This window comes from Cnephaeus nilssonii (genome assembly GCF_951640355.1).
Source record: "Cnephaeus nilssonii genome assembly, chromosome: 2".
In the NCBI taxonomy this organism is placed as follows: domain Eukaryota; kingdom Metazoa; phylum Chordata; class Mammalia; order Chiroptera; family Vespertilionidae; genus Cnephaeus; species Cnephaeus nilssonii.
Window position 1 is genome coordinate 5,252,511 of NC_137073.1, and position 114,160 is coordinate 5,366,670.

Here is a 114,160-nt window from a genome sequence, read left to right on the forward strand (position 1 = left end):
GGGCTTGGGGTCAGACCGTGAACAAGCAGACATGCCTGCCCTGTGGGCTTACGTCCTCATACAAGGCGGTGGATGAGCAGATACTGGCCGGCACTGTGCAGAAACAGGAAGGTGTTCAAGGCTGCAGGAAGCAGGAGGGCTGGCAGTCGGAGCGTCATGGAGCAGGGACCTCTGAGCGTCAGTTTAAGGGGGTGGGAGATGCATCGCACAGGGACCTGGAGGAAGAGCCCTCCAGGCAGAGGGAGCAGCAGTGTGAGCCCTGAGGTGGGGCCCGCCAGCACGTTCCCGGGAGGAGGCCGGGGCCTGGAGACGGGCCAGCGGGGGCTTGTCGTCAGGAGACGCTGGAGCCAGGTCAGAAGGGCCGTTGTCAGGCCTGAGGCTTTCAGCCTACAAGACGGGCACCCAGGAGGTTCTGAGAGGGAGACACACCCTCGCCCTCCGCCCGGGTGGGAACGGCTCCCCTGGCCCATGGGGAACCAGCGGGGGCCTGGAGGGGGCTACTTGGGGATCCAGGTGTGAGATGAGGGCAGGCAGGGCGGTGGGAAGCGGTGGGTTCTGGGCAGATTCTAACAGTGTAGGCCACTGGACTTGCAGGCGAGCTGGATGTGGGGTATGAGAGGCGGGAGAGCAAGGCCCCCCTCCCTCCCAGCGGGGCTGAGAGAGAGCAAAGAGCAGGCATCAGCTCCAGGACAGTTCGCCGGGACTACTGGTGGAACCTGGGGGTGGGCAGAGGGCTCCCGCCTGGAGCTGGGAATGTGGGCCCATCAGCAGTGATGAGAGGTCCGGGCCCAGGCTGGCCTGTTTACTGCCCCTCTCCACCCCCAGAGCCACATCAAGAAGAGGCTGTTCATGTTCCGCTTCGGGGACCGCGGGGCGAGGATGAACTGGGTCCACGTGCGCAACCTGGTGCAGGCGCACGTGCTGGCGGCCGAGGCCCTCACCGCGGCCAAGGGCTACGTGGCCGTGAGTCCCCTGTGGTGCTCCCACCTCCCCGGGGGCAGCCAGGCCCCGTCCCCAGGGGACTCCCGGCTCACATACAGCATTCCTCCCCCATCCAACAGGGCCGTGGGCAGGACTGGCAGCCCGAGAAGCTGGGCGGCCCGGAGGGGCTTCACAGAGCAGGGTTAGCTCCTAGCGGTGACCCTGTGAGGCAGCTGGTGCTGATGCCAGAACGGTCACCAAATGCTAGGCATTTGACACACACTTTTCATCTTTATAGCAAGTTCCCATTCCTATCCTTCCATTTCTCAGATGAAGAAACTGAGGAAAAACAAAGACATTGAGGTTAAGTGGTCCACTGGGTCACACAGCTGGTCAGTCCGGACCTGAAAGGGAACTGCCCGGGTCTGGCCCCGGGTGGCTGCGGGGCCGTCTGCAGGCGGAGTCCGGGAGGCAGGCGCCTGACTGTCCCCCCTCCGTGTCCCTGGCAGAGCGGGCAGGCCTACTATATCAATGACGGGGAGAGCGTCAACCTCTTCGAGTGGATGGCTCCGCTGGTAGGTGCCCAGATGCCCACCCCCACCTGCTCGCCCTGCCATCCTTCCCTCCTTCCAAAACATCAGATTCCATTTTCAAAGCCAGTTCTGGAAACAGTGTCCATTGGGTAACACTGGCACTGCCTGGAGCTGGGTTGTAGCTGTCCTTTGGGGGGGCTGTGTTCCCCAGTTGGCCATAGTCCCTCCCAGTCTGCTTCCTCTTCTACACCCCTCCACACATCTGGGTGCCCCCCCCACCCCCCCCGCAGTAGCTACTTTAGAAAAATCAGATTCTGCACAAGTGCCTTTGGTGTCGGCAGATGTGCATAAAAACAAAGCGGTGTGAATGATCCCAAGTGAGCCTCCACCCCATGCATTCCATCCCTGCTTGCGTTTTCCAGGTCAAGGTGTGGATTTCCTTTCGAGGCTGGCTCAGGCTTGGGGCTGGCGGTGGGCGGGCGGGCCGGGGGCCAGGGGGGCCCTCTGTTGGCGCAGGGTGAAGGAAACGGTGGTGGCTGTTCCGCACGAGCCCTGGAGGACTGTTTTCATCTCAGGCCATGTTTCCTTGCAGTTTGAGAAGCTGGGGTACAGCCAGCCCTGGATCCAGGTACCCACTTCCTGCGTTTACCTGGCAGGTAAGCAAAAGAACGTGTGTATCAGAAGCCCTCCATGTCCGGGTGGACATGCATTCCCAGGGCCAGGCGGAGGCGAGGGAGTCACCGAGGGCACAGAATTTAAGGCGACCCTCACTCAGGGCTGGTGCTCCAAGCCTGATCTGCACTGGCCCAGCCCCGCACATCCCTCCCCTCACCCTCGTCCTGCCATGTTTAAACCTTGTGCCACTTGCAAGGTGAGTAGCGGGGGGCCCATTGTAGAGGTGAGGCAACTGAGGCTCTGATAGGCTGGTGACCTGCCCACGGTGCCACAGTGAGAAGAGGGCATTCACACCTGGGCCTGCGCTAGAAGGCATGGCACTCGGGGAGAGGGCCCTGGCTCTCGGCCCCCAAGGTCATCCTGAGTCAGGGTGCTTTGGGACCTGTGAGGCTCCACTTTGACCCTGGACTCTCCTCCTCACCCTGAAGGCCAGTCTCTCCTCACATCCCAGCCCCTGCCTGCCGGCCGCCTCCAGTGCATGCGGAGCAGGTGTTAGCCGTGCAGTGCTCAGCCCCGGGGACGGGGCCCCACGTCACAGAGGGCTGTGCTCCTGGGAACCTCCACGGGACTTGTATTTTAAATGCACTGGGCTGCTGCCTTTTAAAAATGTATTTTTTTTTTTATTGATTTCAGAGAGGAAAGGAGAAGGAGAGAGAGAGAGAAACATCAATGATGAGAGAGAACCATTGACTGGCTTCCTCCTACAAGCCCCACACTGGGGACTGAGCCTGGGATGCTTGCCTTTTAAGCAGGTGTTTGTACAATATTATCCACCAGGGCACACGGACAGGATGGCTGCTCAAGCAGGCATCACACGGTGATTGACACTCCTTAGGGTTCCGGCAGCTTTACAGGGCTACGGGGGAGCGAACTGTAACCTAAAGGTTCTTAGCCCTGGCTGCACATTGGAGTCCACTGGGAGCTTTTAAAATATAAAAACGCCTCAGCCGCACCCAGAACATCAGCATCAGTGGGAACCAAGGGGCAGAGAAGCATCAGCTTTTTTGGAAGTGGTCCAGAGTGCAACCCAGGAAGAGCCACTACCCCAGCTTCTTCCTCTCCTACTCAAGAGAGCCTCCTATATAATAAAAGCCTGATATGCAAATTGTCCCCTCGACCAGGAGTTCAACCAGGGGCAGGGCCGGCCAGCTGCGTGAAGGGAGGCCCCAGCCGGCAGCTGGCAGCCTCTAGGGACCCGACCGGTGCACACATTTCATGCACAGGGTCTCTGGTATTGGAATAGACGTGATGAGGCAGACATTACTAGGAGGTAACTTGGAATCTGCTCGGTCTGTCCTTAAAATGTGATAACAACTTAATTGTGACATTTCTCAGCCAAACAAGGCACCCCAGCATGTGCTGTGAACTGCTGATTTAAAGGAACCCACAGACAGAACAGTTTTACAAAGTGAAGACTCCCCCTAGCAAAGCAAATGACTGACATGTCCCCAAGGGCCCCTGGGGCTAGCATAGAGCTAGGCCTCCTGGGCAGTGCCGCTCTCCCCACACAGCCACAGTGATGGAGTACCTGCACCTGGCCCTGAGGCCCATCTGCAGCATCCCGCCCCTGCTCACCCGGAGTGAGGTAAGTGGGCTGCTGCTGGGGGAGCCCCTGTGCCCCGTGCACCCTCCCTTGCCTTCCCGCCCTTTTCCCACACCCACTGCCACTACCCCTCACCCCTTTGGCGCCATAACTGGAAGCTTATCTGAGGTCTCAGAACTCCCGCGTGGGCCCAAATCCAGGGCTAGGTCCTCCATAATCATGGGCCCCTGGGTTTTGCTTAGGCTGTGTGTACTCTCGTGATCTGAAAGGTGTCCGCTCCAAGCCCATCCCTCCTCATTGTTATCTTATCCAGCTTATCCTCCCAGCCAAACTGGAGGCTCCAAAAAGCGGCTTCCATGACATTTACTGTTTATTGTTATTTATTTATTTATTTCTAATATATTTTTATCGATTTCAGAGAGGAAGGGAGAGGGAGAGAGAGATAGAAACATCAATGATGAGAGAGAATCATGGATCGGCTGCCTCCTGCACGCCCCACACTGGGGATCAAGTCCACAACCTGGGCATGTGCCCTGACCAGGAATCAAACCATGACCTCTTGGTTCATAGGTTGAGGATCAACCACTGAGCCATGCTGGCCGGGCATGACATTTACTTTTTAGAATGCCACCACTCCCCACCAACTCTGCCAACTCGCAACACATTCATGCACAGAGCCTTTAGCTCTAGGTTCACTGTCCACAATTACTGAATAATAAGTATACACTAAGAACCTACTCTGTGCAGAATATTGCTTTCAAATAATGGTGATGTTTCTATTTGCATATACAGTTTAAAAGAGAGGGCGTTTTCTTGCAGAAAACTTTATGGGTGTTTGGTGTTATTTGCAAAATCCTTCCGGTCCACTCTCTCATTTGACTTTCTCTGATAGCCTGGAAGGCATTGCCCTCAGGCATTCCTGGTAAGTTAGGAAGGGCAAAAGAATTATGATTGTGATCTCATTTTCTGGTGGGAAACAGGACTAGAAAAATTAGTGATTTGTCCAAGGTCACACCGTTCTGGAACTGGCTTGACACTCCAAGCTTCGTGCTCTCTGCCTTGGCAGTGGAGGCTGGGCCGCAGAAATAGGCAGGTCCCCACTGCTTCTCCTTTGAACCACCCAAGGAGCAGAGGAATGAGAATGATGACAACAGCGGCCACCTTGTGAGGGGCAGCGACATGTCAGGCTGTGTTTTCTGTGTCTCTGATCATCACCTCTACTCTGGATGTCTACAGTACATTACCATCGCCACTTACAGGGGAGGGAATGAGACGCTGGGTGCAATAGCCTGCTTGTGCTCACTCACTTCAGTAGCAGAGCTGAAAGCTGAACTGCAACCAGACCTAAATGGTTTTAAACGTAACTATCAGCTTGTGAAGTGAGTCAGGAATCACGTCCATGTAAAATCGCTGCCAAGATGCTGCTGAACTGTGACAGGGCAGGGACCTGGCTCCCCTCCTGCTCCTTGCCTTGTGGGCAGTTCTGGGGCAAAGGATCCCTCCTTCCTGGGGAATGTGGCTCTGGCGCCCTCTGCCCCTCAGTCTATGCACACAACCAGCCCTCCAGTTTGAATTGGTAGCGTTGCCGTCATTGCACTTGTACTTGGTGCAGGCCCTGTGCTGAGCAATGGAGGCAAGACTTGGTCCTTACCCGAAGGAGCTCACAGTGCAAAGGGGAGGAGAGCCCAGGAACCAGGCAACTCAACGCTGTGAATAAAGACCACGAGGCACAGCTGGGGAGACCTCAGGGCACACAGCGGGGGCACCGCAGCCAGTTCTGAGGAGGAGAGGGAGGACAGGAGCGAAGCCTCCGCTCTGAGGGCAGTCTTCCAGAACCCTGCTCAGTGGCTGCCCCGCCCCAGCGCCCTGAGCTTCCTAGCCTGGGCCAAAGGGTCCAGCTGACTTCTCGCCCTGTCTTCTCCCACAGCATCTAAGACCCGGGGCTTGACCCAGAGGCTGTTTCAGTTCCCGGGAGAATCAGCAGTTCATGGGCCCCTCCCAGTGGGTCCACATGGGTGGGCACCCTCCCAAGTGGCAGGAGAAGGATTCTGGCTCCCCGTGTGACCCTGGGCAAGCCATTCTCTCTCTCTCCAATGTTCAAATATGTTCAGAGGAGGTGGGGATAGTACCACAGAGGATTAGAGACCGAGCCCAGGTCGGTACAGAGAGTGATCCTGCACCTGGTAGCTGCATTATCGCCCTGAAGCCTTGGGCTCCAGGCCATCTAGCGCATCCTCGCCTGTGCGTGACGGCGTTCCTCGGGGGAGGCCCCGGGACTCAGGGAGGGCTAACATCTGGTGGAGCGGAGGCCGAGGGGCCAAGGTCAAGGGCCTTCGGCTCACAGCACCTTGCGAGGCGGGCAGAGGCGTGCTTTGGGGGGACTGAGTTCAGTACTGGGGGGGGGGGGGCGGGGGAGGGATGCAGAGAAGGCACCTCCTGGCGGCGCCTCGAGGAAAGTGGAAATGGGGGGACGCAGGTTCTCCCTGAGGAGGCTGCGCAGGAGCCAGACCCAGCACTCGGGTCCTTTCACAATTGCCCTGAGGGAGCTTCCCACCCCCGCCCGCCTCTCGCCGCAGGTGCACAGCGTGGCCGTGACGCACACCTTCCAGATCCGCAAGGCCCGCGCCCAGCTGGGCTACGCGCCGGACAAGTTCGACTTCGCGGACGCCGTGGAGCGATACGTGCAGTCCACGGGCCGGCGGCCCCGCGGGCCCACGGCGCGGGCGCTCCTGCGGCTGCTGCTCGGGCTGCTGCTGCTCCTGGGCCTGCTGGCCGCGGCCCTGCGCCTCCTGGGCCCGCAGCCGCCCGTCGTCTGACCGCGGCCCCCGCGTGTCCCGTCCCCGCCGCTGCTCCCCCTCCGGCCTCGGACCCGCCCCGCCCCGCCCCGCCCTCTGGGTTTGGGGACGCCCTGCCCACGCCCCTGCCCGTCCTCTGGGTCTTGGTCCTGCTTCTCGCTCGGGCCTGGCCCGGTACCAGGAGGTCCTAGCCTCAGGCCTGCTCCGTCTAACGGGACTTCTCCCCACCCCCGTCCAGGCCTGGGTCGCCTCGGGTCTCTGCTGCTTTGGTTCCTCCTTTTCCGGGACCGAGGGGTGCGGCGGAGCCCAGCCTTGGTGGCTCCGCCCTCTGGACCCGGCCCCGCCCCTCCCGCTCTGGCCCCGCCCTCATCACGTGTTCGGTCCCGGCCCCGCCCCTCCCGCCCTGGCCCCGCCCCTCAGCCCCGCCGCCTCGGTGGGTTCCCGGGGCCGGGCCTCCGCGGGCTGAGCGGCCGGTGCCGGCTGGGTGTTGGCAGTTTCCGTGTCCGCTGCCGCCTCTGCAGGGGCCGCACCCTCCTCGCTCCCCGAGCTCCTCGGGGCTGGTCCCGAGATCCGCTTGGCATCCTGGTTGGGCCCATTCCAGAAGCGTTGCGCTTGATGGCTCCAGCCTGGGCTCGCTCCTCCCGCAGGTCCCGCCCTGTGTGGACAGCCAGGGTTGGAGGGACACCCCAGCCCCACGCTCCTGCCCGCCCAACCTGGCCGTTTGGGTTTCGGTTTGCGAGTCTGGGGGTGACTCAGCATCGTCAACACAGCACTAGCAGCGACATTCAAAACAAAACAAGACCTTTTTAAATGAAGGTCTGGAAAAAGTACCAGTATGGTTATAATAGAAAGAATTGGAACTTGGCCATATTTTATAATTTAGTATTGCTTCTATTTGTTAAGGCGAGGGCAGTGGTGGTCACCATAATCTTTGATATTTGAACCCACAAAATGTCTTCATCCAGCCTTGCTTTCCGCAGAAGCAGCGCCTCATCATTTGCTGGTTATGGACACCAGGAGCAGTGTGTAAACACTCCCATGAATATCACAAAATGCACATGTGAAACTGGCCGATCAAACTATGGATCCTGGCAAAGATGAAAACCAGCACAAACCTATAAAAACTGTGGAGGAGGGGAGGGAAAGTGTTAGCTAATCAGAGTGAACGGGCCATCGTCAGCTGTGGGCATCCATGGTTGTGTGTCCCTCTCTGCTGAACAATGAAGGTTTGTGAAGCAGCTAAGAAGTGTACGCTCCTCTTTGCTAGGCTGAACTGTGTGTGTGTATATAATTTAAAAAGCTCAATAATAATCCTTTATGTCTGTTAAACGCTTGACAGTTTGAAAGGGCTTCCATCTATGTGCTTTTCTTTATTCCATAGGCCACCCTTACAGTAGGGTCTATTCTCCTTTTCCAGGTGAGGAAACTGGGGTGTGACTAACTTCAAGGAGGGAGTGGGGATTACTGCTGTGCAGCAGGGTAATTTGGAGGCGCTGCCCCAGCCCACGGGCCTAAACATGACACACGGTTATTTCCGCTCGTCTGCACCTCAGCCAAGCCAAGGCCTGGGTGGAGCTCTGGGATCCACTCATTTTCAGCTCCAGTTGGGGCTGAAAGCCCATGGGCTCCCTTCCCAGCAACACGCTTGCATCTCAACTCACCTGCTCTGGCCTTCCTCTCTCCACCAGTCCTGAGAAAGCTGTGCTTCAGGCAGGGGAAAATACTTCCTGCTCACATAACCTTCTAGATCTTTTGTCTACTAGCAAACATCAGCTCTTGAGGCCCACAAGCAAGGTCCGTTTCTCTGTGTGTTTTGGATTTCTTTGAGTCACCTTTCCCTGATGCTGGGAAAGTAGAATGTCTAACCTAGTCAGGGAGCAGCTTGGTCACTCTGCCAAGAAAGCTTCCTTCCTCTCAGGTGTCTTTTCCCGGGAGGGAAGGAGGTGATGCCTCTACCCAACAAACTGAGTTCCCAGGAGCATTTTATTTTAATATGTTTTTATTGACTTCAGAGGGGAAGAGAGAGAAAGAAACATCAACCATGAGAGAGAATCATTGATCAGCTACCACTGGGGATCAAGCCCACAACCTGGGCATGTGCCCTTGACTGGAATTGAAACCAGGACCCTTCAGTCCACAGGCTGACCCTGTATCCACTGAGCCAAACCGGCCTGGGCCCCATGAGCATTTTAGAGGCGGCCTAGATCACTAGCCTTCCACAAGGCTCTAAGTGGGCAAGTAGGAGGTCCAAGCTTAATTGTAGACACTGAGCAGAAGCGTCATGAATACAGAAAACAGAGTTGTCACCATGGACAGCCCAAGGTGACATAGCCAGTCATTGCGTGTACTGAAGCTCTTCCCTCTTGTAGACCAATGTCAGGAATCTAGAACATTTTCCAGTCTCCCCTCCCACTACTCCATCACTCTTCCCTCCTCAGAATCAAATCTTGTGATCAATTGTCTACACTTAATGTTTTCATTTCTTCTCTTAAATCCATTCCAAAATAGTTTTTAGCCCAGCTGGCATGACTCAGTGGTTGAGCCTCTACCTATGAACCAGGAGGTCATAGTTTGATTCCCTGTCAGGCACATGCCCGGATTTTGGGCTCAATCCCCAGTGTGGGGTGTGCAGGAGGCAGCCGATCAATTATAATCTCTCATCATTGATTTTTCTATCTCTCTCTCCCTTCCTCTCTGAAATCAATAAAAATATATTTTAAAACTATGGTTTTAATCAAGGTCATCAATGACCTTGTCCATAAATCATAAATCCAATGGATATTCTTCAGTCTATATTTTGCCAAGCCTCTTAGCAGAATTCAACACAGTGGGCTACTCCCTCCTCCTTGTCTATATGACATGACACATGTTCCCCACCTATGTCTCTAGCCAGTCCTCGTCTCCTTCACTGGCTTCCCATCCATTGTCCTCCCTTTAAGATGTTCCTCAGGACTCTGCTCCCTGCATGCACTCTTCCTGGGTAGTTCATCCATTCCCATGGCCTCTGTCCCCACTGTCTTCTCAATCTGCATGTTTTGCATGGAATGTTCTCTAGACCTCCAGACTTCTATGTCCAACTCCATGTCCCACAGGAGATTGATTCAAGTCCAGTATGAATCAAACTGAAATAGTCTGTCTTGCAAACCTCCTCTTCATCCTGTGATTCCTCCTGCAGAGAGAATAGACACCGCCAGCCAGCCAGCCAGTGTCCCGCCCCCAAAACCTGGTGTCACTTTTTGGGGTAGGGGATGACGCTCCAACCAACTGGACCACCTGGCCAGGGCGGGAAGCTTGGTATTACTTTTAACACATTCCCCCTCCTCTTGTTTCATCAGCGATTCTGTCAGATCCACAAACAAAATGTCTGTCTGCCCCACCCCTCTGGCCACCACCCCGCCACATCCCAGTACGCTGCCTCCGTTCTCGACAGCTGCTGTAGGCTCCGAAGGCTGCCTCCTGTTCTTGCTGCCAGAGGGAATTTTTTGAATCCAAATTTGGAACGTGCCACCCTCAGGCTTACAACCTTTCGATGAGTGCAGGATCAAGTTGATGGCCCTCCTTGCCTAACACTTCAGCCTCATCTTTTGCTATTGCTCCACTGCTTGCTCTCAGTCCAGCGCCCTGAATTGCCTTCACAGAATTTCATTCCAAGTCCCAACTAAGTGTTACTCTGTTGGCCCTGGGCCAGGTTAGCATGCTGCACTGCTTACCACTCACTCCTCAGAGGTGTAACTAATGAAACTGCAATGTCTGTACTCTATGGGTGCAAACACAGGCCTGCCTTGTTTGTTCTGCAGCCTCATGAGGAGCTTGGTTTCTGGCCCACAGAAGGTCCTGCATAAGTAGTTGAATGAATGAATAACCCTCGTGCCCCTAAACCAAGACTGAAGACCAAGTAGGAGGTAGACCTATGAAGCTGGGACCTCAAGGTTGATAATCCCGGAGTGGGGCAGTCCCCCTGATCCCAGAGCCCCTCCCCAGGGACCCCGGACACATTTCTGCCAGCAGAGGTTTCTGGAGTCAGTGGGCGCTCTCCCAAGTGCACAGAGCCAGCCAGAAGGAACCTTTCGAGCTCAGGTCATGATCAAATCACCCCCACACAACCTTTGTACTTGTTGGGCTAAGAGGCCCACTCCCCGTGGCCTCAGACATCGAAGCATTAAATGACTGTTGGGAACTTTTCAAAGTATCTCAGATGGTTTATCCTTGAAATACAGAAAGGCTTTTCTTTTTGTTTCTTAGGTAGCAGGATTGGTGGGTTTGTGTGCTAGGCTAGGGTGTGAGAGCGCCTGTGCTGTAGTTTCTTAGTTCTCCCCTCCCCGCCACCAATTCCATTTTTTAAAAGATCGAGCGTCAGAAAATAGAAAAGGAAGAAAGAGGAATTGTGAGAATGACACCAAAAGATTGTAGCTTTAAGGTGGAAAAAGCGGAACCAGCAACGGTATGGCAGCGGTGGGATTCGAACCCACGCCATCGAAATGACTGGAGCCTAAATCCAGCGCCTTAGACCACTCGGCCACGCTACCTCCCGCTCGCTGCGCGTTCCACTGGAACTATATCAGTCTAATGACGTGGCTCCCAGCTACAAGCCCCGCCCTCATGGACATGCGCATGCCCAATATCAGTCTAGCCTCTGGGGTTCCCGCCAAGCCCCAGCCTCTCTCTGCCTCTGGGAGTCACAGTGCCCGTGTGACTCGCAGCAGTCGCTGCGTCGGAACACAGCATTAGGAAGGAAAGGAGAGTTTCCCGACGTTAAACGTTCATGTCCAGTCCTCTGATGTGCGTGCATTTGATCCTCCATGAACGTGATCTACCGCCCACGGCCAGCTGGGGGCGCGGCGGCAGCGCGGCTCGTGCCCGCCGACCTGGGGTCTCCGGGGAATGGCCTGGGTCCCACCCTGCGAGCTCTCTCCCCTCCCTCCGGGCACCTCTGCGGGCCTGGGTGGCCCCAGGGGCTGGTCCCTGCGCGGGTCCCGGGTGGGAAATCACCGCAGATTGTTCCAGATCGTTGGCACGCGTGGGCGCCCTCATCACAGCCGCCCGCGCAGAGCCAGCTCCCCTCTGGGTTTCAGTGTGGTTTCTTCGTGCAGTCAGTACAGAGCAAATGCATCACACAGTAAGTACCCAGCACACCTCCATTTCCCGCCACCCACAAGCGTTACCGTTTTGCATATTTGCTTCAAATACTTTCTAATAACAAAGTAAATGAACCCTGTAGATAAGAGTCAAGTCTCCTTTGACATTCTCAAGTTCTGCTTCACTTCCTCCTGCCTCCATGCCTTTTAGTCCACTTGTTTTCTAATGATACACACACACACATAGGCTTATCCATTCGCATGCATAGCTAAGGAAAGTAAACAGAAATGCAGCATAGTAAAGACAGTTACGTGTGTATAGTCGGCTGAGTAATACCCACACCCAGGGGTCCTCCTCCAAATCCCCAGAACCTGGGAACACGTTACTCTATGTGACAAAAGGGACTTTGCAGATGTGACTCACGTCAGGATCTTGAGATGGGGAGAGTACCTCGGTGGGCCCACTGTAATCACAGGGTCCTTGTAAGAGAGAGGCAGGGATTGGAGAAGGCATGAAGACAGAAACAGAGGTTGGAGTGGTGCACCCACAAGCCAAGACATGTAGGCGGCCTCTGGCAGCTGGAAAAGGTAAAGTATACGATTCCTCCCTAGAGGCCCTGAAAGGAGGAACAGGAGGTGACTGACAGCTTGATTTCGGGGCTGCTGACCTCCAGAACTGTAAGACAGCTATGTTGTTTTAAGCCACTGGATTTGTGGTGATTTGTTATAGCAGCAATAGGAAACCCATACAGTGGGCAGACCCACTGCTCTGGATCGCACAGCCTGAGCCTTAACCCGCTGTGTGACTTCAGGAAAGCGGCTTCTCTCTGGATCTGTCACTCATCCCTATTAATGGGCTGACAGTAATAGATAGAACTTGCTGTGGGAACTAAATTCATTCATTGTGCAAATATTTCTTGAATGCCTGCAATGTGCCAGGCACAGTTCTGGGCACGAGGCCACATCCAAGTGGGTCAAATGTGGTCATGTGTTTCAGGCACTTAAACAGACCCCTGGCACCGGGACCTAAGCTCTCCATGCCCTCCCAGTACCTCCTGTGCTCACCATGAGAGTTCTTACGGGGCACTGCTCCCTGGGTGGCTTTCCACAAAATCTCCCCCACTCCCTGCCCACAAGCATGTGTGCGTCTCTTCCAGTTGATAACTTGTCCCTGCTGGAATGTCAACTCCAGGAGAGCAGGTGATGGTGTCTTGTTAACCCAGTGCTATGTCCTCAGGACCCAGGATGGTGTCGGCAACAAGACTATTCCTTTTTTTTTTTTAAATTTCTTTATTGATTAAGGTGTCACATATTTGTCCTCATCCCCCCATTCCCATCCCACACCCCTCCCCACGGATGCCCCAACCCCCTGTTGAACTTAACCATTGGTTAGGCTCATATGCATGCACACAAGTCCTTTGGTTGATCTCTCCCCCCTCCCCCCACCCTCCCACAAGACTATTCCTTGAACCAATGGTTTTCATATCCTTGGTTGAGGTCACTCCCTCTTGCTATGTGGACTTAGACAAAACCAGAGGCAAATGTTTCTGTGGAGCTGCCCAGCAGAGGTGGCCAGGCTGTAGTCCAATCTTCAGGACGACCACCCACTTCGGCCACAAGAAGGAAGCAGAGCCCTCTGCAGGTAATCCCGGGCAGCGACGCACAGCACGCTCCAGTAGTCAGACCATTTGCTAACAGTCACCCTGCTCCTCCCACCTCTCTCTCTCTCTCTCTCTCTCTCTCTCTCTCTCTCTCTCTGATAACGAACTCAAGTGAACATTGATTTGCCATGACTAGGGCTGAGCTTAAAATATGTTTTTATTGATTTTTTCAGAGGGAGAGAGAAACATCTATGTGAGAGTGTAACATCAATTGGCTGCCTCCTGCAGGATCCGGCCCACAACCCAGGCCTGAGTCCTGACTGGGAGTTGGACCAGTCCCTCTTGGTGCGTGGGCCCAATGCCACCAGCTTCGCGCAGCGCCAGGGCTGGCCATGCCTCAGTGTAACCATCCAGGTGGCAGCTGGTGCACATTGGAGTTGGGCTGTCATAAATAATGCTGCTGTGAACATGCGTATGTAAGATTCTGTGTGGACATATGTTTTCATTTCTCTTGGCTATGTACCTGAGAGTGGACTTGCTGGGGCATATGTAGACCCATGTTCAATATTTTGAGGAATTGCCGAACTGTTGTCCATTTTCCATTCCTCAGATCCTTGTCAACACTTGTTATTATCTGACTTTTTATTATAGCCATCGTTAGTGTGTATGGTTTTGAGTTGCGTTTTCTAATGGCTAATGATGTTGAATATCTTTTCCTGTGTTTATTGGTCATTTGTATATCTTCTTTAGATAAATGTCCAAATCTTTTGTCCATTTTTAAATTGGGTTACTTATTATTATTGAGTTGCAAGAGTTCTCTATCTAACCTAGTTACACATCCCTTATCAGGTAAGATTTTTTTGAGTGTTTTCTCCCACTCTGAGTTGTCTTTTCACTTTCTTGACGACATATTTTGCCTCCTGAGGATTGAGTCCTGTGGATTACTCTGGGGAAGGGAAAGGGGGGAAACGCGAACCCCTGGGGGCAGGGAGAGGGGTTTTCCCAGTGGAGGTGGGGATGTCTCTCGGAGCGTGAAGAGGTGATGTCTGTCCACGTGCGAGCAGGAAGGGCAGGCTGGAAACTGGAGTGAGCCAACACAGCGTCCCTTGTAAAGGGTTTTTTTTCCTCTTGGAGACTGACAGTGAGGAGACAGTTGGTTTTTCTCCTGTACTTGATCCTGTGTTGTTACCCCAAAACTCCTCAGTGAAGACTGAACAGCCTTGTGTGATGGTTAAAGGAGGTCATTAGGGAAGGGCCACGCCTAACCCCGGCGATCTGACCCTCAGCTCCGTGCTGAGGCACCAGGCACCTGGTTCCCAAAGCTCCTGGAAGTGATGCGTTCCTCCTGAGCGCAGCTCCAGGCCACTTCTTCAGAGACACCTTCACTCTCTCCTTGTCCCATGTGCTCTCCACTCCCAACACACCTCGCAGTTTATAAGCCTGTGAAGTTTTCCGTTTCCCTTTTCCTACCCCATTAGACAGCTGGCCTTTCCCCAACTCTTAGCACAATACTTGGCACACAGTAGGAGCTTAATAAATATGTGGTTGAGCATCGACCTATTAACCAGGAGGTCATGGTTGGATTCCCGGTGGTCAGGGCACATGCCCGGGTAGCAGGCTCGATCCCCAGTGGGGGGCGTGCAGGAGGCAGCCGATCTATGGTTTTCTCTCATCATTGATGTTTCTGTCTCTGTCTCCCTCTCCTTTCCTCTCTGAAATCAATAAAAGTATATATTCTTTAAAATAAATAAATAAAATTGTGCCATAAGAATGAATGCCCAGAAACCCTAGGCTTACATCCTACCAGCCAACTCTCTGGAAAAGAGATCCCCTTTTTTGTGACTGCTATGAAAGACCCAGGTAAGTGTCTCATTGGGTCACATGCTCATCCCAGAACAATCCACGGGGGAAAGGGGTAGATATACTGATTGGCAGGTCTGGTCATGTGTCCTCTCTTGAAGCCAGGGGTGTGGGGAGGGCTGTTCTCATGAACAGAGAATGGGAGTGGGGGCCGGTTCCCTGAAGACAAAGGAAGATGTTTGTGCAAAGAAGGGGACCCTTGCTGAGCAGACAGATTTACAGAGGCTCAGCCCTATCCCATTTACTTCAGGGGACAGAACGTCGAGGGCACCTGCCCAGGTTGTGGGCGTGGTCCCCAGTGGGGAGCATGCAGGAAGCGGCCGGTCAGTGATTCTCTCTCATCATCAATGTTTCTATCTCCCTCTCCCTCTCCCTTCCTCTCTGAAATATATATATAAATTACAGAGGCTCAGGGAAGTTAATAACTTGCCCATGGCCATAGAACTATAACTTATGCTGTCTGTTTACTTTTGGGGAGCGGGGGGCAGCATTGGTCTAGCTTTGGGCTCGGAGAGATTAGTTCAGACTCTTTGTTTCTGCCTGACTTTCCCTTAGTCAGAATTTCAGGTGCAATTCTGTCTTTTGCCAAAAGCCAGAGGAGTTTTCTTGAGGTGACCAAAGGAGCCAAAACCAAAATAATATCTTCTGGATCTTGTATGCTCCAAAACTTGCAGCACAGAGGCCAAGGGTAAACACTCGATTCGGAACATTTCTTTTTTTTCCGTTTCTCCCACCACACCTTATAAGATGATGCCCTCCGCCCCACACCTCCCTGCAGAGGCACCGCAGCTGGTGGACTGAAGGACTTTGCTCTCCCGCGGGAATCTGAAGTTTCAGGGCTTCCCAGGCTTAGGGACAGGACACTGGAGAGGCCAGTGTATCCCCAGACCTGGGTCGAATTCTGGTCCTGCCATTACTGTGTATCATTGGGAAAGTCGCCTAACCTGCCTCAGTTTCCCTGTGTATGCTGTGGGAACAAGATGGTTGTGATGAGAATTACAAGAGATAATGCCTGGGGAGCAGTTACCATGGCGTCTGCACAGAGTGAGCACCCTGTGAACACCAGCTTCGACTGCACCCCAAAAAGGCACATCAGGGCGGGCTTTGCAAATGACAGGTGCCTTGACCGCAGAAACATGTTCACAGCCTACTGCTGGAAGGGGATGAGCGATAGACAGGGGGACACTCCAGTAAGAAAAATGTAAATACAGTTGACCCTTGAACAATGTGGAGGTTGGAATGCTGACCCCAAAGTGGTTAAAATCTGTTAGGTTTCATCAAGCAATTGAATTGATACCCCTGATCGGGAATCGAATCAAACGTGACCTCTAGTTCATAGGTCGATGCTCAACCACTGAGCCAGCCGGGCCCACATACAGTTCTTGACTTCTCCAAAACTTAAGTTGTTCCTCGGTATCTGCGGTTACAAAATCCACAGATGCTCGTGTCCCCTGTACAAAATGGTGTGGCTCTGTGCATGCAGTGGGCTCTCCACATCCACGGATTCCCAGCCACGGATCAAAACCAACACAGGTTCCAACCCGCGTTGTTCAAGGGCCAACAGTATGTCCTACGCATCCCCAGACGTCGGTGTCCCTCTGTCTCTGGTCTGGGAGCACCTGTGGTCTCTGTTTGCCTAGGGCTCACCTCACACAGCCTTAGTACTGTCTCTCGTTCCCTGGGAGAATGTGGCCACACACCACTCCAGACCAAGGAGACTTCCACTAAGAACCCTTTGGGGCATATGGAGTGGGGTTAGCAAAGTATTTAAACATTGCCCACTAGACATTGCTCTGCTACAGTGATTTTCAACCTTTTTAATTAGGATTTTTAAAAGGCCTCCCCCCACCAGCACACCCCCCGTCCTGTGGCCTTCCACAATTTATGAGAAGCACCTGGTAATTAAATCCCAAGATTGTTAGCTTCTCTGATTCAAACAGCCCCTCTGTTCAAATTACAAGATAAGATAAGCTACTCTCAAGGCTACATTCTTGCATAGCCCTCCTCTCTGCTGTTTTTACAACTCAGGGATTATTAGTAGAAAGTTACCTTCTCCCCCTTGAAAGAAGCCTCTTTTGAACTCTTCATAACTTTTGCTCTAGGATGTTTTACAGGCTTGGGAAAAATACTGACAAGACATCTGCCCAGATTATCTCCTGAGAAACTAACAAGACAACCCCTCTGATGTCTGCTCAATTTCAGCCCCCAAATCCCCTTCCCTTCCTTGTCACCTAGCAACAGCACCCCAGGCTTTAATGGGGGAGCCGCTTTTGTTCTTCGCCCTTGTATTGATTAGCAGTACACCAGCTCTTTCCCTTCCAGGAAAGTAAATTAAACTTCCTTTCTGCATCCTTAGGTTAGGAATTCTTTCACAGCCCATGTCACCGCCCCCCCCCCCTCCAAAAAAAAATCCTAACATTTTTCATCTCATGGCACACATAAACTAATTACTAAAATTTTGCAGCACACCTAAAATATATATTTTTTTGCCAATCTGACAAAAACAATAGGCATAATTTTTATTGATTTACAAAAAATAAAAATAGTAATTACCTAACCTTTTTGCTCCAAAATGACTTTTCAAAATATCAGGTGCCTATCCTACCTAATAAAAGAGTAATATGCAAATTAACCATCACTCTGCTACACCCACAAGCCATGCCCACCAGCCACACCCACCAGCCAATCAGAGCAAGTATGCAAATAAACCCAACCAAGATGGCTACAGCCACAGAGAGCTTGGGAGGCTTGCATTTCCCAGGCAACGGAGGAAGCCAAGCTTTCCGCCTGCCCTTGCTGGCCTAGGCCTCCACTCAAGGCTACAAAGTTTCAATTATAGAAGGTAAACAAATCCAAACAGAAATGGCGGCAGCCACGGAGCTGGAAAGACCGGGAGGCTAGGGTTGCCCCCGGAAATGGAGGAAGCAAAGCTTTCTGCACACTCTGGCTGGCCCAGGCTTCCACTTAAGGCTACAAAGTTTCAATTATAGAAGATACATAAACCCCAACAGAAATGGCTGCCGGCCACGGAGTGAGCAGGAGGCTTGGCTCCGCTCCAGGCTACAAAGTTTCAATTGTAGAAGGTAAATAAATTTCAGATACCAGGGCCTCCACTTGGGTCGCCAGGGGGCGTGACTGGCCTGCAAACCACCACAGGCCCCTCGCTCAGGCCACCCCATGCCCTAAGGGAACCCCCACCCAGATCCGGGACACCCTTCAGGGCAAACCAGCTGGCCCCCACCCATGCACCAGGCCTCTATCCTATCTAATAAAAGAGTAATATGCAGATTGACCATCACTCCAACACACAATATGGCTGCCCCCATGTGGTCAAAGATCCTGCCCCTATGTGGACACAAGATGGCCACCACAAGATGGCCAGCAGGGGAGGGCAGTTGGGAGGGACCAGGCCTGCAAGGGAGGACAGTTGTGGGCGATCAGGCAAGCAGGAGAGGGCAGCTGGGAGGCACCAGGCCTGCAAGGGAGGGCAGTTTGAGGTGATCAACCCTGCAGGGGAGGGCAGTTAGGGGTGACCAGGCCAGCAGAGGAGGGAAGTTGGGGGCAAACAGGCTGGCAGGGGAGCAGTTAGACATCAATCAGGCTGGCATGGGAGTGGTTAGGGGGTGATCAGGCTGGCAGGCAGAAGCAGTTAGGGGCAATCAGGAAGGCAGGCAGGCGAGCAGTTGGGAGCCAGCAGTCCTGGATTGTGAGAGGGATGTCCGACTGCCCGTTTAGGTGGGATTGGACCTAAACGGGCAGTCGGACACCCCTCAAGGGGTCCCAGATTGGAGAGGGTGCAGGCTGGGCTGAGGGACACCTCCCCGCCCCCGTGCACAAATTTTGTGCACTGGGCCTCTAGTCTATAATAATACAAGCATAATATGCAAATCGACGGAATGGCTGAACAGTGGATCGTCTGGACAACCATGCTATGACACACCCACTGGTGCCAGGCCAGCCAAGGCGGGTGCAATGTGATTGGTCAGGGGCCCAGCCATCGCCCCATAATTGCCCTGCAGAGGGAGGCCCAGGCCACCGACCAGCGGACTGTGGCAGGTGGGTGGGGCCTCCCGCTGCGGGGGCAAATCCATCGTGGAGCCCCAACCAGGTGGGCAGGGCCTATCTCTTTGGGGTGATTGATCACTGAGCCCCGAAATTGATTGCCCTGCAGAGGGAGGCCCAGGCTACCTGGCTGGCAGTCCTGCAGCAGGTGGGCAGGGCCTCCCTCTGCAGGGCGATCAATCTCGGGGCTCCCAGACTGTGAGAGCACACAGGCCAGGCTGAGGGACCCTTCCCCTGCACTAATTTCATGCATTGGGCCTCTAGTACTTGTATATAAGGATTTCTGGTGCCAAGAATTAACCAATCAATCACAATCTTATTATGCAACATGACAAATAAGACACAACTCTCTTATATACGAAATTTGTGCACGGGTAGGGTCCCTAGGCCTGGCCGATGATCAGGGCTGATCAGGGCCTTCTGGCTGCCAGCCGGGGCCTTCCTTCCCCAGCTGCTGGCTGCTGGCCCCGGCCTTCCTCCGTTCCGCACCAACCCCTGGTGGTCAGCGCACTACATAGCGAGTGATCGAATTCCCAGTCTCCTGGTCAAACTCCTGAGGGGACACTTTGCATATTAGCCTTTTATATATAGAGACTAGAGGCCCAATGCATGAAATTCATGCAGGAGGATGGGGGTGGGGGGTGTCCCTCAGCCCAGCCTGCACCCTCTCCAATCTGGGACCCCTTGAGGGGTGTCCAACTGCCCGTTTAGGTCCAATCCCACCTAAATGGGCAGTCGGACATCCCTCTCACAATCCAGGACTGCTCGCCTGCCTGCCTTCCTGATTGCCCCTAACTGCTTCTGCCTGCCAGCCTGATCACCCCCTAACCACTGCCCTGCCAGCCTGCTCTACGCCTAACTGTTCCCCTGCTGGCTCGATTGCCCCTAACTGTCCTCCCCTGCAGGCCTGGTCACCAACAACTGCCTTCCCCTGCTGGCCTGGTCACCCCCAACTGCCCTCCCCTGCAGGCCCGATTGCCCCCAACTGCCCTCCCTTGCAGGCCTGTTCCCTCACAACTGCCCTCCCCTGCAGGCCTGGTTGCCCCCAACTGCTTTCCCCTGCAAGCCTGGTCATCCCCAACTGCCCTCCCCTGCAGGCCTGGTTGCCCCCAACTGCTCTCTCCTGCCAGCCATCTTGTGGCAGCCATCTTTGACCACATGGGGGAAGCCATCTTGTGCGAGGGTGTGAGGGTCAATTTGCATATTACCTCTTTATTATATAGGACTAGAGGCCCGGTGCACGAAATTCGTGCACTGGGGGAGGGGGTGTCCTTCAGCCCAACCTGCACCCTCTCCAATCTGGGATCCCTCGGGGAATGTCTGACAGCCTGTTTAGGCCCGATCCTACAGGGATCGGGCCTAAACAGGCAGTCAGACATCCCTTTCACAATCTGGAAGTGCTGGCTCCCAACTGCTTGCCTGCCTGCCTAATTGCCTCTAACCGCTTCTGCCTGCAAACCTGATCACCCCCTAACCACTCCCCTGCAAGCCTGATCGATGCCTAACTGTTCCCCTGCCAACCCAATCATCCCCAACTGCCCTCCCCTGACAACCCGGTCACCCCCAAATGCCCTCCCTTGCATATTCCCTCTTTATTAGATAGGGTTTTTTCTTTAACATATTGGACAGCCCTACCTAATTGGTTTGGCTCAGTGGATGGAGCATCGGCCTGCAGACTCAAGGGTCCCAGGTTCGATTCTGGTCAAGGACATGTACCTTGGTTAGGGGCACATACCCAGTGGGGAGTGTGCAGGAGGCAGCTGATCAATGTCTCTCTCTCATATATGTTTCTAGCTCTCTAGCCCTTTCCCTTCCTCTCTGTAAAAAATCAACAAAATATATGTAACAAAAAAAGTAACATTTAAGACTTCTCCATATCTGCCTGGCTGGTGTGACTCAGTGGTTGAGACCACAGGCTGCCGCCACTGGGAGGGGGATCGTGCCATGGGGGTGTGTGCCCCTCGCAGGTTTAGACTCAGCCCAGGCTATGGCTGCTAGGAGGGGGATCAGCGGTGGGGTGCACGCCCCTCACATGCTGAGACTCCAGCCCATGCTAAGGCTGTTGGGGTGAACGCCCATCACAGGCTTAGGCTTAGGCTCAGCCCAGGCTACGGCCGCTGAAAGGGGGATCGCGCCTTGGGGGTGCACGTCCCTCAAACTCTGAGACCCCAGATAAGTCTATGGCTGCTGGGAGGGGGATTGTGCTGTGGGGGTGTACGCCCCTCGCACTGAGACCCCAGCCCTGGCTATGGCTGCAGGGAGGGAGATCGCGCTGTGGGGGTGCGCGCCCCTCGCACTGAGACCCCAGCCCAGGCTATGGCTGCTGGGAGGGGGATCGCGTTGTGGGGGTGTACGCCCCTCGCAGGCTTAGACTCATCCCAGGCTATGGCTGCTGGGAGGGGGATCGGGCTGTGGGGGTGCGCGGCCCTCGCACGCTGAGACCCCAGGCTTTGGCTGCTGGGAGGGGGATCGGGCTGTGGGGGTGCGCGCCCCTCGCACGCTGAGACCCCAGCCCAGGCTATGGCTGCTGGGAGGGGGATCGGGCTGTGGGGGTGCGCGCCCCTCGCACGCTGAGACCCCAGCCCAGGCTATGGCTGCTGGGAGGGGCATCGCGCTGTGAGGGTGCGCGCCCCTCCCACTGAGACCCCAGCCCAGGCTATGGCTGCTGGGAGGGGGATTGCACCCTTCACAGGCTGAGACCCCAGCCCAGGCTATGGCTGCGGGGAGGGGAATCGCGCTGTGGGGGTGCGCGCCCCTCCCACGCTGAGACCCCAGGCTTTGGCTGCTGGGAGGGGGATCGGTCTGTGGGGGTGCGCGCCCCTCGCACGCTGAGACCCCAGCCCAGGCTTTGGCTGCGGGGAGGGGAATCGCGCTGTGGGGGTGCGCGCCCCTCCCACGCTGAGACCCCAGGCTTTGGCTGCTGGGAGGGGGATCGGTCTGTGGGGGTGCGCGCCCCTTGCACGCTGAGACCCCAGCCCAGGCTATGGCTGCTGGGAGGGGCATCGCGCTGTGAGGGTGCGCGCCCCTCCCACTGAGACCCCAGCCCAGGCTATGGCTGCTGGGAGGGGGATCGCGCTGTGAGGGTGCGCGCCCCTCCCACTGAGACCCCAGCCCAGGCTATGGCTGCTGGGAGGGGGATCGGGTTGTGGGGGTGCGCGCCCCTCACACGCTGAGACCCCAGCCCAGGCTATGGCTGCGGGGAGGAGGATCGCGCTGTGGGGGTGCGCGCCCCTCGCACTGAGACCCCAGCCCAGGCTATGGCTGCTGGGAGGGGGATTGCACCCTTCACAGGCTTAGACTCATCCCAGGCTATGGCTGCTGGGAGGGGGATCGGGCTGTGGGGGTGCGCGCCCCTCGCACGCTGAGACCCCAGCCCAGGCTATGGCTGCTGGGAGGGGGATTGCACCCTTCACAGGCTGAGACCCCAGCCCAGGCTATGGCTGTGGGGAGGGCGATCGTGCTGTGGGGGTGTACGCCCCTCCCACGCTGAGACCCCAGCCCAGGCTATGGCTGCTGGGAGGGGATCGCGCTGTGGGGGTGCGCGGCCCTCGCAGGCTGAGACCCCAGCCCAGGCTATGGCTGCTGGGAGGGGGGTCGGGCTGTGGGGGTGCGCGCCCCTCGCACGCTGAGACCCCAGCCCAGGCTATGGCTGCTGGGAGGGGGATCGCGTTGTGGGGGTGCGCGCCCCTAGCACGCTGAGACCCCAGCCCAGGCTATGGCTGCGGGGAGGGGGATCGTGCTGTGGGGGTGTACGCCCCTCGCAGGCTTAGACTCAGCCCAGGCTATGGCTGCTGGGAGGGGATCGCGCTGTGGGGGTGCGCGCCCCTCGCACGCTGAGACCCCAGCCCAGGCTATGGCTGCTGGGAGGGGGATTGCACCCTTCACAGGCTGAGACCCCATCCCAGGCTATGGCCGCTGGGAGGGGGATCGTGCAATTGGGATTTAAGCCCTTTCAGGCTTAGACTCAGCCCAGGCTAAGGCCGCTGGGAGGGGTTCGCGCCATGGGGGTGCGCGCCTCTCTCGCAGGCTTAGGCTCAGCCTAGGCTATGGCCGCTGGGAGGGGGATCGTGCTGTTGGGGTGCGTGCCCTCGCAGGCTGAGACCCCAGCCCAGGCTGACACCGCTGGGCATAATCGTGGTGTGGGGGCACAGGCGCCTCCGAGCTGGACAACCTGCATTGCGAAGGCTGGGCGGACTGGGGGACTCCGGCAGGGATGAGAGGACTGGGCGCCGCCATCTTGTGGCCATGGGCGCCGCCATTTTTGTCGCGGAGTGATGGTTAATTTGCATATTACTGTTTTATAAGATATGACTAGTGGCCCACTGCATGAAATTCGTGCATGGCGGGGGGTGTTCCTCAGCCTGGCCTGCACCTTCTCTAATCTGGGACCCCTTGAAGGATGTCCTACTGCCGGTTTATAGGGATCGGGCCTAAACCAGTAGTCAGATATCCCTCTCACAATCCGGGACTGCTGGCTCCTAACCGTTCACCTGCCTGCCTGCCTGCCTGATTGCCCCTAACCACTCTGCCTGCCGGCCTGCTCACCTCCAACTGCCCCCCACCGCCGGCCTGCTTGCCCCCAAATACCCCCCCTGACAGCCCGATCATCCCTAACTGCACCCCTTGCCAGTGTGCTTGCACCCAACTGCCTCCCCTGCCAGCCTGTTCACCCCCAACTGCCCCCCTGCTGGCCTGCTTGCCCCCACCTCCCCTCCCCACTGGCCTGCTCGCCCCTAATTACCCCCCTGCTGGCCTACTCACTCCAAACTGCCCCCCCCCGCTGTCCTGATCACCTCCAACTGACCCCCACTGGTGGCCTGCTCGCCCCCAACTGGCCCCCCTGCTGCTCTGCTTACCCCCAATGGCCCCACCCACAACTGCCATCCCATCCTGGCCTGATCACCCATAACTGCCCTCCCCTCTTGGCCTCTAACTGCCTCTACCAAGGCCCCACCACCATGGCTTTGTCCAGAAGAATGTCCGGAAGGTCTCCTGGAAGGTCTCCCAGTCTAATTAGCATATTACCCTTTTATTAGTATAGATAGAAGCCTGGTGCACGGGTGAGGGGCAGCTGGTTTGCCCTGAAGGGTGTCCCAGATCAGGGTGGGGGTTCCCTAGGGGTGTGGGGCGGCCTGGGCAAGGGGCCTGTGGTGGTTTGCAGGCCAGCCACACCCCCATGGGGTGAGGGTCCCCGCTAGGGGGGCGTGGCCAGCCTGGGTGAGGAGCTGAGGTCTGTTTTCAAGCTGGCCTTACCCCCTTCAGGGTGGGGGTTCCCACTGGGGTGCCTGGCCAGCCTGGGTGAGGGGCTGAGGGCTGTTTGCAGGCTGACCACGCTCCCCAGTGGGAACTCTTACTCCATGGGGGAGTGGCCAGCCTGGGTGAGGGGCTGAGGGCTGTTTGCAGGCTGGTCATGCCCCCTGGCGACCAAGCTCCCAGCTCCTTCTTTTTTTCTTTTTTTTTTTTTCAGCACCTCCTTGAGCTGAGGCCAGGGCCAGCCGGAAGCAAGTATCTGGGATTTATTTATCTTCTATAATTGAAACTTTGTAGCCTTGAGTGGAGGCCAGGGCCGGCCAGGGCGGGCGGGAAGCTTGGCTTCCTCCATCGCCGGGGGCAACCCAAGCTTCCTGCTTGCTCCAGCTCCATGGCCACTACCATCTTAGTTAGGTTAATTTGCATACTCACTCTGATTGGCTGGTGGGTGTAGTGGAGGTATGGTCAATTTGCATGTTTCTCTTTTATTAGATAGGATAGTTCAAGATAGGGCATTCACACCCCATGTCTATTGTTTTGTTGGCTGTTGCCATTTTCTTATTTAATAACTTAAGGAAAAAGAGGCCAGTGCTCCTGACTAAATAATTAGGTACTGCATGTTTTAAAAGTCCCTGTGGTACACAGGTTGAAAATCACAGCTCTACTGGAAGCTTTTCCTTTCCTCCTCCCTCCTTCTCACCTATAGGATCCTTCAAAGTCCCCTCCCCTTTTACTACACAGAGTAACTCAGCCCTGAAGTATACATGCCCTTTGCCAAGAAGAGCCACCTTAGCAATCTTTTGGGCAAATCTCTCTCTACAAGCCTCAGTTTTATGATCTGTAAAAACAGTGCTAATAAAACCTACCTCATAGGGCTGGTGTGAAGATGAAATGAGATAAATAGCTCAATAAATATCCCTATTATTATTTATAACATTTGTGAAATTTCTAAAATTTCACTAGAAAAAAATAAAATAAAAAAAGAAGAAGAACGATAAAAGAAACAAAATTTCACTAGAAAACTATCTGGAAGGATATAATACCAATTATCATTAGTGGTATTTCCTTTTCTTTATACCTTTGCACATTTCTCCAATTGTTTCACAGGTATTTATTATGCCAGGACTGTGATAAGAGGTGGGAACACAGCAATGTCCTAGACAGGTAAGGAATGTCTTGAGGGGATATCTATAATAATTAAAGCGTAATATGCAAATAGACAGAACGACCAAACAGCAGAACGACCATCCGGACGACCTTCTGGTAGACCACGCTATGACACACGCTGGCGCCAGGCCAGCAAAGGCGGGTGCGATGCGATTGGTCGGGGGGGGGGGGGGGGCTGCCATTGCCCCACGATTGCCCCAAAGAGGGAGGCCTAGGCCACTCTGCGTGGCGATCAATTGCGGAGCCCCAGCTGGGTGCAAGGCGATTGATCTGGGGGCCCTGCAATCAATTGCCCCACAGAGGGAGGCCCAGGCCACTGGCCAGCGACCCTGTGGCGGGTGTGCGGGCCTGGCCAGCGATCACCCTGCAGAGGAAAGCCCAGGCCAGCCAAGCGATCACACCCCACCCCTGTCGCCCGCAGAGGGAGGTGTCCAGTGGCAGGGGAGGGGGGAAGCACTGCACAGATGGCAAGCAGTGACATCGGCGGGGGTGGGGCCAGCTGCTGGCACCTGGGGGAAGGAAAGCCCCGATAGGCCCTGATTGCCGGCCAGGCCTAGGGACCCTACCCAAGGGGTCCTGGATTGTGAGAGGGCACAGGCCGGGCTGAGGGACACCCCCCGTGCACGTGGGCCTCTAGTATATATATATATATATATATATATATATATATATATATATATATATATATATATGCCTAATGTGCAAATTGTCCCTTCAGGAGTTTGATTTCTTGCTCACTATGATGTGCGCTGATCACCAGCCAGACCTAGGACCCCAACCCGTGCATGAATTTCGTGCACAGGGCTTCTAGTTAATTAAATAATGACACAAATAACTGCAATGGTCATAAGTGCCTAAATTTAACGATGCAGAAATCAGGGGAACAAAAGCAATTTCTTATCATAAAAATATTCCAAGATTATGTATAGAAATTTATACAATGAGATGGGATTACTAGTGATTTTGGAAAGGACTCAAATGCAGGAACTAGGCAGGCAGAGAAGAAAATGGGAAGGGGAGGCGGTGGCTGCCTTTTCTGGAGTTACGGGGAGGGAGTCCTCCCCTTCCCCCACCCGTGGGTGCTAGGCCCACCCCCTAGGTTAGGTACCAACGGGGCGCTGGAGCCGGAAGACTTGCGCGGCTGCGGAGACCGCCACTCGGGCGGGGCCGGAGGCAGGCGGAGTTGGGGGGGGGGGGGAGATCACGTGACAGCCACGCGGTGCGCCAGCTGGAGCACAGCCCCGCCCCAGCCCCAGCCCGGCGGTTCGCAGACCAACGCCCGCACACCGGCCCCTGGCTGCCGCGGCTCTGCAGACGGCCACCCGCGCTCGCGCCCCTGCACGCGTCCAGTGCCTCGGACCTTCCAGCCGCCCGTGCGCTCCCCGCGCCCCAGGATCGTCCCGGCGGTCCCCGCGCCCCGCGATCGTTCCAGCGGCCCTCGCGGCCCTCGCTGCCTCCCCGGCCCGCCGGCCCCCGCGCCCGGCTCGCCGCTCCCCGGCACTCTCGGGGGGCCCGCCCGCCCTGCACCCTGGAGCACCGGGCTACAAGCCTCTACCACCTCCTCTGGATCCTCGCGGCCGTGAGCATCGGCCGCCGCTCCTGTCCGCCCGAAGGAGGTAGGTGCGGCCGCAGTTGGTCGGGCTTACGGGCGCGGGCGGGCGGGCGCGGGCGCTGCAGGACCAGCTCCCCTCCTCCCCACCCCGGTGCGGCCCGCACCCCGTGCACGCTGGGCCTGGAGCTTGGACGTGGGACCCGAGGCCGCGCGGAAGGCAGGTGTTGGGAGCGCGTCCCCTCTGGTTGAACTCCGTAAAACTGGGGGAGTCGCGCAGGTTAACGGCGGCGCCCTTTAGGAATACCCTTGGCGCGCGAAGGGCTGGGAGGGGCGGCTTGGGACCCCCGCCCAGGCCCGCAGAGGATGGGGACGGCGCCGCCGTCCTGCCGCCTGCAGGGCCCGGAGCCCCACCCCCGCTCGGTCGGCGGGACTCCCGGAACCTCGAGGACCGTGTAGACGCGCCTTTGCAGCGTCGCTGGCTGTGGGATCGGTTGTGAGCTCGGCTGAGACGTGCGCCAAGGGCGGGGCGTGGGTGAGAGTGGCGGGCGGGCGGGGCCTCGGGTAAGTCCTGGCCTAGTTCTGTCCGCCCCCAGGGTGACACATGGGCGTGCACGGAGGGGCTCGGCCTCGGCGCTGCTGCCTTGGGGCCACTCAGCCGGGAAATCGAGTCACGTCGTGCCCTCTGATATCGAGGAGGAGGAAGCCGAGGCCCAGGTCCAACCGCAGACTCCTTAGCGAGATGGACCAAGTAAAAGCGGGGGCACAGCCCGCAGGTGGAAGCTGGTGGTGCCTGCTGCGTGGGGCGGGGCGGTTAGGGGAGGCTTCCTGGAACCGGAGATGCGGCTGAGCGGGGAAGGGTGGCCGAGGGGAAGCGGCGGGGCTCAGATGGAGCGGGCTGCGGCGTCCTCGGCGGCAGCTGACCTGCATTCCCCTGTTCCTGTACGAACTCAACCAACACAGTAGCACTTGATGGCGTGACTTCAGGTGTAACACGGTTGGGATTGCCACCCCCATTCCTCCCAGCCCCCTTCTCAAAGGCTGGGTCCTCTGGGGTCCCCAGTTCTTATCCTCCGCAGGTGGTGGGGCAGGAAGTCAGGGCCTGCTGATCAGGTGAGATGTTCTCAATGTATGTGTAATTGTTGGGGAAAAGCCCCAAAGTCTAATTCAGGATCAATTCCTAAGAACTGACAGGAAGCCTTATTCAAAGTCATAAGAGCTTTTTAAAAAAATTTTTTTAAATTGATTTTAGAGAGGGAAGAAGGGAGAGAGAGAAAGAGAGAGGAACAAGGATGTGAGAGAGAAACATCCATCAGCTTCTGCTGCTGGCCCCGGACCGTGATTTTAGGGCTGAGGGAAAGCCGCGGTTCGGTCTGCACTGGCTTCAAACCCAACTCCTCCACTTGCTAGCTGTGTCATTTGGGGCCCCTGAGTGACTGTGGACAGAGCCCTGCTTCCCGCCGCCCCTGGCGGTTTGTGGCTGTCTGCTGAGAGGACGGGGTCCGTGACCTTTCTGTTCCCGCATGCCCTCCTCTGGAGGATGAAGCTCATAGTGCTGTCACCTAGGGACCCGGGAGGTTTCCTGGAGGAGGTGACTCTCAGCTGCAGCTGAAGGATAACAGAGGAGTTGGCCAGGGATGGGCGGGGAGGCCAGGGGTGTGTGTCAAACAGGGCCCGCTGTGAGAGAAGCCCAGGGACGGGCCTGCCCTCCAGGCAGCGGGGAGCAGTGACGAGCAGGCGCTGTGTAAGTGAGACTGAAACGCTGCGGACCCTACCGGCTGTCTCTGGGCAGGATCCAGTGGAGGGGACATGGCCCAGGGGGAATGGGCTGTTGGTGTGGGCTCAGAAGCAGCCCGTATCCCATTGGCCCCCATGCAGTCACATGGTCCCACCTAGATGCAAAAGGTGCTGGGAAGTGTAGTCCCTGGCCGGGCAGGGGAAGCGCAGCTTGGTGGTGGGGAGCGGCCTGCCAAGTGCCTTTTCTGCCCCCTGGCCCCTCTTCCAGTTCTTCACCCTGCGCACTCCGCCCCGCTGTTTTCACTGAGGGGATTTGACAGAGGAGGAAGCTGATGTTCAGTGAGGTTAAGTCATTTGCCCAGTGCCACTCACTGGTAGGAGCAGAGTCAGGACCGGAACCCAGACCGGTTTGCCCCAAAAGCCTTGTCAGGACAGACCCTAGTCTTGGGCGCTTTTTGAGGGCCTCCACAGGGTGCAGGCTTTCCACTCAGGACCGGCCACAACAATAGGTCCGGGCTGCCTGTCACTACTTGAGCCAATTAAGCAGAGACAGGGTTGGATCATGTAGGAGCATTTATTCCAACCATGCCGGCAGCGTGGGAGGGCAGCAGGTCAGCCCCGAAAGTCTGTTCTGCGCGCCCCCCTTCCTCTCCCCCCCATAAGCCAGCAGCTTACATTGGGTTGAAGGACAAAGATGACATGTCCTTACATGGGGACGTGGGCGAAAGGAATGAAAGTGGGTAAAATTGTTACAGATTACAGCAATGTGGACTGGGTGTTGCAAAGGGCCAGTGCCTCTGGACTCCGTTGTTTCAGCAACAAGGTTGTTAATCTTCCTGGGATGATAGGCGGTTCTTGATGAGCATGGACCGCGTTCCAGGTTAACTCCCAGGTCCTGGGGTACAACTCCCGTCCGGATCAGAATGTGCTTTCTTTACTCAGAACAAAGCAATCACAGTTAACAGAGCACGATTAATATTTCTTGTAACTACAGCTCGTCCCCATTGTTCTGTTTCTGCCCCTAGCACTGTCAGGCTAACTAACCCCCAGACACCTGGTAGTGTAGCCCCATAGTCCCTCCACCAGCCTGCAGTGCCCATTAGATCAGCAGAAGTTGCCCGATTTCTCCAGTCACTTGTTAGTTCGTGCAGCATGCATTTACGCGGGACCTAGTGTGTGCCGTGCCTGGCCCTCTGCACTGGGAGAAAGAGAAGAATGAGACATGGCCCCTTTGCCCAGGGGCTCACGTGGCTGGCCACTGAGAGGCCGTGTAAACAGTTCCCCTGAGAAGTGAGACCAGTTGTATCCGTATCCCTGGCTTCCTGGCGTACACAGTGTCCTGAGCACATGAGCAGGGCGCCCAGCGAGTCATTAAAAATTAATCTTCAAACTCGCATGTGCATTTTGTTAATCAAAGCTATCATGAGGATAGTTTGTGCTTGGTATTCTAAAATGTGCTTTTCTGATTTTAAAACCACGGGATAGCCTTGCGCTGGAACAGTTTTGTGTGAAGGAAGCCCTGGGTCTGGCCGGTGTGTATGAGCTTCAGCAGTGCCAGTGTTCACTGGGCTCCTGGCTTCATCCGTGAGTGAGCTCATGTCTCCTCTTTCTGGTGTGTGTGCAGGTTTGTTTTTAGGAGAGGAAGCGGGGGGGCTTCTTGGAATTCCACCGGAATCATCTGGAGCAGGTCTCTGCCCGGCTGTTGACAGCTGGCTGGATAGCCGTGAGCTGTGGGCTGCCCTGTGCCGGGCGGGGTCTTCAGCAGCATCCCCCCGCTCCACCTGTTAGGAGTCAGTTCCAGTCCCAGAGTTGTGACAACCAAAGCTGTCTCCAGCCATGGCCACGTGTCCCCTTGTTGACGGAATTGCCCAGGACGAGGACGACTGTTCTGGACCAGACTTGTTTCCTGTCACGACTGCAGCAAATCACAAACGTGGTGCTTAAACAACACAGATTTCTTCTTTTAATCGTTCAGGTCAGAAGTTCGAGAGGCAGGGTGTCGGAGGGCTGTGCTCCTGGAGGCTCTGAGGAAATGTGTTTCCTCGCCGGTTCCCGTCTCTAGAGCCCTGCATTCCTGTGCTGTGGCTCTTCCTTCAGCTTCTAAACCAGCCCCGTAGCATCCCCTCCTCGCACCGCTTCCATCGTCACTTCTCTCTCTAGCTCAGCCCCTCCTGCCGCCTTCTGTGAGGACCCTGTGGCCACACTGGGCTGACCCAGGATCATCTTCCTATCGCGAGACCTTGAATTTGGTCACATCTGCAAGTTGCCTTTGCCATATAAGGGCCGATATTCACAGAGTCCAAAGATTAGGACATGGATGGGGCCGTGGCTCTGTCTGCCACATAGACTGCTGTTTCTGGGGAAAACGGATTTACTTACGGAGGGCCAGGGAGGAGGGAAGTGACTTGGGGAGCAGGGGGTGGGGCTGGCAGGGCACAGCAGCAGCTGGTACTCCTCTGGTGGCGCCATGTGCTTGATCTCATGGGTTTCTCAGAACCACTCCGGGTTGGTTGTGCCCCGTTGTACAGACAAGGGAACCTCCCGGGAGGCTTTCTGGAGGAGGTAAAGTTTGAGTTGGATCTGGGAGGGAAAAAGGGGTTTGGCAGCGAGTGAGACAGGCATTCTAGGAAGAGAGTCCTTGCGGGGTGCAAGGGCAGGGGGGTGTGCGTGGCTATTGGTTCTTGGTCGGGGCGACTGGGGGAGGTGATGTGCAGGGAGGGGGCAGGTGGGTGTGGACATCTGTAAATCAATTCTTTTAATCTGACATAAACTGTATTATTTCTCACAGTAGTTTAATTTTTTTTTTTTAAAAATCTGATTTTTAGAGAGAGAGGAAGGGAGAGGGATAGAGAGATAGAAACATCAATGAGAAACTTCATCAATAGGCTGCCTCCTGCACATCCCCTAGTGGGATTGAGCCCAAAACCCAGGCATGTGCCCTGACCGGGAATCAAACGGGTGACCTCTTGGTTCCTGGGTGAGGCTCAACCAGGGAGCCACACTGGCTGGGCTCTCACAGTAGTTGAAATAAACGTTTGCGTGTGGGCACCCACACATGCTAGGGCACAGGTCTCAATAAGACACCAGCCTGAAGCCCGGCGTGGGCTTGGGAGGGGATCCCAGTGCTGCCTAGCTGTTACCACCTCCACTCCCCGCCTCCAGGAAGGCAGAAAACGCCAGCAGGAGATGCATTTGATTGGCCCCTGCAGGTGCCTGCTCAGTGCCAGTGGCTGGCGAGCCACGGTGTAGGACAGGCCACCGTCTAACCGGGGTTAGGAGTTCAGACCCGGCCCTGTGGTGACAGCACAGGGTCTCTTCACTGTCCGGGGCTTTGTTTTTTTGTTGGTTTTTCGGCGGCTTCATTGACGTTTAAGTGACAAATTGGAATCACGTGTAGTTAAGGTGTAAGTGTGATGGTTTGGCATGTGTCTACATGGTGAAATGGTTACCACAATCAGCTAACGGCCACCCCACCGCCTCCCGGCGTCCCCTGTGTGGTGGGAGCACCAGGCCCTCCCTAGCAGGTCTCATGCCCACTGTGCGGCACTGCCAGCATCCGCCACCCGCTGTGCCAGCTCTCCGGGCCTTGCCTACTCCTCTCGTGTCCCGGAAACTCTTACGTTTGGCCACCTTCTCCGGGCCCCACGCCGAGCCCCTGGCACCACAGGGCTGTCTGCTTCTGTGAGTTTGGCTTTTTAGCTTCTGCCTGTGGGTGTGATCGTGCAGGGCTTGTCTTTTTGTGCCTGGCTCGGTTCATTTAGTAATGCCCTCCAGGCAGGTCCATGTTGTTTCGAATGCAAGGATTTCCTTTTATTTTTAGACCCAATACTATTCCATCGTGTATGCACCACAGTTTCTGCGCCCATCACCCCTCAACGGACCGGTGACAGCATTCCCACGTCTTGGCGCGGTTTTTCTAGTTCGGAGGAAACTGAGGACTCAGCCTGGAGCTCGAGCCGCAGCCAGGGCAGCCAGCTCTGCGGGGTTCCCGCCCGTGCCCCCTCGGAGGGCAGCCCCTTCTCTGCGTGCAGCTCCGTCATTGGCAGATGAGAAAGTCTGCCGAGTGCTTAGTGGTTGCAGTCAGCTGTTCACATGCCTATTTTAGGAAAAATATGCATTTTTGAAGTGGGTAGGAGCAAAGGTCTCTTCGGCATTCTTGTCCCTCATTTGCAGCACAAAACCGCATCCTTCCTTCCTTCCCGCGGAGAGAGGAACTCACTAAGCCAGTGGTGGGCAAACAGCGGCTCACGGGCCACATGCGGCTCTTTGGCCCCTTGAGTGTGGCTCTTCCACAAAACACCACGGCCTGGGCGAGTCTGTTTTGAAGAAGTGGCGTTAGAAGAAGTTTAAGTTTAAAAAATTTGGCTCTCCAAAGAAATTTCAATCGTTGTACAGTTGATATTTGGCTCTGTGGACTAATGAGTTTGCCGACCACTGGCCTAGTAGGACAGGAGTGCTATTTTTAACCATGTGCTTTAATAAATGTTACTTTTTAAGTATGTAGAAATAATATACAGGGCCCTGCGTCCTGGCCGGCTTTGGGGCTTGCAGATTGCAGGTGACAAAAGCCTCCGTGTGGCCAGCCACGTTGTGCGCCCGCCACAGGCAGGGGCTCCCGTGCTGTGCGCAGAGGTCCGGGGAGGGGGGGTGGTTTGGCCTCAGGCACCTTTGGGTTTAGGGTCTCGGTGATGTCATCGCTATTCATTTTACTCTGTCTCTCCTGTTCTTTTTCCCTTTTCATTGAATTCTTTGGGGTGAGCCTGGTTACAAAATGACACGGGTTTCCCTGCCCGGTCCTGCACCATCTGTGCACGGCACTGTGTTCGCTCTTGTTCTGCTCTCCACCAGGGTCAGCTTTGTCCTCTGGTGGCCTCAGTCCCTGTCCCAGATTCGTGTCCTGTCGTTCAGCCTCTCAAGCCAAAGCTCCGGGCTTAGCTGTGACTGGGTCGCATTGCTTTGGCTTGAGTCACAGGCCCACCTCGGGGCCAGTCGCCGCGGCTAGGTGCCAAGCTCTGTATACCGCTTCGACCTGGCCACGTGACCCCGGGGACGAGGCGGTGCGTCCCCAACCCCAGGTACATGGCCTGAGGGCAGAGGAGAGGCCAATCCCCAAACAGAAGCAGGTGCAGGACACCAGGTGGCCCTCGGCACCTGTCCTCTGTGGCTGCGGCAAGGACCAGTGTGTGTGCGGCTGGCTCAGTGCAGGCCGTGTTGGCTCAGGCGCTGGCTCCCGCGTGGGGGCGGGCGAGTTCAGCTCCTGTCTACAGGGGAAGGCAGTTCCTGGGGGGGAGGAGCCCCGAGGGGGACCAGCAGCCTTGACCGGGGCATTGCAAGCACGGGTCCTGCCCCAGCGGCTGTGCGGGGAGCCCTGCGTAGCGAGACCCAGTGAGCACGGCGATTCCGTGGCCAGAGCCTAAAACGGCCTGTGCCCTGGGGATCCCTCAAGAAGCTGGGTTGGCTGCTAACCAGACATCCAACCAGACCTGGTGGCAGAGCCAGGGCGTGGGCTCAGGGCTGCCTAACGCAGAACCCAGCTCCGCTGCAGCGCCATAGAAATGTCTTCCCGGCTGTGCTGGGGGCGGGGAGGGGACTTGTGGGTGCCTGAGTGAGGGCAGAGGGAACCTTCCAGAGAGTCCTGCTGTCTTGAGAGCTGGGTTCTGCTCCTGGTCTCAGTCTCTTACCCGCAGGAACAGGGAAGCCCGAGTTAGATGGAGGTTCCTAGGAAGCTGGATGCCCTGGGTAGTGTTGGGACAGGCATTGTGCGGCTGAGCTGTGGGCCACTGGGGGCTCCCTGCCTGTCTGGGAGAAGCCAGCACCCTCCGGTGCCCAGGCAGCTGTCATGGGCAGATGTGGGAGCAGCTGTCACATCAGGACTCTGGGTTGAGGCCTCAGTTTTCCCAGGCCGACCTACCCAGGCATCAGCTTGTCATAGAGATGTGAGGTGACTTTTATAATGTGGGAGAGCGGGGCTACGGGACCATACAGAATTAGCAAGTAGTAAGGAAAAAAATTGTAGTCGATTATATAAAGTTAGATAGCCAAGTCTGAAGATTGTCAGTCCAGGGCTACTATGCTGCCTCAAGATAGAAGATGAAGCCCGGCCGCCGTGGCTCAGTGGTTGAGCATCGACCTAGCAACCAGAAGGCACAGGCCCGGGTTGCGGGCTCGATCCCCAGTGTGGGGCGTGCAGGACGCAGTCAATCGATGATTCTCTCTCATCAGTGATGTTTCTCTCTCTCCCTCTCCCTTCCTCTCGGAAATCAATAATATATTTTTAAAAAGATGTAAGATTATGCTGCCTAGACCCCCTCTTGCTCATGGCTCTGTTAGCCTCAGCACATGGCTTCCTCATGGTTAAACACAGCTGCTTGAGCTCCAGCCGCCACACTTCCAGTCCAGCTAGAGGAAGGAGGGAGGACAGAAGGGCGCTCCTCTCTTTAAAGCCCTTCCCTGTAGCCCGGCTGGCGTGGCTCAGGGGTTGAGCGTTGACCTATGAACTGAGGTCATGATTCAGTTCCCTCTTAGGGCACATGCCCAGGTTGCAGGCTCGGTCCCCAGTGTGGGGCGTGCAGGAGGCAGCCGGTCAGTGATTCTCTCTCATCGATGATGTTTCTATCTCTCTTTCCCTCTCCCTTCCTCTCTGAAAGCAATAAAAATATGTATTTTTTTTAAATGCTCAAGCCTCTCTAATTTAAAAAACCAACAAACAAGACATAATAAACAAATAAATAAAAACCCTTCCTTCTAGCTGAAAACAGTCCTACTTATATCCTCTTGGCCAGAACTTGGTCACATGGTCACACTTAACTACAAAGGAATCTGGGAAATGTAGAACTTAGTCTGCGTGGCCATGTGCTTAGCCAAAAACCAATGATTCTGTTACTAAGAGAGAGAGCACAGTTGCTGGGGGCCGTTAGCAGGCGGCCGCCACAGCTGCATCAAGAGCAAATTTATGACAACGGAAAGCCACACACAGATCTGCTCACTCGGTTCTGGAATGCACACCAGTGCCTGCGAGCGCACAGCCCCGGGCCCGCCAACAGCTGCTTGTCCGCAGCCGCTGCTGTTTCCCAGGCCGAGGAGAACGGCAGGTCTGGTGGACACGGCCACGGACTGGGGTTCTGGGATATTCCCCTGTGAACGGACAGCCGTGGAACCTCCCTCAGGACACTGACCTGCGCAGCCCCCTTCACAATGGGGCCCCCTTCACAATGGGGCGTCGGTGAGATGAATTAATCTGGTCAAGGTCACCAGCCGTCCAGGCACTTACCCACTGCTCCGAGCACTTGTAGCACTGCCTGGAGGGCTGCAGGCTGAAGCCGAGGCTCCTCCCTGGCATCATCCCTGCCCCAGACGCCGTGGCCTGGCTGGACCTACTCCCAGCTCCAGGCTCCCCGCCGTTTGGTCAGCAGGGATCCTGGCCGTGGGCTGACCAGGGCAGAGTAGGCACTGGGGCTGGGAGACAGCGGGGCACCAGGGAGGGTTTGGTGACAGGATCAGTGCCTCAGGCATTGGATCCAAGCAGTGACCTTACCTTGCCCTGCGGGTGAGAAACAAAGTGAACACCCAGAGCAGCGATTGTCGAGCTGAGTCAGAAGTCAGTAGGGTGATGCATTGAGGAACAGGAAAGAACAGCAACAAAACGAGCACACTAGACAGGCGGAGTGCGTTACACAGAGGAAAGCTGAGCAGTGTCCTGGGATTTCAGTTTAGGCTTGGTGGGTGTGCGCTGGCTTAGGGTGTAAGCCATTTCTGCTGGGGTAGCCTCAAGCAAGTCCCCCCCCCCCCCCTTGGATCTGGAAGCCTGCTGTCCACAGAGAGAGCTGTTAGGAATAATTGCTTTGATCTAACATTTAAAAAAACATTTCACCTATTTATTATTTTATATTGAAGGCAATCAGTTTTGTAAAAAAGTTAAAACAGTATAGAAATGTGCTGTTTTACCCGAACCCTAACAAGTTCCCGCCAGCCCCACAGTCCATCACAGGCTGGCGAGTTTTCGTGGGGCCTTGTGGAAAGTTTTGCTGCATCTACAAACATCCTTTTCCTTTTTTATTTTTATTATTTTTTAAAATATAGTTTTATTGATTTTTAGAGATAGAAACATCAATGAGAGAGAAACATCATCCATTGGCTGCTTCCTGCATGCACCCTGACTGGGGATCGAGCCCACAAACTGGGCATGTGCCCTGACTGGGAATAGAACTATGACCTCTTGGTTCATAGGTTGATGCCTAACCATTGAGCCACGCCAGCTGGGCTCATCTAGTCTTTTGTAACTTGTATTTTTGGTGTTATTTCTAAGAAGTCTTTGCCTAACCCAAGGTTACAAAGATTTTCTCCTGATAAGGTTTTAGATCTTATATTAAGGTCCTTGATCCATTTGAGTTAATTTTTGTCTATACTGTAAGGAAGGAGTTCACTTCCTTCTTTTTCAGTGTGGATCCATTCGTCCCAGCTCCAGCTGTTGAAATGATTATTCTTTCCCTACTGAATAGTCTTGGTAACCTTGTCAAAAGTCAGTTGGCCATAAATGTGAAGTTTCATTTCTGGAGTCTCAGTTTCATTCCATTGATCTGCATCTCTGTCCTTACACCAGTCCCAATGTCTTAATTACTGTAGCTTGGTTTTGAATTCAGGAAGTATGACTCCTCCAACTTAGTTTTGCTTTTTCACAATTGTATTGGCTATCCTGAGTCCCTTGAATTTCCATGTGAACTTTAGGACTTGTTTCTCAGTTTCTTCAAAGCAGCCAGCTGGGATTTTGATAGTGATTGGGTTGAACCTATAGATCAATTTGGGGAGTACTGTCCTCTTAACAATATTAAATCTTCTGTACACAGATGTCTTTCCATTTATTTAGATCTTTAATTTCTTTGGACATGTTTTGTTTTCGTTGTACAAGTCATGCACTTGTTTTGGTAAGTGCAATTGTTTTCTTAATTTCATTTTTTAATATATTTTTATTGATTTCAGAGAGCAAGGGAGAGGGAGAGAGAGATAGAAACATCAATGATGAGAGAGAATCATTGATTGGCTGCCTGCTGCATGCCCCCCACTGGGGATCGATCCCGCAACCCGGGCATATGCCCTGACCGGGAATCGAACCAGTGACCTCTTGGTTCCTGGGTCGATGCTCAACCGCTGAGCTACACCCGGCTGGATTCATTTCATTTTTGATTGTTCATTGCTAGTACATAGAAATAATTCTGATTTTTGTTCATCAGCCTTGGTGAACTCTTTCTTGACTATCTTTGCATGTCTGTGTGTCTCCAGAGCTCCCACTCTGACAGTCCCAAAGCCTTTCCTGGTGTGGGCAGGCCTCTGTGGATGAGCCCTGGACTGTTACTAAGAACCTCTGCGGGTCTCTCACTCATTCCGGGACATGAATTGAGTGCCCACTCTGCCAGGCACTCTTTGAAGCACTGGGACATCCTATCCTCCTATATAATAAAGAGGTAATATGCAAATTAACCCTCACACCATCACAAGATGGCTGCGCCCACAGCGGAGGCAGGGTTCCCCTGACAAGCAATCAGCAGGAACCTGAGGCTGCGTGGCACCTGGCTGGAGTGGGGGACCTGAGGCCGCACCCCCCTGGTGGTCAGTACGCTCCCACAGGGCTCACCGTGGGAGCTCTGGGTACACACAGACACACACGCAGCCAGAAGCCGGGCTCACGGACTGCGAGAGAGCACAGGCCGGGCTGAGGGACCCCCCGAGCGCATGAATTTTGCGCACCAGGCCTCTAGTAGACAGTAAATGAGTGAATGAGATGATTTCAGCCTGGGAAAATCTATGAAGAAAGTAAAACAGACTATGTGCCAGGGGAGTGACTAGTTATGCCTTTGAGAGGGGTTTTTTGTTTTTAATAATTTTTTTATTTTTCAAATACAGTGGATGTTCAAGGTTATATTAGTTTCAGGAGTATGCATAGTGGTTAGACCTTTATATAACTTACAAAGTGATCGCCTGGGACCATACACAGTTATTACAATATGATTGACTATATTCCCTATCCCTGTGACTGTTCTGTAGCTACCAATGATGTACTTCTTAATCCCTTCACCTCTTTCACCCATCCCCATAACAGCCCTTCCCTCCGGCACTCCTCAGATATTCTCTGTATCCGTGAGTCTGTTTCTATTTTATTTTGTTCTTTAGATTCCACATGTAAGTGAGATCATGTGGTATTAGTCTTTCTTTGTCTGACTTACTTCCCTTAGCATAATGCCCTCTACATCCATCCATGTTGTCACCAGTGGTGATATTTCATTCTTTTCATTCTTTCTTTATGGCTGAGCAGGATTCCATTGTAGACATGTAGCACCGCTTTTTCATTCAGTTGTCGACTGATGAGCATGGGTTGCTTCCATATCTTGGCTATTGTACATAACGCTGCAGCGGACATAAACATGCAGAGACCTTTACAAATTATTGTTTTGGGTTTCTTCAGATAAATACCTAAAGTGGGATTGCTGTTCTGTTTTTAATTTTCTGAGGAATTCGAGGGGTTCTTTGAATTGAGTCAGAGAGAATATTCCTGAAATGTGACATTTGAGCTGGGATCCAGATGATGAGGAAGAACTCAGTGCTGGAAGATGGGGAAGGTTGTTCCTGGCATAAGGAACAGCCAGTACAACAGCCCTGAGGTGGGAATAGGTTCCCCGTGTTCAGGGGATGGGAGAGAGCAGTGTGCGTGGGGAGCCGTGTTCAGGGGATGGGAGAGAGCAGTGTGCGTGGGGAGCCGTGTTCAGGGGGTGGGGGAGAGTAGTGTGCGTGGGGAGCCGTGTTCAGGGGGTGGGGGAGAGCAGTGTGCATGGGGAGCCGTGTTCAGGGGATGGAGAGAGCAGTGTGCGTGGGGAGCCGTGTTCAGGGGATGGGAGAGAGCAGTGTGCGTGGGGAGCCGTGTTCAGGGGGTGGGGGAGAGCAGTGTGCGTGGGGAGCCGTGTTCAGGGGGTGGGGGAGAGCAGTGTGCGTGGGGAGCCGTGTTCAGGGGATGGAGAGAGCAGTGTGCGTGGGGAGCCGTGTTCAGGGGATGGGGGAGAGCAGTGTGCGTGGGGAGCCGTGTTCAGGGGGTGGGGGAGAGCAGTGTGCGTGGGGAGCCGTGTTCAGGGGATGGGGGAGAGCAGTGTGCGTGGGGAGCCGTGTTCAGGGGGTGGGGGAGAGCAGTGTGCGTGGGGAGCCGTGTTCAGGGGATGGAGAGAGCAGTGTGCGTGGGGAGCCGTGTTCAGGGGATGGGAGAGAGCAGTGTGCGTGGGGAGCCGTGTTCAGGGGATGGGGGAGAGCAGTGTGCGTGGGGAGCCGTGTTCAGGGGGTGGGGGAGAGCAGTGTGCGTGGGGAGCCGTGTTCAGGGGGTGGGGGAGAGCAGTGTGCGTGGGGAGCCGTGTTCAGGGGGTGGGGAGAGCAGTGTGCGTGGGGAGCCGTGTTCAGGGGGTGGGGGAGAGCAGTGTGCGTGGGGAGCCGTGTTCAGGGGGTGGGGGAGAGCAGTGTGCGTGGGGAGCCGTGTTCAGGGGGTGGGGGAGAGCAGTGTGCGTGGGGAGCCGTGTTCAGGGGGTGGGGAGAGCAGTGTGCGTGGGGAGCCGTGTTCAGGGGGTGGGGGAGAGCAGTGTGCGTGGGGAGCCGTGTTCAGGGGGTGGGGGAGAGCAGTGTGCGTGGGGAGCCGTGTTCAGGGGGTGGGGGAGAGCAGTGTGCGTGGGGAGCCGTGTTCAGGGGGTGGGGAGAGCAGTGTGCGTGGGGAGCCGTGTTCAGGGGGTGGGGGAGAGCAGTGTGCGTGGGGAGCCGTGTTCAGGGGGTGGGGGAGAGCAGTGTGCGTGGGGAGCCGTGTTCAGGGGGTGGGGGAGAGCAGTGTGCGTGGGGAGCCGTGTTCAGGGGGTGGGGGAGAGCAGTGTGCGTGGGGAGCCGTGTTCAGGGGGTGGGGGAGAGCAGTGTGCGTGGGGAGCCGTGTTCAGGGGATGGGGGGGAGCAGTGTGCGTGGGGAGCCGTGTTCAGGGATGGGGGAGAGCAGTGTGCGTGGGGAGCCGTGTTCAGGGGATGGGGGAGAGCAGTGTGCGTGGGGAGCCGTGTTCAGGGGATGGGGGAGAGCAGTGTGCGTGGGGAGCCGTGTTCAGGGGATGGGGGAGAGCAGTGTGCGTGGGGAGCCGTGTTCAGGGGGTGGGAGAGAGCAGTGTGCGTGGGGAGCCGTGTTCAGGGGGTGGGAGAGAGCAGTGTGTGTGGGGAGCCGTGTTCAGGGATGGGGGAGAGCAGTGTGCGTGGGGAGCCGTGTTCAGGGGATGGGAGAGAGCAGTGTGCGTGGGGAGCCGTGTTCAGGGATGGGGGAGAGCAGTGTGCGTGGGGAGCCGCCCGGCGGGAGGAGACCAGCAGAGGCCAGGTCCTGGGCCTGGAACCTTCGAAGGCAGAGATTGTTCCAGAATGTGGAGAGGAGCTGGGGGGAGCTGAGCGGCCCCGCTTGGTCTGAATGTCCTGAGAAGATCGCTCCGGTTGCCCCTGCCTTGTTCTAGCGCTGGGTTCTTGGAAGCAGAATTCTGGGCGCCCAGCCTGTCCATTTAGTGCTGCTGCCGGCCGCCGCCAGGCGCCTCCCCAGGCCCGCGGCCGCTCTGCCCGAGGTCGCAGCTCTGTCACCCGGAGATGCGGGGCCAGGAGCCCCTCCCCCGGCCCGGCACCCACCGTCCTGCTCCCCCTTTGCAGGGCCTTCCCCGCAGCTGCTGCCCAGGAACTCTGGCGGTGCCACCCCCCCCTTGGCTACCACGGGCACCCCGGGAGCATGGCCGACGAGGACCTCATCTTCCGCCTGGAAGGCCTTGGCGGCAGCCAGACCTCCGGGGCTGGCCGTGACGGGGACTCTGACCCAGACAGCGACGACGAGGAAGGCTACTTCATCTGCCCCCTCACCGACGACCCCGGGGCGCACCAGCGCGGCAGCGGCAAGGGCGGCGACCACGGCAGCGACCTAAGGAGGAGCGAGCAGCTCGGCCTCGGCGCCTCCCCGGGGAGCTCCTTCCACGTCAGGGTGAGTGACCGCCGCCGTCTGCCCCGGGCCCGGCACCTCCTGTCTACCCGGCCCCTTGTCACCTCCCGTCTACCCGGCCCCTTGTCACCTCCCATCTACCCAGCCCCTTGTCACCTCCCGTCTACCCGGCCCCTTGGCACCTCCCGTCTACCGGCCCCTCGTCACCTCCCATCTACCCGGCCCCTCGTCACCTCCCATCTACCGGCCCCTCGTCACCTCCCGTCTACCCGGCCCCTTGTCACCTCCCATCTACCCGGCCCCTCGTCACCTCCCATCTACCCGGCCCCTCGTCACCTCCCGTCTACCGGCCCCTCGTCACCTCCCGTCTACCCGGCCCCTTGGCACCTCCCGTCTACCGGCCCCTTGTCACCTCCGTCTACCCGGCCCCTTGTCACCTCCCGTCTACCCGGCCCCTCGTCACCTCCCGTCTACCCGGCCCCTTGGCACCTCCCGTCTACCCGGCCCCTTGTCACCTCCCGTCTACCCGGCCCCTTGTCACCTCCCGTCTACCGGCCCCTTGTCACCTCCCGTCTACCCGGCCCCGGCACCTCCCGACGGACCATTGTCAGCTCTCGCCTCTGTCCGACGGGCAGCACTGCCGGTGCCTCCTGGGTGTGAGTTTGTGCCCGTTAAGCGGATTGTCAGCTTAGAGGAGTGTTTCTCAGAGCTGCTCAGGACCCACTCCTGGTTGTGAAAACCTTGATCAACTTTTTTAAGAAATGGAAGAGAACAGAAGACTAGGAAATATTGGGAGGCATTACAAATTGTAAAGGTATTGTTTTTCGGAACATGTGTATGCACACGTTCACACACGTAAATGTGGTGATCAGCTTCTCACGGCGGACCAGTTAAATATTTTTATTCCACCCCTGTGTGCATGTGGTCCAGGGACGTGATGTGAAATGTAGTCCTTGGCGTTGGTTGCAGTAATAAAATCCTGTGCTTGGTGGGCCCGTGTAGCTTAGCGGTTGAGCATCGACCCAGGAACCACGGCCACCGGTTCGATTCCTGGTCAGGGCACATGCCCGGGTTGCAGGCTCCATTCCCTGTGCAGGAGGCAGCTGATGGATGATGTTTCTCATTGATGTTTCTATCTCTCTACCCTCCTCCCTTCCTCTCTCTAAAAATCAATAAAAACATTTTTTTAAAGAAAGCCCATGCTTGGGTTGGGCATCCTCCTCCTGGCTTGAGGAAAAGGGCACTTGTTTTGTTAGGGATTTGTGTTCATATCATGGCAAAGCTCGTGTAAAGGAGAGGAAGAAGAGAAACATTACTGGACTTTTGTATAACTGGTGGTGAGAAAAAAAGTAATGCAGTACTGTTGTCCTTATTTAATTTAATCCTCACAAACAGGTCTAGTAGGCAAAATGCTTACTACCATTAGGGATTTGAAATTAAAATCATGTTTGTAAACTCAGAATCCATCTGTTCTTAGAAAATTAATAATTCAAGTTCTTGGACAGTTGAATATTTTTCCTTTCAGGGCCAGAAGTCTAGTTGGAGTTCCTCTGGGGCAGGCAGCTCCAGAAATAGCCCTGGGGGTCCCCCTGAGGTTGGGGCCACTGAAGGGTGAGGTTGTGGCTTGCCCCCCTGCCTGTTTATGGAGGCCCCGAGGGGAGGGCGGGAGACTGTCCAGCCTCCTTCTGTCCATGTAGGTCAGGAAGGCTCCAGGCCAGATCCCTGTGTGTGGCGTCCTGCCCCAGAGGGGTGGGCGGAGGGACTCCTGAAACAGAATCCGGCTCCACAGGCTGAAGGCGAAAGGGGAATTGATTGTGACAGTTGAGGCGTTTCTTGGGACCCAGGGGTGAAAGTGACCAGATCCAGGAGCCAGAAGGCAGTAGGACCGACTGTCTCTATCTCGTCTCTCAATCTCTGCCTATTCTGTTTGTGTTTTGTTTTTTAATTGATATTTTGAGAGAGAGGGAGAGAGAAGAGAAGAGAGGAGAAGGGAAAGGAGAGGAGGGGAGGGGAGGGGAGGATGTCATTTTGTTTTTCCTCTTATTGTATTCATTGGTTGATTTTTATATGTGCCCTGACCAGGGATCGAATCTACAACCTTGGTGTATCAGGTTGATGCTCTAACTAACTGAGCTACCCAGCCAGGCCCTCTCTGCCTATTCTTTACTAGAGGCCCAGTGCATGAAATTCGTGCACCAGGTGGAGCGGGGGTCCCTTCAGCCCAGCCTGGACCCTCTCCAATCTGGACCCTCAGAGGATGTCCGATTGCCAGTTTTGGCCCAATCCCAGGAATTGGGCCGAAACCGGCAGTTGAACATGCCTGTCACAATCCAAGACCACTGGCTCCTAACTGCTCACCTGCCTGCCTGCCTGATTGCCCCTAAATGCCCCCCCCACCAGCCTGATCACCCCTAACCGCCTCTGCCTGCCAGCCTCATTGCCCCTAACTGCCCCCCTGCCAGCCTGGTCACCCCCAACTGCCCCCCTCTTCCATCCTGGTCTCCCCTAACTGCCCCCACCCACCAGCCTGGTCGCCCCATGCAGCCTGCTGGTCAGTCGTTTGGTCATTCCTCGCTAACCCCCCTGCTGGCCTGGTTGCCCCATGCAGCCTGCTGTTCGGTTGTTGTTGTGACCAATTTGCATATTACCCTTTGATTAGTATAGATTCTTCTCTGCCCCTCAGTCTACACTGTGAGAAAATGGACCTCCCAGCCATGGTCCCCTCCTTACAGATGGAGCCACATGCAAAGGCAGATTTGACCCTCTGCACCCCAATTCCGGGGGTGGGAGGAGGGGAATCTGGTTGGCCTAGCTTGGGTCAGGCATCCTCCATCTCTGATGTGGTCAGTGCTGGCCAGGGCATGGGGTGGGACTGGGGGGTCACAGAAGAGGGGCTGTTTCCAGGGCAGGAGGATCCTGCTGGTCTCCGGGAGCGGAGGGGAGGGGTGGGAGCAGGGGAGGACTCAGAGGGGCTCCATCCAGCCGCCTGTTCTCAGGAAACGGGTCTGGGGGATCTTCTAGCACACACTGAGTGGGTCCCCAAGGTGAAGGGTCTCAGACACGGATGGGCACCGTCTCTGACCACAACAGCTCAGTATGGTGAGGCTTTTAAAGGGAACGCAGGCCGAGTGACCCAGGAAGGGTTTTTTCTGTAGGTGTGGCTTTAGAGCGTGAGCTTCGTGAGGGCAGGGCCCTGTGTGACCTTTCGCCACTCACCCCAGTGCCTAGAACCATGCTGTGCACACAGTAGGTGCTTCATTTGGGATCAGTGAGGCGATGGTTGAGTGCTGAGCTCACTTCCCTGTGGGAGCTGTCTCCAAAGAGCACATGGAAGATAGTATTTACATAAAACCCCTGTGGGCCATCTGACTGACAGTAGTTATTAAAATAAAATACTTATAGCTCAGACAGCAATCCCATCTCCAAGATTCATCCTCAGCCACAGTGTCTCGTCCAGGGTGCTGTTGACATTTGGGAGGGACAGTTCTTAGTGGGTAGGACTGTCCCTTGTACTGCAGGAGAGTCAGCATGCCTGGCCCTCCCACAAGGGCCACATACCCCCACTCATTATGACAACCCCAAGTATTCTCCGTCGTATGTTTGCGAATCCCGCATGGGGTCCCGCCTCCACCAAGAACCAGGACAGAAATGTGAGCACCAGTGTCACATTTACACATTCAGAGTGTGCTTTGCGCTGCCGGAGACGAAGGAAAACATGGAAACCGCTCAGGCGTCCATCCAGAGGACCTGTTACAGCCGGTCCCACCGATGCTGCACTTACCTGAGAGCGCAGGCGGTCCGTGTGGCTGGGCCTGGAGCCAGGCACAGATATGTCAATCTGGGGCGGATCTGTGGAAAGCCTGGCGCAGTGCTGGTCCTCACGTACCATCTGTTTTGATTTCATAAGCTGTTTTGTTTTCGTTTTGTTTTTTTAAAATATATCTTTATTGATTTCAGAGAGAAAGGGAGAGGGAGATTAAAACATCAATAGTGAGAGAATCATTGATCAGCTGCCTCCTGCACGCCCTCTACTGGGGACTGAGCCCACAACCCAGGCATGTGCCCTTGATAGGAATCGAACCCAGGACCCTTTAGTCCACAGGCCGATGCTCTATCCACTGAGCCAAACCGGCTAGGGCTGCTGTTTGTTTTTATATGCTGATATATAAAAAAGCAAGTTGAAATATAATACAATCCCACTTTTATGTAAGCATATATATATACACATATATTTGTATTTGCATGACAAAAACTGAGAATTTTGCATGCAACAATAAACAGTAATTCTCTCTGAGGGGGAGGTTGCAGTTAAGGGGGACTTTGATGACCTATTTTATTATATATCATGTATTATATATCATACATTACATATTATTATAAACATTTGGCGCTTTTAAAACTACATGTATGTTACTTACATGCAGAAAAAGTGTTTTTAGAAGGAAAATAAAGCAAAAATCAAATCAAGAAGGCAAAGTTCCCAGTCCTCCCCCAGCCTGGGAGCCCGAGGCCCAGGGCCTTCGGGCTTTGCTTTGAGTCTCTGCCTGAGCCTCTTTCCCCGCCGCCTCTGTGCCCGTTAGGATGGGTAGGTGGCTCCCTGGGGACCCGAGTTGAAGACAGAGGCCCTAGCCATCTCCTGTGCTCCTGGGGCGGGGCACCCGCTGCGCCTGCTGTGAGCCTGTCCCCCTCTGTTGTTCTCTGACTGCAAGGTGGAGCTCTGGGTGCCCGACCGAGGCCCTGTCGTCTGAAGTGGGCTCAGGGGCGTTCCTTGGCCCGTGGCGACTTTGGAGGGAGACAGCAGCTCAGTTTTCCCAGCCTCACTCTCCCTGGCACTCGACAAACCTAATTATTTACTGTCGGCATGGCAACCTGGCTGGTTTAAGCAAAATGGCCACCTGGCATTGCTCCAACGCGCTCCGCCAGGCAGGTGCTGGGCGTGTATTGGATGGCGGGTTCCGTCCTTACCCAGGCCAGGCCTCCGCCCACAGGGACAGGGTTTGGTAACGAGGGATTCGCTCCTTTTCTCCTTCTCTCTCATCTCTCCATTTCCCAGAATAAGCATATCTGTTTTACATTTTTTAATAGAGTAGGACATTTTATTTTTAAAAATTGTTTTCTTGTCCTGGGGCACTCTTGGGGATGGCTCCACATCAGCACACTCTCCTGTGTGTAAGGTGGCTTCCACTGTGTTCCGTCACATGAGGTGCGTGGGTTAGGGGACCCCTCCTGAGGGACACGTATGTTGTTTCCTTTTTTCCCTGTTGTAGGCAGTGCTGTGATACATCTGCTCCTACATATATGTAAGCGAAGTTTAAAATGTATATATTGTGTAATATATAACTACCGTATGAACAAGGTAAAAAGGGTTCAAACTGCAGAAATTATGTACATGGAGAAGCCTCCCCGCTGGCCCTCTTTCCTTGCACGGTGGGCTGATGCCAGCCGGAGCGTCCTGGCGGCGCTGTGGGCAGGCTGCCGCTGCGCTGCACGCGTGCTCATGTCCATTCGTTTAACCTGCGCAGCAGCCCTTGTCGGTTAGCATTTGACAGAAAGCCCGAGCCTCCGCGATCGTCACCACTGGGCTGTGGGTGACTGCAGTGTGCTGTCTTGCATACGTTGTTGTTTTTTAAAATACATTTTTATTGATGTCAGAGAGGAAGGGAGAGGGAGGGAGAGAGAAACATCAACGATGCCCGCAACCTGGGCATGTGCCCTGACTGGGAATCGCACCTGCAGCTTTTTGGTGCCTGGGGTGACGCTCCAGCCAACTGAGCCACAGCTATGCCATTGTTTCTTAAGGCTGAAGACCGTGCCATTGCTTGGAAGCAGCGTGATATAGGCAGCCAGTCCCTTGTGGATGGATTTGCAGGTCATTTCCAGTCTCCCGCTACCAAAACCAGCGCTTCCATAGTGTCCCTGTGAGTATGTTCTCCTGCCCTCACAGGGGTGTGCAGCCAGGTACCCCACCCCCTCCTCCAGAGGGGGAATGGCAGGAGCAAAACATTTGTAGGTGTAGAAATTGGCTGGGCATTGCCGGTTGCCTTGCAAAGAGGTCAAAGAGGTCATACCAGTATCTGTGCCCCCAGGATGTATGGACATCCCTGCTTGTTGGCAGACTTTGGTGATGATACTGATTTTTTCAGCGCGCCCAGGGTGGCTCTCAGCTTGTTCAGAGGACGGCCATCACTGGGAATGACACGGAGGAGGCAGTGTCTGAGGACTCGCTGGGAAGGGAGGCATCCCTGCCACCTGAGCCCTGGGAGGCCGCGCCCGGCAGCACTGGCTCCTGCCCCGCCCAGTGACCACAGGAAGCCCTGTGACCAGTTCTGAGCTCTGCCTGCTGCTCTGAGAATGCCGACGCAGAGAGCAAGCTTAGGCATCTTGGGTCCAAAACAAGTTGGCCCTCCAGCAAGATAAGGACCTGCCGGCAGATGAAGGAAAAAGAGTGATGCTGGCATTGGGCAGGGGCCACCTGGTGACCTGGGCTCTGGAAAGCAGGAGGTGGGGGAGGTTCGAGTCAGGCTGTGGGGACCCGTGTTTCCAAAGTGTGTGCTTGTGCCATAAAATGCCCGATCTTCGTGGAAGTGCTGGGGCACAAGGGCCCCCTTCTTTTATCTTCTTTTGTAAAAGTGTTTCGGCATCTTCAGTGAAGCATAATTCACATGCCATACAATTTACTCATTTAAAACGTACGATTCAATGGCTTTTGGTATATTCATAAAATCATGCATTCGTCACTACAATCAATGTTAGCCCTTTTTCATTACCTTAAAAAGAAACCCCATACCTTTTACCCATCACCCCCCGTGTCCCCATCCCACCCAGCCCCTGGCAACCACTGATTTACTTCCCGTCTTTGTGGATTTGCCTTTTCGGGACATTTCATACAAACAGGATTATACAGCCTGTGGCCTTTCGTGCCGGCTGCCTTCACCTGGCATAATGTTTTCCACGCTCAGCCAGGCGTGCCTCTGCCAGGACGTCCTCTCTTTCTATTGCCCACGATGGCTCCATTGTAGGAGGAGACCACATTCCGTTTATCCATTCGTCATCCGAGGCACTTGCCGGTGGTTTCTCCCTTCGGCTATTATGAACAGTGCTACGCAAATCCTGTGTGGACACGTTTCTATTTCTCTTGGGTAGACGTTAGGAGAGGAATGCTCTATATTTGGCCTTGTTCTTTTTGTGAAAGAGCAGGCAACTGGGGCTTGACAAGTTGTGTGTTTTTTAAAAAAATTTATATATATATTTCAGAGAGAGGGAGAGGGAGAGAGAAACATCAATGATGACAGAGAATCATTGCTCAGCCGCCTCCTGCACGCCCCCCACTGGGGATCCAGCCCACAACCCAGGCATGTGCCCTGACCAGGAACCATGACCTCCTGGTTCATAGGTTGACGCTCAACCACTGCGCCACGCTGGCCAGGCGACAAGCTTGGGTTTGAGTCCTGGGTCTGCATGTCTGCAGGCAAGTCTCCTCCTGGCTCTCTGAGCCTCGGGTCCCCCATCACTGAGCTGAGGACTCTCCTACCTGCCTGTCCGCCTTAGCAAGGTTGCCAGGGTCCTGTCGGGCAGGGCTCCCAGGAGGCAAGGGCACCATGCCAGCCTATTGCTGTTGCTTTGCTGTTCTCTCCAGCCTTCCCATCCTGCCCTCTTTAGCCGCGGCTCTGACTCCCACTGGTTGGGGAGGGATCAGCTGCCACTACTACTTCTGACAAAGATTTCTTGAGGGTTTTCAGCTTTGTTTCTTTCTCAGTTATTCGTTTTATTGATTGTACAAGTCATTGGTGTTCCTTGCAGAAAACAGTGCAAGTGCAGATGTAATTGCTATGAAGGTCCTAGTGTATGTTCAGACGGTTCTGTGTTTCAGTGCAAACACAGCCCAGGCACCAGCCAGGGCTTCGAACTGCACCGCGGGGCTGTGCTCTGCTGCCAGTGCTGCCGGGCCGCTGGTGCGTCCTCACACACCTGTAAACAGGGACCCAGTCGTCGGTCGTGGCTCCAAGGAGGCCCAGCGTGTGGGTACACCGCTGTGTCCCTCAGCACCCCTCCGGTGGAGACTTAGTCTTGTACTGCCGTATTCAGCGCTGGGCTTCTTGGAAATGGCACGAACGCTCCAAACGCGTGTGGCCAGGGTGGGGCCGCCCGCCATCAGCACTGTTGGCCTCTTCCCATCCCAGGTGTGACTGCGTCCTCACTGCTTCCCACTCCTCTGATTGGTCCTTGGGCCTGGCTTCCTGTTGGCCAGGAGGGTGGGGCCACAGCTCTGTCGCGAAGTGAGGATGGAAAACATGCTTTGTAGCACCCATTGGCGAATGTAACAGTTGCCGTCCGTGAATGACAGAACAGCAGCCACCACATCCCGGGTGGCCAAGAAGCTGCAGACACATGACTCACATCCAGCCTCGCTCCCGGGAGACTTACTTTTGCTGTTTCTGTTACATTTCTATTTTGTGCTCTCCAGCTTTGAAGAACCAAATCCTTTCAGTTCGCTAGGCAAGGTTCTGTTTTCCTTTTCATGAAACTCCGAGTCCTCCTGCCTGTGCAAGGTTCATTAGCCCGTCACAGCTGAGGTTAGGATCTTCAGAACTCGAGAATGTTAGAGCTGGCAGGGCCTGGAGAATCATCTGCCCAGCGGCCTTTATGGGCTTTGATTTGCATGTGCAACCCCTAAGACATTCTTAAAGCTAAACACACACAGTGCAGAGAAAACTGGTCTCCTCCATGATCCTCACATCCTCTGCTCCCAGAGAGAATCATTGTATCTGTTTGGTGTAAGTCACTTTCAGACCTTTTAAAATGCATTTATAGCTAAATAGACTTTTATGTATATACTAGAGACCCGGTTCATGAAATTTGTGCACGGGGTTGGGGGGTGTCCCTCAGCCCAGCCTGCACCCTCTCCAATCTGGGACCCCTCGAGGGATATCCACAGGGATTGGGCCTAAACAGGCAGTCTGACATCCCTCTCACAATCCAGGACTGCTGGCTCCCAACTGCTCGCCTTCCTGATTGCCCCTAACCGCTTCTGCCTGCCAGCCTGATGACCCCCTAACCACTCCCCTGCCAGCCTGATTGACGCCTAACTGCTCCCCTGCCGGCCCGATTGCCCCTAATTGCCCTCCCCTGCTGGCCTGGTCACCCCTAACTGCCCTCCCCTGCCGGCCTGGTCACCGTTAACTGTCCTCCCCTGCAGGCCTGGTCACCCCCAACTGCCCTCCCCAGCTGGCCCGGTCACCCCTAACGTCCCTCCCTTGCCAGCCTGATCCCCCCAACTGCCCTCCCCTGCAAGCCTGGGTTCCCCCCAACTGTCCTCCCTACAGGCCTGGTCACCCCCAACTGCCATCCTCTGCTGACCCGGTCACCGCCTACTGCCCTCCCTTGCCAGCTTTATCACCCCCAACTGCCCTCCCTTGCAGGCCTGGTCCCTCCCAACTGCCCTCCCCTGCTGGCCATCTTGTGGCAGCCATCTTGTGTCCATATGGGGGCAGCCATCTTTGACCACATGGGGGCGGCCATCTTGTGTGTTGGAGTGATGGTCAATTTGCATATTACTCTTTTATTAGATAGGATAGATTTGCCGACACCCCCCCTAGAAAACTATGATAGCAACTTATGGGTTTCTGCCACCATTAAATGGGGTTATACTATTTGCATTATGTAGCAACTTACTTTTTTCCCTAAACAATAAGCCTTAGAGATTGCCCATGTCAGCACCTAGATCTTTTTAACAGCTGCGTGCAAGTACAGTCATGCATGCTTTAACAACAGGGTGTGTTCTGGGAAATGCCTCGTTAGGCAATTTCATCAGTGTGTGAACATCATAGAGACGCTCACACACACCGGGATGGGACAGCGTGCTCACACCCAGGCTGAGGTAGAGCCCAGTGCTCCCAGCTGTGTGCCTGTGAGTGTGTACTGAATACTGTAGGGCAGGGGTCCTCAAACGTTTTAAACAGGGGCCAGTTCACTGTCCCTCAGACCGTTGGAGGGCCAGACTGTAGTTTAAAAAAAACGTTGAACAAATTCCTATGCACACTGCACATAGAAGTAAAAAAACAAAACGGCAAAAACACCCGCATGTGGCCCGCGGGCCGTAGTTTGAGGACGCCTGCTGTAGGTGGTGCACCCTTTAGGGCACTTACCACGAGGGGAGCCCCCAGGACTGGACGCCGCTCTGGGTGGCAGTGAGTGAGTGGGAAGGAGCGACGTCACTGCCCGCTACTGCAGACTTTGTCAGCACTGTGCACTCGGGCTGAACTTATAAAGCAACACGAGATCAAATCAAGCACACGAGAAAATGCTGCAATCAAAAGGTGCGGTAAACGAGGTGTGCTTTTATAAGTAGAAAGAGTGCATTCTAAAATAACAATAAAAACTGTATAGAGTAAACACATCAATGAGCAACATAGTCCCTTACGGTCATCATCAGTACTGCGATGGCACAACAGCTGTGTCAGAGGCGGTAGGAATTCTCAGCTCCATTATAGCCCTCTGGGCCACTGGCCCTGACCCAACTCATCACGCACAGCGTACGGCCGGCTGTCTCTGGCCCGGCTCCCCTGCGCACGCCCAGAGGCAGTCAGACGGCTGGGTCCCGCGTCAGCGAGGAAGTTTCCTAACCAGAGGCGGCAGCACCCCCTCCCGCTGCCTTCACGGCGTCTGAGAGGACTCACTTCCCCGGCATCCACGCCTGTTCTTCCGAACCTGGTGGAAATAGCACACTGCGATTCTCGGCGCAGGCAGGGGCTGCTCACCTGGCGAGCACTGTGGCCTCGGCGAGCCCCTGTTTCTGTTGGGAGCACCGCTACCCAGGTTTGGGGCAGGAAAGAGTTGACGACTGCTAGAATGACAAACATTCTCCGTTGTTGTTTGTAAACAAGGAAATGGCTATTCCAACAGCTAGTCAGCTGGGTGGGAACGGAGTCAAGGGAACCATGTCTGAGTAGAGGACTTTTTATTCTGTGTTTTTAAAAATGCAGTTGCATTAAACCCATCGGTTGCCAACAAGGCATGGCATGTGTCTTTTCTGGGTTTTGCGAGAAAGGTAAGTTTCATGCTGTAAATAACGCTCTGATTCTAAAATTCTTTTCTCCTTCACTGGTTTTGGTTGTTGCCACAGCCTCCAGGCAGGAGGTGATTGCTGTGGGTCCTCGTCATCTAATGTGGGGCCCCTGTCTGGTGTTTTGGGGAGCGTTTGAGTCCCCAGTTGAGAGAGGTGCGGTTGGAGAGCTGTGTGTCAGGCACAGGACAGGGCACCGGGACAGGCACACTCAGAAGGAGCCCACTGGCGGCTGGCACCCGCCGGCTCGCGGCAGGCGGGGCAGGTGGCCGCTGCCTTCCCAGCAGCTGGAGGACAAGAGAGCACTGGCCCTTTTGTAACGAACAGCAGTTCAGAAACTCCCTTAGTGGTAAACATGTCAGCTGCAGGGTTACTTGTAACAGGAAAAGCCCGTGAAGAGCTCAAAGTCTGCCTGTGGTGAGTCACCGGTGAACGGCCACGTCGGGAAACCACCCACGGCTCACTAAGCCACCCGCCCGTAAATTCCCAGCCACGTTTGGGTTAAAGTTCCTAAGTAATGTGCTTGCCGTCTCTTGGAGTATAACTTAGAGCCTTTTTGGAGGAAAGCTTCAAAGTGTAAATTCAGACGTGACCCAGCAGTTACACTTCCAAGAGGCGTGTCCTCCTGAGCTCTTGCACGTCCACACACGGGGTCACTCCAGCAGTGCTTGTACGAGGAAGTGCTGGAGGGGATCCAGCTGCCAAGAACGGAGGGAGAAACACCTCGAGGCACACTCACACAATTACGTATCTCACAACCGAGCGGGGAAGTGAGGTCGACCAGCCTGGGTGTGCATGTGACATGGAGAGACATTTTAGGTGCTGCTACGTGGGACACAGCAGCACCTGTGCGCCTGCAGGGCTCTCAGACGGCGTGCCAGTGCAGAGCGCCTGCAGCGGCTGCGGGGACGGGGGTTAGAAAGCACTTCCGCTTCCTCCTGCAGGTTCTGAGGTGCTGCAGTGTCTGACACATCTAACAGGTGACACATTTGGAGTCAGGAAAAAACACAGATCACTAAATAAGAGTCCCAAGTCCCATTGGCCCTGCTCCTGAAATGCTGTGAGTTACACCGACAGTGTCATTCCAGTCTTACTTTAAAAATGCACGGGCTGGCCAGCCTCGACCCATGCACCAGGAGGTCGCCGGTTCAATTCCCAGTCAGGACACGTGCCTGGTTTCAGGCTCAATCCCCCGGAGGGAGTGTGCAGGAGGAGCCAATTAATGCTGATGTTTCTCTGTCATCGATGTTTCTCTCCTTCTCTTTCCTCTCTCTCTAGAAATCAATAAAAACCTTTTCTTTTTTAATGCATGGAAAGGATCTGGAAAGAACTAGTTAGTCTAAACCAGTGATGATGGTTGCTGTCAATAGATGGCTTGTGGCAGGCTTGTTTTTCCTTTTTTCTTTTTTAGTTGTTTTTTATTTTTCCCCAAGTATTTTGATTAAATGTGAATTAGTTTCCAAATTAAAAGAAAAAAATGACAGGCTTTATTTTTTGACTTTGGAAATGTTAGAAAGCCCCAGCAAGGAGCCCTGGGCTGTGTGTGTGTGTGTGTGTGTGTGTGTGTGCGTGTGCGTGTGCGTTTATGCCCCGATCTCTCTGTCTGTCTCTTGGAAGGCTCAGCTCCTCGGCCCTGTCTCCCCTGAGCAGGACCAGCGATGGGGCTCGGGCAAGGGCACGGGTGGGATGCTGTCCTGTTTGGGCCACGTCTGTGGAGGCTGGGCTTCTGCAGGACTGGTGTGCGTGGCTGAGGGGTGGTGCGGGAAGGTGAGGTCTGGAAGCGGTGGGCCTGCCACGCCCAGGCATTGTCCAGCGCCCTCCCGCTCCTCCCGCTCCTCCCGCTCCTCCCGGCTCCGGCCTGGCGCTGCCTCTGAGGCTGTGGAGGCCGCAGGGCGAAGGTTCCGGTTGCTCGGAAAGGGAGAGGATCACCTAGTGTGGGTGTCGGGAGTGCTTGGTGGTGGGGGCAGGGAGGGGTTCCACTTGAGGTTATGTCAAAGCAATAAAATGAGGTTTTTAAAACAGAAAATGGGGCTGTCCCGTGAGACAGTGAGAATCAGAATTCTCTTGTTTCCTCACGGGGCTTCGTCGTCTCTCTGAGTGGGTCCCGAGGAGCCTGGGCCTCAGCAGCCTTGGAGGTGTGGACGATGTTTGGTCATCACGGCCCCGGCGGGGCGGGCACCAGGCCCTGGTTTCCGGGTCCCCGGCCCGGCACGTCGCATGGAAACCTGTGGCTGAGAACTTAGCGCCCTGTTCACGGCAAGGCGACCTACCTGCTGTGTGGTTTTGAGTGCTCTGAGCCGAGAGGGTCATGCTCTCTCTGACTCTGGTTCCGGGCAGTACATGGTGCAGTAAAACGTAGGTAATACTGGCGAGGTCCGCCTGCGCCGCACAGCCGGGCGCCTCCCGGGTGGGTTTGCACGCTGCGCTGGCTTTGTGCGGGCCCGTTCCTAGAATGGAGAACGGAGTGAAAATACAGGATGCGTTTCCTGTTTCCTGACGTTACGGATTACCCCTGAGAGCGCTCACGGCCATGCACAGCATGTGGGGCACCCACTGTCCCCGCCCCCTGGCCGGCACCCGCTATCCCCGCACCCCGGCCGGCACCCACTGCCTGCACCCCGGGAGGGCTGTGCCCGTGAGCAGATAGGGTCTTTCGGGGACTATGTTCCTGGAAGGATAGATGGGGCCGTCTCTCTCACGGACGCCTATGCAGCGGCGGGGGCCCCGGGATCAGGGCTGGGGCGGCCGGAGCCCCGCCCCAGAAGCCCCTGGGCTGACTCGCCCTTTGCCTTCTGCAGGAAGCGTGGAAGCATGCCGTCGCGAAGGCCAAGCACATGCCCGACCCCTGGGCTGAGTTCCACCTGGAGGACATTGCCACCGAATACGCCACCCGTCACAGGTCAGCAGCCTGGGCTTGCGGTGTGACCCCGGGCCTCTAGGAGGCCTTGGGGGTCTGGGTCCTGCTCTGCTCGCAGTGAGGCCCGCGTCCCCTTGGAGACCAAGGAGGAGGGAGCCCTGCTCGGAAAGGCGGGGAGGGGGCGGGGGGGATTTTCAGGGGGTTTCAGGAAGAGTGAAAAACAAAACAAAAAGCCACAAACACCACCGTGAACGTAGTGAGGATAAAGAAGGCCGCGGTGACGAGGGCCCGGACCGGAGTCTTCTCCGCGCCAGGCGCTGTGCCCGCGCCGTCTGGTTAGTCACCAGGAAAGCCTGAGCAGGAAGCGGGTCTAGCACTGGGCCCCTCCGAGACCCCGATGCGGGCCATCTCAGAAGGTGGCACATATGCTAATTCTGCTCAGAATTTTAAGAGACTCGTGGACCTGCCCTGGAGCCCGCCCCTGTCCCTGACCTCTGTAGACCCCTCCGGCTCGGAATGATCCAAGCGAGTCCTCTCAGTTCCCTTATCGCCCCAGGGACAGAGGTTTGTCAAGGGTCAGCCCAGTGCCTTCAAATTAGTCAGAACTCTGTTTCAAATGTAGGTAACAGAATCTCAGTCCACAGCAGCTTAAGGATAAAAGGGAACATTTGGTTCAGACACAGGCAGGGCCAGAAGTAGATTTACCGTTGTACGTGAGACACAGAGTTTATTCTGTTATCATTAATCACTGTATTGTTTTCCATACAAACGACCGTAAGCCTACTGTGCCCCGCCCTGTGTGTGGGCTTCAGGCATGGCTGGTTCCAGATGCTCTGAGGGTGCCTTCAGCTTTGACCTCAGATAGACGCTTATATCAGCAGCACAGAGGGCCCCACCATCCATATCACCCTGTAGGGAAGGATCTTTTCTCTCAAATTTTTAAAAACAGAAGTTCCATATTTGAATCTCAGTGACCTGGCTTTGGTTATATGCCCATCTCTGAACCAGTCATTGTACCAGGGCGCGTTGCTGTGATGGGCCAGGCCTAGTCACATGCCACAAGCCAGCGGGTGCTGGGCTCAGCCCCACCCAGGCCACATGCGCTGAGCACGGCGGGCGGGGTCCCCAGGAACAGTGTGCTGTTGCCGGAAGGGGACGTGGATGCAGACGCAGTGGAGCCTCCCCACCGCTCAGCAGCATGTTCCGCTCCCACCCTGCGCGGAGAGAGTAGGGCCTGGCCTGCACCCCCTTCCACTGCCAGGGCTCTGGGGGGGGTGGGTGCCAGCAGCCCAGGGCAGCACTGTGGGGGCTGCAGGGGAGGCTGTGAGCTCTGCTCTGCCGCCTGCCAGGGCAGCGTGGTGGCTGGCTGGTGAGACGTGGCCTCGGGGCGGCCACCAGGCCACACAGGGAGGCCCCGGCAAAGCGAGACCCAGCTCCTGGGCTGCTCAGTGTGTCCCTGAGACCGGGACCAAGCCAGACTGTTTATTTCCTCGCCAAAGTCTGCCGTCGCTGCCCTGGCTGGGAAGTGGTCAAGCATTGATGCCCGGACCGCCAGAGGTTTCTGAGTTGGAGGCTTCCTCCTGTGTCCCCAGTTTAGAAAGAGCTGGTGCAGGCCGGCCCTTTGGGGCAGATTTCCTGTTCGCGGGGGTGGACCCAGGCTGCGTAAGAGCAAGGTTCTGGTGGAATCCTAGCTCTCAGCAGATTACTTCACCTCTGCGCCTCCATTTCCCCATCAAGAAAGCAGGTGCAGTCACTGCCGGCCTCACGGCTGCCGCAGAGGCTGGCTGGAGGCAGCGGTTTAAGCAGCCAGCACACTGCACACGCGCTGCGAGCAGCGCTGACCTGATGGTCCCGTGGTCCCGGAGGACAGAGAGGATGCTCCTCCCCCGCCCGCCCCTCCAGTGCCTCCCAGGTGGCAGTCTCTTGAAGGTGAGGGAAAACTGTTTCCCTTACCTTGGTCTCTACATAGTAATCATAATAATCATCGCTATTATTTATTGAGCAGAACACCTGCCATGAGCTAGGGCTGAGCCTTCTCCCAGGCCTCTGCTTCCTCCTGGAGGCGTCCGCCCTGAGAGGCCGTTCTCACGGGGGCTGGCGGGTTCTGGCGTCTGCGCCCCCAGGGCGGCCTCTGTGGAGCTAAGAACACCTGGGCCCGGGGGGCGAGGAGGCCGGATAGAGACGGACGGCGTGTGGCATTTTCCGCCGGCAAACCCGCTGGAGGCGCAGCCAGGCCTGGGCAGGCGGGCTTGGTGGAGAGCGGCTCCTGGGAAGGGAGAGGCTGGCCGTGCACCCAGCGCCCGGACGGGCTGCCCACACTGCTGGGAGGTCGAGGGCACTGCTCCCGCCTGTCCTGGGGCACCGTTGTTACGTAGCCCGGTTATAATAAGGACGTTTACTTCGGTCATCTATCCAACGTGCATTTATGAGCATCCACCACACAGGCCCCTGTGAACGGGACAGAGAGGGGCCTGCCGGGGGGCGTCACAGCCCCGCAGGGCGTGCCGAGGGGACGCGGTGCACAGGGCACCTGTGTTGAGGACAGGGGAGGAGGCCACTGCGGGGCCTGGGAGGCGGGAGCGTCCCCCCCAGCCAGGAGGTGGGCTGGGCCACTGGGCAGAGAGGGGCTTGATGCCGAGGCGGCGGGAGCCAGGAGGCCTTTCACCGCAGCGGTGACCGGACCCGCGGCGCTGTCTCCGCAGGTACAACGCCGTCACCGGCGAGTGGCTGGAGGACGAGGTTCTGATCAAGATGGCCTCTCAGGTGAGCAGGTGCGCGAGCCGGGGCAGGGCTGGGCGGCCTTCTCTCACTCTGATGTCAGTTCATACTCCCTCTCCTGCACACCCACCCTTTTTTTAACTTTGGGGGATTCTTTAAAGTATGGTATATCTAATTTTTATTGATTCCAGAGAGGAAGCGAGAGGGAGAGAGAGATAGAAACATCAGTGATGAGAGAGAATCATGGATATACAATGAATATATGAAATGTCTCATATGAATATATGAGAATCATGGATTGGCTGCCTCCTGCACACCCCACACTGGGGATCGAGCCCACAACCTGGGCATGTGCCCTGCCCTGACAGGGAATCGAACCTGGGACCCTTCAGTCCACTGGCTGATGCTCTATCCACTGAGCCACACTGGCCAGGACCTGTATATTTAATTTTTTGTAACGGCTTTATGAGGCAGTTCACACCATGCAGCACACCCATGTACAGTGAACAGCCCAGGGTTTTGGCCTAGTCACAGAGTGGCGCAGCCGCCGGGACTGGTTCCTGACGGAGCCGATGCAGCCAGTACCCAGTTCCCTCGGCGCCCTGCCCTGGGCACCCACAAGCTACCTCCTGCCTCCATAGACTTCCCTATTTTGGACATTTCATATATTCATTGTATATCAAAATATCCTTCTTGGCATTCTTGTTGAAAATCAGTTGACTATAAATAGTTATAAAATTGCAGGTTGCCAGCTATTGCTGAGTTGAAACGTGGATTCTGTGGCTGGCCACCAGCCTTTTGAAGAAAGAAATAGACTGCAAAAGACAGCGCCTCCTGCTCTTGGGGGGGAGGGGGTGGGGGGAGAGCTGTGGGAAGCCGCCTTAATGCACTGCACACGCAGAAAAGCGTGCAGCTTGACGGGTTTCACAGTGAGCATGTCCCCAGCGCCTGGGAGCCCTCAGCTGGCGCTCCCCTCGCCCCTGAGGCCAGCACTGGCCTGAACCCTGTCGCCCGCGGTCAGTTGTGCTCCTTTTTGTAGGTGTGCTTTCAGTATGGCTTCTTGTGCTCGACATTTTTGTCTGTGAGCTTTGTACCTGGTTTTGCTGGAACTGAAAATGTCATACACGTTGCTGTGCAGTATTTCACCACGTGAACACGTGACTTACTGTACTGTTGATGGACAGCGGGTTCTGTTGCAGACAGGGCTGCACACACATCCCTCCGCATGCACTGTCTTCCCACTCCATCGCCCATAACACCTTCCCCCCGAGGGGTTCTGCTCAGCTGGGTCAGGGAACGGGTCTCCCGTCTGCAGCCTCCCGGCCAAGTTCCTTCAGCCTTCGGTGCGGCAGTGCAGGGCGGAGGGCCGGGTGGTGGGGTTGAGATGAGGTCCATTGGGTGTGTGCCATCCGGGGAGATGGGACTCGGGGTTGCTGCTGGCGGGCTTGGGGACTGATAGCCCGCCCTGTGTGTCTTTCAGCCCTTCGGCCGTGGAGCGATGAGGGAGTGCTTCCGGACGTAAGTGGCAGCTGGCTCTTGAGGGCCCCGCCCAGGCTCCTGGGGCTCCTGAGGGCAAAGTCATGTGCCATTTCTGGTGTAGGAATGGAGTCAGTGGCCTATGCTTCTTTAGCCCAAGCTCCTCTCCAGCAGCTCTCCCGTGGACCACAAATTGGGCCTGGTTGTGGGATGATGAGCTCAATAGTATCCTATTCATCTCGGCTCTGGTCCTTGGAGGCCAAGGGATTGGGCTAGGAGCCCTTTACCCAAGTCGCTGAAGTCCCCTGCCCAGCTCTTTGAAGGATGCAGGGCGGTAGGGAAGCCCCTCCCACCTCCCGCGTCCTGGTCCCCGTGAGCCCACATGCCCAGGCCGGCCCCCTGCTGCCTCTCCCCCAGGAAGAAGCTGTCCAACTTCCTGCACACCCAGCAGTGGAAGGGCGCCTCCAACTACGTGGCCAAGCGTTACATGGAGCCGGTGGACAGGAACGTGTACTTTGAGGACGTGCGTCTGCAGATGGAGGCCAAGCTCTGGGGAGAGGAGTATAATCGACACAAGCCCCCCAAGCAGGTGTGTGGCCCCCTCCTTGCCACCTGCCCCCACCAGGGCGGCCAGGGACAGTCTCCGGAGACACTGTGGTGCCAGCCACGGGTTTCTTCTTTGCGGTCTTCACTGTAGTAACTAATAACAGCCACCGTTTATCGAGCACAAAGGGCCGGGTGCTGGGTGTGCACGGTTGTTTATTCCTAAAAGCAGCGCTTGGAGCCAGATGGGAATGTTTTCATCCTATTTACAGATAGGATCTGATAGTCAGGATTTTTGTTTGCAAATGACAGAAACCCCAAAAGGGGATTTAATACAAAAAGGAAAGGTATTGCCTCGGGGACTGAGAAATAGCACCGCCCACAGGCCTGGCTGGGTCCAGGACCAGGCTGAGGTGGCTGGGACTCTCCCTCCATCTCTGGCCTCCGTGTTCTGAGTTGGCATCACGCCCGGGCAGCTCCTCGACTTGTGGCAGCGTGCCGGCCCCCAGCAGCTGCAGCCTCCCTTTCTGTCCTCCCAGCAGTCCTGGCGAAACAGCGCCTGTCTGCCCAGAAGTTCCGGTGAGAGTCTCAGAGCCGGGTTTCACTGGCTCTGACCAAATCAGGTGCCTATCTCTGAACCAATCATGATGGCCAGGGGAAGGAAATACGCAGATTGGGCAGGCCTGAGCTAGTTGCCCACCATTAGGACCAGGAATGTGGGTCCTCCTGGGACTGAGATTGTGACTCCCAAGGAAAAGCAGAAGGGGGAGCGGGGAATGGATATCTGTTCCTGGAAAACAAGGACCCAAAGGGGCTAAGTGACCCGCCGTCACAGGCGGAGATGGAGCCAGGGCCCCGCCCTGGCGTCTCCACGTGAGCCCCAGGTGTCGAGAGGAGGCCCAGCAGAAGCTCCTTTTGCCTGTGGGCATTCGAGGAAAGGCGCCCGCTCCGCCCTGCAGCGCACAGTTCCGCCCTCCCGCTGTGTGAGCGCCGCTAGATCCCACGCGCTCCCCTGGGTGCCTCTGGAGCGCCACACTGCCAGGCAACCAGCAGAACTTATTGATGCCTGAGCGTGGTCACATGGCTACCCCTAGCTGCAAGCTGAGTAGTGTCATCTTGTTAAAAGCAGGGCTGGGGGTTGTCTCAGTCCATTTGGCCTGTTATAACAAAATTCATGCACTGGAGGGGGGGTCCCTCAGCCCGACCTGCCCCCTCTCACAGTCTGGGAGCCCTCAGCGGCGGGAGGCGACACCCCATCACACCTCTGCTGCTGCCACTGCCAGCAGCACAAGCCTTGCCAGTCCTGGTTACCTGAGCCTCAGGCGGCCCTGGGGGGCTGGGGGGCTGAGGGGACTGGGTGCCGCCATCTTGTGGCTGTGGGCACCGCCATCTTTGAGGGCGTGACAGTCAATTAGCATATTCCCTCCTTATTGGCTGTGGGTGCCACCATCTTTTATGATGGCATGAGGGTCAATTAGCATATTCCCTCTTTATTAGATAGGATGCCACAGACTGGGTAACTTACAAATAACAGAAATTTAGTCGTCGTAGTTTTAGAGGTTGGGAAGTCTAAGATGGAAGTCTGGCATGGTCGCCTCTGGTGAGGGCCCTCCTCCTGGTTCGGAGCCAGCACTCTGGCTGGGACCTCACATGGAGGAAGGAGAAGCACCTTCCCGTTCATCAGGGCTCCACCCTCGGGGCCTAATGACCTCCCAAAGGGCCCACCTCCTAATACCATCACCTTGGAAGGTAAGACTACCCCAGGGGTTCCCAACCTGTTTTTGGCCGGGCCCCACCTAAGCATCTGTAACATCCTCGTGCCCCTGTGACATAGAACTCCTAGGATTCAAAAAGTGAACTGTTCACTTGGTCCAAGCAAGCTTCCAAAGAACATGGCATCATGAAAGAAAAAAATAAAAGAACGAAAGGACAGTTGAAGTACTGAGGAAGAAATCACTAAAAAAATTGTTAAAAAAATAACAATATGAAGTGATATGAAATAATAGCAAATAAAGTTTCAAAACTATAAAGAGAACTGAAATGCATAAATATGCCACAATATATATTTATATACTGGATATGAGGCCCCTAGAACCATAAGAAGTGCAAAAAAATTCCCTGTTAATAACTCGTTCTCGAATTGCCCGCTGTGGGCGTGTGCCCGTGTTGGGAACCACTGGACTAAAACGTGGATTCGGGGAGGGGAACTCATTCGGGCCGTGGCTTGGGTTTCCATTCTCAGAGGAAGGGGCTCTGGGACAGGCAGCGTCCGTGCCTCAGAGCGCTGTGGGCCCCGGAGGCCTGCGGGCGGACGCCCTCAGCTCCCCGCTCGGCCCCTTGTCAGGAGGCTGCCGCCTGGGCCCTGACCTCCTGCCCCCCCCCCCCCACACACACACACACACACAGGTGGACATCGTGCAGATGTGTGTGCTGGAGCTGAAGGAGAGGCCGGGCACGCCCCTCTTCCACCTGGAGCACTACATCGAGGGCAAGTACACCAAGTACAACTCCAACTCGGGCTTCGTCCGTGATGACGCGCGCCTGACGCCGCAGGTGAGGCCCGGGGGAGGGTCCCTGTGGGGAGGGTCTCACCCTGCGGCCCCCAGGCCCGGGCGCTTCCCAGGGACACCCTTCCTCCTTGCCACCTCTGTCAGCCCGCCCCCCCCCCGAGGTCCCCGCCCAACTGGACAGGCCCCCTTGCTGTTGTCCTCTGTGCAGGGCCCCACATGGCGGGGCTGCCACGTCCCGGCCTCGCTCGGAGTGGTGCTGCCCGTGTCCACAGCCCGGTCTCCTGTCACCTTGTCCTCCCTGCCCCCCACAGGCCTTCAGCCACTTCACCTTTGAGCGTTCCGGCCACCAGCTGATCGTGGTGGACATCCAGGGTGTCGGCGACCTCTACACCGACCCACAGATCCACACCGAGAAGGGCACTGACTTTGGAGATGGCAACCTAGGTAGGCGGGGAAGGCAGCCTGTTGCCACGGAGACCACGCCCTCCCTCAGACCGCCCAGCTCTTTGCACTCAGGAAAACAGGCATGTGGGCCTTGTCAGGGTTGTGGCGATGGGAGCCTGGGACGTTTGGCCCCCCACTTTAGCATGGTTATACCCCCCTCTCGGCCCCCCTCCCCCCCACTTCCCCGTCAAAAAGCAGCCACGCTCCCAACACCGCCTGCTTTGTCCGCAGGAGTCCGGGGCATGGCGCTCTTCTTCTACTCCCACGCCTGCAACCGGATTTGCAAGAGTATGGGCCTCACTCCCTTCGACCTCTCACCGCGAGAGCAGGACGCAGTGAACCAGAACACCAAGCTGCTGGTGGGTGCCCGTGGGAGCCTGCGGGGGCTGCGGGCGCGTCTGCTGCCCGGCCAGTACGCCCGCTTCGCTGTGCCCGCGGCCCAGACCTGCGGTGCTTAATGGAAGAGCATCAGGACCCGAGGGGTCTCAGTTCCATCTGGGCTCCTCATCCCTCCCAAATCCGTGCACAGAGCCCTGAGTGTCCCGCGAGTAGAGTAACTGGGGTCTGCTTGGTTTGGGCCCATTTTTCACCAGAGTGAGGAGACCAGGTGAGTAGAGCTTGGGAGAGAGATGTGTGGTTGTGCGTGTGCGTGAGGTTGTGTTTGTCAACAAATAGCTGGACTAGACGGAGCCTGGCTGTATTGAGGATGTGCCCACCCCCTGCCCCGGCTCGGCCCAGATACAAGAACGTTGGCAAAGACCAGCGTGGGATCCGAACGTGTGGTCACATGCCTGCCCCAGCTCAGGGCCGAAGTGTGGTCCGCGCTTTGGGGAATGTTGGCTGGCCGGCGCCCAGACGCCCCTTTGGGTTAATCCTCACTGGTTATTTTTAGCTTTTCCACCAGAACTTAAAGAGGCCTCAGAGCTCCTCACTCCCAGCGGATGTCTCTGTGACATGAACGTCCCTGTTACTTCTCCAGCAATCAGCCAAGACCATCTTGAGGGGGACAGAGGAAAAGTGTGGGAGCCCCCTAGTGAGGACCCTCTCGGGGAGCCGGCCACCCCTGCTCCTCCGCCTGTCAGAGAACTCTGGAGACGAGAACATGAGCGACGTGACCTTCGACTCCCTCTCTTCCTCCCCATCTTCAGCCACGCCTCACAGCCAGAAACTGGACCACCTCCGTGAGTGAGGGTTGGCCCCTGGTCCTTGTGATTGGAGCGGCAGGTGCCAGGTCTACAGAGCTAAAACAGAGTTTGTTTGTTTTAATGTTTTTATTGATTTTAGAGAAAGAGGAAGGGAGAGAGAGATAGAAGTGTCAATGATGAGAGAGAATCATTGATCAGCTGCCCCCTCACGCTCCACACTGGGGATCGAGCCCGCAACCTGGGCCTGTGCCCTGACGAAGTCCAACTGTGACCTCCTGGTTCATAGGCTGACGCTCAACCGCGGACAGCGCCGGCCGAGCCCGAGGAAATATCGCAGGCTCTGGGGCACACCGCCTGAGCAGTGCAGATGCGGCTTAAGCACAGGCGGCCGGTGTGCCCACACCCCTGCTGTGGACATCCACGTTTCAGTTCCCCGTAGTTTTCACATGTCAGAAGATACTACTCTCTCATTATCTTCAACCATTTAAGAAGGAAAAACCATTCTTAAAGGAACCATATAAAAACAGGAGACAGCCTGGCTGGCGTCGCTCAGTGGTTGATCTTTGACCTATGAACCAGGAGGTCATGGTTTGATTCCTGGTCAGGGCACATGCCTGGGCGGGGGGCTCAATCCCCAGTGAGGGGGTGTGCCGGAGGAAGCTGACCAATGATTCCCTCTCATCACTGATGTTCCTATTGCTCTCTCCCTCTGCCTTCCTCTCTGAAGTCAATAATCCTACATAATGAAAAGGTAATATTTAAATTACCATCACTCCGCTATGCCCATGATTGGGCCAGCGGGTGACACAGGGGGCGGGACTCGGGGTGGCTGGGGTGGTGATTGGGCCGGCAGGACGCTGAGCTCGCGTTGCCAGCGGCGATGCGAGCTCAGCGTCTGCGCCATGGTTGTGCTGCGGCACAGACAGGCCTCTGGGGCAGCGAGCCGAGCCGGCCTTTTGGAGGTTTGGAGGCAGCGGGCGGTGGGCGGGTGGCGCGGCTCCCTGGGGAGGAGTCTGGCGGCAGTTGGGCCGCAGGAGCACGTGGCGGCGGCCCCAGCCTTCCTGGGTGGGAGGCAAAGGCAAGACCCCGGCCTTGCTCCGGCCGCAGGAGGACCACGCCCCCGCCCCGCCTCGCCCTAGGGGCCCAGGGACTTCGGAGCTGCCGACCAGCGGACAGACAGCTTACACGTGCATGATTAAATCATGCACTGGGCTTCTAGTATATATTTAAAAAAGAAAAAACAGGAGGCAAGCCAGGTGTGGCTCAGGGCAGCTCGAGGCAGGAGACAGACTGGGGCCATGTGGGGTCCCACTGCGCACTCCGGGAAGGCAGGCCAAGTCTGCACGTGGGCCTTGTCAGGGTTGGCGATGGAAGCCAGGGGCGTTTGACCCCACGTTAGCACGGTTGTGTCCACCCCGTCACAGAGCCCACAGCTCTTCAGGCACGGCGCTCTTCTTCGGTGCCCTTCTCCCTTCACAGCTGCACCCGTGAGGGCCTCCATGGCCATGCACACGTGCTCACAAACATGTTGCTTTATGACAACCCCGATTAAGACACCTGCTCGGGGCCCACAGCTGGCGAGACTTGGAGAAAGTTCTTGAGGAGGAAAGAGAACTGTAGCCCTGATTGTTCTCACTCCTTTTGCATCTTTAAAATCGTAAAACGAGGCCCCAGCGCAGTCAGCTCTGGGCCGAAGGTGGGTCGTGGGAACTTCCCAGCAGTGGACCCAGCGCTTCGTCTGTCTGCTCTCTCCTGCCCAGATTGGCCTGTCTTCAGCGACTTGGACAGCGTGGCTCCCCAAGATCACGACCATCCAGACAACCACCGGGTGAGGAGAGGGAGGAGGAGCAGGCTGGGCGGAGTCCCCGTGGGAACTGAGGGTGATGCTCAGGGTCCAGGTGGGCAGCCCAGGTCTGCTCTGCAGAGTGGGTGGGGGACACAGTAAATCTCAGCCTCCCGCCCACAGCAGCAGTGTTTTTTGGAAACAGCTGGGTCCTCCCCTCCATGAAGTGGTTACAGAGGGAATCCAGGTCAGCAACAGTGACCGCTGCGGCTCAGCCCTAAGCTGGTCTGGCCCCGTGGTGTGGACAGCTGTGCCCTAAGCTGGTCTGGCCCCGTGGTGTGGACAGCTGTGCTGGGGGGGGGGGAGGGCTCAGCAGGCCCCTCACCGCACGGTCAGCTGGGACGCTCTCAGTTGGATAATGGAACAGGTTCTTGCAGCTCTGGTGGCTCAGGGGTAAGGAACTGGAAGCATCATATTTGCATTCAGGCAGACATATCCCAGTGTCAGATTTAAAATTCACAGGGATTTTTAAAGCAGACTTTATAGATTTGTCACACTCACCCAGACCGCCATTGCACCCTCAGATGGCTCCAGAGGTTCAGGTTTACTCTTGACTGCTTTTCAGAACTGTTGAGGGAAGAGAAAAGGAATAGCTGACACATACGGAACCGTCACCGAGGGCAGACGCTGTGTGAGGACTTGGTAGATGCTTCCAGTCCGTCCCTTTAACAGCCGTTAGCACGGCGACATGCCTCGCTCCCTCGGCCCTCAGCCACCTGCTCCTGCCCCATGACCGCTGCTGGGCAGGACTCGGAGGGGCCCTGCCTCAGACAGGAGGGCACGGAGGCACCGAGAGGTTGGGCCTCTTGCTCCTGGTCACTCGGCGTAGGAGCCAGCGCTCAGACTCCCCCTCTGCTGCTGCCCTCGGCCTGCGCCCTCCATCTCGGGTGGGTAGTCCCCCCATTCCTCAGACGACGAGGCCTCGGTCTGGAGAGGTTGGCCGCCTCACCCCGGCCCCAGAGCTGGGGTTTGCCGGGGGCTCTGATGTTCAGCTCGGTCTTGATTCTCGAGGGAGGGGCAAGGGGTGCCAGGAGCAGGCTGCCCGGAGCGTGGGTGTGGCCTGCGGTCCGTGCTCAGAGTAGCCTCACGCCACGCCCTGAGCACTTCAGTTTGGTCTGTAAGTAACGCCTCAATTTTAAAAATCAGAAAAAACATGCCCAGCGTTCAGCCATTGAGCTCACACAGAGTAAAGGCTTTGGGGCGGCTGGCAGGGAGGCGGCAGGCTCCCACGTGGAGGGGTCCCAGCCAGACCAGGGCCAGGACCCCATGGTGTGTGCCTGCGTGGCTCCGGCCTGTTCAGGGGAGTGAGACAGGCTTCACGTTTAAGCTAGTGATGCCAAGCTTCTTTTAAAAGGGCATTTACAGAAGTAAACGAGATGGCTTTCTACAGGAAACCACACAGGGAGTGTGAGGCCCTGAAGCGGCTTATCTGGAGGAGGAAGAGCAGGGGCGGGCATGCACAGGGGTCTAAATGTTAACAGCAGTGTTTTAGTTCCTTTTACAAATAGCCAGTTGCCCAGTGGTTATAGCACTGGCCCTCAGTTCCAGTCAAGGGCATGCACCTCGGTTGCAGGCTTGATCCCCAGCCCCAGTTGGGGCACGTGCGGGAGGCAGCCCGTCGATGTGTCTCTCACATCGATGTTTCCCCCTTTCTGTCTCTCCCCCTCCCTTCCACGCTCTAAAATCAATAGAAAAATATCCTCAGGTTAGGATTAACCAAAGTAAATAATTAAATAAAAATGCAAGACCCAGAGTCACTAAGGCCTCCTGTTGAGGTGACAGAGCCGGGACAGGGGGGAGGCGTTCACCTTGGCCTCGGTGCCTATCGTGTGTTTGAAATACTCCTCAGTGAGGAAGGGAAGTAGTGAAAGTGTGAGCTGAATAGTGGTGCAGAACTCAGATAAATCATGGTGGTGTTAGCGGTTGTACATTACACCAGATCCCTTTCTGAACAGATCTCAGATCTAGAACAAACAAAAAAATGGACCCAGGTGACTGTGCGGTTTGGGCGGAGGGCTTAGTTGCAGTAATACTGGTCCCAGCGCTGCGTTTCATCCGTGGCTTAGAACCCTTAACCAGCCTTTGTGAAATGGAGGAGCCACGCTTAACATTGGCGCTTGCTGTGATTCCCGCTGACGTAGGTGCTGTAGTGAGTCCCCGTCACGAAGGAGACAGGGCAAGCCGCTGTCCCAGGTCACCGCCGGCGAGTCAGTCACATTTGAGCCGAGCTGTCTAGCTCAGAGCCGGGTCCTCACCGCTGCTTTTTACTGCCCTGTGCTCACGCAGCCAACAGGGCAGGAGGAGGAGAAGGTTAAGTGAGATGATGGGGAAAAGGAGAGGAAGCAAATGGCTGGGGTGTCCAGATGTCACCACCAGGCACTCACAGGACCACTGAGACCCTCGGCCATCTTCTCTCCACAGGACTCTGAGAACAGCGGGGACAGCGGATACCCCAGTGAGAAGCGGGGTGAGCTGGATGACCCAGAGCCCCGAGAACGTGTAAGGAACTCCTGGGAAATAAATATGACCAGTTTTCTGTTCCCTCGTTGTCTGGGAGGGTAGCAAGTGGGTCATGAGAACGTGATGAATACATTACAAAGAAGCTCATTTCAGGAAAAGATGGATGCAGGGCACGAGAGAAAACAGGCTAATGGGGACCAGTGAGTGTAGGAAGGAGCCCAGGCGGGGGTAGGCACAAGATCGGAGGTGGCTAAGCAGGGAGGATGCTGGGTAAGGGGCTGGCCCGGCCTCCGGCGAGGGCGGCCTGGCAGTGGCACAGCGTCCGAGCCTCACGTGCCCGAGTCCGGCAGCGGGGCGGCCGCCCGGCCTCCGGTCCAGCCTTGTCACTGGGAAGGCCTGGCCCGTTGTCCGGCATCCCGTTGTCCGTGAGAGGAAGGCTGCGGCTCTCCGGCACGGGGTCCTGCCTGTCACCAGCGCCCTCCCCGCCGGCCAGGCAGGGCTCCAGCTTACCCCGGGCCGGGCGCCCCGAGAGGAGCCCCTCGGGAGGAGGCTCTGGGCCACCCCGGCGGGGGGAGAGCTGCTCTGGAACTCTCTCTCTGCGTCCACTCTCTCTCAGGGCCACTCGAACGGCAGCCAGAGGTCCGAGTCGGACGAGGACAGCCTGGGCAGCTGCGGACGGGTGAGGCCCCGAGGAGCCCTGGGCAGGGCTGCGTGCCTTTCCCGGGCTGTGTCCCCACTCACGCCTCCTGAGGGACGTGCTGCACCGAAGCCAGGCTCCTTGCACATACTCTCCGAGCCCCTGTCCTGGGCGGGGCGATGGGGCCCTTCCCTCTGAGCCCCTGCCCTGGGCGGACGGTGGGGGACCTTCCCTCTGAGCCCCTGCCCTGGGCGGACGGTGGGGGACCTTCCCTCTGAGCCCCTGCCCTGGGCGGACGGTGGGGGGCCTTCTCTCTGAGCCCCTGCCCTGGGCGGACGGTGGGGACTTCCCTCTGAGCCCCTGCCCTGGGCGGACGGTGGGGGGCCTTCTCTCTGAGCCCCTGCCCTGGGCGGACGGTGGGGACTTCCCTCTGAGCCCCTGCCCTGGGCGGACGGTGGGGGGCCTTCTCTCTGAGCCCCTGCCCTGGGCGGACGGTGGGGACTTCCCTCTGAGCCCCTGCCCTGGGCGGACGGTGGGGACTTCCCTCTGAGCCCCTGCCCTGGGCGGACGGTGGGGACTTCCCTCTGAGCCCCTGCCCTGGGCGGACGGTGGGGACTTCCCTCTGAGCCCCTGCCCTGGGCGGACGGTGGGGACTTCCCTCTGAGCCCCTGCCCTGGGCGGACGGTGGGGACTTCCCTCTGAGCCCCTGCCCTGGGCGGACGGTGGGAGGCCTTCTCTCTGAGCCCCTGCCCTGGGCGGACGGTGGGGACTTCGGGAGGATTAGCGATGCCAGGGTCCCTGACCTGGAGGGGATCAAACCGCCACAGCTCTCTGTTCAAGTCCCGCCCATATGGCGCTCATGATATTAATTAACTTCCTCCTGACAACACCCCGGGAGACAGGCTAATGGTGTCGCCCCATTTTAGGATGAGGAAACAGGTCTTACTCACTTCCCAGCTTACTGGCCACCTGAGGTGGTGCTCACCCTCCGGGGCGGGGGAGGGGCCGCCCACAGGCACCAGTGCCCTGGTCTAGCTGACGGTAAAGGTGCTCCTCTCTAGCTGACGGTAAAGGAGCTCCTCTCTAGCTGACGGTAAAGGTGCTCCTCTCTAGCTGACGGTGCTCCTCTCTAGCTGACGGTAAAGGTGCTCCTCTCTAGCTGACGGTAAAGGTGCTCCTCTCTAGCTGACGGTAAAGGTGCTCCTCTCTAGCTGACGGTAAAGGTGCTCCTCTCTAGCTGACGGTAAAGGTGCTCCTCTCTAGCTGACGGTAAAGGTGCTCCTCTCTAGCTGACGGTAAAGGGCTTCTCTCTAGCTGACGGTAAAGGTGCTCCTCTCTAGCTGACGGTGCTCCTCTCTAGCTGACGGTAAAGGTGCTCCTCTCTAGCTGACGGTAAAGGTGCTCCTCTCTAGCTGACGGTAAAGGTGCTCCTCTCTAGCTGACGGTGCTCCTCTCTAGCTGACGGTAAAGGTGCTCCTCTCTAGCTGACGGTAAAGGTGCTCCTCTCTAGCTGACGGTAAAGGTGCTCCTCTCTAGCTGACGGTAAAGGTGCTCCTCTCTAGCTGACGATGCTCCTCTCTAGCTGACGGTGCTCCTCTCTAGCTGACGGTAAAGGTGCTCCTCTCTAGCTGACGGTAAAGGTGCTCCTCTCTAGCTGACGGTAAAGGTGCTCCTCTCTAGCTGACGGTAAAGGTGCTCCTCTCTAGCTGACGGTAAAGGTGCTCCTCTCTAGCTGACGGTGCTCCTCTCTAGCTGACGGTAAAGGTGCTCCTCTCTAGCTGACGGTAAAGGTGCTCCTCTCTAGCTGAAGGTGCTCCTCTCTAGCTGACGGTAAAGGTGCTCCTCTCTAGCTGACGGTAAAGGTGCTCCTCTCTAGCTGACGGTAAAGGTGCCCCTCTCTAGCTGACGGTAAAGGTGCCCCTCTCTAGCTGACGGTAAAGGTGCCCCTCTCTAGCTGACGGTAAAGGTGCCCCTCTCTAGCTGACGGTAAAGGTGCTCCTCTCTAGCTGACGGTGCTCCTCTCTAGCTGACGGTAAAGGTGCTCCTCTCTAGCTGACGGTAAAGGTGCTCCTCTCTAGCTGACGGTAAAGGTGCTCCTCTCTAGCTGACGGTGCTCCTCTCTAGCTGACGGTAAAGGTGCTCCTCTCTAGCTGACGGTAAAGGTGCTCCTCTCTAGCTGACGGTAAAGGTGCTCCTCTCTAGCTGACGGTAAAGGTGCTCCTCTCTAGCTGAAGGTGCTCCTCTCTAGCTGACGGTAAAGGTGCCCCTCTCTAGCTGACGGTAAAGGTGCCCCTCTCTAGCTGACGGTAAAGGTGCCCCTCTCTAGCTGACGGTAAAGGTGCCCCTCTCTAGCTGACGGTAAAGGTGCCCCTCTCTAGCTGACGGTAAAGGTGCCCCTCTCTAGCTGACGGTAAAGGTGCCCCTCTCTAGCTGACGGTAAAGGTGCCCCTCTCTAGCTGACGGTAAAGGTGCCCCTCTCTAGCTGACGGTAAAGGTGCCCCTCTCTAGCTGACGGTAAAGGTGCTCCTCTCTAGCTGACCGTAAAGGTGCTCCTCTCTAGCTGACGGTAAAGGTGCTCCTCTCTAGCTGACGGTAAAGGTGCTCCTCTCTAGCTGACGGTAAAGGTGCTCCTCTCTAGCTGACGGTGCTCCTCTCTAGCTGACGGTAAAGGTGCTCCTCTCTAGCTGACGGTAAAGGTGCTCCTCTCTAGCTGACGGTAAAGGTGCTCCTCTCTAGCTGACGGTAAAGGTGCTCCTCTCTAGCTGACGGTAAAGGTGCTCCTCTCTAGCTGACGGTAAAGGTGCTCCTCTCTAGCTGACGGTAAAGGTGCTCCTCTCTAGCTGACGGTAAAGGTGCTCCTCTCTAGCTGACGGTAAAGGTGCTCCTCTCTAGCTGACGGTAAAGGGCTTCTCTCTAGCTGACGGTAAAGGTGCTCCTCTCTAGCTGACGGTGCTCCTCTCTAGCTGACGGTAAAGGTGCTCCTCTCTAGCTGACGGTAAAGGTGCTCCTCTCTAGCTGACGGTAAAGGTGCTCCTCTCTAGCTGACGGTGCTCCTCTCTAGCTGACGGTAAAGGTGCTCCTCTCTAGCTGACGGTAAAGGTGCTCCTCTCTAGCTGACGGTAAAGGTGCTCCTCTCTAGCTGACGGTAAAGGTGCTCCTCTCTAGCTGACGATGCTCCTCTCTAGCTGACGGTGCTCCTCTCTAGCTGACGGTAAAGGTGCTCCTCTCTAGCTGACGGTAAAGGTGCTCCTCTCTAGCTGACGGTAAAGGTGCTCCTCTCTAGCTGACGGTAAAGGTGCTCCTCTCTAGCTGACGGTGCTCCTCTCTAGCTGACGGTAAAGGTGCTCCTCTCTAGCTGACGGTAAAGGTGCTCCTCTCTAGCTGAAGGTGCTCCTCTCTAGCTGACGGTAAAGGTGCTCCTCTCTAGCTGACGGTAAAGGTGCTCCTCTCTAGCTGACGGTAAAGGTGCCCCTCTCTAGCTGACGGTAAAGGTGCCCCTCTCTAGCTGACGGTAAAGGTGCCCCTCTCTAGCTGACGGTAAAGGTGCCCCTCTCTAGCTGACGGTAAAGGTGCCCCTCTCTAGCTGACGGTGCTCCTCTCTAGCTGACGGTAAAGGTGCTCCTCTCTAGCTGACGGTAAAGGTGCTCCTCTCTAGCTGACGGTAAAGGTGCTCCTCTCTAGCTGACGGTGCTCCTCTCTAGCTGACGGTAAAGGTGCTCCTCTCTAGCTGACGGTAAAGGTGCTCCTCTCTAGCTGACGGTAAAGGTGCTCCTCTCTAGCTGACGGTAAAGGTGCTCCTCTCTAGCTGAAGGTGCTCCTCTCTAGCTGACGGTAAAGGTGCCCCTCTCTAGCTGACGGTAAAGGTGCCCCTCTCTAGCTGACGGTAAAGGTGCCCCTCTCTAGCTGACGGTAAAGGTGCCCCTCTCTAGCTGACGGTAAAGGTGCCCCTCTCTAGATGACGGTAAAGGTGCCCCTCTCTAGCTGACGGTAAAGGTGCCCCTCTCTAGCTGACGGTAAAGGTGCCCCTCTCTAGCTGACGGTAAAGGTGCCCCTCTCTAGCTGACGGTAAAGGTGCCCCTCTCTAGCTGACGGTAAAGGTGCTCCTCTCTAGCTGACCGTAAAGGTGCTCCTCTCTAGCTGACGGTAAAGGTGCTCCTCTCTAGCTGACGGTAAAGGTGCTCCTCTCTAGCTGACGGTAAAGGTGCTCCTCTCTAGCTGACGGTAAAGGTGCCCCTCTCTAGCTGACGGTAAAGGTGCTCCTCTCTAGCTGACGGTAAAGGTGCTCCTCTCTAGCTGACGGTGCTCCTCTCTAGCTGACGGTAAAGGTGCTCCTCTCTAGCTGACGGTAAAGGTGCCCCTCTCTAGCTGACGGTAAAGGTGCCCCTCTCTAGCTGACGGTAAAGGTGCCCCTCTCTAGCTGACGGTGCTCCTCTCTAGCTGACGGTAAAGGTGCTCCTCTCTAGCTGACGGTAAAGGTGCTCCTCTCTAGCTGACGGTAAAGGTGCTCCTCTCTAGCTGACGGTAAAGGTGCCCCTCTCTAGCTGACGGTGCTCCTCTCTAGCTGACGGTAAAGGTGCTCCTCTCTAGCTGACGGTAAAGGTGCTCCTCTCTAGCTGACGGTAAAGGTGCTCCTCTCTAGCTGACGGTAAAGGTGCTCCTCTCTAGCTGACGGTAAAGGTGCCCCTCTCTAGCTGACGGTAAAGGTGCCCCTCTCTAGCTGACGGTAAAGGTGCTCCTCTCTAGCTGACGGTAAAGGTGCCCCTCTCTAGCTGACGGTAAAGGTGCCCCTCTCTAACTGACGGTAAAGGTGCTCCTCTCTAGCTGACGGTGCTCCTCTCTAGCTGACGGTAAAGGTGCTCCTCTCTAGCTGACGGTAAAGGTGCTCCTCTCTAGCTGACGGTGCTCCTCTCTAGCTGACGGTAAAGGTGCTCCTCTCTAGCTGACGGTAAAGGTGCCCCTCTCTAGCTGACGGTAAAGGTGCCCCTCTCTAGCTGACGGTAAAGGTGCCCCTCTCTAGCTGACGGTGCTCCTCTCTAGCTGACGGTAAAGGTGCTCCTCTCTAGCTGACGGTAAAGGTGCTCCTCTCTAGCTGACGGTAAAGGTGCTCCTCTCTAGCTGACGGTAAAGGTGCCCCTCTCTAGCTGACGGTAAAGGTGCCCCTCTCTAGCTGACGGTAAAGGTGCCCCTCTCTAGCTGACGGTAAAGGTGCCCCTCTCTAGCTGACGGTAAAGGTGCCCCTCTCTAACTGACGGTAAAGGTGCTCCTCTCTAGCTGACGGTAAAGCGCGCTGGCGCCTCCCACCTCCAGCCTCCGCTAGGGAGCCTCTCCCGCCTGCAGGGCCTTCCTGCCCTGCGGGCGCCTCCTGCCAGGAGCTCTCTGGCCCCTGCAGGCTCCCCTCCCGCTCCCGCTGGAGCACAGCTGACTCACCACGGGTTCTGGGTTCTTCCCCAGCTGGGCCAGGGCTCAGCCAGGCCCGGGCACGGTGTTCAGCCGTGACCCCAGCGTCCTGAGCGGACCGCCCTCCGCCGCGGGCCGCCGTGGCTGTGGCGCGTTTGGCACACACATCTGCCTGGCGCTGCTCTGAAGGAACCTTTCAACCGGGTTATGTTCATTTTTTTATTTTAATTTTTTAAATATATTTTTATTGATTTCAGAGAGGAAGGGAGGGGGAGAGAGAGAGAGAGAGAAACATCAATGATGAGAGGATATCATTGATTGGCTGCCTCCTGCACGCCCCCAACCGACAATCAACCGTGACCTGGGCATGTGCCCTGACCAGGATTCGCACCGTGACCTCCTGGTTCAGAGGTCCAAGCTCAGTCGCTGAGCCACACTGGTGGGCGAAGCGGGGCTGGTTTAGCTGGGAGACATTCCCTGGGCACCTGGCTGTCCAGAGGGAAGCAGAGGGGTTTGCTGCGGGTCTGCCCTCTGGCTCTGGCCCGTGTGGAGAGCGGGCCAATGGGCCGCTGGGCTCGCCTCCCCGACCGCGCCCAGATGGACGGGCGAGGGAAGCACCTCTTGGAGCCGCTGGGGTCTGTGCTGCCCTCGGCCCTCGGCGCCCACGGGCTGACAGAATTTGAGTGACCAGAAATGGAGCCCTGTTTGTCCAAGAAAATGCGACCCCATCAGGGTTTGCTCCCACCTGGCCAGCCAGGCTCACCGGGGGAGCTGCTGACAGCTGCTGGCGCCTGTCTGTCCCCGGCCCGGCCTCCGGCCTGGAACCCGCCATGCCCGGCTCTCTCCCTCCAGGTCTGTGTGGAGCAGTGGAACCTCCTTAACTCCGCCCGCCTCCACCTGCCCAGGCCTTCCGCCGCGGCCCTGGAAGTGCGCAGGCTTAATGCTCTGGACCTTGGCAAGAGCATCGGGAAGTCCATTCTGGGGAAGGTATCGGCGATGCCTTTGCAGAGCCCTGGCACCCACCCGGCGCTCACCTCCGCTCACACTCCCTCCTGTAGGCCGGCTGGGCCCGTGGGTGTGGCCGCCGCCTCCCGGGCCGCCCAGCCAACACCCCGTCTGTGCGGCAGGTCCATCTGGCCATGGTGCGATACCACGAGGGCGGGCGCTTCTGTGAGAAGGACGAGGACTGGGACCGCGAGTCAGCCATCTTCCACTTGGAGCACGCAGCCGACCTGGGCGAGCTGGAGGCCATCGTGGGCCTGGGACTCCTGTACTCGCAGCTGCCGCACCACATCCTGGCCGACGTGGCTCTGAAGGTGAGGGGCCTCCCCAGCCCGCCTTCCCCCTCAGGGGTCTGAGCATCCGTTAGAGCCAGGCACTGCTACCTTCTAAGTTAGAGTGGTCTCCGCCCGCCCGGGGCAGTGAGTGGAAGGTGACGTCCCATTTCCAGGCAGGTACAGCGGGGGTGATGGGTGGGGACAAACGGAGGGCCCTGCCTGGGGCCCGGGTCAGCCTGCTTCCTGAGTGCTGGCTCCAGTGGTGCCCTGAGCCGCTAGAACAGCCCAGCACACAGTAGGTGCTTAGGATTTGCTTGTGAAATCAATGAATAAAAGGATATTTAAGTTAGACCTAAGGGCCAAATGGTGATTAAGAGCAGTGCAGGGAGAGGGGCAGCACACAGGCCTGGAGGCGGTTGGTGCGGCCAGAGCCTGCGGCATGTGGGGTGGCAGGAGAGGAGGCTGCGTGGGGTCTGACGCTGCGGGATGTGGGTGTGGGAAGCCCATGAGGTCCGCTCCACTGCCGCTGGCCCTGGGCGCAGTGAGGGAAGGACCGAGTGCGTGGGCCCGTCAGGGTGTACAAAACTCGTCTTTCCCTGGAGAAGCGGAGAAGCCTTGTGGAGCGTGGTCCCAGCGCACCTGTTCCATCCTGTGGGTCCTGTGGGCCGGGGCGTGGATGGCCAGGTGGCCGGGTGAGGCTGGGCTCAGCGTGGCCCGGGTCCCAGCCCTCCTCACGGGCCTGGATGTGGCCTGTGGGGAGGGGCTCAGACCAGAAGAAGGTGGGAAGGCACTCCAAAGTCCTTTATTTACTTAACTCTTTGAATAGGTAAGAGATTTATGTGATCAAAACCTTTATTTTCTTTACAATCTTAGTTTGTTGTATAGAATTCCATAGTGTATTAGTTTCCTGTTGCTGCCATAACAAATGACCACAAACTAGGTGGCTTAAAACAACAGGCATTTATTCTCTCACCGTTCCGGAGACTAGGAGTCCAAAACTAACGTGTCGGCAGAGCCCTGGCTGGTTTGGCTCGGTGGATAGAGCATCAGCCTGTGGACTGAAGAGTCCCGGCTTTGATTATGGTCAAGGGCACATGTTCGGGTTGAGGGCTCGGACCCGGCAGGAGACAGCCGATCAGTGACTCTCTCTCATCATTGATGTTTCTCTCTCCCTCTCCTTCCTCTCTGAAATCAATAAAGATATATATATTTTAAAAAGTGTCGGCAGACCTGTGCTTCCTCCTTCCTGTCTCTCCCAGCTTCTCGTGGGTGCTGGCGTCTGAGCACCTTGGCTTATAGACTCATCACGCCCCTCTCCGTCTGTCCTCACATGGCCTGCTGTCCATCTTCACCTCTGTCTCTTGTCCTCTGATAAAGATACCAGTCATGCCCTGGCAGGGTTGCTCAGTGCTTAGTGTCGGGCTGCGGACTAAAGGGTCCTGGGTTCCATTCCTGGTCAAGGGCACGTACCTCGGTTGCAGGTTCCCCACCCCAGTTGGGGCGCACGTGGGAGGCCACCAAGTAATGTGTCTCACGTGGATGTTTCTCTTTCTCCCCTTCTTCCCTCCCTTTCACTCTCGCTGAAAACAAGGGAAAAATATCCTTGGATGAGGATTTTTTTAAAAAGATGCCAGTCACATGGGATTTAGGGCCTGCACTACCCCAGGATGACCGCAGCTTAACTAATTAACATCTTAACGTCTGCCAACATCCTGTTTCCAAATCAGGTCCCGTTTTGGAGTTCTGGGTGGGCATGAATGGGAGGGACGGACACTGTTTAACCAGTGCACAGGGTTTCCTTATACCAACACAGCGAATCTTCACCCGTTTTTCTCCCAAGTTAGCCGGCCGCACGCTCCCCTGGCCCTAGGCTTTCTCCCCGGGCAGCGTCCTGCAGATTTCCCCCTCAGGGTCCCTCAGCCGCGTGACCTGTGCATGGGTGCCACGTGCTTACCAACCTGGGCCCTGTTGATGGGCACTGGGTGGGTTTCATTCTTTGGATATCACAGAAACTGCTGCAGGGACTAGCCTGTACACACGAAGATGAACTTCACAAAACTACCATTTTTGTAGGTCAGGGGTGGTAAACTATTACAGTGTCACATGGTTCAGTCAGGTCGATTATTGGGATAGCCCACAGCCGGTTCTGTGGCCTGTTAGACGGTGAGGGCAGGCTGGGTGCCAGGAGGGGATCTGACAGGCTGTTGACGTGTCGCCCACTCCATGCTCCTTGCGAGCAGGGCCGACCAGCGCGCATTCAGCCAGTGCTGTGCGGGGTGTCTACCCGCTGGCTCTCAGGAGGAAAGTGTGCACCATCTGTATATAAGCTTATCACAAACTTCACTGACGTAAAGAACGTGGAACACTTGGGGTGATGAACACAATGCAATATACAAATGATGTGCTATAGTATTGTATACTTGAAACCTATATGATTTTGTTAACCAATGTCACCTCAATACATTCAATAAATAAATAAAAGAATGTGGAGCACCCTAGCTGGTTTGGCTCAGTGGATAGAGCACCGGCCTGTGGACTGAAGGGTTCTGGGTTCGATTCCGGCCAAGGGCACATGCCTGGATTGCAGGCTCGATCCCCAGTAGGGGGCGTGCAGGAGGCAGCCGGTCAATGATTCTCTCTCATCATTGATGTTTCTATCTCTCCTTCTCCCTTCCTCTGTGAAATCAATAAAAATATATTTAAAAAAAAGAATGTGGAACAATTTACAAACAATAATAAAAGTACTCTTTTCTGCCATTTTTTTTTCAACTCCTCACCTTAAGGATCTGCTTATTGATCTTAGAGAGAGGGAAAGGGAGAGAGAGAGACAGACAGATAGACATTTTGAGAGAACATTGATTGGTTGCCTTCCATATACACCTCGAGCAGCAACCAAATTCGCAACCTTTCAGTATAAGGACGACGCTCCAACCAACCTACCCATACCAGCCAGGGCGTAAAAATACTCTATTGTAGCCCTGGCCAGTGTGGCTCAGCGGTAGAGCGTCGGCCCAGGCACTGAAGGGTCATGGGTTCAATTCCCAGTCAAAGGCACACACCTGGCTTGCAGGTCGATCCCAGGCCCTAGTTAGGGCATGTGCAAGAGGCAACCAATCGATGTTTCTCTCTCTTCTACCGCCCCTCCCCCCGCTGTGTCCCCTTTGCCCGCCGCCCCCCTCCTTCCCTTCTACACTCCCTGAAAATCAATGGGAAAAAATATCCTCGGGTGAGGATTAACAAAACAACAAATACTCTCTTCCATATATTCAGTTGATTACCACAGGATGCTCAGCCTTTCAGTGTATGGGAGGACACTCCCAACTAACCGAGCCACACTGGCCAGGGCATAAAAAGACTCCATCATTGCCCGGCCGGCGTGGCTCAGTGGTTGAGCATCGACCTATGAACCAGGAGGTCAGGGTTCAGTTCCCGGTCAGGGCACATGCCTGGGTTGCAGGCTCAATCCCCCGGGTGGGGCGTGCAGGAGGCAGCGGATCAACGATTCTCATCATTGATGTTTCTCTCTCTCTCCGTCTCCTTTCCTCTCTGAAGTCAATAAAATATATATATATTTTTAAAAGACTATTGTAAATTCGATATAGTCAGGGCATTCTCACAGGACGCTTCGGTACTTATTGTGGAACTTTATATCTGCTACCCACTTATGGTTGCAACTGATGGAGGTGTGACATTCTGACATGTGCAGAAGACACGGTTTATGGTGCATTCACCACACAGTTTCAAAAACCAGTGGTTCTCAGTCAGCTATTCTGCCCTCCCGCTTTCCAGGGGACACTTGGCTACGACTAGAGACATTTTTGTTTGTCGAAACTCTGGGAATGCAACTGGCACTAGTAGGTCGAGACCAGGGATGCTGCTGAATACCCTACAGGGCACAGGGCAGCCCCGAGGCACAATCATCAGATTCAAGACCATGGATAATAAGTAGCATGTAGTGAAGTAACTAGGGAGTGATACTTTTTGTTGTTAATCCCCACCTGAAGATATTTTTTCCGTTGCTTTTCAGAGAGAGTGGGAGGGAGGGAGGGAGGGAGGGAGGAGGAGAGGAAGAGAGAGAAGCATCCATGTGAGAGAGACACATTAACTGGTCGCCTCCTGCATGCGCCCTGATTAGGGGTGGGGAGCGAACCCTTGACCTGGAATTGAACCCATGACCCTTGGGTGGACAGGCCAACACTCTAACCACTGAACACACTGGCCAGGACTGAATAATCAAAATGTGGTATATCTACACAATGGGATGTTATTTGGCCATAAGAAGAATGCAGCATTAATACCTGCTGCAACATAGATGAACCTCGAATGCTTTATGCCAAGTGGAAGAGGCCAGCCACATGTTATATGATTACATTTTATTAAATGTCCAGAATAGTGAAATCTCTAGAAACAGGTGATAGATGAGCCTGGCCGGTGTGGCTCAGTGGTTGAGCGCCAACCAGGTGGTCACAGTTCGATTCCAAGTAAGGCACATGTCTGGGTTGCTGGCTTGATCCTGATAAGGGACATGCAGGAGGCAGCCAATCAATGATTCTCTCTCATCATTGGTGTTTCTATCTTTCTCTCCCTTCCTCTCTGAAAAGAATAAGAGAGAGAGAGAGACAGTTGTTGCCCGGGGCTGGGTAGGATGGGGCGATTTGGAGGTGACGGTGAAGGAGTGTGGTGTTTTGGTGTCTGACATGGTTACAGTGGTGGTTGCACATTGTGCTGAAACTATGATTTGTGTGCTTTCACTGGGGGATTATATGGTGAAGTATGTCTCAGTAAAGCTGCTAGAATGTCTTAAAGAGTGGGAGCGGAGCAGCCCTGGCTGGTTTGACTCAGTGGATAGAGCATTGGACTGCGGACTGGAAGGTCCCAGGCTCGATTCCGGTTGGGGCACATGCTCGTGTTGCGGGCTTGATCCCCAGTAGGGGGTGTGCGGGCCGGCAGCCGATCAGTGATTCTCTCTCATCATTGATGTTTCTATCCCTCTTTCCCTCTCCCTTCCTCTCTGAAATCAATAAAAATATATATTTAAAAAATTTAAAAAAAAAAACAAAAACAGTGGGAGCAGAGAGCCCTGCCCTGTTGGAGGCAGGACGTGAGTGGCTCCTTGGAAGACAGAGCCGATGGCCGTGAGCAGGAGCGAGCTCAGCTTCCATCTCTCCCTCGCGATGGGCACCCACGGAGCTCCTGCCGCAGGTGCTCGGCCGTTCTTTCTCACGACGTGCAGCTCCACAGCAGCCCGCCTGCGCGCTCACAGCGCTCAGAGGGAGAGCTTGGCAGTGGGCCCGGCCGCCCCTCCAGTGCAGGCCTCATTCTCTTCCTCTCCCCTCTGGTTGGTATCGGCAGGAGACGGAAGAAAATAAAGCCAAAGGATTTGATTACTTACTGAAGGCGGCTGGAGCTGGTGACAGACAGTCCATGATCTTGGTGGCACGAGCTTTTGATACTGGCCAGAACCTCAGCCCAGACAGGTACTGTGGCCGCCACCCGGGGCGGCGGGGGGGGGGGGGGGGGGGGGGGGACGGGGGGGGGCTGGTGGGAACCGGGTTCCAGATGGGAGCTTCCCCTCCGGTATCGGTACAGACCTGGGTTTCGGGCTCGGCTCCCCACTGCGATCCAGTCCGATCCAGTCCGTGGCAAGTTACTTTACCTCCCTGGCCTCAGGTTCTTCATTGTGTAAACTGGGAGTCATTGTCGAACCTGCATCCTAGGATTGTTGTGTGAGGGTTAAATGGGATGTAATTCTCACTGTGCCTGGCCCAGAGGGCAGGAGCTACAGGCAGCCAGCTTAGCCAGCAGAGGTAAAGATTTTCCCGAGAGTCTGAAAGGGTACGCAGCCTCCGGCCCAGGGTGGTATCCCACATGTCAGGGTGTGGTGAGTAGAATTTGCTCTTCCTACTTTTACTTTTCCCTTCTGAGGGGGGTTGGGAAGCAAGCCCAGGGTGAGCTCAGGCCCGGAGCAGTGTCCCAGGGCGGCTGAGCCTCCTGAAGGCAGAGGTGCTAACTCTTCCTTAGCTGCGCTCAGGCTGGTTTGTGCAGGGGGAGGAGGGGCGGGAGGGCGGGTGGCCCGGCTCCATCTCATCTCCTTGGGTAAACCAGTGAGTCGTCCCAGAAGTCCAGGCTGAGCAGAGGACAGTGGGGGAATTGAACTCGTAAAGCAAGCATGTCAAACTCAAAGGCTAACACGGGCCAAATAAACAAGGTGGAAGTGTATGTGACCGCAAAAAAAAAAAAAAGCTTCAATTTTCATAGAAATGTAGGTTTTTTTCAGTAGAGGCATGCTGAATACAAAGGGATGAAATAAATGAATCATTGTTAACATAAAATAATAGAACATTTTAATAAAAATTAATATTTTTTCTTGAACATTAACTTACCAGACACTGAATAACTGCACAAATGAATAAGCGTAACGAAAATAAACCTGTTTTTCTTGTTCTCCGAAAGCAAAATATTTCCTGTTTCGCACACCAAACAAGTCAGTCCAAGACTTTAGATGTGGCCATCGGCTGCTATAATACTCGCTGCTAGTATTAGTGGAGAGAAATGGTGCGCGTAAGGGAAATGAATGCATCACGATTATAGTCATAAGTCATTAGCGAACGTTGTAGTTCGTTATTAATAATTATGTATAACAGGTTATTGTAAAAATTAAGTTATGAAATTTTTATTAAAACGTGTTTTACATACCGTTATATTGGCTGGGCCCCCAAAATTCGTTGTGGGCCGCATGCAGCCCCCAGGCCACGAGTTTGACATGCTTGTCTGTCGTAAAGGGGCCCATTGCTGATGCCCTGGGGTTCCTGCTGGGCTCCCCACTGAGTTAATGAAAGTAGGAAGAGCGAGTTCTAATGCCGCGGCTCCTGGAAGGGAGCAGGGTGAGCACAGTCATCCTCTAACCCTCCACTTCTTCAGGTCAAGGTTGCCTGTCCCTCTCACTGGGTGTAGAAGGAAAGTCAGGGTCGTGGCTCTATCATATCAAGCTCTCAGGCCTGAACCATCTGGATACGTGGCCTCCTACGTATCGTGCAAAAATGTACCTGCGCTATTGCTCCCTGGCATTCGGACCGCTCTTTCCCTGCTGCTTTTATGTCACTGAGAACGAGAACCGGTCTCCCTGTCGGCAGCCCAGTGTTCCGTGCAGGCCTGCCTCAGTGCTTGTTTGAATGATGAGCCAGCACATCTCTCTGGCCAGACAGGCCGGGATGTGTGGCCCCATTTTATGAATGAGTGAACTAGTCCTGAGAGGTGAGGGGCTTGCCATGGCCACAGAGGGAGCGCGTGGCAGAGCGGAGCCCAGGTCTTCCGGCTTCTCCTGCAGTGGCCTGTCACATGGCTTGCTTCTTAGTGGGCTCAGGACTACATACACTGTCACGGAAGGGAGGTGAACAGAATGACACGCATGGCTGTGCGGGTCAGACGCCAGTGTACGTGGTGCCCACGAGTGTGACGGGGAAGCCCAGCCTGGCGGGTGCTGGTGCTCTGTGGGTTATGATTGTGCCTTTTTCTCTGACATGATAGTTTTTGGTGTTGATTTGTAAGAATTTTTCAGATGTTAATGCTATGAACTCTTAGGCATATGAGCTGGCTTAAGATTTTTTGCAGAGATAACTACCACAGATGTGGGGGGACAGGGTCACTCGGTGACCGCTGTTTATGGGCTTAGGGATACATTGATTTTTAATATTTATGTAGTTTAATCTTTAAACTTTTTTTTTTATCTAACTTTTACTATAGTCATTTTTTTATTCTTCTTCCTCATTCCAAGCTGCTCCAGCCTCTTCCATTCAGGGAGCGTTAATTAAGGGCCACTCGGGTAAGGCAGGGCCCCATGGAGGCCCAAATTTCCACCTTCTCAGAAGTTACCCCCAATAGGGGAAGGAAAGGTCATTGGAAATTCCAACACAGGGTGGGCACCCTGCCCCTGGGTGTGGCATCGTGGGGTGGGAGTGGGGGCGGGGAGGGAAATATCAGGCCCTTCCGCTCTTTCTCACTTGAGTTTCGGGCAAGACCAGGGAGGGTCGAGACCAGAGGCGAAAGGGCTGCCATACATTCAGTGGCTTCCAGACAAATGCTAAACCTCCGCTGGGCAGATGTGTCACTAATAACTTTCAGAAGAGTTCCCTTTTCCGTAAAATAAAGTGGAGTCAAGGTGAGCTCCTGAGGCCATCCTGGCCGGCGTGTGCTTACCGCCGGCGGTCCCTGCCTTCCTGGGGCCGTCCGTGTCTTCGGGGAAACTGTCCTTGGCGGTGAGTAAACAGACTGAAGCCATCGTGAGAACTGGGGTGTCGGAGACGGCGTCTCTGAAGAAGAGGCACAGGCGCTGAGGAGCCAGGTGTGGGCAAGGGCAGGAGCAGATGGGAGCTGGTGTGTCTGGGAACAGAACGCCTGGCAGGGGGGAGGTTAGCCGGAGCTAAACCCAGGGCTGAGCCAGGCCGGGGAGCGCCCGGAGGAGAGGCCGGCCAGTCCTGGGGGCTGTGTCCCGGGGACGGTTCAGGAGACCAGAGGCCTTGCCCGCGTCTCTCTGCTCTCTCCCAGCGGTGCAGATGCTCACGCGCCGGAATGCAGTGCGTGCGCCCAAAGAGAAGCTGCCGCCCTGCGCGCTCCGTCTTGTGTGTTTCGGTTGGCTTAGGACCTGCGTGGGTCGGCCATTCGGCGCTGCAGCGGCAGAGAGAGCTGAGGCTGGAGGGCAGAGCAGAGAGGGGGCCGCTCCTCCCCTCCCGGGAGCCTGCCGCGCCGGCTGCACGGCCTCGCGTGCGATGGCCACAGAGGACCGTTCTCTCACATGATCTGGGGGCCTTGGCGAAGGGGCCCCGCTCACCTCTCGCCCAGTCATAGGACAGACTAGGACAGACCGACGGGTGCCAGCCGCTGAGAAGGCTGGCCCCAGGGTGCTGTCGTGCTCACACGGGAAGCCGCCCCGCACCGCTGCTGGAGAGCCGTGCGCCCACCCAGACAGGGACAGGGCGCGGCTGCCCTCAGGTGTTACCCTGCGGTTGGGCGGGCCCCTCGATGTGGTGGCATCTGGTGCTGAGTCAGGATTCCTAGGTGGTGGCCCCTTGGGATCCCGGACTCGTTCCTCCAGCCGCTGGGCCTTCTCCATCCTGCCCGGTTGCCATGGTAACCTCCCTCTCTTCCTTTGTGTCTCCTGCCCAGGTCCCAGGACTGGCCAGAGGCTCTGCACTGGTACAGCACGGCCCTGGAGAAGACAGACTGCGACGAGGGCGGAGAGTATGACGGGATGCAAGGCGAGCCCCGATACGCGCTGCTGGCCAGGGAGGCCGAGATGCTGTTTGCGGGCGGCTTCCGGCTGCAGAAGGACCCGCAGAGATCAGGTAGGGTCGGGCAGACCTGCCCCTGAGGTCGGGGGGGGGGGGGGGGGGGGGGGCAGGGAGACGCAGGCTGCGGCTCTGCTTCGGATGCCTAAGGGCCTCCATTCTGCCAGGCCGGATTGGCCCGGTGCTGGCTTAGGGGGCTTCGTGGAGCTGGTATGCAGATGAGCATTTTTATTTTCATGGTAATATATCAGGGGCTTGGGGTTTAGGGTGGTTTTTTCTTTACTATTAAAAGTCAATTGAACTGACATTTTCCTAACCTAAAACTCACCATTTTAAAATGTACAAGTTCAGTGCTGTTTAGTCTCCTCACGATGTTGAGCAACCAGCACCCCTATCTCAGTCCAGAATACCCCCAGCACGCCGGAGAGAAAGCCAGTCCCTGGGAGCAGTGACTTCCTGCCCCCTCCATTCCTGCAAACCACTGGCCTACTTTTTGTGTGGATTTACCTGTTCTGGACATTTCATAAAGAGAGCATCATACAATATGTGGCTTTTGTGTCTGGCTTCTTTCACGGAGCATAATACTTTCAAGGTTCATCCATGTTGTAGCATGTATGAGTACTTCATTCCTTTTCATTGCCTAATAATATTCCATTGTACAAATGTACTATATTCTGCTTATCCATTCAGCAGTTCACACACACATTAGATTTTTTTCTGTTAATAATAAACATGCTGGATTCCTTACTCTCTTGTTTCACAGGTATGGGGGATGAGGCTAAGTTAAAAAAAATGTTAAGGGTGTATAAAAAATTAAGCAATTCTGTAATTCCTTATTTGGAATTTCTACATCTCAGAAGCTCTGAAAAACCAGTGTTTTTGTTCATGTGGCACAAATTCATTTGGTGGCCAAACCTGTCCGGAAGTGACATGTGGCTGTGTGTAACCTTTGTTTCTTCCGCTTGCATACATTCTCCAAATGGTCCTGCAAGAGGCCTCAGCCTGCTTCTCATGGGCTCAGATGGAAGCGCCCACCCCCTTACGCCAGTCCTGGTACTCATTGAGATGGCTTACTCTGACTGGCCGGGCCTCCGTCTGGCCAGTCTCTGCGGCCTGGTGGGGAACGAGGAGGGTACTGTGTTTGGCTTCACTCAGATCGCGTGGCCACCCAGAGCCCCACCCAGGTCATGTGGAGGGAGAGGGAACTAGTAGTATTGGGGTGCTGTTCCCAGGGAGGGGAGGGGATACTGGGCTGGCCAAAACACCAGGCGGCTCAGCTGTTTGAGGCCCGCTTTGCTGTCTTTCAGGCGACTTGTACACCCAGGCAGCCGAGGCAGCGATGGAAGCCTTGAAGGGCCGGCTGGCCAACCAGTACTACCAGAAGGCAGAGGAGGCCTGGGCGCAGATGGAGGAGTAACTCGCAGGAAGAGCCTGTGGCCAGCCCCCCGCACAAGGGCCAGCGGGGAAAGACCCACCAACTCCTCTGGGGTTACGTGGGGGTGTTTTTAAGTGTGTGGTACTTCAACTTTTGTACATCATTCTTTGACTCAAAAACACGTCTTTGCTATCAGCAAAGACACATAGCTGTCCCCTAGGGCGGTGTTTTGGGGGCGTGGGGGTTGAAAAAGCAGCCTGACGAACCGGCATATAGATTTGAGGTTCTGTTGTTTTGTCACAAGATGCAAGAAAGTGCTTTTGGAAAACATTAGGACTTTGCTCCCAGCGTTTTCAGGCTGGACTGCCGTCTCCGGCCCACAGAGCCTGTGTCCTGAGGCGGATGAGGAATGTGTTGCTGCACGTGAACTCTCCGTGGGGTGTGTACGTCCCGCGAAGTGCACAGCCTCCCTTCTCAGCACGTGGAAGCATGCGTGGCGCTGCTCCATGCAAGTGAGATGGTGCAACACCCGGGCCCTCTTCGGCCCTGGGGAGGCCCGCACACGGACTGTTTCCTTATGTTTCAGTTTAATTTTCTTCCTGAAATGCAACTGGTTTCCTGGAATACAGCCAAATCCCATTTGTAAGCATGGTTTCCACAGTGGGCTTTTCAAAACCGGCTTGGTGTTTGTACACACCCTTCCCTGCCTCTGAGTGCCCGTCGGCGCGTGGGAGTGGGCGGCCCAAGACCTCCCCGGGAAGGACAGTGGCCTGGCGTGGCGCAGCCCTCGCCGCAGCACCCAGTGTGGCTCTGTGGCCCTGGCACGGGACCCCCTCGTTCTCTCAGCACTGACGTCCAGCTCCGTCCGGGCGTCTCGGCTGGGAGCGAGCCTGCTTCTCCTGTCACTCACGTTGGTGCCTTCAGCAGCAGCACCGCCGGGTGTATCTGCCACGCTGGAGAACGAGGCGGCAGGAACTCACTACGACACTCAGCAATCCCAGTTCCACCGGCCAGCCGACGGCTAGTTGTACATAATGAGCTTTTTCCTCGGATTTCAGCCGGTCCCGGAGCGCGCTCGCCCCACCTGAGCGTGGGAAGCTGCTGGATGCAGCGTGGGCCTGGGAGAGCCTGCGGAGGATGGTTAAGGCTGTGCCACTTGGCGGAGCACTTGCCATTGTTTCTGAGGGGTATTGGGAAGCAGGAAAAAAAGAGATTTCAGCCCTAGCTGGTTTGGCTCAGTGGGTAGAGCTCTGCCTGCAGACTGAAGAGCCCGGCTTTGGTTCTGGTCACGGGCACATACCTTGGTTGTAGGCTTGATCCTTGGCCAGGTCGGGGCATTTTTGGGAGGCAACCAATCGATGTGTTTCTCTCACATCGATGTTTCCCTCTCTGTCTCTTTCCCTCCCTCCCACTCTCTCTAAAAATCAATTTAAAAATATCCTCAGGTGAGGATTAAAAAATAAAAAAAGAATTCAATTAATGTCAGTATGATTTCAGTTGGTATTTCAAATCGCAAAGAAAACAGACTGCTGTGATGAACCCCAAGTGACGAAGGAGCTGCTCTTTATTTGTTTAGCACAGAGTGTGGCATGCAAACCTTTCTGACTGCTCCTGAGAGGGCCTTGCGGCGGCGCCGTGAACCTGTGCGGCTGGTTCCAAAGCCAGAGTGTGCGAAAGGAAAAGCCGGCGGAGCCGGGCCCGGAGCGCCCTGGGCACCTCTGCTGGCTGCCCGTTTGCCTGTGGGCTTGTCACAGCAGTTCCCTTCGAGGCTGGGCTCAGCGCTCTTTTCCACTCAGCAGGTCAAGTAGTAGCTTTTGGTTTTAGACCAGTTGCATGCAGTTAAATTGCATATGTTAAATGTAAGTCCCGAGCAATTTTCTTGTGGCTTCCCTCTTCAGAGTAATCAAGCCTCATATCATTCATGCTCCTTTGTTGTCACTAATTCAGCCAGCCCCTCCTCTCTCCCTCTCTCTCTGTCTCTCTCTGTCTCTCTCTGTCTCTCTCTCTCTCTCTCTCTCTCTCTCTCTCTCTCTCTCTTACACTTCATTTGCAAATCATTTGTTCCCTGATCACCTCTCTCAGTTCTTGGTGATGCATTAGTGCTTTCCTTTAACACTGGGATGGCAAACGTTTTCGGAAAGGGCCAGAGAGTAAATATTTTAGGCAGGTGCTCTGCAGGGCTCAGCCCTGCTGTGGTAGAGCAGAAGCAGCCATAGACAATTCTTAAATGAATGGGCGTGGCTGGTGTTCCAATAAAACTTCATTTTGAAAGCAGGTGGCTGCCTGGGCTGTAGTGTTCCCACCTCTGCTCTAATCCTTGATTGAGACCTACTGTGTTAAGCTTTGGGCATGAGCGGTCCGTTTTCTGACCTCCAGGGCTCAAACACACCGTGCCTTGGCACAGGGCAGGCACTCAGTAACTGTGGACAGATGGAGAGCCGGGTCACTGCACTCACTCTGCACTCTGGTTTTTCCATGCAGTTAGCGATGCAGTGTTTGGATTGGCTTGAACCACCACCCCTGCATCTCCACCCACCCGCCCACAAGGCCTTAATGTCAGCAGGTGGGGCCCTCTCCTGCAGGAGGCTGCCAGGGCCTGGATGTAGAGTTAAGCAAATGCTTCTCTAAGGACCATTGAGAGTAAAATGATCAGTAGGATGCTGAGATCCTTCTGAGCCAGCAGAAGAATTTACTTGATCTTCAAAACCTAGTTTTGTGCTCTCACCATCTTTCCTGCTCTCCGGCAGCTGCAGCCATGCAGGTCAAGCTGTGTGGTTTCAGTGGGCACAAGATCTACCCTGGACACGGGAGGCGGGGGACACGGGAGGCGCTACACCAGGACCAACGGGAAGGTTTTCCAGTTTCTTAATGCAAAATGCGAGTCGGCTTTCCTTTCCAAGAGGAATCCTGGGCAGATAAACTGGACTGTCCTCTACAGAAGAAAGCACAAAAACAGACAGAAGAAATTCAAAAGAAAAGACCCCGCCGTGCAGTCAGATTCCTGAGGGCCATCACTGGTGCATCTCTTGCTGATAGAATGGCCAAGAGGAACCAGAAACCTGAAGTTAGGAAAGTCAACGAGAACAAGCTATCAGGGCTGCCAAGGAAGCAAAAAAGGCTAAGCAAGCGCCTAAAAAGACAGCACTGGCTGCTGCTAGGGCTCCCTCAAAGGCTGCGCCTGAGCAAAGCGTCGAAGCCTGTGAAGGTTTCTGCTCCCTGTGGTGGGAAACGCTCAGTTGGCATATGAGATTCTTAAATAAAGACCTGACTTTAACTAAACACACACACACACACAAAAAAAAAAAAAACACCTAGTTTTGTGCCTTCTAAAGCTGGCTAGAGCATCTCCTTTTTCCACAAATGCTGAGCATGCAAACAGCAACAGTCCCCTGTCCTCCCTCCCACCATCACCACTATACATACCCAGGACAGTCCAGCCCAACTGGGAAATATCAGACTATCTTCAATGAAGAAACCAGTGAAGGTCTGGGAGATTAGACAAGCAGAGTTGGGGGTGTCATCTGGGGCCTCCAATCACAGATGGAGAAACGGAAGTTCTGAACGGTAGAGTCTTCGCAGTGACACTGCTGGCTAGCCACTCCGCTGGAGCTGGGTGTTGAGAGCTGCTGTTATTTAGAGCACTCTGAGAAGAAAATGTAAACTCAAACTGGACTGTGATACCCTGTTCAGTGTTACTACAGGTGGGAAAAGCGAGGGGCTTGGCCCTGGCCATGTAGCTCACTTGGTTAGAGCATCTCCCAATACACCAAGGTTGCAGGTTCAGTTCCCAGTCAGGGCACATACAAGAATCAACCAGTGAATGTATAAATAAGTGAGATAACAAATTGATGTTTCCCTCCCTCTCTTTCTCCCTTCCGATCTCTCTAAAATCAATCAATAAAGAAAAAAATTTTAAAGGCTTTATTAATGTAAGAAGAGGAAAGAAAACAAACACCATTGCGTCTGAATGTTCCTCTTCCCTCCGCCTCATTCGAGGCACTGGGGATTTATTGAATGCCACCTTGATGGCCCCGCCAGGTAAACTACCCTTTTGCTGTTTTAGTGACTTCATTTCTTCCCACCTCCACCCCTGCACATTTTTTTGCAGTACTGGACATGTTTTACCAATCAGCAACTGTTTACACAAGGGTATGCAACTTGGGGGTGGGGCAAAATATGCATATTCTCTGCGTGGATTTCTGCGTGTTATTGGTGTTTCTAGTCTCTGGGGTAACCATGTAACCTAGACAAGGTGGACGCTGGTAGGACCCAGAGAAGTGGCTTGCAGTATAGATTTTTTTCGCATATGTATGAAGTTCCATTTTGTGTTTACAAATAAAGTGGTTTCTTCCCCTCTGGTCTCACATTCAAACGTCTCCTGCTGGCAGACGTGGAGGCGCTGGCTGGAGGCAGAGGTAAACTGGATGCTCCCTTGAAAGGAGCAACTGATTCAGCTCCAAATGCTCGTCACCTTGGAGAGTGTGTGCCCAGTGTTGCCCCGTTTTCTGGTTTGTTTTCTAAGAGCTTTTGAAAACTGAACTTTTTAATGCAAGGTCTGACTTTTAACATTTATAATCAGTTCTGATTTTTTAAAAGGCCTTCCAGATTTTGGTCCGTATGCTGCCTCTGCTTTAGATAAAGTATGTGAGCCTCTTTTTTCTTTGTTTTTTCTCAGCTGTAAGACAGAAAGAATCCTCTACCATTACAGAGTTGTCATCAGTTTCAAAGAAGAGTATGCATTTAAAGGATGCTTTATGATCCAAAGCTTAAGAAACTTGGCTACGGGTGTGATCATTGGGTTTCAAGCTAATGGTGTTTTAATTTTAAGAAATTTGCACATTAGCATAGCTCTGGCAGTAGGCTGAACACACATTTGCATGCTCCTAAGTCCCCACCTACGTGACACGAAAGAGATTGTAATGGCATCAGCCCAAGAGGATGAAGACAAAGAGGCATCAACAGCAACAAAATTTTGGATGCTGTAATTGAATTAGCAATTAAATTAGAAATGCCTCCAAGAAGACTGAATCCTAGGGCAGCAGTAAGGAAGTCTCGGGAACTACCCAGTTGTCATCATGAAGAACCCCCAAAAGGCTGAGGCATTGGCAAGAGGAACTCTCTTCCTTCTGGAAGGGGAAATAAAATGAGGCTAAAACTGGAGGATCAGTTGAAAGGCTATTAAAGCATCAAAGTACTAGCTCCCTCCCCTGTAGAGCCAGCCGGCCGCAGCCTCTCCATCAGCATGCAGAAGCTGGGACATCTGCCGAAGTAGAGGCCACTCTGCTAAAGGATTACGTGGAGGGTTCCATATTGGATGTAGCGGCTCCCCTCCACCTTTCCTCTTTGCTCCCAGGCTCTGGTAGCCTGACTTTGACCCTCCTGACAGGAGGCCAGCAATTAAAGAAATCTCCAGGGAATCTGACCAGCCTAAGATAGACAGGAAGGTGTTCCCAGCTAATGAAACAGGCTGGCCCGAGCACCTCACAGGAAAATGCTCAGCCACCAACCCACACCCCCAGAAATTTCCAGAGCCTCATTCTTAAATGTAAAAAACCACCCAGCCAATGTCCATATGTAAGGAAAGCATGTCATATACAGGACATCAAAGCAACAGAAGAAAGTATCTTGCAGAAAACTTCAGGGAGAAGAAACATTTAAAAACAAAAAGTTATTAATGTCCTTATGTAGATTAGGGCATCCATTAAAAGAGACCAAGGTGTGACTATAAGAACTCAAAGCAAAAGCATTCTTGTAAATAAAATGTACCCCCCAAAATGAGTAACAATACAAAGGTTGGGAAATAGTTGAGGAAATCTAGGGAAAAAATAAGAGAAAATTGTAGGAGTTGGAGGAACAGGCAAACTCGTCTGCCCAACTGTTCCACAGTGGAACACTTACACTTGTTTTTCTTTTTGCTTCACAGAGAAATTAGCCAAGGACAGCCCAAGATTGTGTGTGTGTGTGTTTGTTTGTTTGTTTGTTTTAATCCTCATGAAGATATTTTTCCATTGATTTTTTTAAAAGAGAGGGAAAGAAGGAGAGAAATATCAATGTGAGAGAAATACATCGATTGATTGCCTCCTGCACGCTCCTTGACCAGGGCCCGGGCCAGGGAGGAGCCTGCAACTGAGGTACATGCCCTTGACAGGAATCGACCCAGGACCCTTCGATCCACACGCTGATGCTCTATCCACGGAGGCAAATTGGCTAGGGCTGTGTAGATTTCTAATAATCTTTCCTTGGCCTTTTAAATTTTGGGACCAGAACTCTAAGATCTTAATTTCATAGTCAAAATTTTCATATAGCATTTTAATATAAATTGAACTTACATGTAGATATAGATATCATTTTTACTAATATTTTCCATATATTAATTAAAATGTAAATAAAATTAATAGTCCTACCACTGTGAAAAAGTAAACAAACACTTTTACTGTAATACTAGAAGCCCGGTGCATGAAAATCATGTACTGGGGGAAGGGGTCCCTCAGTCCGGATTGCGAGAGGGCGCAGGCCAGGCCAAGGGACCCCACTGGTGCACCAGGGCCAGGGAGGGATGCAGGAGGTTGACCAGCCGCGGAGGGACCATGGGAGGGCTCCAGGGCGTGTCCGGCCCCTCTCGCTCAGTCCCAATTGGCCAGACCCCAGCAGCAAGCTAACCTACCGGTTGGAGCATCTGCCCCCTGGTGGTCAGTGCACATCATAGCAAGTGGTTGAGCAGCCTTAGCATATCATTAGCATATTACGCTTTGTTTGATTGAATGGCCGACAAGACACTTAGCATATTAGTCTTTTATTATCAGGATAATTAGGGGTTCCCAAAAGATTTGGTGTCTCTTTCTATCTTGACATACTTATCAGTATTTAAGGCCACCAAAAGGAACTCTGTCTGGGACTGGGTTTATTTGTTTTTTCCTTTTATGAGCCCTTTTCTTTCTACATGCAGTACTTATGTTTCTTTCTGACTTCATGCACAATTTTAGTTTTTCTCATTATAAGCTAAATCAATTTCAAACAATCAGAGCTCTTATTGTTAAATAGTATCTATTGGGGAAAAAAGAAGTATAATAGTCTCAGTTAAAACAAAAGAAAGTAACTTCTTCTTTCTTTCTAATCCTCTCCCAAGGACACATTTCCGTTGATTTCCAGAGAGAGAGAGAGAGGAAGGGGGAGAGAGTGAAGAACATGGATGTGAGAGAGAAACATCAATCATCTGCTTCCTGACCAGGAATTGAACCTGTCACCCTCTGGTGCACGGGCCAACGCTCCAACTAAGCCACACTAGCCAGGCAAAAGAAAGCAACTTTTTAAGAAAGTCTAGGAACCTAACTTTTAAGTTTGAGAAAGATCAGAGAACTAGATGGAGGAGAGAATCTTTTTAAAAATTCAAAAACATTTATTGGAACAAAAGGATGTGTGTTCCCGGAATAACAGGGCCCATCAAGTACATAGCCAATGGATAGTCGATCTATTCCAAGATTCATCTTCACAAAACTTCAGAACATTAAGAACAAGGGAAATATTCTGGGAGCTTCCTGGGGCTAAGAACCAGTTTTTTTTGTTGTTGTTGTTTTTTTTTTGTGTGTGTGTGTATTTTTTTTTATATATTTCTTTATTAATTTCAGAGAGGAAGGGAGAAGGAGAGAGAGACAGAAATATCAATGATGAGAGAGAATCATTGATAAGCTGCCTCCTGCACACCCCCCACCGGGGATCAAGCCTGCAACCCAGGCATGTGCCCTTGGCCAGAATCGAACCTGGGACCCTTCAGTCCGCAGGCTGACGCTCTATCCACTGAGCCAAGCTGGCTAGGGCAAGAACCAGTTTTATACAAAGGATGGAGAATCAGAATGACTTCAGACATTTCAACAGGAACACTGGAAGTTGGGAGACAATGCCTTCTAAGTTCAGGGGGAGGTGTAGCGCTCATCAGAAGAGTAGTCTCGATCGCAATAAGCAAACTTGTGCAAAGTTGTCAGTGCTTGGCCCAAATGTGGTACATATTGTCTGACTTTTTTATTCATGTTCTAAATCTAAAGTGAATGCTCCTAAAACAGAATTTGGGAGGGGTCTCCCATAAACTGTTACTTTAACGCCATTTTGGGGTGCTATTCTAATCTGGAACAAGGCAGTAGGGAGTGCCTGGACCCATTTCAAATGTGTTTCCTGGCGTATTTTCACCAAAGTCTTTATTGTATGGTCCATTTTCTCAGTCTTCCTTGTAGGCGGGGGTCTCCAAGATGAATGTAGTATTCATTGAACCTGTAGTGCCTCTTCTATCTTCTGGGAGATTTCTAAAGTGAATGATGGTCTATTGTCACTTTGAATGCTCTAAGGGCGTGGTCAGAAAACTGCGGCTCGCGGAGCCACATGCGGCTCTTTGGCCCCTTGAGTGTGGCTCTTCCACAAAATACCACAGCCTGGGCGAGTCTATTTTGAAGAAGTGGCGTTAGAAGAAGTTTAAGTTTAAAAAATTTGGCCCTCAAAAGAAATTTCAATCGTTGTACTGTTGATATTTGGCTCTGTTGACTAATGAATTTGCCGACCACTGCTCTAAGGGATTATTCCTTTGAGTAGAAGTTTTGCAACCTCAGTTGCCTTCTCAGTTCTAGTGAGGTATACCTCCACCCATCCAGAAAAGGTGTCTACAAAATCTAATAAAAATTTAGAGTTTCCTATGTTTTTAGGCATCTGTATAAAGTCAACTTGCAAGTCCTCGAGCAGGCATATCCCTTTATCTTGCACTCCCTTTCCTGTTGTGGCATTTTCTGTTGTAGGCTTGTTTTCCGAGCCTATCTGACAATCTTTTGAATGATCCTTTGTAATAAAGGCCCTTCAGATGTGGTCTAATGAGGCTGTTAAAGCATTCCCTCCATAATGTAGGCGTCTGAGGATGGTATAGACTAGAGCTTCAGGGAGAAAGATCATACCATGAATGCTGACCTTCCGTATATAATTAGGGTCAGTGTTGAGAACCCCCATCCATGGCCAGTTCCTCCTCTCGTTCTGTGTAATGGGGTCTAAGTTCTGACAAGTCCAGGTGGGGAATTTAAGCCCCAGAAGTGGCGGCCCCTGGGCGGCTTGTCTTGCTGTTTTTACGGCAGTTGGTTTCCCTGTCTTGTTTGGGAACGTCCTTCTGGTGTCCTGGGCAGTGCACTCTGGCCATCTGCTTTGATAGATTCACTGCATCTAGCTGTTTTAACTTCTCTTTTGCATGTTTGATGTCCTTATTCCCCGAGGTTAAGAGCCTCCTTTCTTTCCATATTGGCCCATGGGCATGGACTACCATGAAGTCTGTGTAGATGTTAACATGCTTTCCCTGGGATAATTCTAAGGCTTTGGTGAGGGCTATGAGGTTAGCCTTTTGTGCTGAGGTTCCTACAGCAAAGGCCTGGGCTTCTGTTGAGATGCAGAAAAAAAGCATCCCTCAAATCTAGGACTAAAAACCACTTTCTATCCCTGGGCACCGTAGTCAAAAAGTATAAGGGTTGGGCAGTAGGATGAATACTGTTTATGGCCCTAAGGTCCAGTGCACATCAATATTCATCAGAGTGAGGCTATTTTACTGGCAAATGGGGGTGTTATAGGGAGACTGGCCTGACGGAATTAATCCTGATTTTAAAAATTTCTACAATACTGGTTGAATGCCCCCTAAAGCTTCCTTTTCAAGGTGGTATTGTTTCTTCTGTGGGACCAGCACCCCTTCTTTCCAGTTAATTTTTAAAAATACACTTTATTGGTTTTTTACAGAGAGGAAGGGGGAGGGATAGAGAGTTAGAAACATCGATGAGAGAGAAACATCCATCAGCTGCTGTCTGCACACCCCCTACTGATGGATGTGCCCACAACCAAGGTACAGGCCCTTGACTGTAATCAAACCTGGGACCCTTCAGTCTCAGGCCGATGCTCTATCCACTGAGCTACACGGGTCAGGGCTTCAGTTAATTTTTATGGCTTAGATGTTAACTGCCCTGCCTGGGGTTCCATCGTCCCAAACAGCTCCATCAACCTGCTTGGAGCCCTCGGTGGGAGGAATGCACCTCTGGGTCCTTCTGGGAAAGTCAGGAGCGCCTGGAGCTGGAGAGCGCGCTCCAGCAGGACTTCCAGGCGTGATTGCTGCTGCTCAGGAGAAAAGGTTGTTTGTGCAGCGACTTATAAAGTCAATCTAGACCCAACAATGGGAAGGAGCAGTCTGGCATATAGAGAAAACTATGCATACGTTTTTGATCCCCAAGCTGGCATTCATGAGGTTGAAGGACACCGGTTTTTATAATTGTCCGGTCACCCCAGTAACTGTCAGCACAGCTGAACTCCGTTTGGTTAGTGTTGTACTGAGCACTGAGTATGTAGCTCCCATAAGTAAGAGGAAGTCAATTAGCTTGTTCCCTACTGTCCGTTGTACTTAGGGCTCCTGAAGAGAAATAGCAATAGGTCGGGAGATGTCTCGGGGAGCCCCTGGGCCTCCTCACTCATCATCAGATTCATCATTCCTTTCTAACATTTCTCTGCAAGGGCTTCTATCCTTTTTCTTTTTACTGTTTTTTTTTTTAATATATTTGTATTATTGATTTCAGAGTGGAAGGGAGAGGGAGAGAGAAATACCAATGATGAGAGAGAATCATTGATTGGCTGCCTCTTGCACGCTCCCCACTGGGGATCCAGCCCGCAACCCGGGCATGTGCCCTGACCGGGAATTGAACTGTGACCTCCTGGTTCATAGGTCCACGCCAGCTGGGCTCTTTTTTATTTTTGAGTTATGGCAGTCCTGTGTCCAAATGAGCTTTCGCTTTGCAATAGGCGCATTGATTGGCAACTACTAGGTCTTTCCCTTTTCCTTCCGTGTCTAGCTCCTCCTCCTGGTTTCCTGCACTGTTTATAAGAAAATGGTGGCCTGCTTTAATTTCCTGTTTCCTCGGCAGTGTGAACTGTACAGGCCATTCCACCAGCCGGAGGGGTTCATTCCCAATGCTCCATCTAGACGTTGGAGCTTCCTTCTGGTATCTGGGGCACTTCGCTCAGTGAAAGTCATATTGACCATGTGGACATTTTCCAGTGCCTGACTCTTTCTAAAAGCTCAGAAGGATCTTCATTTGGTTTCTCTTGAACGGCCTGTATCATATTCGGGCTCTTTTGTTTAGGCACCCTTTTCTTAAGCCCTTCCAAGGTGCACCTTTTGTAATGTTCTAGGAAGGCTAGGTCCCCATTCATACAGGGGTGGGGCTGTTGCCCCTCTGACCTATTTCAAGGGTACCTACCAGAAGGAGTGGTGGCAGGGGAAATCCTCCTGCTGCTAATCCTGGGCCACGTGGGTTCAGGGCATTAAAGAGACTCATTTCCTCATTTTCCTTTTCTTCCTGTGTCTTACTATCAGGGAGGGGTTTTGTAGTCAATTCCCTTCTCTACATACTTAGGTTGTTCCCTTTCTCTGCTGAATCCTATTGTGTAAAGACATAAATGCCTGATATTAAGAGATTTTTGTCTCGTTTCCCTGACCACTGGCAAAACAATTCCAACTGTATGATGGAGTAGTAATTTAGGAAACCATGTAAGGGACATTTCCCCCCATAGTCTAAAGTATACATAGGCTAAGCTGTATTACAATAGAAAACCAATTCCTTCTTAGTCATTGGATCATAGCTGTACATGGACCAGTTTGCTAAAATTTAGCCCAGTGAGTCCCCTTCGTGAGTCAAAACAGAACCACCTCTGGTGACAGTAAAGTACAAACCCAAAAACATAACCATAGCAAGACCCCAAAGTGAGAACATATAAACAAAACTTGGATCCATTATTCCAAACAAGTGCCTACAAGCAAGTCCTAGTGTTTATCTCCTATCAACCACTACTACATGTGGTCCTAACTGAACCCAAATGGCTAAAATTCCAAGTGGCATAAAGCCCAAGCATCCAGGTAGCCTGCTAACTGGTATCACAAATAGCCCTAACAGGACCCAAGTGGCACAAAGCCCAAGCAGCAAGGATAGAACACTCCCAGTGTGCCACTTACTCCGTCTTGGAGTCCATCTGCTCCCCAGAAACCCGTTTTCTTTCACCAGCCAATTATTTCAGGCAGCTGATGCCATGAGAAGGAGTGCAGGCAAATTCCTTGAGAAAAGCTCTTGGCAGTGCTGAGAAGTCTTCACAGTCCAGCTCTCAGGATCAACCTGCAAAAGGCAGCTGGGACCCCAGCCCGGGCCCTCCAGGACTTACCAAGGTCCAAGAACTCCTAGTGGAGTCCTCAAAAACTATAACTGAAAATGCATGCCCAACTACCCATTGCAATTAAAGCCCAACTTGTGAGACAGGTGCTGGTGAAAAAGGAAAGAGGTTTATTCAGGTGCCATGACCTGGGAGAATACGTGTCTCTAAGGCCATCCTCCGTTCCTGCTCAATGATGTGGTTCTTATAAGGATAGGGAGGAGAAGGAGGTTTTTTTTCTATGTAATTATCATGCTAGCTTTTGGCACGTGGGCCCTATCATTCATCTTTCTAGCTTTGGGCATGCTCAGTATAAAAGCCTACCCCTGTGCCATCTTGGCCAAAGCCTGCACTCCCTGACTGTCTATGTTAACCAAGCCATATAATACCTCATGTATCTGTGTGTCCACAATTTGAAGTTGAATTAGGGATAAATTCCTAAAAACTAGGTAATTGAAAAAAATGTGTTATTTGTTGATTTTAGAAAGAGAGAAAGGGAGAGAGGGTGAAACATCGATTTGTTGTTCTACTCATTTATGCATTCATTGGTTGATTCTTGCATGTGTCCTGACTAGGGATCAAACCCGAAACCTTGGCCTTTCTGGCATATTGGGACAATGTTCTAACCAACAGAACTACCTGGCCAGAGCTAGGTCAGTTTTTTAAAAAAAAAAAGGCAACTATTAACTAAAAAGTAAACAATATTTTCCAGAAAACGAAAAATAATTATAGTTGAGTGTATAGCTAAAATAAAGCTTAGGGAATAGCATGTACTAACTATTGCTCAAATGAAATTACCATATGACTCTGTGAGTAGGGTTGGGGTTAGGTGAGTTTTTTTGATAGTGGAGGTAGAGTTGTTAGAGTTAAATTTTTATCTTCCTTAGTAGGAAGTCAATAGGGAATTCCTAAAACTGAAAGACAAAAAAAAGACAATATATAAGCATCCTGTTTAGACATATGAAGATAAATACCAGAAGAATCAGCTAAAAGTTGGAAGTGGATACCTGGGGTGCAAGTTGGCAGGTATACTGCTAATTTTGATAACAAGCTTTATAGAATTGATATTTTACATAGGTACAACTTTGATAAAATTATCAAATTAAGAATGTAATATTGGGGGTATTAAAAATCGTTGCTCGCTCCCAGGACCAAACTGGAATTATAACTAAAATACAGAAAAAGTTCCTGAGTAATCAATGGAAGACTCACTGGAGAGAATCCTGATAACCGAGGATGGCAAGTAGAGACTGCATAGAAACTGGTAGTAGGGGCAGAAGCGCAAAAGGTCTGGCCAAGCTCCCACAGACAGCAACTGAAGTTCCAGAGAGATATCTCAGCTGTGGGGGAAGGCCACTGAGAACTCTGGGGTATAATCCTCAAGCAGGACCCCAGCAGAGAACACCAGAACTGAGAAGGGTATTCACAACATCTTACTGTGAAAAGCAGCAGGGTTGCTATCTACCAGGGAGAGAAGGCTGGATAATGACACCCTCTTAAAGAGCCCACACACAAAATTCCCTGGCAGGGGGAGGGGAGAGTGTACTGGAGCTAAGTGAGCAGAAGCCAAGATCCTGGACTCTGGGGTTAGAACTTAGAAGGCAGACACCCTGGTTTCCTGTGCTGAGTCATTCCCTCATAATGCAGAGGTTATTTTTTTCACACTGGCACTTGCTATCTAGGCGTTTTTGTCTGGGGGGAAGACAGTTGACCCACCCTATTGAAAAAAAACCTTGCCCTATGGTGTAGAGTTTCTGAGGCCCATTAAAAGACTGAGAATAACAATTAGCCTCCTGGCAAAAGCAATTGCCCCACCCTATTGAAAAAACTCTCACCACACCTGTGGATGATTGCCTGATGGCAATTCAAGATGGAATCCTATCAGTCTGTAGGCAGAGTTGGTCTCTGGAGGCTTTATGTCTTTGCCTGATCTAATTAGTCAGAAACAGCATGTGACACTGTCCTGCCCTAGAGATTGAGAGGCATAGAAGACCTACCTAATACACAGTCACAAACCCAAAGAGACAGACAAAATGAGGAGACAAAAAACAAACAAACAAACAAACAAAACCCTCCAAATGAAAGAACAAGAGAATTCTCCAGAAGAGATAAATGAAATGGAGATAAGAAATTTATCTGGTATAAAGTTCAGAATAATGATGGTAAAAACACTCAACAGCATGAGAAAAGATATAGTAACTGTGAAAAAAGAAATAAAGAATGACATAGCACAAATAAAGAACACATTGGAAGGAATACACAGCACATTAGGGGAAGCTGAGGACCAAATCAGTCAATTAGAAGATGGGGTTAAAAAAAATCACTCAATCAGAGAACCAAAAAGAAAAAAAACAATTTAAAAATAGGAAAACAGCCCTAACCAGTTTGGCTCAGTGGATAGAGCTTTGGCCTGAGGACTGAAGGATCCCAGGTTCAATTCTGGTCAAGGGCATGTACCTTTGTTGCAGGCACATACCCAGTAGAGAGTGTGCAGCAGGCAGCTGATCAATGTTTCTCTCTCATCGATATTTCTAACTCTCTATCCCTCTCCCTTCCTCTCTGTAAAAAATCAATAAAATATATTTTTTTAAAAAACAGGAGGACAGCTTAAGGGAGCTGTGGGACAACATGAAAGGTAACAATATTCGAATAGCAGGTGTGCCAGAAGAGGCAGAAAGGGAGGAAGGGATAGAGAATGTGTTTGAAGAAATAATGGAAGAAAACTTTCCTAACCTGGTAAAGGAAAAAGCTACATAAGTTCAGGAGGCACAGAGAACCCCCAAACAAGAAGAACCCAAACCAGCCCATGCCCAGACATCATAATTAGAATGCCAAAAATTAAAGACAAAGAGAGAACTTAAAGGCAGCAAGAGAAAAAGCAAACCATTACCTACAAAGGAGCTCCCATAAGGCTGACACCTGATTTATCATCAGAAACTCTATAGGCCAGAAGGGAATGGCATGAAGTATTCAAGGTAATGGAAAGAAAGGATCTGAAACCAAGGTTACTATATCCAGAAAGGCTATCATTCAAAATAGATGGTCAAACAAAGAGCTTCCCAGACTAAAAAAAAAAAAAAAAAAAAAAGGCTATAAAAATACATCACCACCAAGCCAGTATTACAAGAAATACTAAAGGGACTGGTGTAATGAGAAGAAGAAATGGAGAGAGAAACCTAGACATACATAATTAAAATGGCAATAAATAAGTACCTGTCAATAATAACCTTAAATGTAAATGGATTAAATACTCCAAACAAAAGACACAGGGTAGCTGAATTGATACAAAAACATGACTGAACTATATGCTGCCTACAAGAGACCCATGTCAGACCAAAAGTCTCACTCAGGATGAATGTGAAGGGATGGAAAAATTTTTCCATGCCAATGGAAAAGAAAAAAAGCTGGAGTAGTAATACTCATATCTGACAAAATAGACTTCAAAATGAAGGCCATCATAAGAGACAACAAAGGTCACTACATAATACTAAAAGGATCGAGCCAACAAGAAGATATAACCCTAGTAAACATATGCACCCAATATAGGAGCACCTAAGTATATAAAAAAACTCCTAGAGGACTTTAACGGAGAGATCAACAACAATACAGTCATAGTAGGGAATTTTAACACTCCACTGACATCACTGGATAGATCTTCCAGACAAAAAATTAACAATGAAACAGTGACTCCAAAGGACACACTGGATCAGATGGATTTAACTGACATTTATAGAACATTTCACCCCAAAGCTGCAGAATATACATTCTTCTCAAAGGCATATGGATCATTCACAAAAATAAACCACAGTTTAAGACACAAAACAAGTCTCTACAAGTTCAAGAAGATTGAAATCATATCAAGCATCTTCTCAGATCACAGTGGAATGAAATTAGAAATTAATTACAATAAAAATACCCCAAAACATTCAAACACATGGAGGCTAATAGCATGTTATTAAACAATGAATGGGTTACCAATGAGATCAAGAAAGAAATCAAAAACTTCCTGAAATCAAATGAATATGAACAAACAACCCAAACTCTCTGAGACACAGCAAAAGCAGTCCTCAGAAGGAAGTTCATAGCACTACAGGCATACCTCAAAAAACAAACAAAAATAATAATAATAATAAACTATATAACCCTACAACTTAAAGAACTAGAAAGAGAACAACAGAAAAGCCCAGAGTAAGGGAGGGGAAGGAAGGAAATAATAAAGATTAGAGCAGAAATAAATAACATAGAGACTATATATATATATATATATATATATATATATATATATATATATATCAATGAAACCAAGAGCTGGTTCTTTGAAAGGATAAACAAGATTGATGAACCATTAGCCAGATTCATCAAGAAACAAAAAGAGAGGACCCAAATAAATAAAATCAGAAATGGCAGTGGAAAAGTAACCACTGACACCACAGAAATACAAAGGATTGTAAGAAAATTCTATGCACAACTAAATGCCAACAAGCTGGACAATGTGGATAAAATGGAAAAATTCATAGAAAAATACAATCTCCCAAAACTGAATCAGGAAGAATCAGAAAACCTGAATAGGCCAATAACTGATGAAATAGAAGCAGTAATCAAAAAACTCCCAGCAAACAAAAGCCCGGGTACGAATGGCTTCACAGGGAAGTTTTATCAAACATTCAAAGAAGAACTAACACCTATACCCCTCAATCTATTCCAAAAAATCCAGCCTCTGTGGACGCATGGCACCAGAACACTTTCAAGCTCTCTTTATGAGGCCAGCATTATCCTAATTCTAAAACCAGATAAAGCCACTACTAAGAAAGAGAACTACAAGCTGATACCCCTGATGAACACACATGCTAAAATCCTCAACAAAATCTTAGCAAATCAGATCCAGCAACATCTTAAAAAAGCTATACACCATGCCAAGTGGGGCTTATTCCAGGGATGCAAGGCTGGTACAATATTCACAAATCAATAAACGTGATACATCACATAAACAAAGTGAAAGACAAAAATCACATGATCATATCAATAGATGCAGAAAAAGCTTTCATCAAAATCAAACACCCATTTTTTATAAAAACTCTCAGCAAAGTGGTAATAGAGGGAGCTTATCTCAACATGATAAAAGTCATGTATGACAAACCTACAGCCAACATCATACTCAATGGGCAAAAACTAAAACCATTTCCCCTAGGAACAGGAACAAGACAGGGATGTCTGCTTTCACCACTTTTATTCAACACTAGAGGCCCGGGGCACAAAATTCGTGCACTTGGTGGGGGTGGGGTCTGCCTGGCCTGGGCCCTCTAGCAGTTGGACATCCTCAGCACTGCTCAGAGGTGGGAGAGGCTCCCACCACCGCCGCTGCGCTTACCAGCCATGAGCCCGGCTTCTGGCTGAGCAGTGCTCCCCCTGTGGGAGCACACTGACAACCAGGGGCAGCTCCTGTGCTGAGAGGGATCAGGCCAAAACCGGCTCTCCGACATTCCCTGAGGGGTCCCAGATTGCAAGAGGGCGGAAGCCAGGCCGAGGGACCCCATGGGAGGTTGGCCAGCCGGGGAGGGACCGCAGGAGGGCTCCATAGCATGCCTGGCCCGACTTGCTCAGTCCGATCAGCCGGAACCCAGCAGCAAACTAACCTACTGGTTGGAGCGTCTGCCCCCTGGTGGTCAGAGCATGTCATAGAGAGTGGTTGAGTGACCTTAGCATATCATTAGCATATTATGCTTTGATTGATTGAACAGACCGGACACTTAGCATATTAGGCTTTTATTATATACTAGTGACCCGGTGCATGAAATTCGTGAACATTAAAAGGGAATTAATTAGAGGAAATAATTTAATATTGCTATTTGCCCTTTCTCTATAATAGAAGTGTCAGAGATAAAAGAAAATTAGTAAAATGTATATGAGCCGAGACCGGTTTGGCTCAGTGGATAGAGCGTCAGCCTGCGAACTGAAAGGTTCCAGGTTCGATTCCGGTCAAGGGCATGTACCTTGGTTGCGGGCACATCCCCAGTAGGGGGTGTGCAAGAGGCAGCTGATCGATGTTTCTCTCTCATCAATGTTTCTAACTCTCTATCCCTCTCTCTTCCTCTCTGTAAAAAAATCAATAAAATATATTTTAAAAAAATGTATATGAAAACCTTCCTCCTGTCAGAGTCTGAGGCTCACCATGGGACCCAGAGTCAAGTCCCCACCCACCCACATGCACCTCAAAATTGCTTGAGACCCAGACCTGGCTGCCCCCCCCCCCAATTGGGCTAGATCCAGACCTAGCCAGTCCCACCCTTGTCAAGCCCTGCCGGGCAGGGGGTGTAGCCTCAGGTTCTCTGGCCTGGCACCAAGACAGGGGGCGTGGCCTGAAGTCCCCCAGCCCAGACGGGGGCGGGGGGCATGCCTTGAGGTCCTCCATCAAGCCCCACCAGGTGGGGGACATGGCCTGAGATCCCCTGTCAAGCCCCACTGGGTGGGGGGCATGGCCTGAGGTCCCCCGTCAAGTCCCACTGGACGGGTGCATGGCCTGAGTTCCCCGACCCAGCACCGCGGGTGCACCTTGGGGTCCCCTGTCAAGTCCCGCTGGGTGGGGGGCATGGCCTAAGGTCCCCTGTGAAGCCCCGCCAGGCAGGGGGTGCAGTCTGAGGTCCCCCGGCTTGGTGCCAGGGTGGAGGCTGCTGCCTGAGGTCTCCTGTCAAGCCCTGCCAGGTGGGGCGCATGGCCTGAGGTCCCCTGTCAAGCCCCAAGGGGGCGGGGGAAGGCGTAGCCTCAGGTCCCTGCTGATTGCTTGTTAAGGCTCCTTATGGGAACTTGGCCTCAGCTGTGGGTGCAGCCATCTTTGTGATGGAGTGATGGTCAATTAGCATATTCCCTCTTTATTAGATAGGACTAGAGGCCTGGTGCATGAAAATCATGCACTGGGGGGGGGGTCCCTCAGCCTGGCTTGCCCCCTCTCACAGTCTGGGAGCCCTCAGGAGATGTCCTACTGATGGCTTAGGCCCGCTCCCCACAATCTGGCCTCCCTCTGCAGGAGGCAAACTGGCTGGTCATGGGAAGGCGCTGCCCCCATCACCACACTGCTGCTGACGCTGCCGGCCACAGCGGCTGCCGGCCCTCGGCCCTCACTTCTTAGCACTGGCCCCGTCCCCTACCCTCTGGTGGGTGGGGGGCGATCTGGAGCCAGGCTGGCTGGGGGAGGTTGAGGCACAGCAGGTCGCCCGTCCAGCCTCTGTGGAGGCGTGGCACCTCTGTGGCTGCCTCTGAGGAGAGGGAGGACACTGGGATCCAGACTGCACAGCCCCCTCTCCCGCTGCCTCTGCGGAAGGGGCCCCAGTGCCGGACCGGCCCGCGCCGAGGCCTCTCCCGTGCTGCCTCTGCAAAAGGGGCGGTGGCGGCGGCGGCTGCTGTGGTGCCTCCTGCAGCACCGCCTCCCTCCCACGCCCACTCCCCCAGCAGCAGCACCGCCTCCACTCCCTCACCACTGGCCCTTGGCCCTCTCAGACGCTGTTGCTTTGTCTGGATGGACATCCGGAAGACACCTGGTCTAATTAGCATATTACCCTTTTATTAGTATAGAGAATAGTACTGAAAGTCCTGGCCACAGTAATCAGACAAGAAGTAAAACCCTCATTATTCGCAGATGATGTGATATTGTACATAGAAAATCCTAAAGAATGTACCAAAAAACTACTAGATTTAATAAATGAATCTGGCAATGTAGCAGGATACAAAATCAACACCCAGAAATTGATGGCTTTTTTATACACCAATAATGAATTCTCAGAAAGAGAAACTAAACAAATAATCCCACTTACCACTGCAAAAAAAAAAAAAAAAAAAGTTAAGATACTTAGGAATAAACTTAACCAATGAGTTAAATGACCTGTACTCAGAAGACTACAGGAAGTTAAAAATGAGATAGAAGAAGATATAAACAAGTGGAAGAATATTCTATGTTCATGGATTGGTAGAATCAACATCATTAAAATGTCCATACTACCCAAGGCAATCTATAGATTCAATGCAATCCCTATTAAAATACCAGTGGCATATTTCACAGAGCTAGAATAAATACTCCAAAAATGTATATGGAACCAAAAAAGCCCTTGAATAGCTGCAGCAATCTCGAGAAAGAAAAACAAAGTTGCAGGGATCACAAAGCAGATATCAAGTTCTACTACAAAACCATCGTAATCAAAACAGTCTGGTACTGGCACAGGAACAGGCATATACTAGTAGATCAATGGAACAGAAAAGAGACCCAGAAATCGAATCAGGCCATTATGCTCAATTAATATTTGACAAAGGAGACAAGAATATACAATGGAGTCAAGACAGTCTCTTTAATAAATGGTGCTGGGGCCCAAGTTGGTTTGGCTCAGTGGATAGAACATCAATCTGCGGACTGAAGGGTCTTGGGTTCGATTCCAGTCAAGGGCACATGACTGGGTTGTGGGCTCGACCCCCAGTGAGGGGTGCGCATGAGGCAGCCGATGGGTGATTCTCTCTCATCATTGATGTTTCTATCTCTCTCTCCCTATACCTTCCTCTCTGAAATCAACAAAAAATATATTTTAAAAATAGTGTTGGGTAAGTTGGATAGATACATGCAAAAAAAAGAAAGAAAGAAAGAAAGAAAGAAAGAAAGAAAGAAAGAAAGAAAGAAAGAAAGAAAGAAAGAAAGAAAGAAAGAAAGAAACTAGACCCCCAACTTACACCATACACAAGAATAAACTAAAAATGGATAAAAGACCAAAATGTAAGTCAGGAAACCATATAAGTCCTAGAAGAAACCATAGGCAGCAAAATCTCAGACATCTCTCATAGCAATATGTTTACCGATACATCTCCTAGGGCAAAGGAAACTAAGGAGAAAATAAACAAATGGGACTACATCAAAAGAAAAAGCTTCTGCACAGCCAAAGAAACCATCAACAAAACGAAAATGGAGCCCACTGTATGGGAGAACATATTTGGCAATGATACATCTGATAAAGGGTTAATATCCAAAATATTTAAGGAACTCATGCAACTTAATAAAAGTTTTTAATTGGAAGACCATCAATCCAATTAAAAAATGAGCAAAGGACCTAAATAGACACTTCTCCAAAGTGGACATACAGATGGCCAAAAGACATATGAAAAAATGCTCAAAGTCGCCCTAGCTGGTTTGGCTCAGTGGATAGAGCATTGGCCTGCGGACTGAAGGGTCCCACGTCTGATTCTGGTCAGGGGTGCATGCCTGGGTTGCGGGCTCAATCCCCAGTAGGGGGCATGCAGGAGGCAGCCAATCAATGATTCTCTCTCATCATTGATGTTTCTATCTCTCTCTCCCTCTCCCTTCCTCTCTAAAATCAATAGAAAAAAAAAATGCTCAAAGAGATGCAAATTAAAATGATGAGGAGGTATCACCTCACACCTGTCAGAATGGCTATCATCAACAAATCAACAAATGACCAGTGCTGGTGAGGATGTGGAGAAAAGGGAACCCTCATGCACTGCTGGTGGGAATGCAGACTGGTGCAGCCACTGTGGAAAACAGTATGGAGTTTCCTCAAACAATTAAATATGGAACTGCCATTTGACCCAGTGATCCCAATTCTAGGAATATATCCTAAGAAACCTGAAACACCAATCAGAAAGAATGTATGTAAACCCTATGAGCAGCACAATTTAAAATAGCTAAGATCTGGAAACAGCCCAAGTGCCCATCAGTAGATGAGTGAATAAAAAAGCTGTGGTACATTTATACCATGGAACACTATGCAGCAGTAAAAAAGAAGGATCTCTTACCCTTTGAAACAGCATGGAGAGACCTGATGAGCATCATGCCAAGTGAAATAAGCCAGTCAGAGAAAGACAAGTATCACATGATCTCACTCATATGTGGAATCTAATGAGCAAAATAAACTGATGAACAGAATGGATGCAGAAACATGGAAGCATGGAACAGTGTGCAGAATCTCGGAGCAAAGGCGGGGATGGTGGGTGAGTGGGAGGTAATCAACTAAGACCATGTATGCAAATATGCACAACCCATGTGTGCAGACAGTGGGGTGGTGAAGGCCTGGGGTGGGGGTGAGGATGGGCAGGAGGGGCCGATGGGGGGGAAAAAGGGGGACATATATAATACTTTCAACAATAAAGATTAAAAAAAGGTAAATTAAAACTTCATCATAGTAATTAATGTATTGAGTATTCTGTTTTATTGAATCTAAAACACAATTGATGCCCTAGCCAGTTTGGCTCAGTGGCTAGAGTGTGAGCCTGTGGGCTAAAGGGTCCTGGGTTTGATTCTGGTCAAGGGCTCCTGTCTGGGTTGCAGGCTCAATCCCCAGTAGGGAGCATGCAGGAGGCAGCCAATCAATGATCCTCTTCATCATTTATGTTTCTATCTCTCTCCCTCTCCCTCCCTCTCTGAAATCAATAAAAATATATTTAAAATAAAAATTTCCCAGGACCAAACCAGAGAGAGTCAGACCTGCATTACCACCATTTGTCCATCATCCAGAACTGTAATGTCAGTGCTGACATGTACACATAAGGAACTGTTGGACATTGAAATTGGGTCTCAAAAGAACTGTTGGCCCAGAAAGAAACTCACTACAGACTTATTCATTTCCTGTCACCATAACCATTATTGCTTGTCTCATTTTCGGTTCTTATAAGTGTATTTCTAATAGCACATGATCTCACTCATCTAGGGGAAATAATGAACAACATAGACTGATGAACAAGAACAGACCCAGAAACAAGGAGGCATGGATCAGACTGTCAGGCCTCAGAGGGAGGGTAGGGGAAGGTGGGGGTAAAGGGGAGAGATCAACCAAGGGACTTGTGTGCAAGCATATGAGCCTAAGCAGTGGTTAAGGACAAAAGGGGGGTGGGGGCATGTGTGGGGAGGGGTGTGGGATGGGAATGGGGGGATGAGGACAAATATGTGATACCTTAATCAATAAAGAAATTAAAAAAATAAAATAAGTAAGTAAATAAATAAAATAAAACACAATTGATATAAAAACACAGATAAATAAAATAAAACACCACTAGTTTATGTATAAAAAATGAAAATAAATTATATGCCATTAATCCTAAAATGCAAATCAATTTTAGAGATATTGAAATGTGAAAAAATGTATCTTAGAAACAACGATATATAGTATGTCAGACATTGTGCTGGACATATATAGTTATCTCTAACTCTACAACAAACCTCATTATTGTGACTATTTTACAAATGAGGCTTAAAGGGGTCTCATAGGGAAAGCATTTGCCAAGAACGTTTTCATTCATCAAAGAGGATAGTTGGAGGTTCAAAGATCACGTATCGTCAGCGTTCCAACATAATGCCAGCTGATGTGTTATTCCCATGACCTACCAGCACCTTGAGTGGACAAGTTGTTAGATGGCCCAGATCACCAGGGAGAGTCCCAGTTTATGCCCTTGAGTTAAGCATTTGCTACAGGCAGAGGTGTGCTGGCCCCCGCTAAGGGTGTGTGCTCTGCAGCAGCGACAACGTCTCTTCTGTAAGAACAGCGTTCCTTCGGGGGAGGCCTGGGTGATCCAGCGGGTCCTGGGTTGTGGGTAACAGGAATCAAGGCTGGCTAACTTTAGCAAAGAAGCCATTTGGGAGGAGGAGGAAGTTTACAGAAGGGAAGGTAAAACGGAGAGAATCAGGCCTCAGAAATGGAGGTGCCAGGGCAAGTGTGGAGTCTAGGAAGCAGAAGGTACAGCAGCTGGCAGTGTCTTCATGACCCTGCCATTGAGCTAACCCATCTGGTGCCCAGACTCCACGACCAAAAGCCTCTGATGGGCCATGCTTGGGCTTGGTGCCCTCCCTCTTGGTGCTGGAACCCACAGTTGCCCTGGGACTGCCGAGAGGAACGTTCCCTCAGCGTAAAAATCAGAACTGGAAACAGCAAATGGGGACAGGCTTCTGGAGAGGAAAAATAACAGCTCCCAGGCAGAGCGAGGGCTCCCTTTGGGGAGGAAGAGGAGAGGGCCCCGAAGGAACCGCTTCAGAACCAACCTGGAGGCTAATTCAAAGGCCCACACTTGTTGAAGTCAGTTTAGTGCAGTGGATAGAGTGTCGGCCTGCGGACTGAATGGTCCCAGGTTCGATTCTGGCCAAGGGCACATATATTGGTTGCGGCACATCCCCAGTGGGAGGTGTGCAAGGAGGTACCTGATCTGATGTTTCTAGCTCTCTATTCCTCTCTAAAAAATCAATGAGACATATTTAAAAAAATGTTCAAAGATCCATATTTGATAGGGAAATTGCTTTTAAAAATCATTTTTTATGAGTCTCACATCAAGTAAATTGCAGCCTAAGTGTACAGCTTGATGAGTTTTCGAACATTTGCAGCACCCAGAAAGCTCCCTCAGGCCCCGTCTCAGGCAATAGGCCCCACCCCTCCCCGCACAAGGTGACCCCTCTTTCGGTCTTTATCTTGGTAAGCATTGTATAGGACAAGAGAATGATTAAATGAAAAGGACAAGAAAAGAATGATTAAATGAAAAGGACAAGAAAAGCTTAAGTTCATTATGCTCTTATCTGACAAATAACAGTCATCCGGGTGGCTAGAGAACTAGTTTCCCAGTACAAATCTCAATGCTTTCCCAGTACAAATTTCATAAGAAAAATGCTTAAGCATTTTATCAGGCATGTTCATTTCTTTCCAGAAGGAGATTCATGTAGTAAGACTTGGCCTCAGACCAGGTCTGGGGTGGTTTTCCTTTTACAGGGACAAGTTAGTGAAGAATGTAGGGGATCCAGGACTGACCCCATGCCCACCTCACTGCCCACAGCTGAGGGCTTATGATATGGAGACACTCTTCACCTGACACTCCTAGACGGGGGCGGGGACAAGTGGTCAGTGCTTGCTCTCCCCTCCTCCACCTCTCCCAGGGGCAGAGAAGTGGACACACCAAGGGATAGCAGGGTTTTAGCCCTTCCCTTCTCACCACCACCACCACCACCCCCCCCACCCCCCGCTGCCTAAAGCTGCTGGGAGCCTGTGGGTCCAGGAGTTCTGATACAACTTTCTGCTTCTCCGGCTCATTCGCTTCTCATCTGAGTGTCACCAGACAGCTGTGTGAAAGAACACAGTTCAGTGATTTTGAGCATTTTTGTGTGTCTCTTGGCCATCTGTATGTCCACTTTGGAGAAGTGTCTATTTAGGTCCTTCGCTCATTTTTAATTGGATTGTTTGTTTTCCAATTAAAGTTGAGCCCCATTAAACAGCTGTCTGGTAATGATGGAGCTTGTAAGACTGTAAGAAACTCCTTGTTAAGTATCCCATTCAGAATGTATTAGTAGGGACAGACCCGAATTGCTCTAGAATGTTCTGGCAGAAATATCTCTAGTGTCAAGGGGTCATTGGTTAGAGTTGACAGCTACCAGGTAGCACTAGCTGTAGTGTCAAAGAGGAATTTATTACCATGATAAAGGGATGTCTGCAAGAATGTGAATCCCTCTGAGCCCTGGGAAGGGTCTTGAGCTGGAAGCCAGAAAACCATTTGATTTCTCTGACTTTGATCTTTTTATTTTATCAACTTCTCTTCCCATGCACTGGCTTTCTCTCCTTCTCCAATCCCTCTCACAGACCGTGGCCACCCCAATCCCCCGTTCTCCCTTGTTCCAGTCAGTCTCAGAGACAATTCCAACAAAACGGTCAAATTAACAAATCAGGAATGTATGATGTCTCAGTTCAGATTCTCAAAAGAGCATCTGATTGGTTAAGCCTGAGTTCTCCGGCTTCCCGAGGGCCGTGGTGTGGAGGCAGGCGAGCACCCAGCCTCCCGGCTGGTCAGGAATTCCTAGAAAATGGGATCAGGCAGAGACTCCAGCAACTGTTCTTCACTATTGAAAATTGGCATTTCCTTTTAGAAAACCCAGCATACAACTCACCGACAAATACAGTCCTTTGGTACTAAAACACCATGACTAGATCAATGCTTCTATTGATATCAAGGACCAGTCCTCATTAGCTTTAACCACCCCGCCTCTCCCTCCCCCCCATGCCTGGCAGGTATCCCCAATACATGGCTGCTTCTGTACTTAAAAAATTCCTTTAAAAGCAACAAACTCCCCTAATACAGTGAAATCTTTGCATATCAACTTATGTAAAGGTTAATGGAGAAATAAAACAGCTCAAAGAGGAACTGAAGAGAAGGAGAAATAATGGAATGCCCAAATGTTTGGGTGTGTGCCAACTGGATATTAACCAGAAACTTGAATATAACACCTGCTCATTCTTTTTTTATTATTTTATTTTTCTTGCATAGAACAGCTGACTATAAACAACTTAAATGTCCATTTTCATGGCATGGAATAAATTGGATCTGTATGTATCATAATAGACCTCAAAAACATAATGTTGGAGTAGAAAAACAAGATGCAGGATGACATTGGTGCAATATAGTAATATTTATATTAAGGAAAAACATATAAAAGACCATACTATACATTGTTCATGGGTATATACACAAATATATATATATATATACACACACACACACATATATATATATATATATATACATATATATATATATATATATATATATATATATATATATGGAAGTACAGGAAATGGATTGGAAGGATACACATTAAATTCATGATAATAGTTATAACCGGGGGGGGGGGGGTGGGGGGATGCTGGGGAAGGGGTCTTTTCATTTGTAATGGTCTAAGATAATTTTTAATGGAGTTTTAAAAGGACAACATATTCATACAATTCCCTATGTCACTTTTAATAAAGAGTACAGTATAGGAAAATAATTGGTGGTGAGAATATGGATGATTATTTTTTCTTTGTATTTTTTTCTGTATTTTAAATAACTATATACATCAACATGAATAGGTATATTAAAATAATAGAAGGGTGAAAAACTAGTTAATTGCAGATAATAGTATGAAAATATTTATGTAAAAACCCATGCTCAATAAAAACAAAACATCTATTTTCTACAGATACAGCCGTATATCCAAATTCACAGCAAAAGATACAAAAGGACACATAAGCTGATAATAAAGGTTACCTCTGCGGAGGGGCATAGGGTGGGGGCCCAAAGTTCTAATAATTTGCAATAATTCACGATTAATTGTGCCAGACCTTTCGAGCCCCTGGGAGTTTGAGGGGGAGGAGGGCTGTCGCTGCCGGAATCCATCATTCCTCCTGAGATTCCTACCCGAGTTCTGGGT

General features: G+C 53.2%; 2 protein-coding genes, 1 long non-coding RNA gene and 1 pseudogene across 5 annotated transcripts in view; all 4 read left to right on the forward strand.

Annotated features, from left to right (window-relative positions):
* SDR42E2 (short chain dehydrogenase/reductase family 42E, member 2) overlaps positions 1–6,488 on the forward strand; it is a gene marked incomplete at both ends in the record, with an annotated part of 18,354 nt that extends 11,866 nt beyond the window's left edge. The window contains 5 exons of the mRNA XM_079789119.1: positions 826–963; positions 1,431–1,496; positions 2,047–2,110; positions 3,641–3,714; positions 6,249–6,488. Coding sequence (XP_079645245.1) covers positions 826–963; positions 1,431–1,496; positions 2,047–2,110; positions 3,641–3,714; positions 6,249–6,488 — 582 coding nt within the window. The remainder of the gene's footprint in view (positions 1–825; positions 964–1,430; positions 1,497–2,046; positions 2,111–3,640; positions 3,715–6,248) is intronic.
* Positions 6,489–18,919: 12,431 nt separating this feature from the next.
* Positions 18,920–25,499, forward strand: LOC307093527. The gene is made up of 3 exons (XR_013812980.1): positions 18,920–19,059; positions 24,533–24,570; positions 25,423–25,499. It is a non-coding gene; the product is annotated as an uncharacterized lncRNA (long non-coding RNA).
* A 1,211-nt stretch (positions 25,500–26,710) lies between these two features.
* Positions 26,711–87,457, forward strand: EEF2K (eukaryotic elongation factor 2 kinase). 2 transcript variants are annotated; one of them, XM_079791597.1, is made up of 18 exons: positions 26,712–27,098; positions 41,456–41,777; positions 55,596–55,696; positions 58,357–58,417; positions 59,853–59,890; positions 60,266–60,437; positions 62,798–62,944; positions 63,213–63,345; positions 63,577–63,704; positions 64,325–64,526; positions 66,251–66,318; positions 68,755–68,832; positions 69,410–69,472; positions 75,680–75,814; positions 75,955–76,143; positions 81,457–81,581; positions 85,267–85,445; positions 86,696–87,457. In XM_079791597.1, the coding sequence occupies exons 2-18, from the start codon at positions 41,532–41,534 to the stop codon at positions 86,803–86,805; spliced, it is 2,175 nt and encodes a 724-aa protein (XP_079647723.1). In that variant the 5' UTR covers positions 26,712–27,098; positions 41,456–41,531; the 3' UTR covers positions 86,806–87,457. The 2 variants fall into 2 exon arrangements, with proteins under 2 accessions (XP_079647724.1, XP_079647723.1); XM_079791598.1 differs by lacking the exon at positions 75,680–75,814 and having other exon boundaries at positions 26,711–27,098.
* A 149-nt stretch (positions 87,458–87,606) lies between these two features.
* LOC307111603 (large ribosomal subunit protein eL24-like) lies at positions 87,607–94,242 on the forward strand (annotated as a pseudogene). The gene has a single exon. The product of its transcript is annotated as a large ribosomal subunit protein eL24-like (transcript).
* The last annotated feature ends 19,918 nt before the right edge of the window (positions 94,243–114,160 follow it).

Excerpts from the sequence above, each read along its gene's own strand:
- EEF2K (XM_079791597.1), top strand. The coding sequence starts at position 41,532 with ATGGCCGACGAGGACCTCATCTTCCGCCTGGAAGGCCTTGGCGGCAGC. Across the intron at positions 59,891-60,265 it reads ATGAGGGAGTGCTTCCGGAC|GAAGAAGCTGTCCAACTTCC; the intron begins GTAAGTGGCAGC and ends CCTCTCCCCCAG. Across the intron at positions 75,815-75,954 it reads GGAAGTCCATTCTGGGGAAG|GTCCATCTGGCCATGGTGCG; the intron begins GTATCGGCGATG and ends TCTGTGCGGCAG.